Raw genomic sequence first — 144,179 nt, forward strand, 5'->3', positions numbered from 1 at the left:
CTACCTGCTGCCGAACCTGCCTGTGACCTGACCTCTCTCCTGCCAGCTGTTGTACCTGATCTGCCTACCTGTTGCCGAATCTGCCTGTGACCTGACCTCTCTCCTGCCTGCTGTTGTACCTGATCTGCCTAGCCGTTGCCTATTCGGTCTGTGACCTGACCACGTTCCTGCCAGCCGAGTCATCTGATCTGTCTCTCTGCTGCCGAGACCTGCCAGTGATCCAGCGACTCTCCTGTCTGCTTCCAGTCAAGTCCAGCCGTCCACCTGTGTGTTCCGGCAACTTCCTGCTCAGACTTCGGGACTTCCATAGGCACTCTTACTCCACCGTGCTCCAGCGCCAGCTGTTCCACTACCAGCGGCCCTTGAGCCGGAGTTGTACGGGAGGCCCTCCTCTACACGTCAGGCTCGCCATCAGGTACGTGACAGTACCAAGCAGCCATGACTGAGCCTGCAGGAGGAACCTCTCCCCTACATGAAGTCTGCCAATGCCTCACAGGCCTTACTCAAGCGGTCAAGTCCCTGCAGGAGAAATATGTGCGTCTGGTGGAGCATGTGCAAGTCCAGCTCTCTTCGGCCATTCCCGCTGCAATGATGACATCCCCAGAACCACGAGTACCTAATCCTGACAGATTTTCTGGAGATCGGACCCAGTTCAGAGCATTCCGCAATGCCTGTCAGCTTTACTTTTCACTCCAGCCACGGACTTTTTCTGCAGAGACTACAAAGGTGGGGTTCATCATATCCCTACTTCAAGGTGAACCCCAAACCTGGGCTCATCGTCTGTTGGAAAAGAAGGACTCCCAACTAAATAATATGTCCTCTTTCTTCCAAGCAATGTCCAAAATATACGAGGACCCTCTACTAACCACTACTGCCGAGTCCTCTCTCCATGCACTCCGACAAGGCCGCAGAGCGGTCGAGGACTATATAAGAGACTTCAGGTGCTGGAGTGCAGATACCCACTGGAATAACGCTGCTCTGCGACATCAGTTCCGCTTGGGGTTATCGGAGGACTTAAAAGACGAGTTAGCTCGTGTGGGTGCTCCAAGTACCCTGGAAGACTTAATCACATTATCTATCCAGATCGACCGTCGTCTGCGAGAGCGCAGGCGGGAGAAGTCAGCAGTTCCTGTTCGGCCAACATCTGTCAGGCCGGCCTCTCCCGCATTAGAAACCGTAACACCCACACGGCTAGGCTTGATTCGCCCGTCGCTGTCCCCTGAGGAACGGACACGACGTCTTCAAGGCAACTTCTGCCTCTACTGCGGCAGGGCGGGTCACTATGTACGGACTTGTCCTGCTAAGGGACGCGGATCCTTCCCGGCTTCTCCAGCAAGTCAGGCGGTTCCGCCAGCAACTTCTGCTCAATTGGCACTTCCTGTTACCTTTCAGCTCCCAGGGAGAAGTGTGTCAGCTACTGCAATTGTGGACTCGGGGGCGTGCAGTTGCTTTATTGATCTGGCATTTGCTGTCCAACAAGGTATCCCTCTTCAATCCAAAGAGCAGGGACTTACCGTATTTCTGGCTGACGGCTCCCGTATAAAGTCCGGATTGGTGACCCAGGAGACCCCTCCACTGTTAACTACGACCTCTACTGGTCATAAGGAACTTTTGCGGCTAGATGCCATTTCTTCACCTCTGTACCCCGTCATTCTTGGTCTACCATGGCTACAGGCCCATAATCCGGCGGTGGACTGGAAATCAGGCAGTATCAAGTATCAATCATCTTACTGCCAGAAGCACTGCCTGTCCAATCCCACTGCTGCACCCACCACCCTGTTGTGTATGGACGTTGATGCTGAGCTCTGCCAAAAGGTGCCTGAGGCCTATCACGAGTTCCTTGATGTCTTCAGCAAGCGGGGAGCAGACACATTACCTCCACACAGGGCTTACGACTGCCCCATTGAGCTCCTTTCTGGGGCTGCTATTCCATTTGGTCGGATTTTCCCACTGTCTGAGAAAGAATTAGCAGCTCTAAAGGAATATATTGATGAGAGCCTCCAGAAAGGCTTCATTCGCCCTTCTACCTCACCTGCCGGGGCGGGAATATTCTTCGTGGAGAAGAAGGACCATTCACTACGGCCATGTGTAGATTACCGGGATCTGAACAAAATTACGGTAAAGAACCGTTATCCTCTTCCCTTGGTTCCTGAGCTTTTCCAAAGACTTCGTTCTGCTACTATTTTTACTAAACTTGATTTGAGGGGAGCCTACAACCTCATCCGCATACGCCAGGGGGATGAGTGGAAAACTGCCTTCCGCACTCGTTTTGGCCACTACGAGTATCTCGTCATGCCCTTCGGCTTGTGTAACGCCCCGGCCACCTTCCAACACTTCATCAATGACGTCTTCAAAGACTACCTGGACATTTTCGTTATTGTTTATTTAGATGATATTCTGGTGTTCTCTACCTCCCTTGCTGACCATCGGGAGCATGTCAAGAATGTTCTCTGCCGTCTCCGCTTACATGGACTCTATGCCAAACCCGAGAAATGTGAGTTCGAGCGGCAGAGTATCCAGTTCTTGGGCTTGATCATTTCTACCGGAGGAATTGAAATGGACCCTCAAAAAGTGTCTGCAATTCTGACCTGGCCTGCGCCCACTGATAAGAAGGGGATCCAGCGGTTCATTGGGTTTGCTAACTTTTACCGCAGATTTATCAAGAACTTTTCAGCTATCATCTCACCAATTACCCAACTTACCAAACAGGGTGCTCGTTTCCGCTGGTCTCCCGAGGCCCAGGCTGCCTTTGAAACTCTTAAAGGACTGTTTACAACTGCCCCTGTACTAAGCCACCCAGATCCGGCACTACCTTACATTCTGGAGGTAGATGCTTCCGAAAATGCAGTCGGGGGAGTTCTGTCTCAGCGCCAAGGTTCCAAGGATCTAGTCCACCCTGTAGCTTTCTTTTCCAGAAAACTTGCTCCAGCGGAAAGAAACTACGACGTGGGAGATCGGGAGCTTCTTGCCATAAAGGCCGCCCTGGAAGAGTGGAGGTATTTGTTAGAAGGAGCCGCTCATCCAATTTTGATTTATACAGACCACAAGAACCTTGAATATTTAAGGACTGCCAAAAGACTAAGACCTCGACAGGCCCGATGGGCACTTTTTTTTTCAAGGTTCTTGTTCCACATCACCTATAGACCCGGATCAAAGAACGTCAAGCCTGATGCGCTATCACGTATGTTCGAGGATCCAAAGGTCTTACCAGTACCTGACACCATCCTACCAGCAGGAAATTTTTTGTTACTACAGTCCGATCTCATGTCCCAGTTGAAGCAGGCGTCCGCAGTCTCCCCTGATCCTGTCGGGGAGACGTTACAGGCAAGAGATGGACTTCTTTGGAAAGGGAACAAGGTCTTCGTCCCAGAAGCAGTCCGTTTATCAGTTCTAGGACTCTGCCATGATCACCCTCTAGCAGGTCACTTTGGCATTCGCAAAACAATAAACTTAATGCAACGCACATTTTGGTGGCCTAATTTGGAGAAGGACTGCAAGGAATATATAGACACCTGCATTACTTGCATCCGGAGTAAGAACATCCGAAATAAGGCGTGGGGTTTGCTCAGACCTTTACCCGTGCCTGACAGGCCGTGGACTATGATCTCCATGGATTTTATAGTTGAGCTACCTCCCTCTGAAGACTGTACAGCCATTTTCGTCATAGTAGACCGGCTAACTAAGATGGCTCATTTCCTACCCTTGAAGGGTACACCCTCTGCTGCTGAGACTGCTCGAGTATTTATTAAGGAAATCGTTAGACTCCATGGGGTACCCATCGACATTGTCTCTGACCGCGGAGCCCAATTTACCTCAAGGTTTTGGAGGGCACTGTGTGAAGCTTTAAGAATTAAACTTTCCATGTCATCCGCATATCATCCGCAGTCTAACGGTCAGACTGAACGGACCAATCAGACGCTGGAACAGTACATCCGTTGTTTCACTTCGTTTGTGCAGGATGATTGGGTGTCTCTCTTACCCTTGGCCGAGTTTGCATATAACAACTCCTGTCATGCAGCCACCAAGCAATCTCCATTCTTCTCTAATTATGGCTTCCATCCCACCTTTTTGCCTGACCTTGTCCCTGAGTCTTCAGTACCGGCTGTCCAAAGCACTGTAGACTTCTTCAATCACAATAACAAGCTGTTGAAGGAAACCGTAACCAAGGCTCAACAGGATAATAAAAGAGCTTTCGATAGGAAGAGGAGAGGGGAACTCATTCTGCAACCAGGGGACCGGGTTTGGTTGGCAACAACAAATCTGAGACTGGCCTGCCCGTCAAAGAAGTTGGCCCCTAAATTCCTTGGGCCATTTCCTGTGAGGAGAAGGATTAATGATGTTTCTTACGAGCTATCCCTACCAGAATCCTTCAGCATACATCCGGTATTTCATGTATCTTTGTTAAAGCCCGCATTGCCTGACCCCTTTCCTAATCGAGAGTCTAGACCACCCGAACCGGTGATGGTCAGTGGAGATGAGGAGTTCGAGGTGGAAGCGATTATGGACTGTAGAAGGAGAAGGGGTCAATTACAATATCTGATCAAGTGGAGAGGTTATGGACCGGAGGAGAACTCCTGGGAACCAGAGCGGAATGTACATGCTATGGACTTAATACGTGCCTTCTTCCGCAGTCATCCCCTGAAGAGGAACCAACTGGGCATCCGGAGGCTGCCCGTAAGGGGGGGGCAATGTCAGGGAAGTCATCCGCAGAATACAGCTAATGCTTGCAAGCATACGCCTGTGCGCAGGCGCCAGCAAGGGATTCTCAGAACAACTACGGGCGCATCGGCGAATACGCGATCGCGCATGCGCGATCGCGCGTTCGCGAGTGCGCGCGTTCGCGATCGCGCGTCCGCGCGTGCGCGCGTCCGCATGCGCGCGCGTCCGCGCACGCCTGTCATCAGAACTGGCGCCAGACGGCCTATTTAAACACGGACTTAGTACTGGCTGGTTGCTGCTTGGTCTACAGCGTGTACCTGAATTCTTGCTACCTGTGTTGACTTCCGATCATCGTTCCGGCCTGTGACCTGACTCCTCTCCTGCCTGCTGTTTGTACCTGATCTGCCTACCTGCTGCCGAACCTGCCTGTGACCTGACCTCTCTCCTGCCTGCTGTTTGTACCTGATCTGCCTACCTGCTGCCGAACCTGCCTGTGACCTGACCTCTCTCCTGCCAGCTGTTGTACCTGATCTGCCTACTTGTTGCCGAATCTGCCTGTGACCTGACCTCTCTCCTGCCTGCTGTTGTACCTGATCTGCCTAGCCGTTGCCTATTCGGTCTGTGACCTGACCACGTTCCTGCCAGCCGAGTCATCTGATCTGTCTCTCTGCTGCCGAGACCTGCCAGTGATCCAGCGACTCTCCTGTCTGCTTCCAGTCAAGTCCAGCCGTCCACCTGTGTGTTCCGGCAACTTCCTGCTCAGACTTCGGGACTTCCATAGGCACTCTTACTCCACCGTGCTCCAGCGCCAGCTGTTCCACTACCAGCGGCCCTTGAGCCGGAGTTGTACGGGAGGCCCTCCTCTACACGTCAGGCTCGCCATCAGGTACGTGACAGTTACGGATCATGTGATCCTTAGTGACCCAGAGGACTCAGAATCGAATGCCTCTGCAAACTTACACTGCATGGCCTCCCTGATTCTGCAAAGCCTGCGAAAGGACCCTAGGACTTGTGGTATCAAAGAGAGGGACCATTACTGGCTGGCAAACCCTTCTTGATCCACGTTTCAAGGGGAAGGTTGCAGAACTCATCCTACCTTCACAGAGGGAGCAGAGGATGAAACATTTTCAGGAGGCCTTGAAGAAAGGTTTGTGCAATGCGTTTCCAGACCCTGGGAGGTTACAATTTCCTGGTGCTGGACAACGTGTTGCTGAGGCTTCGTTCAGTCAGAGGAAGAGCGGTGGAGAAGGTGGCCGGCTGACCAATGCCTTTAGACAATTTATCAGTCCTCAGCGCCAAGGTCTGATCGGTTCAAGCAACCATCGCCAACGTCTGCATTACATGGTGCAGGAATATCTAGGGGCAAGAGCAGACTTGGAGACCTTTCCAACAGACCATCCACTGGGTTACTGGGTCTTGAGAATGGACCACTGGCCAGAACGTGCTCAGTATGCAATTGAGCTACTGGCCTGTCCTGCGTTCTTTCTGAACGCACATTCTGTGCTGCTGGAGGGTTTGTAATGGATCATAGAGTGCGTCTGTCCACAGACTCCGTTGATAGGCTCACATTCATAAAAATTAATCAGTCTTGGATCAGCAGCAGCTATCAAGCAACTGATGCTGATGTAACTGATTGATTTTTCTGTGGATGTGGGATCCCTTGAAGACTGCCTATGCTCAATGACTATCCTATTCCTCCTCAATCTTGATGATGCTAGCTTCCAACAATATTTTTGGTTTAGGGCACCACCACCACTGCCTATGGCCCAAATTTTTCTGCCCCTGTTTAACAGGGGCATGTAATTACAATTTTTGATCAAATATTTCACAGCAGGGCCCGTTCCTGCGCCCGACAAGAGTAACTGTGAGGGGTTACAGTGTTGTGGCACCACCACCCAAGGCCAAATTTTTCTGCCCCTGTTTAACACGGACAAGTAATTACAATTTTTGAAATAACATTTAACAGCAGGGCCTGTTCCTGCGCCCCAACAAGAGTAACTGTGAGGGGTTACAGTGTTCTGGCACCACCAACACCTAAGGCTCAATTTTCTGCAGATTTATAGGGCAGGCCGTATAGTATATATACTTCTGTTCAGAGTACATAGTGCCTGGGGCCCCCCACGCCATCTTTTTTTCAATTTGGGTGCAGGGTTCCCTTAATAACCATACCAGACCCAAAGAGCCTGGTAATAGGCTGGGGGAGAACCCATGCCATTTTTCTCAATGATTTTCATCTATACTGCCGGGACCTGACAATACATTACAGCCGCAAGCAGTGTTAAATTACTTTTTTCATTTTAGAAATGTCATTTTGCTGTGGTATTGTTCTAAACATGGGAAAACTGCGCCACTTTACAGGCATACTATAGACACCCCCCAGGCACGATATTTAAAGGAATATTTCAGTTTTATTGTTTCACTTTAAGCATTATTAAAATCACTGCTCCTGAAAAAACGTCAGTTTTTAAAACTTTTTTTTGCATTGATACATGTCCCCTGGGGCAGGACCCGGGTCCCTAAACACTTTTTATGGCAATAACTTTAATATAAGCATTTAAAATTAGCACTTTTGATTTTTCACATTTGTGTCCCATAGACTTTAACAGTGTTCACGTGTTTGAACAAATTTTTTGCACATTCGCATGTTCTGCTGCAAACCGAACCGGGGGGTGTTCGGCTCATCCATAATGGGAACGTTTGACCATTCTTCTAGAAGCGCATTTGTGAGATCAGGTACTGATGTTGGAAGAGAAGGCCTGTCTTGCAGTCTCCGCAATCCCCCCTCCACCAAATGATTTGGACCAGTGCACAAAGCAAGGTTCAAAAACTTTGTGAGAACAGTTTGGGGATGGCCCCTTCCTGTTCCAACATGACTGCACACCAATGCACAAAGAAAGGTCTATAAAGACATGGATGTGCAAGTTTGAGGTGGAGGAACTTGACTGGCCTGCACAGAGTCTTGACCGCAACCCAATAGAACACCTTTGGGATGAATTAGAGCGGAGACTGCAAGACAGGCCTTCTCATCCACATCAGTGCCTGACCTCACAAATGCGCTTCTGGAAGAATGGTCAAACATTCCCATAGACACACTCCTAAACCTTGGGGACAGCCTTCCCAGAATTGTTGTTTCATTTTTGTGATGTTTGACTTTTTTGTATAAATCCCTGATGGAGGGAAACAACCAATGCATTTAGATTTTTCTTCTTCAGGGGGTTAGAGGATGAATCATATAAAATCATACAATGATTCAATCCATTAAAAAAAATGCAAATGTGCGTGTGTGTTTGTCTTCTTACAATTCTATACAATGCAATATATTACATTTAAATTTTTGGGGTTGAATACACTTCAATAAAACAGTGTAGCAAATAAACGCTTCAAATAAACGCCATAAAATTACAAAACACAAAACAGTTATAAAACTCTGTATTCATTAATACATCAATAGATGTATCCAATAGATTAAAAGCGTATCAGCGCATAGTGGTCATTCGGATACGTAATAAGTTACAGGTGCCACGTCTTATATTAAGTAGCATAAAGGATTTTTTTCCCTTTTTAGGAAGCTATTCAGTCTGACCCCCAATCCTGCTGAGTCTGGATATGTAGCATATAGCATATGTAGCACTATCCACACTACAAGCCGCTCTTTGCGAGACGGCTGTGTGGCTTCTTACCACCTACTCCTCCACCTATTAACTATATGCTACATATCCAGACTCAGCAGAATTGGGGGTCAGACTGAATAGCTTCCTAAAAAGGGAAAAAAATCCTTTATGCACCTTGATGCAACACCTATTTCTGCCTCTGACTGATACCATATCCCCTTCCATCAAACAAAAACTGCTGACAGTACTGGGAATTACCAATACTAACTAATGAGACTGTTGTGGTTACGTTTTTACTTCCCCTTCTTTCCAAGCATAGTTATAAATTTATCAGGTATCCAATTCTGTGCTCCTGAAGAAGCGCATGCGGCGCGTAACATGTCGAGCTTAAACAGAATCTGATTGCCACCATCACATAGCGTTTGGTTTAACGAAATGTACTGTAATTATATAGATCAATAAGTTGCATGTCTCTTGTTGGTTCCAAAGTTTTGCTTATCTTTTTTACCAAAACCAACCAATTGTGTATGGAGTGCATAATTTGTAAACTGTGTTTGTTCTACTGTATTCCCTATCCCCCCTCTCTTTTTTTAAAAAATAATTTCGAAATAAAATAGAATTTTAATTACATATCATTTTCATTACTGTGCCTATAAAGTCTTGAGCCCATCAATATTCTCTTGTTCTCCTAACTAATCAATAGATGTATATTTTATAATACAACAAATGTAAGTACTTGAATTTGTTTTCATATTTTGCAATCCTATGTATTGCATTATTAGGCTGGAAGAGGACAAAACAGCACAAGGATGACAATCAGTTGTGCTGCTACGCTCATGTACTCACAAGAAGTTCATGTGCTTCTATTTTCACTGTCTGGAGAAGGGGCAAGACCTGTAAGTATTCCCATACGTGTCTTCCTGAAGTTAATGTAAAAACAAAGTAGGAAGGCAAATTAGTCATTGAGTTATTATCAAGTCAACCAACATTACTAACCATGGTGTGGGCTTCTAGGTCTCAGGGACTTCTGGTCATCAAGGGCTTCAGCAAAGGCTGTAGAAAGTACAGGCCGGCAACTCGACAGCTTCTCCATAGAAAATATTTATTTAACTATTTAAATATGGGACACTTATATGTTAGTGTTAGGACCACAGATACCAGGGTGCCGTGACGTGGCTCTGTGGCTCACGCATGCGCTTGCAAATGCGTGCGGAATAAACCCTTGTTTTTAACGCATACTGTTAGACAAGTCAATTTGGTTGTCTGCGAGCTGGTTGGTAAGTAGGCTTTGTTTTTTTCCTGGGCATTCCCTAGACTTTGTTGTTACCTGTTCAATGCCGCTCACTGCGATAGCCAGCCATAGATGAGGGTGGTGGCAAGCTTTTGTTATCATGTGTGTGTTTGTATTGGTCCAGCAACGCACCAACACCTTTGCAGCCATTGTGCTATTGCTGGGTGTTTGGTGTGCTCTTGTACCTTTAAGGAGGGGTGAGCTCCCCTTCAGTCCACCTGCTCTCATTTATCCATCAGGATGTATGTGCCTCCACTGTGGGGACACTCATATTTTAGTGTTTAGACCACAGATACCAGGGTGCCATGACATGGCTCTGTGGCTCACGCATGCGTTTGCAAATGCGTTAGAACTAAACCCCTGTTTTTAACGCATACTGTTAGACAGGTCGATTTGGTTGTCTGCGAGCTGGTGGTAAGTAGGCTTTGGTTTTTTCCTGGGCATTCCCCAGACTTTGTTGTTAGCTGAAAATATTTATTTAAGCATTACAGCAATAACATCACCCAAAAACTGACGCGTTTCGGCCTTAGGCCTTCATCAAAAGCATAAAAATATGGCATTAAAAACAAGTATATATAAGGGAAGCAGCCCTTGTGAGGTATGAATGGCAAAATTCACTTAATTAAAAAAAATCAACCCATTAATTGGTTACAGGTGGAGATGACCAGACCCGGGCCAAACAAACACACACAAAAACAGCGGGTTTCAACAAAGAGCATGAAATGTTAACCATTACAGTCCCACTGATAAAACAGTGGAAGATTTTCAATAAAAAAATCATTAATTGCTATACTTCAGAGCATTATTTCAAAAACAGGCTAACATCCATCCTATTGTTCATACCCAACGGCATTCTGGTATTTAACGTGTGTATCCACCACACCTCCCGTTGGAGCAGGGTGTGATGGGTATCCCCCCCTCTTGTATATCGTTTAACATGTTCTAAACCAAAGAAAGAAAAAGTATCAAGCTTACCTCCATGTACTGTCTTAAAATGTTTAGATAGAAATATTTTTGGCATTTGGATTGACAGTGTCATTATAGCGTTTGGAGACCCTGATTCATAGGTGGCCAATGGTGCAACCCACGTACTGTATCTGACAAGCACTACATTCCACTACATAAACCACTGATTTAGAGCTGCGATTAATAAAATCTTTAAGAGTGTAGGTTTTGCCTGTGGAGAAAGAGGTGAAATTTTTGGTTTTTCTGTGTCTTCTTCTACATGTGCTGATGCCACAAGGAAAAGATCTAGTGGTACTTAGCCATGTCCGTGGGGGATGATGAGGATGAAAAAGGCTATGAGATAGGATAGATCCCAGTGTGGGAGCTCTTCTACTGAAAAAAATAAACTATAAGGCCTCTTTCACACGGATGATCCGTATGTTCGTTTTTCATCCATCCGTTTTCGGATGAAAAACGGACATACAGTCATCCCTATGGAGCGTCGGATGTCAGCGGTGACATGTCCGCTGACATCCGACCCCGCTCCGATCCGAAAAGTGTAACGGAGGAAAAACCTACTTTTCCCTCCGTTTTCGGATCGGATCGGATGACGACGGACACTACGGACCGTCATCATCCGATCCCCCCATAGGGGAGAGCGGCGCTCTGACAGGTCCGTCGCTGCACAGCGTGCAGCGATGCACCTGTCATCTTCCTGCTCAGCGGGGATCGGCGGAGCGATCCCCGCTGAGCCAGCGTGTGTTCACGGGGCGGATCATCACTGATCTGCCCCGTGTGAAAGAGGCCTAACCCTGTTTTGTAAAATGTCATACAATGTCTTATCCGCATATAGAATGGGAAGACACTTTTTGACAATTGCCACAATTTGATTATATTGTTTAGAATAAGTAGTAACAAAATAGAAATTTTATATCTATTACAATGGGACTGTCTTTTCATACTAGGGCTCTCTGCATTTTAAGACTGGTCCCATCTATATGCCTAAACTCTGTTAAACACGAGAAGACAGATCTGGCTGATGCAGAATTAGTTGTTAGATTCAGAGAACAAGTGACACTTGAGGTTAACCACTTTTTTGCAGTAAACAGCATTCTGCCTCAGATGATATATAGTCATTCTATATTGGGTGCTGGGCCCTGTAAAGGTTTCTAATTTCCCTATAGCTTAACGGCTTACCGCCCGCCGTCCGTCATATGACGGCCAGGCGGCGCGGCTCTCATTCTGGGAGGGCGTCATATGACGGCCCTCCATTTAAACAGGGAATGTGTGCGCGCATCCCTGTTCCTTCGGTGGCGGTGTGTCACGGAGACACCGCTCGCCACCGAGGGGGGTGAACAGCCATTGGGCATGGCTGTTTACCACGTGATCGGCTGTGATAAAGTCACTGCCGACCACAGGTGGTACTGCCCCACTTTGCATGGCGCATGCACGCGATCTCGAGCGCGCTGCGCATGCACGTTAGTAGCGGCGTGTTCCCGAGTACCTGAGTACCTGTCACAGTCCATATGAGTACCTAAGTACCTGTCACAGTTCATCTGAGTACCCGAGTACCCGAGTACCTGTCACAGTCCATATTAGTACCTGAGTACCTGTCACAGTCTATATGAGTACCCAAGTGCCTGTCGCAGTCCATATGAGTACCCGAGTACCTGAGTACCTGTCACTGCCCTTCAGAGTACCCGAATACCTATCTGTAGCCCATCAGAGTACCCGATTACCTGTCTCCAGGCCATCAGAGTACCCATGTACCTGTCACCAGGCCATCAGAGTACCAGAGTACCTGTCATCAGGCCATCAGAGTAGCCGAGTACCTGTAACCAGCCCATCAGAGTACCCGAGTACCTGTCACCAGCCCATCAGAGTACCCGAGTACCTGTCACCAGCCCATCAGAGTACTCGAGTACCTGTCTGCAGCTCATCAAGTTACCCGAGTACCTGTCTCCAGCCCATCAGAGTACCCGAGTACCTATTTGCGGCCCAATATACGTTGGGGTGTTTGCTTTCCAAAATGGGGTAATTGTGTGAGTAATTCCACTGTCCTGGTGCTCAAGGACCTTCAAACGTGTCATAGGTAGGAATGAAATGAGATGTGTAATTTATGCTCCTAGAACGCCTGAAGGTACTACTTCAATGTTGGGCCTCTGTATGTGGCCAGGCTGTGTAAAAGTCTCACACATGTGGTATCGCCATACTCGGGAAGAGTAGCAGAATGTATTTTGGGGTGTAATTTTTGCTATATACATGCTATGTGTTAGAAATATCTTATAAATTGACAACTTTGTGTAAAAAAAAAAATTAGTTTTCATTTTTTTTACACATTTTCCAAAAACTTCTGGAAAAAAATGAAAACTTCAAAAGACTCATTATGCCTCATAGATTATACGATGGGGTGTTTGCTTTCCAAAATGGGGTCATTTTGTGGGCAATTCCATTGTTGTGGTGCTCCAGGGCCTTCAAAAGTGTAATAGGTGGTTGAGAAATGAGATGTGTCATTTATGCTCGTAGAATGCCTGAAGGTGCTACTTCAATGTTGGTCCTCTGTATGTGGCCAGGCTGTGTAAAAGTCTCCCACATGTGGTATCGCCATACTTGGGAAGAGTAGCAGAATGTATTTTGGGGTGTAATTTGTTGTATGCATATGCTGTGTGTGAGAAATAACCTGATAATTTGACAATTTTGTAAAAAAAATATCTTCATTTTGCAAAGAATTGTGGGAAAAATCTACAACTTAAAAAAACTCACTATGCTACTTACTTAATACCTTGGAATGTCTACTTTCTAAAAAGGGGTCATTTGGAGGGTATTTGTACTTTCCTGACTTGTTAGTGTCTCAAGAAATTAGATTCACCTGATGTACTGAAGGCCTGATCAGATGTGATCAATTTTCAGTGATTGGCATCATAGTTTGTAGACTCTATAATTTTCACAAAGACCAAATAATATACACTAATTTTGGTTATTTTTACCAAAGATATGTAGCAGTATAAATTTTGGCCAAAATTTATCAAGAAAAATTACTAATTAGCAAAATTTTATGACAGAAACAAGGAAAAAGGCATTTTTTTCACAAAATTTATGGTCTTTTTTTAGTCATAGCACAAAAAATAAAAACCCACTAGTGATTAAATACCACCAAAAGAAAGCTCTATTTGTGTGACAAAAAAGGATGCAAGTTTCATATGGGTACAGTGTTGCATGACTGAGTAATTGTCATTCAAATTGTGAGAGCGCTGAAAGCTGAAAATTGGTCTGGGCAGGAAGGTGGTTGTATTGAAGTGGTTAATGTGAAATAAAATATGTCTGCTTTTGATATAATTTGTTGTAATTTGTAACTTATACCGAGTAGTTGGTTCTTTGATTCTTGCCTCTGCCCTACCCGGAGAAATATACAGTATATACTGTATAACAAGTTGGTTCGCTGGAGGGTTAAAGGTTGTGGTATACAGCTTTATAGCATTTTTCCTCCCCAGGGATTACACACTACCTACTGTGGGGCAATAGAGAAGGGCTAATATAATGGTACAGTACATATCACTTTTTTGTTGAAGAGATACTCCCTAAGACCCATGCGTTTGCAAATGTGTGCTAACTAAACCCCTGTTTTTAATGCAGACTGTTGGACAGGTTAATTCGGTTGGTAAGCAGACTGGTTGGTGAGTTGAGCTGGGAATTTTCTCTGGTTTAGTCTTTGATGCGTTTGCCCTTCCATGTGCTCCTTGCTGCGAAGGCCAGTTATAGGTGGGGGCAGGGGCCATCTCTTTGGTGTAAGTTTGGTCAGGGGATACATTGGGCACCTTTGCTGCCACTGTGCTACTGTATGTGCTGGGTGTCCAATGTGCCCCTGTGCCTTTAAGGAGGACCGGTCTTCCTCCAGGCCCCCCTGCCCCTCATCTATCTATTAGAATGCATGTGCTTCCACTGTGGAGACGCTCATAAATTTAGTAGTGTTAGGACTCCAAGCAATACACTGGGTGCCATGAAGAGGCCTTGCAGCGTACGCATGCGTTTGGACTAGGGTTGCCACCTCATCCCTTTAAACCCAAACACATAGTAATTACACAAGTTCTGAGGCTAATTTAATGCTGATAAGGTACCAAGTGAGTTTAATTACTACCTTAATCAGCAAGAGAACCTGTGTAATTAATATGTGTTCAGTTTTAATGGGATAAGGTGGCAACCCTAGTTTGGACAGGTTAATTCGGTTGGTAACCCAACTGGTTGGTGAGTTGAGCTGGGAATTTTTTCTCTGGTTTTGCCTTTCATACTCCCTGAGACCCCTCTAATGCCGCGTACACACGAGCGGACTTTACGGCAGACTTTGCTCGGCGGACGGGATTTCGTCGGACAATTCGATCGTGTGTGGGCTCCAGCGGACTTTGTTTTCTCAAAAGTTGGACGGACTTAGATTTGAAACATGTTTCAAATCTATCCAACGGTCTCGAGTCCGGTCGAAAAGTCCGCTCGTCTGTATGCTAGTTCGACGGACAAAAAGCCACGCTAGGGCAGCTATTGGCTACTGGCTATGAACTTCATTGTTTTAGTCCGGTCGTACGTCATCACGTACGAATTCGACAGACTTTGGTTGATCGTGTGTAGGCAAGACGGTTCATTCAGGTAGTCCGTCGTAAAGTCCATCGAAAAGTCCGCCGGGCAAAGTCTGCCGTAAAGTCCGCTCGTGTGTACGCGGCATTAGTGTTTCACAGAGCCTTGGGAAGTGGGATATTTGCAACCCACAAAATGCATTGTGGCATGACCTTTGAGATCCCCCCGCCCCCCCTCTATTGCCCGATTATATCTTTGAAATCACATGGGTGAATGCAATTAAAAAAAAACAGCACTTTATAGTAGGGTGGGAAAGTCAACGACCTACTGTGAAACTAGTCATTATGTTTTATTGTTGGCATTCACAAATAAGCCATGTTTGGCCAGAGTGTGATGGACTTTTAATGTCTTAAAGAATCTGAAGAAATCTATGTATTTTAACAGTGGTGAATACATACCTCCCAACATTTTGAGATGGGAATGAGGGACACCTACTAACAAACGTATATAGGCATAGGGCATGCCCCCTGCCACACCCCCTTAAAAGGAGAATAAACCAAAAAAAGGTTAATTAAATCCACAAGGACTTTTTTTTCCTTGTCAAAAGAAGTTTATTGAGTATACAATGTTATAAAGATACATAAAGTAAGTTTACAAGGATCTATAAAGTAAGCTCATTGTTTTACAGTAGGGTTTATATAGGTAAATATCATGAAATTTCAAATATTAAACATTGGGTTCACGTAAACCTAAATTAAAGATATATATCATTTCCTTAGTTACTTTTGTAGGTATTTAAATGATTTATACCTACTATACATATTGTTTACAAGTAGAGTGTATATAGGTCAAATAAATTCTGATAATGAGCTTTAATCGTAAGGTGGAGAAAAGGAAAGAGAAAGAAGAAAAAGGGTTGAAAGGTAGAGGTATGGTCCACAAGGTTGTCCCGCTCGTCAGTTTATTATTCTTTTTAGTTCTCTTTGAAGCCTTAGAATGGGTGTCTCTGTAAGTCATTTAACCACTTCAGCCCCGGAAGGATTTACCCCCTTCCTGACCAGAGCACTTTTTACAATTCGGCACTGCGTCGCTTTAACTGCTAATTGCGCGGTCATGCAATGCTCTACCCAAACGAAATTTGCGTCCTTTTCTTCCCACAAATAGAGCTTTCTTTTGATGGTATTTGATCACCTCTGCCGTTTTTATTTTTTGCGCTATAAACGGAAAAAGACTGAAAATTTTGAAAAAAAATGATATTTTCTACTTTTTGTTATAAAAAAAATCCAATAAACTAAATTTTAGTCATACATTTAGGCCAAAATGTATTCGGCCACATGTCTTTGGTAAAAAAAATGTCAATAAGCGTATATTTATTGGTTTGCGCAAAAGTTATAGCGTCTACAAACTAGGGTACATTTTCTGGAATTTACACAGCTTTTAGTTTATGACTGCCTATGTCATTTCTTGAGGTGCTAAAATGGCAGGGCAGTACAAACCCCCCCCAAATGACCCCATTTTGGAAAGTAGACACCCCAAGGAAATTGCTGAGAGGCATGTTGAGCCCATTGAATATTTATTTTTTTTGTCCCAAGTGATTGAATAATGACAAAAAAAAAAAAAAAAAAAAAAATTTACAAAAAGTTGTCACTAAATGATATATTGCTCACATAGGCCATGGGCATATGTGGAATTGCACCCCAAAATACATTCAGCTGCTTATCCTGAGTACGGGGATACCACATGTGTGGCACTTTTTGGGAGCCTAGCCGCGTACGGGGCCCCGAAAACCCAGCACCACCTTCAGGATTTCTAAGGGCATACATTTTTGATTTCACTCCTCACTACCTATCACAGTTTTGAAGGCCATAAAATGCCAAGATGGCACAACCCCCCCCCAAATGACCCCATTTTGGAAAGTAGACACCCCAAGCTATTTGCTGAGAGGCATGGTGAGTATTTTGCAGCTCTCATTTGTTTTTGAAAATGAAGAAAGACCAGAAAAAAAAATTTTTTTTTTTCTTTTTTCAATTTTCAAAACCTTGTGACAAAAAGTGAGGTCTGCAAAATACTCACTATACCTCTCAGCAAATAGCTTGGGGTGTCTACTTTCCAAAATTGGGTCATTTGGGGGGGTTTTGTGCCACCTGGGCTTTCCATGGCCTCCGAAACTGTGATAGGCAGTGAAGAGTGAAATCAAAAATTTACGGCCTTAGAAAGCCTGAAGGCGGTTCTTGGTTTTCGGGGTCCCGTACGCGGCTAGGCTCCCAAAAAGTCCCACACATGTGGTATCCCCGTACTCAGGAGAAGCAACAGAATTTATTTTGGGGTGTAATTTCACAAATCCCCATGGCATGTTTGAGCAATATAACATTTAGTGACAACTTTGTGCAAAAAAAAAAAAAAAAAAAAAAAAATTTGTCTCTTTCCCGCAACTTGTGTCACAATATAAAATATTCCATGGACTCGACATGCCTCTCAGCAAATAGCTTGGGGTGTCTACTTTCCAAAATGGGGTCATTTGGGGGGGGGGGTTGAACTGTCTTGGCATTTTATGCACAACATTTAGAAGCTTATGTCACACATCACCCACTCTTCTAACCACTTGAAGACAAAGCCCTTTCTGACACTTTTTGATTACATGAAAAAATTATTTTTTTTTGCAAGAAAATTACTTTGAACCCCCAAACATTATATATTATTTTAAAGCAAATGCCCTACAGATTAAAATGGTGGGTGTTTCATTTTTTTTTTTCACACAGTAATTGCGCAGCGATTTTTCAAACGCATTTTTTGTGGAAAAAACACACTTTTTTAAATTTTAATGCACTAAAACACACTATATTGCCCAAATGTTTGATGAAATAAAAAAGATGATCTTAGGCCGAGTACATGGATACCAAACATGACATGCTTTACAATTGCGCACAAACGTGCAGTGGCAACAAAATTAATACATTTTTAAAAGCCTTTAAAAGCCTTTACAGGTTACCACTTTAGATTTACAGAGGAGGTCTACTGCTAAAATTACTGTCCTCGATCTGACCTTCGCGGTGATATCTCACATGCATGGTGCAATTGCTGTTTACATTTGACGCCAGACCGACGCTTGCGTTCGCCTTAGCGCGAGAGCAGGGGGGACAGGGGTGCTTTTTTTTTTTTCTTTATTATTTTTTTGCTTTTTTATCTTATTTTTAAACTGTTCCTTTCATATTTTTTTTTAAATCATTTTTATTGTTATCTCAGGGAATGTAAATATCCCCTATGATAGCAATAGGTAGTGACAGGTACTCTTTTTTGAAAAAATTGGGGTCTATTAGACCCTAGATTTCTCCTCTGCCCTCAAAGCATCTGACCACACCAAGATCGGTGTGATAAAATGCTTTCCCAATTTCCCAATGGCGCTGTTTACATCCGGCGAAATCTAAGTCCTAAAATGCTCGTAGCTTCTGGTTTCTTAGGCCATAGAGATGTTTGGAGCCACTCTGGTCTCTGATCAGCTCTATGGTCAGCTGGCTGAATCACCGGCTGCATTCTCAGGTTCCCTGTTGAGACAGGAGAGCCAGAGAAAAACACGGAAGACGGTGGGGGGGGGCATTCCCTCCCACTGCTTGTAAAAGCAGTCTAGAGGCTAATTAGCCACTAGGATTGCTTTTACATGAAAGCCGACCGCTGGCTGAAAAGAATGATACCAAGATGATACCTAAACCTGCAGGCATCATTCTGGTATAACCACTCAAAGTCGTGAATGGCGTACCTGAAGACAAAAAAATGGTTAACAATAAAGCACAGTAAACGGTAAAGTATAAAAAATTGCATACCTGAAAAGCAAACATGATAAAACATAATAACAATAAAACATTGCAGAATAGAATACAGTAAAAAAGAGCAGAACACCAGAGAGAGAATAGAGAGAGAGAGAACAATAAAACGACAACTATTTTTTTTTATTTTTGTTTGTGTTTTTTTTTTTTTTTTACACTTTTTTTTTGTAACTGTAACTTTTATAACTGTAACCAGTTCCAGGTTCGGGTCTCTCAAAATGCGATGGCATCTTGGGAGACCCTTTGAAAGTGTGCCTAGTCTGTGCAATGCTGTACCCTACGCTAATACTCAACTAGTGTATGGTAGCGTTCAAAACATTCACCAATGCAAAGACCAGGATTATCAGGACAGGAGGGACAATAATAGCGGGTGTCACGTCTATATACGCGCTTGCTGCAGACACATCTTTTTTGGGGGGCGTCGGGTAGGGGTACTCGGGAGGACATAAAGAAAATGCCTCTCATGCAGCCGACTGCATTTGGTTGGGGATGTGAATGGGGGAAATACGGGCGCTGCAGAAGTGGTGGGTTCCCAATTAGGATTGGCGAATGCAGCAGGAAGGGCATTATGGGCACGACGGGCCTGTGTTTGTCTTTTTGGTGGCAGTGGGACACTACTTGTGCTTGCCACCTCACCAGCTTGAACTGCACTTATGGGACTCGCCACGTCACCAAGTGTTACTGCAGTGCTGGTATGACTACGACCGGGGTGTACTAGGCCGCTGGTGCTTGCCAGTTCACCAAAACGCTACAAAAAAAAGTGACAGTGATCGATCGATACTGCACTTGGGTGGGCTGGGCTGGGCCGGGCGGAGGGGCAAAACACAGGTGCTAGCAGGTATCTGGGCTGATCCCACTAACACTGCGTTTTTGGGAACCCTAAACTGCTGGGGACGCTAGTATAGATCTGATCGGATCAGATATTGATCCGATCAGATACTATACCACTAAGGGAGGCGTATGCTGCATGCGTGGGTGTTAGTGGTACTGGCGCTAATCTGACGCTGCTTGGGGCTGGTGCTTGCCAGTTCACCAAAATGCTACCAAAAAAACTGTTAGCGATCGCAGGGATCAGGCCTGACTCTGCGAACGCTGCAGTTATGCGTTTAGTGTTTTGTAAGTGACAGTGATCGATCGATACTGCACTTGGGTGGGCTGGGCTGGGCGGAGGGGCAAAACGCAGGTGCTAGCAGGTATCTGGGCTGATCCCGCTAACACTGCGTTTTTGGGAACCCTAAACTGCTGGGGACGCTAGTATAGATCTGATCGGATCAGATATTGATGTGTTCAGATACTATACCACTAAGGGAGGTGTACGGTGCGTGTACGGTGCGTGTACGGTGCGTGCGTGGGTGTTCGCGGTACTGGCGCTAATCTGACGCTGCCTGGGGCGACGCATATCACCGCCGGGCGATCAGGGGGCTAAACCTTTATTCGGTAATAAACGGCGGGTGCCCTGACACTAAAAAAAATAAACGAACTAACCAGCGTCACCCGTAACAGTTATACGGTGATCAGTGGTGAAAGGGTTAACTAGGGGGCAATCAAGGGGTTAAAACATTTATTCGGTAGTATATGGGGGTCCCTGTCGCTATAAAACGCTGACAGCGAACCTAAATATTTACGTTCCTAACTAGCGTCACCAGCGACACTAATACAGCGATCAGAAAAATGATCGCTTAGCGACACTGGTGACAGGGGGTGATCAAGGGGTTAAAACTTTATTAGGGGGGGTTAGGGGGGTACCCTAGACCTACAGGGGGCTAATACTAACTGTCCTACCACTGCTAACTGTCACAAACTGACACTATGCAGTAATCAGGAAAAAAACAAAACAAAACAAAAAAACCTGCTTGGTGTCAGTTTGTGACAGGGGGGGGGGTGATTGGGGGGGGATCGGGGGGCGATCGGGGGGGGATCGGGGGTGTTTAGTGTGCCTGGCATGTTCTACTGTGTTGTGTGTGTGTGTTGTGCACTTACATGTCTTCTCTCCTCGGTGCTGGAACGGAAACTGGCCAGCCGAGGAGAGATGACATCACATCCTCTGCCTCTGTGTACTATACAGAGGCAGGGGATGTTTCTCATTGGCTGGGAGCGATCGCGAGGGGGGGGCCACGATCGGATGGTCTCCCCCTCGTCTCTCAACTCTCCCAGCCAAACGCCGACCGCCGATGGCACCGGGGGGGGGTCCGATCGGACCCCCCGCCCGCGGGAAGGCAATCACGTACCAGGTACGTGATTTTGCCTGCCCGTGCCGCTCTGCTCACGTATATATGCGTGAGGCGGTCGGCAAGTGGTTAATCTGTTACCATGGCAACAGGACAGAGTCATTGAAGTTTGACAGGAACTGTTGTTTTATCCAAGGATACCAAAGTTTTTCAAATTTTGGAATTTGATTTTGATCGATGGCTACCATCTTAGCATGGGACATTGTATTATTCATTCTGTGAATTGTTTCTGCTAGTACCAAAGTAGGAGATTTCCATGCCTTGGCCACTGTTTGTTTTGCAGCCGTTATTAGTTGGATCATAAGTTTGAATTGAGAGAGTGTTAACCATTCCGGTTTTAGATTAAGTAAAGTTAAATATGGATCTGGTTGTATTATTTTTTTAAATATTTTAGATGCAATCACGAAGACTTCCTTCCAGAAGGTTTGGATTACTGGGCATGTCCACCATATGTGTAAATATGTGCCTATTTCTGGGCATCCTCGAAAACAAAGAGTTGAGGTATTAGGTGAATATTTTGCCACTCTAGCGGGTACAAGGTACCAGCGAGTTAGGACTTTATAATTTGTCTCCAGTGCTAAGATGTTGGGTGAAGATGACTTAGATGTGAGCCATATGTTAGACCAGTCCGTGTCTTTTAAAGTTCGTCCCAGGTCCTCCTCCCACCTCTGAACGTAAGAGGGTCTATTAAGATTTTCTACTCCATATAATTGATTATAAAGTGATGAAATTGTACCTTTAGCAAATGGATCTTTTGTACAGATTGATTCAAAAATGGATAATTGGGATAATGGTGTATCCCCCTTTAGGAATGGTGTATAGAAATTTTTGATTTGGAGATATCTAAATATCTCAGAGTAGATCATATTTTTCTCTAAGCGATGGGAATGAAAGGAATGATTTAGATGCTATGAAGTCATTTAGTGTCTGAATGCCTGATGTTGTCCAAGCTTTAAAAGAATTTGGGTAGATCCATGCCGGATAAAAGGCCGGATTTCTGATAAAAGAAAGGAGAGGATTGTGTGGAGATTGTAACTGATATTTGGTTTTTAGTTTATCCCAGAGAGATAAGAAGTGTTTAGTTATGGGATTATGAATTTTAAAGCGGTCTTTAGGATCAAGCCATAATAAATTTGATATTAATAGAGGGTCATTTTCTGAAGCCTCTATAAATACCCATAATGGGATTTCCTGTTTTGCATGGTATTTGGACAGACTGGCCAAATGTGCTGCTCTGTAGTAGTTAGTAAAATTAGGGTATCCCAGGCCTCCTTTATTTTTGGGAAGATGTAGTGTGTGTATACGTATACGTGGTTTAGAAGAGCCCCATATAAACGAAGTTGCTCTTTTTTGTACTATTCTCAAAAAATAGGAAGGAATTGGAATAGGGAGGACTCTGAATAGATAAAGCAATTTGGGTAGAATAGTCATTTTGATTGCATTAATCTTCCCTATCCAGGATAAAGGAAGTTGCGACCATTGTTTTATTAGATTTGTGATCTGTCTTAATACAGAAGGATAATTGGTTGAGAATAAGTCAGAATGAGATGCTGTTAAATGAATTCCAAGATATGGGATTGATTTTTCTGCCCATGTGAATGGGAGTGCAGCCCTAGCCGGGATCAATTCCATGTTTGTGAGTGAAATATTAAGCACTAGGCATTTCTTAGGATTAATCATAAGGCCGGATAGGGCTGCAAATCCATCAAGAGCTGGTATTAAGTTAGGACCAGAGACCTGTGGTGATGATAGAAAAAGTAATATATCGTCTGCAAATATACATAATTTGTGTGTAATACCTCCTACTTCAATGCCAGTTATAGTTTGGTTTGTTCTGATGTATTGGGCCATGGGTTCGAGTATAAGGGCAAATAATAAGGGAGATAATGGGCAACCCTGTCGGGTACCTCTTTCGATATTAAAGGCTTCAGATTTGTATCCAGCATATTTTATATAGGCTTTGGGTTTATTATATAATGCTTTGATCCATGTTAAAAAGTGGGGTCCAAAACCCCATTTTTGTAATGAATATTGCATATATTGCCAGGATACTGTGTCAAATGCCCCCTTAATATCGAGAGATAGAAAACATAAAGGGATTTTCCGTTTTTTAGCAATATGTGCCAATAACACTGCCCTGCGTATATTATCGCCTGCCTGTCTATTTGGCATGAAGCCTACTTGATCTCTATGTATTAATTTTCCTATAATGCTATTGAGGCGTTTTGCTATTATTTTTGCTAATAATTTAATATCGAGGTTTAACAGAGAGATAGGCCGATAATTCACACAGGAAGTATCATCAGAAAGGGGTTTTGGGATCATACAAACAATTGCCATTAGTGTTTCTTGCCGAAAAGAATGTCCATCTAGAAGTTTGTTAAAAGTTTCAGTGAGAATGGGAGAGAGTATTTCTGAGAATGTTTTATAGTGTAAAGCCGAGTAGCCGTCTGGGCCTGGTCTTTTGTTAAGTTTTAGGTCTTTTATGGCGTTAGCAACTTCATCTATAGTTATAGGCTCATCCAAACTGCTTTTTTGATTCTGAGATAACTCAGGTAAGGTTATTTTTGAGAAGAAGGATTCAGCTTCTGTAGGATTAAATTCATTGTTTGTCTTGTATAAAGTTGCGAGATGTGAGTGAAATTTATGGACTATTTTAACTGGATTACAAGTGTAAACATTTTTTGATAATTTCAAACGTATTGGTTTGAAAGATTTGTTAGTTGAATTTAATGCCCGAGCCAAATATGTACCTGGTTTGTTTGTATTCATGTAGAAATTGTGTTTGGAGCGTTTGAGGGATTTATCAACTGACTCAGTGAGAAATAGATCGTATTCCAATCTAGATTTTTCCAGATGAGTGTCAGGTCCCACACTTACCAGACAGGTGAGTCCGCTTGGGCAGGGGGTAGGCTCCCTTACGTATCCGATTCGGGGCCCCTGGTAGAGTAGACAGGAGGCCCGCGAATGCGGAGTGGTATGAGGGCCTGAAGTGAGAGTCCTGGAATGCGATGGTCTGGCAAGCAACCGGTAGATCTTCAGGCTGGATAAGGCAGGTGCTGAGCAGGAGCTGATCAGGCAGGTCACACACAGGCAGAGGTCGGCAACGGGCTGGCGGCAACGGTACAAGGGCTAAGGCAGGAGACGAGGTCAAACAAGCCGGGGTCAGGTTCAGGCAGCAGTCAAGGGGAGTCCAAAAGGCAAGCCGGGTCACAACGGGTAAACACAACGAGGGTTCAGGAACACAAGGATGATCACGGAACAAGGTAAAGCTGTTTGATCAGGCAGCACCGGGACAATGCAGAGACAGGCTGTAAATAGACCGATTGGCGCCAAAACGCCGCGCACGTGCGCGCGCCGATTCGCCAAAGCGCGGCGCGCCCCCGCACGCGCCCGAGCGCGCCCCCGACACCGGCGTGCCCGCCCACACTACCGGGCATGTCAAAGGCAATGCCCGCAAGCGGACGCGCGCTAACGCGGACGCGCGCTAGCGCGAACGCGCGTACGCGCGAACGCCCGGACGCCACCCCGAACGCCACGGCCGGCTGGCCCAGACACACCGGCGCCCCCAGGGACACGCGCCCCAGCACGAACAGGGACACGAGCGCCAACGCGTCCCAGCGCGCCCCGGCGCCCAATCAGGTAACCTTTCTGACAATGAGATTTTGTACTCTGAGATGGATTATCTTGAAATGATATGTAGGCTGCATTAAAATTGAGTTCTATTTTTTTTTGCTAGATTTTTGCGTTCCCGTTTAAATAGTGCCATTTGTCTTTGTATTGTACCACGCAAGACAGGCTTATGAGCTTCCCACAGTGTTATTGGGGAGATGTCTGTTGTATTATTAATTGATATGTATTCCTTTAAAGCTTGTTCAATGGCCATCTGATGTAGTGGGTGTTTGAGCATTATGTCCGGTAAGTACCACGTTGGGTCATGCGCTTTTGGTATGGCTGAGGCTATAGTAGTGTATACTGCATTATGGTCAGACCACGGAATCGGAATTATATCTGATGCAATAATTTCTGGTATCATTCCTATTGTTAGAAAAATATGATCTATTCTGGTGAAGGTTTGATGAGGGTGCGAGAAATAAGTGAATTTCTTTTTCATTGGGTTACTTTCTCTCCATGAATCTACCAGATTGTATTTGGAAAGAAGTTGAGAAAAAGGTAATCTAGAGGTTATTTTGGATGGTGTAAAAGGTGATTTATCTAGAAATGGGAGGAGGACCTGGTTCGAATCCCCACACATTATCACTGTTCCTATTTTGTGTGTATTAATCACTTGTAATATATGTGAGAGGAATGGTGTAGGTTGTTTGTTAGGAGCGTAGTAGGAAATCACTGTGATTGCTGTATCCATTATATAACCCATGAATATCAGGTATCTACCTTCTGGGTCTTTAATTTCTGATGATAAGGTGAATGGTGTGGATCGGTGAAATGCAATTAGAGTTCCCCTTTGCTTGGTACAGGCAGAAGCCGTGTAAATTTGTTGATAAAAAGGAGAAATATATTTTGGAGTAGAATCTTTGGTGAAGTGTGTTTCTTGGAGGCATACTATGTGAGCCTTCTTGTTATGGAAAGTACGGAAGGCTTTGGTCCTTTTTTGAGGGACATTTATTCCCTGGACATTCAGGGAAAGTATATTGAGTGGTGCCATGGCAATAGATCAAATTGTTTTGACTTACTTTTTGTTATGCAGAGCTGACTGCGCAGATCAACCTGTGTGGACTGAAGAGATGAATAGATAGAAAAGAAACCAGTGAATTCTGGAGTAAAGAGTAAACAAAAAACATATGAGATTAGATGATACATTGTATAAATTATTTTTTGCAAGTAATCACAATTTACCCGTGAAAGAGAATAAATATCTCTCTCAGGGGAATAAGTGCCTTCGTCACACTCCCACATAATATGGTTGGGAGAATGAGGAGGGCTAATGGGGGTACACGGATCTTCCGCTTACAGGAGAGAAGTGCTATGTCAAAAGACATCAAAATGATGTTTCATTAATTGGAGTGCAGAATATAGTTTTTGTTGAAATTATTTATTCCAGGGTGGTTGTATATGGTTAGTCTTGCCCTAGGCTAAATAATTCAGTTAGAAAGGTACTGTTAATAACTTTGGTATTGATGAAGATAGTTTGAATTATTTGGGGATTTTAACCCTTTTAGAGTAAACAATTACATATTTTATTCATATGTAACTGTTTAGATATGTTAACTCATAAAATTGAGGTTGTATTGCTTCAGATTAGAATAAACAAAAACATAATTCTAGGAACTAGTTAGGTAATAATATATTTGTTTTAAGAAAAGAAAGAAAAAGCTTCCATTACTTCTGGATTATTGAACATATTTGTCCTAAAAAGTAATAAATCTATTGTTATTACCTGATAATATGTAACTGAACAAGAATTTCCTTATTTCACTTATATATTCTAAGGCTATATGAATCAGAAGTAATAAGAAATATAACTGGAATGTAACATGATCCCACACAGTGTGTGACTATCAGAATGCAGTTACATTCAGTTATAAATACAGGTTTTTTATAGAGAACCATCTCTTAGTATAATAAATGAAGAGATATCAGGAATTAGGATGTCAGTCCATTGAATCTTCTTGGTCCATGGATGATGTGGCATAACGGCCTCTTTTGTGAGAATGATGATTCCCATTTTGTTCTGAAATTTTCTGGGTGCTGCCTGAAGGTGAAGATGATGCCATTCTTCTGCGTGTGGGAGTGTTGCTGCTTGTGGGTTCTGTCAGATTTAATTTTAAAAGGGTTTGTTGTAGTTCATCTGCTGATCTGCTTCTGTAAATTGTACCTTGGTAGTTAAATCTGACTGAAAAGGGGAAGCCCCATTGATACATAATGTTGTGGCGTTGCAGTTCCATTAGTTGGGGTTTCATGGATCGTCTTTTAGTAATAGTAAGTTGGGATAAGTCAGCAAAAATTTGATAATTGTGTCCTTGAAAATTAAGTTCCTTTTTTTCTCTTGCAGCAATTAGTATTTGTTCTTTCGTTCTGTAATAATGAAATTTTGTGATTATATCACGTGGGGGTCCATCTTTCTTTTTGGCTGTGAGGGCTCTGTGTACTCTGTCCAGTTCTAAACGTTCAATAGGGATATCTGGCTTTAGTTCTTGTAATAGAGCAGTAATAGTAGATTGCAGGTCTGTCACAGTTTCAGGTATTCCCCTTATGCGCAAGTTTGAACGTCTGGCTCTATTTTCGTAATCTTCGAGCTTAGTTTGAAGTATTAAATTCTCTTTTTTTAATTGTTCCAGCTCTCTTATTTCTTTGGTTAGGCTTTTTGTTATTTGGTCTGAGGTTTGTTTTAAAGCCTTATGAAGCATCTTTTCAAATTGTAATAATATTACTGGGGATACTGAGGAGGCTTGTGGAGAAGTTTGTGAGAGGATTTGTTCTGTATCTGACTCAAATGGAGAGTCTTGCTGTGACATTTTCTGTCTGTGAGAGCGCCCTGATGCTGTATATTGTGAGGTGACTGGAGCTGCTTCAGCTGCAGTGAGTGCCTGTGAGCTCTTTGTGAGGTGATTTTTATTTCTGCCACGGTTTCCTCCCAGTACCATATTTCCTGCCCAAACTTTCACAGTTTGTTCCCTGGGGCAAAAAGGTTCAAATGGATACCTTTTGAGCCTGCAGGCTCCGCTTTGTCCTTCTCTTCTCTCCTCAGCGGTGTGGAGCTCTAACAATGCATGTCTGCTCCGCTAGGCTCCGCCTCCTGCCCCCCACAAGGACTTTTTTTTAACCACTATTATTCCTTTATATTGGCTTTTAAAATGTACAAATGCAGCAATTTAGAAATTGGATGAAAGGTTTAGCACTGGGAAAAACTTTTTGAAAGATAAAAAGTGCATTTTATATACACCTATATGGATCTGACCAAAATGAGGGACAAATGAGGGGGAAAGAGGGACATTGCTCTAAAGCAGGGACAGTCCCTCGAAATCAGGGACAGTTGGGAGGTATGTGAATATTGTATAATACTTGGGCACCCTCAAAGTCCCATATATAGTGGATCCTTTTTTGTTGAAGATCCAAGTGCAAAGAACTTGAAGTGTTGTTCAAAGCACTACAAAGCCTCCCCCTGCAGTCCATAGCACAAAACGGATGGCAGTGTTCAAGCAAACTCATCCAGGCTAGCAGATGCAAATTAGGAGACAGAAGTTGGAAACACCACACACCGTAATCCAGCCACTATACAGAAAGGTGAAGATATGGTTTCAGCCTAGCTCCTCCTGACATGTTTTGCCCCACCCACAGGGTTTAATCATAGAGATCTCTATGATTAAGCCCCATGGGAGGGGAGAAACATGGCAGAGGAGTCTAGTCAGGAGAGCTTTGGCTGAGGCCGTATCTTCATGTATAGTGGCTGGGTTCCTGTGTACGGCATTTCCACTGTCTGTCTTCTGATTTGCTTCTGCTAGCTTGGATGAGCTTGCTTGAACACCGGCACCCGTTTTGTGCTATGGACTGCAGGGGGAGACTTTGTAGTGCTTTGAACAACGCTCCAAGTTTGTTGCATATGGGTCCATTTTGTTACTTACCCTGAGTAGTTGTGTCCACACCCACCAACAGAATCAAACAGCATGCAAACTACTTTAAGCACTGGTTTACATTGGAGCGATTTGGCATGCGATATGACATGTCAAATCGCATGCCAAATCGGCGGCAATGGGACTGTCCAATTCCCAAAATTAGTTTCAATACTACTTTTGGTGACTTCGGGGTGCGATTTCCATAGACATCTGTGCAGAAACCCGCACAGATGTCTCTGAAATCGCCCCCGAAGTTGGGACTGACATGCGGGAATTAAATTGTGCTGGATCAGCTGAACTTGCACGATTTCATTCCCCCAGTCAGTGTGATCCTAGGCTTAAGCACTGACAATAAATCACCCATAAAGATTATCCTTATAGAGTAGGGATGAGCAAATCAGGTCTGATTCACTAAAGGTTTCTGCAAATCCATTTTTATAATTGAGCAAACCTGAACCTAATCATAAGTCCCAATTCTGGTCATTTTTAGGGCTAAAAGGCAAACTACTGTAAAAAAGGGAAGCTGGGCACTGCCACTGTCCAAAGTACCAATGCAAGAAAAAACATACAGTGGGCCTTTTCATAAGGTTTTGGGGGTAAAATTGAAAATGTTTTACAATTATCTTAGCTTATGTAGCGCTACCCTCGCAGGAGCCATTGGTATTTTGCCCGGGTCTTCCCCACTTTTGCTACACAGCCAGGCACAAGGTAGATTCACACAGCCAGGTGCACACACACACACTTCCGCTCGTTGTCTCCAATTACCAGTCTAGGGGTTTTGTTTTGTTATTGGAGAACTTGGATAGGGAAGGGATATAATAGGATATTCCAAATTGAACTATTCACACCGAGGACTCTAACTTACTTTCCTAGAAACATGGCTGAAGTCCTTGCAGAAGGCAGACTTCTTCTGAAAGGTTCTGGACAAAGCTCCAAGAACACTAGCCAGTTTTCTTTTTGTGTGGCCCCTTAGCTGACCTAGAGCACGAGAGGGGGTTAACGGTCTAAAAATCCTTAGGGTGCCTGTACTCACAAGGCTCTTGCAGCTCCACCGGCAACCTTCTCTCTCCGTGATATCAGACCAGTTGCTCTGTAGACTCTCCTTCTGTCAGCTATGGTAGGACCAGGGTGGCCACACAGACTTCAGCCCCTTAAGTCTCCCACCCGAGGACGCTTGTCAGCAGTTCAGGCACTCAGGTTGCCCACCTGTGGCCACATGGCTGCAAGTGCCACTTGGTACAATCCTCTGCTAGGAATGACCAAGAGCCCATGGGCTCCTCGTACATAAATAAAACCACCCTGCATGCCTAGGGTCATCTGAGCCGCATATCCCCTTGTAATTGGCCAAGGCTGTATGAATATTCATGTTTCCGTCTACATGGTTTCTGCCTACTGTCCAGCACTTTCCAAAGCTGCTAGGACACTGTGAAACTTCATGACAGCATGAGCAGCAGCAGAGCACACTGAGCAGACTGCACTAGCCGATCACGGCAAATAACTAGCTGTCTCTCTGTTAACCACTTGCTTACTGGGCACTTTGGCCTGGGCAGGAAGGGGGTAAATTTTCAGCACTGTCACTCTTTGAATGACAATTGCGCGGTCATGCAACACTGTACCCAAATGTAATTTTTATCATTTTTTTTACACAAACAGAGCTTTCTTTTATTGGTATTTATAAACTTCATAGTTTTTTATAAAATGATGCAAACAGGTAATTTTTCTCCTTCACTGATGTGCGCTGATGAGGCTGTACTGATGGGCACTGATAGGCTGCACTGATAAGGCGGCACTGATGGGCACCGATAAGCCGGCACTGGTGGGCAATGATAGGTGGCACTGATAGGCCCTGGTAGGTGATACTGAGCGGCAGCACTGATAGGTGGCGCTGATTGGCAGCAGTGATGGGCACTGATTGGCAGCACTGATGGGCACTGATTGGCAGCACTGATGGGCACTGATAGGTGGCACTGGTGGGCATTGATAAGTGGCACTGGTGGGCACTGATAGCCAGCACCGATATGCACTGGTAGGTGGCACTGGTGGGCACTACTTAGCAGCAGTGGGTGTCCGTGCGCGGGACCGGTGTCCCTCTGACAGAAGCCGGTGACCGTTTTTTTTTTTCTCCTTACGCTGTCAGCGTGGGGGAAAAAAAAAAGCTGATTAAGATCTTCAGTTTACATCACGTAATCAGCTGTCATTGGCTGACAGCTGATCACGTGGTAAGGGGTTGAGTCTCATTGACTCGCTGGTCACAGAGAGCGCCGTGCATGCCCCGCAGGTGCCGCACAGGCAGCGCATTCTCGGGAGGACGTAAATGGACACCCTCCCATGGCCTGTGCTGTAGCCATCTTTCGGTTATAGCGCAGGAGGTGGTTAGGCAGAGAAACCAAAAATTATAATACACTAATCCCAGCACCTACCTAGGAGGGCGCCACACTTACTTACAGCAGCAGCACCCCAGTCTGATCCATTTCAGGTAGTTTTATCAGCAGCACATGCTTTTCCATTGAACCAGCTTTGACCAATAGATAGAAATTGACCAGCTGTTTGAAGAAGCTGTCTCTCTTCTTCCTGAAACTGTCCTGCCACTGTCCAATTTCTGTGAAAATCTAATCAAGAATCAAGAGACTGCAGATGATTCAGGCGCCCTGCACAGTTATTTTCTTAATGAACTTTACTAACTCATTTAGTTGTCATTTCATTAAGTTAAATTGGCTGCCGCATGGTGCAAATTGTGGATTGCCTTGCACTGTGCTGGAAAAAATACAGCCTCTGTGCATTTTTTCAGGGCGCACCACCGCAATGCAGTGGTGTGAACCAGCTAAGTAGGAGACAAGGCATTTTGCCTTGTCTTGCATAGGACTAGGGTGGGCATAGCTCCCAACTGTCCCTGATATCTAGGGACTGTCCCTGATTTGGAACAAAGTCCCTCTGTCTCTCTTTCCTCCTCATTTGTCCCTCATTTTGGTCTGATCTATATAGTTATATATACAATGCACTAGTTATCTATCAAAAAGTGTTTTACAGTGCTCAAACTTTCATCCAAATTCTAAATTTCTCCATTTGTAAATATCAAAAGCAAATATTAAGGAATAGTAGTGGTAAAAAAAAAAAACATGTGGGTTCAACTAATCATTTTTTGTATAATTCTCCTTAAGGGGGGCGTGACTGGGTGTGTGTCCTATGCCTACATACTTTTGCTAATAGGTGTCCCTTGTTCCCATTTCAGAAATGAGGCAGGTATGGGGGTGGGACTGTGGTGGAATAACAGTCCTAACGCACCTGGTGTGAATGTACCCTAACATTGGCCAGCAGCAGGACATTTTCAATGAGGGAGAATTGGCTGAACTGTAAAAGAAAAAGAAAAAGAGAAAAAAAGAGTACATGCAGGTGTTTCATTACTAAAATTAAGAGACTGCAGATGACATAATGTCAGGTTCAAACTCACAAAAACTGGTGCTTTACTACAAGAATTAAAATACTAATAGGCCTAACCAGTGTATGTCTAACTTTTATTTTATCTGTGTTGATAGAGGGTGCGGTGAATGTGAGTGGTACAGCATAATGAGGTGTTCTTGCACTATTTATTTTTCCTTCAAATGATGCAGCGGTGTGCAGTGAACAAATTGAAGCTCCAAGAACAGATGGTTAGCAACAAGTGATTGCTGTGCTTTGAGCACCACAAACTTAAAAATATAGTCCTAATAACATAAAATAATCAAAACACCTCAAAAGAAATGAAAACCCTAAAATATCACTCCTGGAATGAAAGCCCACTTTTCCTTTTACATAAGCCTTGCTACAAAAAAAGTATTTTCACCTAAAATGAAGGCCCTACTTACATAAAATAAAATCTCATATAACCCAAAAATAAACAAAGCCATCAAAATACCACCTCCCTGAAATAAAAGCCCATTTTTTAAATGGAAGCCATACAATAAAAAAAAAAAAATGATGGAGCAGTGGCTAAAAGTGATCACTAACCTCAAATTAACCACAAAATAAAATAAAAGGCAAAAAAGCTCCCAATAATAACAACAAACAGTAAAGTAAAGGAGCTGATAGCCCAAAGAGCTAACAACCAGAATAAAAAAGCAAAGTTTCCTAACGGACCTTAAACTCTTTCTTTGTAGTTTGTCAGCTTTCCCTATCCTTTCCATACAACATCTTCAACTATACTGACACTATGGCTGCTCTATGCCCCCCTTTTATAGTGAGGGGGCTGATTTATCCAAAAACCTCATTATTGGCCTCTTTAAGCCTGCTGAAAAAGGTACCCCCTTGAAATGGGACTTTAATAGACCACCAACTCTTAAGATAAAAGATATATATATCTTTTATTTTAAGGCTGGGTTCACACTGCTGCGGTGGCAGACATCGCATGTGATTCGCAGCGCACTGCTGTTCACATCACATGCGATGTCTGTGCTGTGCGATATCAGCCATACAGATAGTATGGCTGATATCGCACCGCATTCGGTCCAAACTCGCACAGGACCCTTTTTTTTGTTCGGACCAAAATCGGATCGCATGGGTGTTCACACATATGCGATCCGAAAATGTCCGAATTGTCAGTTCGCATTGCGATATGCGGGCTGAACTGGGGGTGTCATTAACATTGTATGACACTCCCCAGCAGTTCGCATATGGCAGTGTGAACTGCCGTGCGAGTTGGTGCGATGCGGGAACCCGCAGTAAATTCGCTGCGTTCCCGCACCGCAGCAGTGTGAACCCAGCCTAAGAGTTGATGGTCTATTAAAGTCCCATTTCAAGGGGGGTACCTTTTTCTATGGTCTATGATGTGAGGGATGGGACCACCACATTCTACATTTGTCATGATGGAAGCCTCTTTCTTGCTTCTTTAAGTCTGCTGGACACAATTTAAAGGCCATTATGGTTTAAAAATCTCCCAGGCCAATCTGCACATACACTATATTATCAAAAGTATTGGCCCACTCTTTGCAGCTATAACAGCTTCAACTCTTCTGGGAAGGCTGTCCACAAGGTTTAGGAGTATGTCTATGGGAATGTTTGGCCATTCTTCCAGAAGCGTATTTGTGAGGTCAGGCACTGATGTTGGACAAGAAGGCTTGGCTCGCAGTCCGTGCTAATTCATCCCAAAGGTGTTCTATCGGGTTGAGGTCAGGACAGTCAAGTTCCTCCACCCCAAACTCGCTCATCAATGTCTTTATGGTCCTTGCTTTGTGCACTGGTCCAAATCATTTAGTGGAGGGGGGATTATAGTGTAGCGTTGTTTTCCTGGGGTTGGGCTTGGCCCCTTAGTTCCAGTGAAGGGAACTCTTAAGGTGTCAGCATACCAAGACATTTTGGACAATTTCATGCTCCCAACTTTGTTGGAACAGTTTGGGGATGGCCCCATCCTGTTCCAACATGACAAGGTCCATAAAGACATGGATGAACAAGTTTGGGGTGGAGGAACTTGACTGTCCTGACCTCCTCAACCTGATAGAACACCTTTGGGATAAATTAGCAGAGACTGCGAGCCAGGCAGGCCTTCTCGTTCACATTTGTGCATGACCTCACAAATGCTCTTCTGGAAGAATGATCAAACATTCCCATAGACACACTCCTAAAGCTTGTGGACAGCTTTCCCAGAAGAGTTGAAGCTGTTATAGCTGCAAAGGGTGGGCCAACTCAATACTGAACCCTACGGGTAAGACTAGGATGCCATTAAAGTTCATGTGCATTTAAAGGCAGGTGTAAAGGGATACTTTTGGTAATATAGTGTAAATTAATCAGGAATGCAAATCTCAAACCTACAGGATTCACCTGAAACCCACGGCAGTGGTGAAACCAAAGGTCATCCCTATTATAGAAAAAACACAAAAGGATAGGATAATACACCCAGCAATGGCAGAGTCTGTCAGAAATAATTCTAACGGCTCCAATGAGTCTTATGGATTATAATGTGAGAGCAAAAAGTCCCATTAGTCCATCCACCAGGGTAGGCTATTCCAGGAGCAGAAGATGGCTCTAATAGTGACAGAAGTAAAAGAACAAGAGACGCGCCTCTAATTGTTGACTGCAGAAAAATTTTACTAACACAGTAAAACCTTGATTTGAGAGTAACTTGGTTTGAGAGCGTTTTGCAAGACAAGCAACATTTTTAAATACATTTTGACTTGATATACAAGCAATGTCTTGATATACAAGTAGCGTCATGTCACAACTGAGTATAACAGAGAACAGAGGTGCCTCTAATGCCGCGTACACACGGTCGGACTTTTCGTCTACAAAAGTCCAACGGACGCTGACGGACTAAAGCTGGCTGGTAATCCGATCGTGTGTGGGCTTCTCCGGACTTTCAACGGACTTTTTTAGCCTCAAATCCGACGGACTTTAGATTTGAAACATGCTTCAAATCTTTACGTCGTAAGTACGACGGACCCCGAAATCCGCTCGTCTGTGTGCTAGTCCGACGGACAAAAACCCATGCTAGGGCAGCTATTGGCTACTGGCTATGAACTTCCTTATTTTAGTCCGGTGTACGTCATCACGTACGAATCTGTCGGACTTTTGTGTGGTCGTGTGTAGGCAAGTCCGTTCGTAAGAAAGTCTGCCGCAAGTCCGCCGAAGGTACGTCGGAAGTATGTCGGACAGGCTGTCGGACTTTTGTAGACGAAAAGTCCGACCGTGTGTACGCGGCATAAGTGTAGCAATATGGTACAACATTTAGCAAGTCAGATGGTTGATGATTAAAACAGGCACATCTAAGTATGCAGGCATCCGGGGTAAAGCAGTCCGCATAGACCATCCTCCACACCACCGTCGAAGTCATCCCTTCCATGCTGCACTCCATGAGCGCTTCAAGATTTGCTTTCAGAACGCTCTACTGCAGGGTAGTCTTCTGGGTCATGATTGCAGACTGACATCGGTGAGAGCCAGTGGTGCGTGCAGAGGACCATCTATGTGAACAGCCTTACCCTGGATGCCTGCATACTTAGGTGTGCCTCTTTTATTCATCAATCATGTGAGTTGCTAAATGTTGTTCCTTCATTGAATGTAACCATATTGCTACACTTAGAGGCGCCTCGCTTTCTCTTTTATACTCTGTAGCTCCTGCTGGATTTTGTTTCTAATACCCTTGCGGAGGCTTCCATTTGTGGATGGACATTTTATGGTTACACAACACAACAATCACATTGCTTTAATCTTTTTATATGGACTAAAAACTGAAGGATTTATGAATAAATGGTTGTGGAATAAATCATCTGCGTTTCCATGATTTCTTATGGGGAAATTCGCTTTGGATTACAAGCATGTTTCCAGAACGAATTATGCTCGCAATCCAAGGTTTTACTGTACTTAAAATAGGCAACTCGTGTTTATAAAAGCAGGAAGGCTCATCTATAAAGATCTCTGGGTCAAACTACCAGCTCTCGTGAAGGAACATAAAGAGGTCCCAGTGATCACTGCTGTCAGAGATGAGAAAGCCGGTCGGAGACATCTACCATCCAGATGGAGGGCTGAAGTGCAACCTGGACCGCAACTCTGGCGTGATGACGTCACCAGAGTGGGCATGCAATGCTTTTCCTGAGCATGCACAATGTTGGTAGGGGCCATGCGCACTCCTTTGTCAAGCGAACTTATAGATGAGCCTTCCTGCTTTTAGAAACATGTGAGTTGGCTATTTTAAGAATTAACACAATTGTCCTTCAGTCTACACTTAGAGGCGCTTCTCCTGTTCTTTTGTTTTTTCCCTATTCCATTCATTATATGATGGAAATGATGTGTTCACTAGAAGTAATGCTTTTTAGTTCCTGGTTATTAATAATGAACATTTGCTGTGCGCATTGACTTGTTTATGCCATATGAAACATGAAGTGTTAGTGTCAATATAGAGAATGCTTTTTAAATATATGAAGTAATTTAGAAAAAAAGGAAAGTGTGTTATTTACAGAATGTTGCAGATACTTATCTGTTTTTTGAACAGTGGCTAGGTGTGTAAAGTGTGTGTGCTTTTGTGATATTGCATGGGCACGTGCTGCATGGTATATCAGAGAATAAAGATCGACACCTAGATGGTCAGCTGCAACAGCTTAGTTTGGTGCTATATAAATCACAAACAATAAAATCTATCTATCTATCTATCTATCTATCTATCTATCTATCTATCTATCTATCTATCTATCTATCTATCTATCTATCTATCTATCTATCTATCTATCTATCTATCTATCTATCTATCTATCTCTTTAATGGGTTGAACCTCTCTCACACTCTTTGCCAAATCCCAGCACAGATTAACCACCTCTCGCCTGGCCCATAGCAAAATGGCTTCTGGGCGGTGGTTTAATTGTTCTGACTGGATGTCATATGACATCCTTCAGAACAAGCCACAAGTGCATGCCCCCGGGGGTGTGCAGTGTGGCGATCGGTGGTGCGGTATGTTGCTCGGACACAGCGCATCTCCAATCACGATAAAGAGCCTATGATGTAGGCTCTTTACCATGTGATCAGCTGTGTCCAATCACAGCTGATCACCATGTAACTAGGAAGTTCTGGTTATTGGCATTCCTCTACTCACGCTGACAGCTCGTGAGTAAAGGAAAGCCAATAAGCAAAATTCCTCACAGGGGGGGATCTGCACTGATAATCAGTGCAATAATTATTATTGCAGCCTCATCAGTGATGCCTGCCAGTGCCCACCAGTGATGCCTGCCAGTGCCCACCAGTGATGCCTGCCAGTGCCCACCAGTGATGCCTGCCAGTGTCCACCAGTGATGCCCATCAGTGCCCACCAGGGATGCAAATCAGTGCCCATCAGTGAGTGAATCAGTGCTGCCTTTCAATGCTCATCAGAGGTGCCTGTCAGGGCCTCCTCATCAGTGCCCATCAGTGCCGCCTATCAGTGCTCAACATTGCTGCCTATCAGTGCCCATAAAGGCAGCCCATCAATGCCGCCTATCAGTGCCCATCAGTGCCGCCTATCAGTGCTCATCATTGCTGCCTATCAGTGCCCATAAAGGCTGCCCATCAATGCCGCCTATCAGTGCCCATCAATGCCGCCTATCAGTGCCCATCAGTGCCACCTATCAGTGCCCACCAGTGCCGCCTATCAGTGCCCATCGGTGCCGCCTATCAGTTCCCATCAGTGCCACCTATAAGTGCTGCATATCATTGCCACATATCAGTGCCCATCAGTGCAGCATATTAGTGCTGCCTCATCAGTGCCCATTATTGCAGCCTCATCAACGCACATCAGTGAAGGAGAAAAATTACTTATTTACAAAATTTTATAACAGAAACAAAGAAAAACTTTTTTTTTCAAAATATTCAATCTTTTTTCATTTGTTTCGCGAAAAATAAAAAGCTCAGTGATGATTAAATACAACCAAAGAAAGCTCTATCTGTTTCAAAAATATAATAAAAATTTTTGTCTGGGTACAGCATTGCATGACTGCACGATTGTCTTTCACAGTGCAACAACGCTGTAAGTTGAAAATTGACCTGGACAGTAAGGGGGTGAAAGTGCCCAGTATTGAAGTGGTTAAAGAATGGCCATTCAGGCTTGAATATATGAAATAGGCATTAATACAAAAATTGGCAGTTAACAAGAAGACTTCACTCTTTAGGCTTCATGTACACTTGAATTAGTTTGGCCGCGCATTTTTCTGCCGGCGGTCAAAACATTCCTATCCTGAATGCGATTCTTCCACGTTCAGGAGAGGGAGGTTAGGGGAGGATTAACCTCCCCTAACTTTAGCAGGGGCTGAACTTAACCTTAAGGGGCCTAACTCCCAAACATATTTAAACTAAAAGTTCAGTTGGACTTTAAGTCTTTCTGTTCAGCTGATGATACTAAATTACATTCTTGGGAACAAATAATAATTTGTATGATTTTGTTACCAGCAAGTTAAATAAAATCTTAGAATAATTTTGGCAACCACAGCCGCTTCCTTGGTCAGTTTCCTGCAATGATAACTGTACATTGATAAGCAATGTGGCTAAGTATTAATTGTGATTAATCTAATCTTACAGAATCTGTACTTCTTGTTCACATTCTGCTATCTGCCACAAAGACAAGAGGCCAGCTAAACTGCTGGAAGCTCTATATATAGCATATTTGCAGATACATATTTGCAGATTCAAGTGGGATTATAGAAAAACACGTGTTTGTACAATGAGGACAAAGACAAAAATAAACAATAAGCTAAAAAGGTTTTATTTCAGGTTCCCCTGTTCACAAGCACTGGGGGTCAATGCACTGATGACCATGTGGAACTTTTGATCAATTTATGCTTTTCTGCCAGTCCCATTGATTGCAAGGTACTCACCAGAATATGCAAAGAGAAGGCCCTGATATTGGTGGTAATTCCATTTTGGCCAATTTCTTGTTGTAGACTAAGGTCATTGTGGGTAGAAAGCATTAGAGTGGATGGTCTGTAGGCGGGGATGTCAATATCTGCTATATTGGATCAATATATTTGGAAGGGGTGACACCACAGTGCGGTTACTTTGATTTTTGGAGTATGTACGAGTTCCCAGGCTGGCACTTGAACACCCAGTTGCAGAGGGATATTGCTGGCTTGGAGTGGTGGCAGTTGTCTTCTCAACTAGCTGATCTTCCTTAGATAGAATACAGCGAGTAAGTATTGTAACCCAAGGAGAGGAAATGTGTGGTACTGGTAAGAGCACCAGATAAAGCTAGGGAAAAAAAAGCCCAAAGAAACTGGTAAGCTGCAATATTGCATGTTTGTAATATTTTTCATTGTAACTATTTTGAATCCTGCCAAAACACACAACATAAGTATATAAAAAATATCAAAATATATTCAAACATAGTTAAAATCATCATACTATCATCATACAATATCCATGAGATTAAAGGAAAAGCAGTATGGGCTGGCTGGAGGAGAGGATGGCCTTGTATGCAGACGACCTCCTCCTCTTTCTGAATGATGCTGGCTCCTCCTTGCAAGGGGCATTGTCAGTCCTAGAAGAATTCTTTGTAGTGACGGGGCTCAGGGTTAATTGGTTAAAGTCGCAACTGCTTGCTATTGATGCTGATGCTAAAAAAGAGGACTCGGCTTCTCTTCAACTACAATGGGTGGATGAATTTACCTACTTGGGGGTGTGTATTTCAAGGAACTTGACTGACTTCATTCCACTGAACTTGTCCCCAGTAATCAACTCAGTCACAGTCAAGCTGAAAGTATGGGAGAACCTCCCTCTGTTCCTACTGGGTCGTATTAACCTCATCAAATTGAAAATCCTTCCCAAGTTTACATATATGTTTCGTAATTCCCCTCAATGGATCTCCAAATCATTCTTCTCCCAACTAAACTAAATTTTCTCCTCCTTTCTTTGGGGCCCACGTCTCGCCCGGCCGGCTCAATTGGTCACTGCTTTTTGCTGTTCCAGATAGATCCAACTCGGCTTGGGCCATTGAGGCTGCTGTGTTGTGATCTGTGGAGGTCTTGTCGATTCTCCTTTTGCGGGGTCCAAAGGCTCCATACAACCTAACCCCTTCCATGCATACCACCCTTAGGGCCTGGAGGGAAGGCCTGGCCTGTGAAAAGTACCCTCTGACTGCTGTATCCCCGAGCGTCCCGCTCTGGAACAATCCCAACCTACAGCACTTTCTCGAGATTCCAGACCCTGTGACATGGGCCAGGTACCATATTAAGGTTCTCTCAGACATCACCTCAGACCTAACTATATTCAACTTTGATCACTTAATGTCTCATCACAATGCCCTGCCCTCACACAAATACAGATATCTACAGTTATCCCATGCTTTCAGGGCTCAGTTCACATCCGGTGAAAGGCAGATGGTGCAGTCTGACCTAGAGCGGATTTTGCGCTTTGATTGTACAGAAAAACCCACCTCTGTGCTATATGCACATCTCCTCCGGGTCTCGTCTCCTGAACTGTCCAGGCTCCATCAGCAATTGGGCCGGGATGTTCCGGGGATGGACTCTGAGGACTGGGGAGATGTGTGAGACTTTCCATTTAAAATATTGGTTTCCTTGAGAGACCGCCTCATTTAATACAAGATTGTCCATAGGGCATATCTTACTCCCGCTCGTGCACAGGATGAGGTCTTCTCTCTCCCCAGAATGCTGGCGTTGTGACCATGCCCCCGGGGACTTTATCCACATCTTCTGGTCCTGCCCAGTAATTACAGGTTTCTGGTCACAAATTCTTATGGAGGTGAATGATTTACTAAGTATCTCTATTGTTCCATCCCCAAGAATATGCCTGCTGGGGCTGGTGGAGGACTTAGTGCCCAAGGTGGCTAAGAGAACCTTGTTGGGTCTCCTGCTGTTCTATGCCAGGAAATTCAATGTCCTATGCTGGAAGCGAAAGACTCCTCCCTCTATAGGTCTATGGAAAACACTTGTTAAAAATGTGATACCCCTTTACAGGGACACCTATATACATAGAGGCTGTCCGAAAAAACACGAGTCTGGAGTAAGTGGTTAGCGAAACCCTCTATTGCTGCAGCAGATTAGGTAACCTCTCTGATATATGATGGCTCTCCTTGACATCCTAATAGACCAATCCTTGATAGCAGGATAATTTAGGTGAGCTAGCTCATTATCAGCCCACCCTTGGAGCAAGAGCCAGGACAGCCCATTTATGTTGATATACTAAAGTAGTAGTAAATATTCTAATGGTTTTTGGTAATGTAAGGATACTGTGTGATCCCTGCGTGGGTTCCTTCCCTGTTTTGTACGTCTATATTGTCTATGTGTTTATTAAGAAAATAAAAAAAAGGAAAAGCAGTAACTCCAGCTTTACATGTTTTGCCAAACGATGGCTTCTTGAGGAGAATTTTGATAGGTACTGCATGTATAATCACTGAGAACGACATATTAGAAAAATAAACAACTCATATAGTGAGAGACTATGAAAAAATTAAACATGTCATAAGTACATAACAAGTCAATAAATATCTCAAGAATACACAGGCTGAGAATTGACCCAGGTATTCCCTTACCTGAATAATGATGAAGATCTTATAAAATTAGAAAAAAAGGTTCAGTTGTCAGGAGGATATTTATGAGAGAGATATTTGGTGAAACCACGGAGAAAGACAAAGGGATTCCAAAAAATAGGCCTGTCTGACAAGGAGATATAATATAAATCCACTATTTAGGGAACCAAACACATGTATATGACTAATTGACCTACCGGTATATCCAATACCAGTGGGGCATTAGTTGCTGACAATTATGATTATGATTATGTACAAATGTACCCAAAAAACAAGAAACACAAATACACACACACACATATATATATATGTATATATATATATATATATATATATATATATACACACACACACACATGTATACATACATATACAAATGCATATAAACACCTACACATGCATGTGGATTTGCAAGGGGGGGAGAGAAAGAATATACTATCTACCTGGCCGGAGGAAAGCCAAAGGAATGGGCAAGAAGATAGAGGCGACCTGGGCCATGGACCTGCCAGCCTGTGCCCAAATGAAAGGATCTGTCCACCAGGGGGCTTGAAAGGACCCTGAAAAGGGTCAGCCACGGGAAAACTGTAAATAAGTATCAATAATAAGAAAGGTGAAGGAGGTGAGGACCAGTCTAAATTAGATAGCAATAAGTGCAGCGTAATTAAGCTTAAGAGCTTGCTGGGGGAGAATGCCCAGGTTGAGTGCCTGAGAAAAAAAAATTATCTATTTTGGGCCCGGCCACCTCCTGGCTGCCACATTCCAGACCCTCATCCTGGCTGAGGCTTGCCTGTGTATAAAAAAGGACTTAGTTTTAGTTTTTGCTTCATCAATCACACACAATTTTCAGCTCATGACTGTTGCAAATTGAATGTTTATAAATAGAAAAGACTATGATTCTGACCCCAGCATTTTTCATTCTTGTCCCAATCATTTTTGGCCACTACTGTCTATTGATATGTAAAACACTTTTTGTTCAATTAATTTCTTATCAATAATAACATCTAGTTAACATCATTAATTTTAGGACAAGAAATATGTAGAAAAATACTATACCTGCTCCTCCTCTTCTTCCTGGATGGAGGGCCAAAGTTGGTCCTCGGAAACCTCAGCTGGGGGGGAAGGAAGTGTGGAAAGTGATGACCTCACTTCAGTCTGGTCTTCCAGAAAACGCATTTTGTTGTAGTACCACAGACTGGGTACATACACGTCCTCTGCTGCTACTCCGGACCTCTGGGATGCCAAGACCTTATTACGCTTCTTCTTGTATGTGCTCCTCATGCTACCAATTTTCTTGTCCAAAAAATCACTGTCTGCATTGGGGACCTCCATCTTCACAAATTCCAGCAGTTTCCCCAGCGCTGCCTTCCTAGCTGGTCTGTTATGGTATAAATTATGTTTGACTTGCCCAAACTGGGCAGCTCCCTGTACCTATCGATAAACTGGTTCATAAACTCAGGATTTTTGAATGGGTTAATTATTTCTGCAAGACAAAAACAAGAGAAAAATATTAATGTCAGGCTAAACTCTCATAATCTTATCACAATATAGGCCTCAATCTTGAAGCAGTATAGGCCACTGATGCCCCAAGTTAAAATGTTACCTTCATTCTCACAATCGGCACTTCCTCCACTCACAGATCATACGTCTGAGGCACGCGCATTATGCTTTATATACACTGCACATGCGTGAAACTCCACCTGCGTCTCCCGCCCCTGATGTTCTTTCTAGAATATTCCCCACCCCTTCTCTTTCGGCGCAGTGGGAGAGGACATGGCGGAGACACAGCAGGTGCGGAATTCCAGTAACGACGAGGAAATCCCGGAGCCAGAAACGTCCCGATCCCAGAGGAGATATAAGGCCTTAAACATGTCCTTTGTAGAGATGGTTGACATCTTGAAGAGGGCCGACTATGATGGGAAGTATGGACCTTACCTAAACCCAAATGTGAGAACGGCCAAGATCATGTCTAAAGTTGTGAGAAGTCTGGACAGGAATTTTGGGGTACGGCGATCCAAGGAGCAATTGAGGAAACACCGGTCAGACCTGAAATTGAGGGAGCAGGATCAGTACAGAAGGATCAAGAAAGTGCTTCTAAAAAGTAAGTATTTGTCCTGTGTTCCTATTATTATTATTACTTGCATGCTGCTCCATGTGCTTTTCTTTACTGTTGTACAGTTTTAAATGGCAACTTTCAGGCTTGTGGGCACAGTAATTGGTCGTAGTAAACATTGTTTGTTCGCCCATTAATAATACAATGTTTTTTGCAGATACAGGGTTAACTACATTTGGTCATGCCTATTTGTATTAATATAAGTTTAGTACATTGTTGTCTAGATGTGTTTGTAACTAGAATAAAATGCAAACTTGATTCCGTGTAATGTAAGGAGAGGGCACTCAGCAGCTGTTTACACATCTGGACTCAGGAGCACTAGTGTGGGACAGGAGAACAAACTTTTTATGGTGTCCCACACAGGTGCTCCAGGGGATACTAGGGGTGTCTCCATGTGTGAATATTGTCCAAAAAAGGTAAGTATTCCAGCTTTGGTAAGGGAAAAAATCATGTATTCAGCTTGGAACTCTGCCAAAACAGACAATTGTATGACACTTCCAAGCAATGTTTCATATATCTATTTCTGACCTCAAATATCTGTGTGCTAAGTATACCTTTTGTTTAATTCTCATAGGGAAGAAAAGACTCGGGACATCTGAGGACATCAGGAACCCCACACCTCCAAAAGAAGGGGAACTCAGCACATCACAACCTCAGGATGTGGAGGAAGGAGAGGTGGATGACGTAATTGAAATAGTGACCACAACAGGTGAGTGTCTGAGACCACAGCCTCACGTAATAGATGTATGCCTGCATATTTATAATACATGGTGTGTTTTTTGTTTTTAGGTGATGTACATGTTGTGGAAGAAGAATCTCATTTCACAAGTGAAAGTGCACAAATGCTAATCCAGGACATAATGGTGTGTAGTCGGGATTTAGACATCATAAAGCAAAAAACCAATGATGTTGAACAAAAAATGAAGAACATGATTGATGTGTTAGGGAGAATCTAAATAACAACAAAATGACACCATTTTAGAATTTTTTTGAAAAATTTCCTAAAGTTTTAATGCATTTTAAAAGCCAAATTTTGAAGATGCACATAGTGTGTCAACATGTGGTATCTGCCATAATGGGATATCAATGTACGCGTTTTGTGGGTGCAACTTCTTCCTCGCAACTCAAGTAGGTGAGAGGAAGGGGTTGCACCCCCAAAATCCCCCATGATGGGAGCTAGCACATATTGACATTAGGCATGGGATCAGGAGGGAAATCCCCATTTTGAATTCCAATTTTTGTGCATCTTCAAAATTTGGCTTTTATAAGGGTGACATCACCCCAGCTGATGAAGGCAAGATCAACACTGTTTTGACATACTCATGTCTGATATTGCCTTCACTTTTTGTACATTGAACTTTGTACATTGCACTAGGAGAACCTAGGAGACAGCTAAAAGAAACACAAGCAGTAAATCAAATTCAAGATGATTTCAGATCAAAATAACTATTTTTTTATAAAAGAATCAAAAAGTTGCTGGCATAGCAATGGCCCCCCTACCCATAAAATAGTCCAGATACTTTTGCCGCACATCACAGGAGCTTTGGGGAGGCAAGCCAGGATGACCAGCTTCCAGGGGCCGTCATTGAATTTGTCCTGAATTGCGGCCTCAGGCCCAACTGAGGCCACATAATTTGGAGCATTTCTCCTTAAATAATTATGGAGAATACAGCATGCTAGCATTATGTGATTCAGTTTATACTCCGCCATGTTGATTGCCGTAAGGAATAGGTGGAACCGGCTGGCCATTATACCAAACGCATTCTCCACCACTCTTCTGGCTCTGGCCAGCCAGTAATTAAAAACCCTCTTCTCCAGGGTGAGGGACCTCTGGGGGAAAGGCCTCATCAGATGTTCACCCAGACCAAATGCTTCATCTGTGACAAACACAAAGGGGAGTCCTTCCATGTTCTCTTCAGCAGGTGGCAATCCCCAAGCCACCACTCTGGAGATGTCGGTAGAACTCGGTCTGGGCAAAGACTCCACCATCCGACATCCAGCCATTCTTCCCCACGTCCACATATAAAAAATCATATGTCGCCGACACCACCGCCATCAACACGATACTATAAAACCTCTTATAGTTAAAATAGTATGACCCCGAGTGGGGTGGTGGGACGATGTGGACATGTTTCCCATCGATTGCCCCTCCGCAGTTGGGAAAGTCCCAACGCTCGGCAAACTGGAAGGCCACAGTCTGCCATTCCTGTGGCATTGAAGGAAACTGTGGAGTCAAACCAGAAAAAATAAAATTACTACTTTTGCGCATAACATTGCAAGCAGATTAGACACAAACATTCTTGGCCAACATCAGTATAACATTTATTTGAAGGAGTATTTAAAGACAAAAAGATAAGGTACACTTATCAGATTCCTCACCCCCTCTGATGGCCCATTGTAAAAATGTGGGGGGGGGGGTTCGAGATGAGTTTGGGACCCTAAAAAAAAGATTATGGCACTCTGTCTGAATTTAAGGACAACAATAATATTTGTACACATTTTAGGGGGTGTTTAGGGTAAAGCACTACTATGGAGCTGACAAAATACATTGTTAAGTGACTAGGCTAGGTGTGTATGGGCCCAGGATAACATGCTGGGGAGGTTAGTGAAGGCAAATATGCATGAAGGACAAAAAAGGAAGTGGAAAAGCTTCCAGCATGCATGAGGACAAAGAAGACATTCACAGCATATTACAATCATGGTAATTAGGGAAGAAATGCAATACATTAGCAAACATTAAATACATAGAATGTGATGTTAAAGGAGAAAACTTACCCTAATATAGTCCTTCTGCAGGACCTGAATGATGGCAGAACAGGTTTTTTGGAATAATGATCCCAAGAGCCTGGGGGGGATGCCTGTTGAGAACTTGAGGTCCTGCAGACTTTTCCCTGTCACCAAGTACCGCAAAGTGGCGTCTAGCCTCTGCTCGGGAGTGATGGCTTGCCGCATGTAGGTATCCTGCTTCGTAATATAAGGGGACAGCAAAGCCAACAGAAGGTGAAAAATGGGGTCCGTCATCCGGAGAAAATTCCTGAAATGATCAGGATTATTCTCCTGGATCTCCCGCAACAAAGCCATATGACAGAATTGGTCATGCTGGAGAAACCAATACTTGGTCCATGGACTCCTCCCCACCCTGTTCATGGATTGGGCTTGGGTCAAAGCAAGAACCCCAACACCAAGCCCCCGCACAGCACAAACTCGACGAGTACGTAACCACAACATGGCTTCAAAATGAGAAGAGCGAGCTGAAAATCAGAAATGAGCAGACAAGAACGCACTGAAAAACAAATACGTACTATAATAATATGCACTGAAATCCACATGCGAACTGACTACACGCACTGAAGAACAGATACGAACCCACAAGCACAAACTGAAGAGCAGTAACGATCTGAAAAGCACAAGGCTGAAAAGCGCCTCTCACCAAACTTCTACTAACACGAGATAAATACGAGATTAGCAGAAGGAAGCCAAAGGGTGGTGCGCTTCGTATGAAACTTCCCTTTTCTAGTGCCATTGTACGTGTTGTACGTCATCGCGTTCTTGACGGTCGAAAGTTTAGAGAACTTTTGTGTGACCGTGTGTATGCAAGCCAAGCTTGAGCGGAATTCTGTAGGAAAAACCATCCAAGGTTTTTCCGATGAAAATTCCGATCGTGTGTACGCAGCATTAGAGAGAAGATATAAGGTCCTCCCTATGTTTTGTAAAAGTGATATTTTTGGTAAATCCAATTAATGCCAAAAAAAGGCTATGCATATGCTAATGGAATTTATAGGATGTTGGAGAAAAGTGTTGTAGTAGGTCGAAGAGTTTGGAAATGCAGTGCCACCATGAAAGGACTAGAAGGGTAGGGAAATGTGGAGTTGGGAGGGAGTTTGTAGGTGTAGCCAGTTAGGGTGAATTAAAGGTAGGGGGAAAGGACAGAGAAAAAAATTGGGGAAGTAGGGAAAGGAGAAGGCCTAGGCCTCGTGGTTGGTTGCCCCAACCCACAGATCAAGGAGACTATAGGAAGGCCACATATTCCCCAGAGAAGCAGAAGGGCAGATTTGCCCTTGGGGCGGTCTGTGAGATCCTCCATATATTTTAGAGAACCACAGTGATATTTTGATGCGTTCAGTTGCTTCCAAAGAAAAGGTATGCATACACTAACGGCCTTTATAGGATTTTAGAAAAAAACATTTTTAGTAAGTGGTGAGTGGAAGAGAGTTGATATGTATGATGAAGGAGAAGAGGTCATTTGGAAAGGAAAAGTTTGTGAACTTTTGGGTGACTGTTGAGACTTCACTCCAGAAGTCCTTTAACTTGAGGCAGAACCAGAATATGTGCAACAGCGAGACATCCATTTTCTGGCATTTGCAGCATAGGTTGGGGATAGATGGTTTTAGTGAGTGGAGGAGCTGTGGAATGTGGCACCACCGTGAAAGGTCTAGAAGGGTAAGGAGATGTGGAGTTGGGAATTTGTGGGGTAGCCAGGTAGGGTGAATTTAAGGGTAGGAGGAAAGGGCAGAGGAAAAATATGTTGGGGTAGAGGATCTTCCCTTGCTACTCTGCCCCAGCTCACGGATCAAGGAGAATATAGGAAGGTCTCATAGTCCCCAGTGAAGCAGAATTCTGTCAAGTAGAACCATTGTTTCCAAAAGTCATATGTTTTAGAGAACCATAGCGATATTTTGGGTGGGTCCAATTTATATCAAAGAAAAGGTATGCAAAAAGCAACAGATTTGCCCTTAAGGGAGACAGTGACATACTCCACATGTTTTAGAGATCCATAGTGATATTTTGGGTGGGTGCAATTTATGCCAAAGAAAAGGTGTACATGTATTAATGGCATTTATATAGAATGTTGGAGAAATGTTTTTCTAAAAGTGGTAAGTGGAAGAGAGTTGGTATATAAGATGATGGAGGAGAGGTAATTTGGGATGCAAAGGTTTGTGAATTTTTGGGTAATTGTTACGGCTTTATATTGGAAGTCCTTAAACTTGAAGAAGAACCAGAATATGTGCAACAGCGAGCCATCCGTTCGTTGGCATCTGCAGCATACGTTGGGGATAGAGGGTTTGTCATGAGTAGAGGACTTGTGGGGGAATGTGGTACTACCATAAAAGGTCTAGAAGGGCAGTGAGATGGTGAGTTGGGAGGGAATTTGTAGGGGCCAGTTAGGGTGAATTGAGCGCAAGGGGAAAGGGCCGAGGAAATTAAAAAAAATGTTGGGGCAAAAGAATGGGTAGGCCTGGGTCTCTTGGATATTTGGAGATCTTCTCTAGCTACTCTGCCCCAACTCATATATCAAGGAGAATATAGGAAAGCCTCATATTCCCCAGTGAATTGTTTCCAGTAGATCAATTGTTTCCGAAAGTCCTCAGATTTGCCTGAGGGAGACTCTGGGGATCTCCAGATATTTTAGAGAACCATAGTGATATTTTAGGTGGGTCCAATTTATGCCAAAGAAAGGTATGCAAAGGCAAAGACCTCAGTTTTGCCCTTGAGGTACTAGAGATCCAAATTTTGGGTGGATCCAATTTATGGCAAACCAAAGGTATGCACGCACTAATGGCATTTATAGGATGTTGAAGAAATGTTTTTTTTTTTTATAAGTGGTGAAGGGAAGGGCATTTCTATGTAAGATCGGAAAGGAGGGGTCATTTGAGTTGCAAAAGTCTGATATGTTGGATGAATGTTTGGGGCTTTACTCTAGAAGTCCTTTTAACTTGAGGCACAATCAGAATACGGCAGAATAGATGGTTGTAGTGAGTGGAGGAGTTGGGTAACATTGTACCACCATGAAAGGACTATGTAGCCTGCCTCTTGATATTCATTGCTAGAAGAAGACTAATGAGAGAGAAATAAAATTCTGACTACTTGTTCAGGGGAGAAGGAAGTTTGTAAATCTTCCTTCCTTTTTTTTAATATAGGATAAGTAGGTTGTCATGGTCATGAGTAAATCATAAATGTGGGATAGGCATATCTGCTAGGTTGTGTTTGTTATCATAATTGTTTAAAGGAGGTCAGTTTTCATAGTTGGTCAGTTGGTGGGTGAAAATGTTAATATTCCCATTGCACACGTTCCTGGATCAGGCTTGAAAGTAGTGGGTGCTGCAGAAACATCCAGCTGGAAACTGGAACAATCACCTTCATATTTGCTAGCACACCACGGATCATTAAAGCCGTCCGAAAGGCTAATTTTATTGAAGAATAATCACATCACAAAAAGAAATTTGCAACGTTTCGGAGCCGGCAGGACCCCTTCGTGAGGCATGTGACGAAGGGGTCCTTTGCGGCTCTGAAATGTTGCACCTTCATTTTTGTGATGTGATCATTCTTCAATAAAAATAGCCTTTCGGGCGACTTTGGTGATCCATGGTGTCCTGGCAAATATGAACATTGGTGGGTGAAAAGACACGAGGAAATGGGTTCCTGACGGATTCTGAAAGAATTTGCAGAATAGTGGGCAGTTGTCCAGAGATTTCAAATGGCAGATCCAGTATACACCCTACTTGCTAAGTGACTGACAACCGGCATCTGACACCCCAGGTGAGAAGGACCAGAGAATATTTTAAAGAAAGAAAATGCTTGAAAACAACTTTTGACACTAATAGGTTAAAGTGTATATGAGATTCTAGTGGCTGGATTTAGAGTTATTTTAAGTGTTTCTGTAGTGGCAGGGTAACACAACCTGTGTTTGTTCATGTCACAGATATATATACTGCAACTGTATGGCAGTCAGCACTTCCACAGGAAGTTCTGTAACACTAAACAGTCTACACTCTGCGTCTTGGTCCGGGCTGGCATATACGCCACATGTGCTGGGTGAGTAATATCTCGTGGTTGAGGGTTTCAGCTATCCTTTGCAAACCTGCAAATGCATACCATGATAGATGTGGTGACTGATGACCTGTTTTTTTATTTATTTTTTGGACAGCGTCAGAATGTTTGTGTAGAGCCGGTGGGATGTGCAGCAATCATGGAAAATTAAAATGAAATCTCATTTGACTGGTGGTTAGTCTCAGTCTTAATTTCCCCTGTCCCTATTTTATTTCTAACTGGTCCTCTATTATTACTCTATTCTGCCCATTTCATTTAGAGGGACCGTCCATCCAAAACATATATTTCAGTGTTTGGTAGATGCTGGAGAATTATACCACAGCAGTTTCCTCTGCACATTTTCTGGGGGCCGTTGTGAGCCCATTCCCACTCTACCTCTAACATTTTTATTATGGAGAATGAAATAGGAGGAACTGTAACTCACAAAGGTGGACTAGAACACCCAAAATGTCCAATTAGATAGAACTATGGCAGGGAGATCCTTGGCATATAAGAAGACAGGGGCTGACTCAGCCCACCAAGCTCCACCTGTAAGTAAAATATCAATTTTGGATGGACTGGGATTTTAAAGAGTCGAGAGAAATGTCATGGTTAGTAGTTGTCAACTATCTGGAGATACTCCTGGAAGATTGCATCTCGAAAAAGATGTTCTTTCTCGTTTTGAAAAGTGTAGGTGGTTGCAGCACAAGAGAGATCAGTTTATTGGTCACATATAGGCAGGGAAGCCAGAAACGTTGCCGATAGGATTTATTTATGTGTAAATAATAAACTGAGCTCTTTCGTGCTTCAACCTTCTTGTTTTGTGTTTTTTTTTTTTTTTTGTTATTTCGGTGGTCACTGGAGATCCACCTGGTTGCATGTATGACTTTTGCTATTGGTGCTACATATATACCGTACCTGTTGGGCATGTGATGTGTGGGAATCTCTTGTAGTTCATCAATAAGTGCACTCCACCAGCAGAATCTATTGTGCTCCATACTTTAAGGTGCCAAGAAAAGGTGTTGTTGCTCAAAATGCCAAATGCCAAAATGTATTTTTCCACACATTATGGTATATTATAGGAACATACATCAGCAAGACAGTTTCCCTGTCCTTTATCATGTTCTTTTTTTTTTTTTGTAGTAATTTTAGTAAAGTAAAGTAATTTTTTTCTGCAATTTATTGTCCACCATTACTATTTTTTTTTAAACTTTTTTAGGAATATTTATTATATTTACAGAATATCTGTTTAATAAAAGAAAACAGGTTTATAAAACAAGTCAGTCTCATGAAAACCTCCACTATGCATAGAATCATGAACGCAGCTCTTCATGAATTTACAAAGGACGTCCAAAATTTTCCAGGCACCTGACTAACAGACTCATATTATTCAGATTATTTTTAGTTTTTACTTCTATTTTTTCTTGTTTTGGTCTGTTTTTACTAATAATAACCATAAAAAAATGATAAACGGGGTTAATTTTGCATCTTTGGTTGGATAATGGATATATATATATATATATATATATATATATATATATATATATATATATATGCAGTATCTCATTAAAGTGAGTACACCCCTCACATTTTTGTAAATATTTTATTATATCTTTTCATGTGACAACACTGAAGAAATGACACTTTGCAACAATGTAAAGTAGTGAGTGTACAGCTTGTATAACAGTGTAAATTTGCCGTCCTCTCAAAATAACTTAACACACAGCCATTAATGTCTAAACCGCTGGCAACAAAAGTAAGTAGCAAAGTGTCATTTCTTCAGTGTTGTCACATGAAAAGATATAATAAAATATTTACAAAAATGTGAGGGGTGTACTCACTTTTGTGAGATACTGTGTGTGTATATATATATATATATATATATATATATATACACACATACATGCATTTTTTGGTCACTATGGGTTTTTGTGGATCATGTGTGCGCTTTTCTTGCACATGAAATTTAATAGATCTCAACCTCCATGACCAGACTTATACGCACATGACATTTATTTCTTGTTTACAGGGCACTTATACTTATAATGACAATTGCGCGATCATGCTACACTGTAACCAAATGAAAATTTTATCTTTTTTTCCCACGCAAATAGAGCTTTCTTTTGGTGGTATTTAATCACCACTGGGTTTTTTTTTTTTTTTTTTTTTTTGCAAAACAAACAAAAGACTGAAAAATTTGAAAAAAAAACAAAACAAAATATTTTGTTATAAAATTTTGCAAACAGGTAATTTTTCTCCTTCACTGATGGGCACTGATGAGGAGGTCCTGATGGGCACTGATAGGCTGTACTGACGGGCACTGATGAGGCAGCACTAGTGGGTACTGATCAGGAGGCACTGATGAGGCTGCACTGATGGGTGGCATTAATGGGCACTGATAGGTGGCACTGATAGATGGCACTGGTAGGCACTAATCAGGAGGCACTGATGATGAGGCACTGATGGGCACTAATTTAAGGTGACCAGATTTTTAAAATGAAATCCGGGGACATATTTTTTTTTTTTTTACTAGTAATGGCAGCAATCGACGACTCTTTGCCCATCTCCGCTGCCGCCGACCCCACAGCCTGTCAAGTCTAAAGCCCCATACACACTATCAGATTTTCTGTTGAATTTTTCCTTCAGATTTACTGAAACCATATAATATGAGGTCAAACCTTAGGAGTTTCAATTTGTATGCAATCAGGCAGGCCCTTGCACTACACGGTTTTTGGTAAATCTGAAGACAAAAATCAGCAGAAAATCTGAGTGTGTATGGGGCTTTACTCTTCGGGCCCCGGCTACTATTGGGTGGGGATCAGAGGAAGATCACTCCACCAGGGAAGGCAAGGAGATAAGCAGGCAGGTGGCTGGCCGGGACTTGAGCCAAGGCAGAACATGCGAGTGGAGCTGAATGCACCTGAAACTGAAAAAATAGTCCCTCCGCTCCGACCAGCACATGATCATCAGAAAGGGGCAAAGATAATGGAAAAAAATAAACCCCCTTAAGGTAGTAGGAGCGGCAGAGGAGGGGGGGTGCAATTCAGATTTTTTTCTTTTTATTCTGCACGGGCTGTCTTTGAAATTGCCCCAGCCCCTGTTCAAACCCAATCTGGGGACAAAACTGGGGACAGACTTGGTCCGGGGACAGTGTCCTGAATCCGGGGACTGTCCCCAGAACCCGGGGATGTCTGGTCACCCTACACTAATTGGCAGCACTGATGGGTACTTACAGGTGGTACTGGTGGGCACTGATTAGCAGTACTGATGGGCACTGATAGATGGCACTGGAGGGCACTGATTAGCAGCACTGGTGGGCACTTAGGGTACCGATATCCCTGTTACAGAAGCAGATTACCGGCTTTATTCTTTTCTTCACTCTGACAGCTAAGATAGTTTTATATTTATTTATTACAGACATTTATATACAGTAGCATGGACAATTTATACACTGTGCATTCCCATCAGTTCCTTCCCACAGGAAGCTTACAATCTAACCTCCCTATGTCACATACTAGAGCCAATCTACCAGTATGTCTTTGGAATGCGGGAGGAAACCAATGCACCAACGGGGAGAACATGCAAACTGCCTGAGATTTAAACTGATGACCCCAGTGCTACAACACAGAAATGCTAACCACTATTTTAACCCCTTCCTGCCCAGTCATGGCATACCTTTAAAAGAGAAGTATGGGGTTTGTTTGTTTTTTAAGATTTGTACTTACCTAGGTTGATGCAGCCTCGGTCCGCCGGATCTAACACTAAGAACTGAGCGATTGAACACCGTTCTCAGAGCTCCCTGAGCAGGGAGATGGTCACTGTCAGTCACAGCTCTCTGCTCCGCCCCGGTCTCCTCGCTCACTGGATCGCTGGGCTGTGGAGGGGGCAGGCCGGCTCAGGCTCTCAGCGACTCCTGAGAGGCTGAGCCAAGTGCCGGTCCAGGCATGTGGGAGGATCCAGACCGTATGATTGTGATCCTTCCTGAGTCTGGACCGGCTCTGTGACTTGAGCCAACAGCGGGCTTCAGCCTGCTGTCTGCTGAAAATGGGTCAAAGGAGTGCAGACCGAACAGCACTTCTGTGATCCACAGGAGAAGTACAGGCAAACAAGCTTTGGCTGCATTACTTCTTTAACTGGGCTATTAACTGGGGATGGGGGGGGACAAGAAGGTCTCCTGATCATGTGACCACTGTGATTGACTGACGCAGTGGTCACATGATTGCGAGCATGTCCTGTTGGCTCCAGATCATTACTAGAGACTGGGAGCGGTCTTTGACAGCTCGGTCTCTGTGCTGGGAGCATGCAGTGAGTCTGTCAGCACAGAAACCTCTGCCACCCATGGATGCAAATGTGCGGCATGTGGGCATTAAAGCCTACCCTCGTTGCCGCCATTAACCACTTCAGCCCCGGAAGATTTGGCTGCTGAATGACCGGGCCATTTTTTGCGATTCGTCACTGCGTCACTTTTGCGCGGTCGTGCGACGCTGCACCCAAACAAAATTGACGTCCTTTTTTTCCCACAAATAGAGCTTTCTTTTGGTGGTATTTGATCACCTCTGCGTTTTTTTTATTTTTTGCGCTATAAACAAAAAAAAAGCGTCAATTTTGAAAAAAACGCGTTTTTTTTTTCTTTTTTGCTATAATAAATATCCCCAAAAATATATAAAAAAAACTATTTTTTTCCCTCAGTTTAGGCCGATATGGATTCTTCTACATATCTTTGGATAAAATAAAATCGCAATAAGTGTATATTGATTTGTTTGCGCAAAAGTTATAGCGTCTACAAAATAGGGGATAGATTTATAGCATTTTTATTATTATTCTTTTTTCTTACTAGTAATGGCGGCGATCTGAGATTTGTATTGGGACTGCGACATTATGGTGGCTACATCGGACACTTTTGACACATTTTTGGGACCATTGGCATTTATACAGCGATCAGTGCTATAAAAATGCATTGATTACTGTAAAAATGTCACTAGCAGGGAAGAGGTTAACAGCAGCCAATCCCCCGACGATGTCCTATCGTAACAAAAAGCGTAGGGCGGGCCTGTGATCGTGACGTCATCACGTTTGTCTCTCTGGAGATCGTAGTTTGATGATACAGCAACCAGCAGGCGGAGGAAGCTCGAGGAGATGCCGCTATTTTTGTTTACACAACGCACTAAAATCAGCTTTATCCTGTAAGTGCAATCTTTCTTGATCTTAATAAATCATTTTAGTACATACTGCACTATGGGTGCAATTCTTTTTTATGTCTCTGAGTGTTAAGGACCCAGCTGACCGGGACATCTGTATAGGTTTTTGGGAGACCCAATTCCCTGAGCTTGGTGAGACTGCCATTGCGGTCATTCCTGCGGGTAAGGAGACTACATACTCACGCTGGGTGTATAACCTGTTTGAAAGAAGGGCCCTTACTTTTTTCTTCACGGCGTTAAGTTGCTTCACTTGCATGGACATTTTTCATTTACTGTCACAACAATGTGGGACTTTGTTTGCTGAACATTTTATTTATTTTTTTTTTTTTTGTTTTTGCAATTGTATAATCCATATGAGTGATTCTTTTTGCATATTTTGGGATAATTTTTTTTTATGTGTGTTACCTCATATTTTGTGACACTTCACCTCAATATTTGTGACCTACATTATTCATTATTGTTATTTATAGTATTTGATATCTTTTTATTCTTATTCATATCACTTTTTCACTTGTATTGATTTATTGGACTGCTTTTGTCATTTCCCCTGTTTTGAGATATAGGGACTTTGCCTTAGTTTTCCACACATACTTTTCACCACTACTGAAGGTTAATTTATTCCGTTTTTTTCCTTTCACTTTTTGATCAACATATTTAGCGCTGCACCCACCCCATGTTTTTCACTGATTTGAGTTTAGTGTTTAGGACTTCTGGTGCTGGCAGCTTTACATATTTTATATCTTTTTCATTTTACAATTTTTATATATATTGTTTTCAAGCGCAGCGGTTTTTTTTTTTTACCATAGATTTATAGCATTTTTGTTATTATTATTTTTTTTTACTAGTAATGGCGGCGATCTGAGATTTTTATTGGGACTACGACTTTATGGTGGACACATCGGACACTTTTGACACATTTTTGGGACCATTGGCATTTATACAGCGATCAGTGCTATAAAAATGCATTGATTACTGTAAAAATGTCACTGGCAGGGAAGGGGTTAACCATTAGGGGGCGATCAAGGGGTTAACTGTGTTCCCTGTGTGTAGGGGGAGGGGACTGACTAGAGGAGTGACAGATCGTGGTTCCTCGCTAATAGGAACTCACGATCTGTCACTCCTCACAGAACAGAACAGGGATTTATGTGTTTACACACACATGTCCCTGTTCTGCCTCTTGTGCCCGCGATCGCTCGTGGCCGGCGGCCATCGCAACTGTAGGCCGCAAGCATGGGCACCCCCGCAGTGTAGCGGGTGCATGCGCGCACCTGCTATCCCAATCCCACGAGCCAATGTATAGCTATGACAGCTTGCGGGATCGTGGTGATCTGCCGCCGTATAATGACGGCGGCTGGTCCGGCAAGCGATTAATATGCATTACATGGGCAGCAAGGGGTTAAGATGCATTACATGGGCGGCAAGGGGTTAAAGCTAAACCCTGGCAGATTTAAATGCACACGATTTAATGAAAGTATGTATTAACTCATCATTAAAGTGATTGTAAACTTCAGACATGAAATATGAACAAAGCATATCCCTCTATAGTGTGTACTTGTCTCAATTAAGAGCGCTAAGGTGTCATTTCTGTCTGCTGCCTCGTTCCTCTGCTATCAGCATGAGTCACTTTTGACAAGTTTTCCTGACACCAAGACAAAAATGGTGACAGGGGAAGGACCTCCAGCTAATTGACAGCCTCAGCTCTGTTCCTGTGAGGTGTGTGGAGGGGGTGTGTCTCTTCCCTCCATTCAGGGTTTAGAGCTCTCCTCCCTGAGCTCTGCAGAGTGTAACATCAGCTCTTCGCCAGCTAGTTTTCAGAGCTGAGAGATCCCGAGTAAATTCTGCACTTTAAACAGATATAGAGAAGAGAGGACTGCAGATGAATAGGTACAACTTATGTTGTAGGATTTCATCTCTGTGAATCACCTGAGGCCAGTCACTTCACTGGGTATATGGAAGGGTTTGCAAATACTTTAAATGTATCTATCAAATTAGCAGTTATGGGTACCTGAATCTGCCTTGAAATCAGCCTCATGTAATCACCTATATCAGGGGGTCTCCAAACTTACCAAACACCAAACGCCAGTTTACTCTCTTAAGACTTTAGAGTGGCCAGACTGTGGCCATCAGGAGTACAAAATGACCCAGCATCAGTGAGACTAAACAATTCCCCATCATTGGTGTCAGTGGGAGGAATTGTGCCCCATCATTGGTGTCATTGAACCCAATTGTTGGTGTCATTGGGAGGAATTGTACCCCACCATTGGTGTCATTGGGAGGAACTGTGCCCCATCGTGGGTGTCATTGGGAGGAATTGTGGCCCATCCTTGGTGTCATTGGGAGGAATTGTGCCCAATTGTTGGTGTCATTGGAAGGAATTGTGCCCCATCGTTGGTGGCATTGGGAGGAATTGTGCCCACTCGTTGGTGCCATTGGGAGGAATTGTGCCCACTCATTGGTGTCATTGGGAGGAATTGTGGCCCATCGTTGGTGTTATTGGGAGGAATTGTGCTCATTCGTTGGTGCCATTGGGAGGAAATGTGCCCACTCGTTGGTGTCATTGGGAGGAATTGTGCCTCATCATTGGTGTCATTGGGAGGAATTGTGCCCAATTGTTGGTGTCATTGGAAGGAATTGTGCCCCATCGTTGGTGTCATTGGGAGGAATTGTGGCCCATCGTTGGTGTCATTGGGAGGAATTGTGCCTCATCATTGGTGTCATTGGGAGGAATTTTGCCCAATTGTTGGTGTCATTGGAAGGAATTGTGCCCCATCGTTGGTGTCATTGGGAGGAATTGTGGCCCATCGTTGGTGTCATTGGAAGGAATTGTGCCCTTCATTGGTATCAGTGAATAAAATAGCACCCCCAAGGGCCGGATAAAAGCAGGCAAAGGGCCGCATCTGGCCCCTAGTGCCACAGTTTGGAGATCACTGACCTATACAATAGGACTCAGAAGGTGGATGTAGGGGGGGGGGGGTTAAGGGTTGGTACTTTAAACCAAAAAGTACCCCATCGTTGGTGTCATTACAAGTGTCCTACATGCACATTAATATTTTAGTTTCATGTGAAGCCTGGCGTGCAGAGAGGAAACATGCTAGCTGTGGGAGAGTGAAGAGAGATTATCTCATCAGTCTGCTGCTGCTCCTTAATTGTCCAATCACAGACCGCTGGCATGGAGGTGACCAAGCTGTATTGCTTAACTGCAATTGAGAAAAGCAAAGGCTTTCACCTGTCTGTGCTGCATAAATCTCAGGAATGGCAGGATAAAAAAAAAAAATCCTTTGGGCATTTTATATTTGGTGTAATTTCCTTCTCTTAGCGTAACACAGAAATTTTGATACCTCCTTTTTTCTTTTGCTAGTGTCCAAACTTCCTGTAGGTGACAGCATATAAAAAACGGTGATCAAGTGTCGCGCACAATAAACCTGATGAACCACCACTGCGCTATGGTATTAATTCCACTGTAAAACCTGTAGCTGCCAACTTAAAAATATAATATGAAAACGTATTCTAAATAAATAAAATAGTGGCGCTATAAACACCATAAAAATCAAATAATGGTGAATAAAGTACTTATAAATTATAACCAGTGATGCAAAAAACAATAATGATTGAAAGTACTATAGCTGTACTAAACAGGCCATATACTAAGTGACCGTGGTGAGTGCTATATCTCTACCAAAACAACTCAATGATGTATGATCATAATCCTTGAAATAAAAAATACAAAATATATAAACATTTCTCTTAGTGACAAAAGAAAAATATACATAAAGGTCAAAACAACTGCAAATAGTTTGTGCAATGTTAAAGATGAAATACTAAAATAAAGTCTGTACCCAAAGGTGGATATCAAAAAGTGACTCTCAAACATAAATCTTCCTGTGTCAAAGACAACTCCTTCACCACACCGGCTGTGATTGTGATCCACTCATATGGAGCCGCACTCACCAGAAGATAATGCCTTGCACTCTCATGCTCGGCATATATGCAGTGATAAAGTGCCCAAAAGGGTTATCCAGACTGGATGGAGCTGCGTCCACAGCAGATGGAATTCTCTAGTTATTAGCACTCCTCACCAGGCAAAAAGGTATGTCAAAAATATCTTGTATTTCTGCAAATCCCAGGCTTAATTAATAGTAACAACAGAATGGCTCAGTAGCTGCAGGCTGCAGTCCTGTTTGAACTATTGAACTATTTGCAGTTGTTTTGACCTTTATGTATATTTTTCTTTTGCCACTAAGAGAAATGTTTATATATTTTGTATTTTTTATTTTAAGGATTATGATCATACATCATTGAGTTGTTTTGGTAGAGATATAGCACTCACCACGGTCACTTAGTATATGGCTGTTTAGTACAGCTATAGTACTTTCAATCATTATTTGTTTTTTATGTTTTTTGCATCACTGGTTATAATTTATAAGTACTTTATTCACCATTATTTGATTTTTATGGTGTTTATAGTGTTTATAGCGCCACTATTTTATTTATTTAGGTGACAGCATAGCCCAACAGTATCAGAACTGCTACTGTATATCCATTAATGAACGAGAAAGAAAATGGGATTTTTGTACTTCACATCAAAAACTGTTTATGGAGTCCATTAAGGGACACAGGAATTCTGATACTACTGAGTTATACTGCCACCTTCAGGAGGTTTGGACACTAGCAAAAAACAAGAGTATCAGAATTCCTGTGTCCCTCAATGGACTCCAGAAAATGGATTTTAGGGGAAAAACAAAAATCCGATTTTCTTTCTCGTTTGGTTAGGGGCACAGGAATTATCATACTCTTGGGTTATACTGTCCCTCGGGTAGATGTCATATGACGTCACTTACTTTGAGTGAAGATATCTGAATCATCCAGATACTGTATCTTTTTTTCAGGCGGCGACTCCCTCACATGTAAAAGCCATCATAGCGGCTGTTTGGCCGCTTGATGGCTTTTAAAGTTGTCAGAAAGAGATACCCCCCCCCCGCCTTCCAGTGCTTCTCCAGTCTCTCCTGTGCGATCGGGGAGCCGGAGAATGAATACACCACCAGCGGTGGATTACCATAGAGCTGGCGGCTCTATGACCCTCGGAGGCCTGAAGGGACGTTATGATGTCACTTCCGACTCTGGCAGATGTAAACACTGCCATTTTGCTGGAAAGCCTGAGATCGATTTATTTTTTATTTATTTTTTTAAGCTTTCCAGCATAGAGGAAAGATGTGGGGACTTATAGACCCCAGATCTCTCCATAAAAAGGACCTGTCATGCCCTATTCCTATTACAAGGGATGTTTTAAGGCTCCAATCACATCTCCACGTTCTAAATCGCGGATGGAATTGCCATGATTCCGCCCACGATTTGAAATAACGGCAAACACAATCTTGGGGCGCCTGTCGCCCAAAAGAAGCTCTTATACTTCTTTTGGGCGACAGAAGTTCTGCGATTCTGTTTGCACGATTTTACCGCGACGGTCGCCCGCTGAATCGCGGTAAAGTCGCGCCGCGATTGGTGTGCCTTGGAAGTCGCAGGGAGTTCATTCAGAATGTTTCAGAACGCGGAGATGTGAACAGACCCTACATTGTAGAGCTTGTAGAGTTGTAATAGGAATAAAAGTGATCAAAAACTAATACATTAAAGGGAAAATGTAAAAATTAAAAAATTAAATAAACAATAAAAAAAAAATAAAACCTTAAAGCGCCCCCCCATCCCCTCGTGCTCGCAAGCAGAAGCGAATTCATATGTAGGTCGCGTCCGCATATCTAAACAACGTTCAAACCACACATGTGAGGTTTCGCCGTGATCATTAGAGCGAGAGAAATACTTCTAGCACTAGACCTCCTCTGTAACTCTAAACTGTTAACCTGTAAAAATGTTTAAAGCGTCGCCTATGGAGATTTTTAAGTACTGTAGTTTTGGCGCCATTCCACGAGTGTGTGCAAACAAGCAAGCATGACATGTTAGGTATCTATTTAGTCAGCGTAACGTCATTTTTTTATACAAAACGCTGGGGTAAATATTGTGTATTGTGTTTTTTAAAATCATGAAAGTGTTTTTTTTTCAAAAATAAAAAAAAAATTGCGTTTGAAAAATTGGTGCGCAAATACCGTATGACATAAAAAATTACAGTGACCGACATTTTATTCTCTAGGGTCTCTGCTAAAAAAATATATAGAATGTTTGGGGGTTCTAAGTAATTTTCTAGCAAAAGAAAAAAAATGATGATTTTTACATGTAGGAGAGGAATGCCGGAATTGGCCTGGTATGGAACATTTCAGTGGCAGGTTTAGCTGTTTGCCTGGAGTTCAGCTTTAGACAACTATTTTCCATCGAACATGCAGGGTGATGACAAATGTGTCTTGATCCTATCTTTATCTAGAAAAATATTTGAGTATTCGTCTGACACCTCTGACAAGTGGTAGCCACATTTTGTTTTGTTTTTTTGTGATATCCACCTCCATCTACTGTATATATCCAGAAACACAGCAGATGCTCTGAAAGCAAAAAATCGGATCCGTTTACCTCCAGTAAATGGTAGTGTAATCAATTGTGGCCAGATTCAGCAGGATTTTCACAGTGCTAGTGGGCAGGACTGCAGTTTCTTATCTGATGAGTCTCTGCTCTGCCCCTTGCTCTTTTGCAGAACCAGAGAACACTTGACCAATGCTATTGCACATTCAGAACCAACTATAGGGAGTGGGTGAACCTAACTTAGAAAATGGGTGCCAGAAAGCAACTGTGTAATCTGTGTTTCAAAAGAAGGAAAAGTGGTGGCATAAAAATTGTAGTTTATTAGAAATACTTTAAAAACGAGGACACATCTTGAACACACATCTCCTCAAACGCATTTCGCTCACCTGTGCTTAGCCATTGCTAATCTGCGTTTCAGAATGATTTAAAGTGGTTGTAAAGGCTGAAGGATTTTAACGCTAATGCATTCTATGCATGAAGGTAAAAACCTGTGTGCAGCAGCAGCCCCCCACAGCCCCCCTAATACTCACCTGAGCCCCGTCCCAATCCAGTGATGTGCACAGGAGCTTTGTTTGTCCCAGGTATCTCTCTCCTCGTTGGGCTGAGACAGACTGCTGTCAATCACAGCCAGTGAGCCAATGGGGAGAGAGCAGGGGCGGGGCCAAACAACGACTCTATGGGGGTTATTTACAAAAGGCAAATCCACTTTGCACTACAAGTGAAAACTACAGGTGCGAAGCGCACTGGAAGTGCACTTGGAAGTGCAGTCGCTGTAAATCTGAGGGGTAGATCTGAAATGAGGGGAAGCTCTGCTGATTTTATCATCCAATCATGTGCAAGCTGAAATGCTGTTTTTTTATTATCCTTGCATGTCCCCCTCAGATCTACAGTGACTTTACTTCCAAGTGCACTTTCAGTGCAATTTCAAGTGCATTTTGCACTTGTAGTTTGCACTTGTAATGCAAAGAGGATTTGCCTTTCGTAAATAACCCCCTTCGTGTCTTATGGCCGCATGGAGCGGGGTGCACTTGATTTAAATCAAGTCGATTTAAATCATAATTTAAATTACTAGTTGATTTAAATCAACTCAATTTAAATCATATTTTTTTTTCAATCTTTATTTATTCATTTTCTTAGTGAACAAACAGACAAAACAAGACAAAATAAAACATCATACACATTGAAACAGAATAATGAGGCAGCTTCAAAATACACTCACATTACATATATGGTATAGTAGCTATCAATTCAAAATAACAAAAAATAAATAAATTGTCTCAGATGAGATCTAAACCATAACATTTAACAAATGAGCTATTCAGCAATAAACTCAAATCTCCCCATAAGCATTAGATGCCGTATTTGGCTTATCCAGCCACTTTGCCCAGACTTTATCAAACTTACTAGGACAGCCCCTATTCATATAGGTATCTCTATACAGTGGAAGATTATTATTTACCAATTGTTTCCAATATAGGAGCGTAGGAGATAAGAGCATAAGAGCATATAAGAGCATATAAGAGCGTAGGAGAAGAAGGTTTCTTCCAATATCCAATATAATGCCGCGTACACACGACCGGACTTTACAACATACTTTGCCCGGCGGACTTTGACGGACTTTCCGAATGAACAGACTTGCCTACACACGATCGACCAAAGTCTGACGGATTCGTACGTGATGACGTACGACTGGACTAAAACAAGGAAGTTCATAGCCAGTGGCCAATAGCTGCCCTAGCCTCGGTTTTTGTCCGTCGGACTAGCATACAGACGAGCGGACTTTTCGACCGGACTCGAGTCCGTCACAAAGTCCGCTTGAGCCCACACACGATCGAATTGTCCGTCGAAATCCGGTACGCCGGACCAAGTATGCCGTAAAGTCCGATCATGTGTACGTGGCATAAGAGCGTAGGAGAAGAAGGTTTCTTCCAATATCCAATATAAGAGCGTAGGAGAAGAAGGTTTCTTCCAATATCCAATATAAGAGCGTAGGAGAAGAAGGTTTCTTCCAATATCCAATATAAGAGTGTAGGAGAAGAAGGTTTCTTCCACTATCCAATATAAGAGCGTAGGAGAAGAAGGTTTCTTCCAATATCCAATATAAGACCGTAGGGGAAGAAGGTTTCTTCCAATATCCAATATAAGAATGTAGGAGAAGAAGGTTTCCTCCACTATCCAATATAAGAGCGTAGGAGAAGAAGGTTTCTTCCAATATCCAATATAAGAGCGTAGGAGAAAAAGGTTTCTTCCACTATCCAATATAAGAGCGTAGGAGAAGGTTTCTTCCAATATCCAATATAAGAGCGTAGGAGAAGAAGGTTTCTTCCAATATCCAATATAAGAGCGTAGGAGAAGAAGGTTTCTTCCAATATCCAATATAAAAGCGTAGGAGAAGAAGGTTTCTTCCAATATCCAATATAAGAGCGTAGGAGAAGAAGGTTTCTTCCAATATCCAATATAAAAGCGTAGGAGAAGAAGGTTTCTTCCAATATCCAATATAAAAGCGTAGGAGAAGAAGGTTTCTTCCAATACAAAGCAATAGCTTTTCTCGCATAAAATAATGTAGTATTAGCAAATACTCGCTCTGACACTGTGGGAAAAAAGAAACCAGACCCAACAAACATACAGACATTGAAACTGGTAAGGCAGCCGAGGTAATAGAATTTAACAAGTCTACCACTTCTTCAAAAAAATAGCTATATGTGGACAGGTCCAAAAAACCCCTGAACCGTTCCACATCGCCAACATTTAGAAGAGCACTCAGGACTTATCTTCTGAAGTCTGGATGATGTAAGATAAGCTCTATGTAACAATTTAAATCAGATCATGTGGTCTCTCAAAGACACCAAAGATCACAAGGAAAAATCCCACACACTCCTCCCAAAGGGCCTGGTATGGATTTGGGGGAGACCACTCTGTTTTTCCCCGATGTTTTTTTTTTTTACATTCAGCTGTCAGCGGGGAAGCCCACTGACAGCTGATGGCTCATTCATTGTTAAGGACGAGGCGGCCGGCTTCCCAGCCCCGCTCCCTAACAACCTATTGACTGAGCACTCTGTGGGCGAACATCCCGCCGAGCGCACAGAAAATCCGGGCGTTTGGCGAACACCCGAAGGGGCGAACGGCATAAGTTCGGCCCGAACCATTCGCCCATCCCCGACTGAAATTGCTTACTCACTGCACACTGTGAGAAGCTTAGAGGGTGCACTGGAAGCTGAAACAAATCAAATAGAGCCAGTCTCTCTGGCTTGAGGACGCCCAGCATCCCTCCAAAGCCTGACTGCCCCGGCCCACTCCTTTCATCGAATTTCAGTTGTTTCAGTCACGGAGGCTCATCAGCTCGTGTGAGTGTAAGGGTCCTTTCACACTGGGGCGGTTTGCAGGCGCTATTGCGCTAATAATAGCGCCTGCAAACCGATCCAAAAGTGCCGCTGCTTTGATTCCAGTGTGAAAGCACCGAGGGCTTTCACACTGGAGCGATGCGCTGGCAGGACGGTAAAAAAAGTCCTGCCAGCAGCATCTTCGGAGCGGTGAAGGAGCTGAGTGTATACCTCTCCTTTACCGCTCCTGCCCAATGAAATCAATGGGACGGCGCGGCTATACCGCCGGCAAAGCGTCTCTGCAGAGGCGCTTTACGGTGGTTTTTAACCCTTTCTCGACCGCTAGCGGGGGCTAAAACCCCCCCCGCTAGCGGCCGAATACCGACGGTAAAGCGCCGCTTACAATAGCGGCGCTTTACCGCCGACGCCACCCCCGCCTCAGTGTGAAAGGGCCCTTACCTAGGGCGGTCTGTTGTGTTTCAGATATGTACAGCCCCTTCCTCCAGCCATGATCTGACTGCATTGTATAGAGAAGTGCAGAGACCCAGTGATGGCAATAGCATGTTGATGAGGGGTGACCCAAAACGACAAAATTTAGGTGCCGCTAACGTAGAAAAGTAAAGTCCAACTAGAGCGCTGTGAGGGCCGGCAGGGACAGGGAACTCGTACTAGCTCCAAGCCGCAGATCCATGAGCCGCACATCATGAAGCAGTCCCATGTGCATGAAGTTAGATGAATGGCAGCCCCAGCGCAGACTCCAGCCAGGCCACACCCCCAACGCATTTTGCTCCGCCCCTCTGAGCTTTATCATCGAGATCAAGTTGATTAGGAGAGAGAAAAAAGCAAGGGAAATCAAAACATAAGCGGATTATTGCCAGCTTTAAAAGGTGGCAAACTGAATTTGAAGCCTTGAAATGCATAGTGCTGATCACAGCTTATCTGCTGAGCAATTTACCTTTCATCCAGGCATTGCTACAGTCAGGTGTACGCAGCCTATTGCATTAGGGTGTACACCCAAAATGTATTAAAGCATGGACAGTGTCAGTAGAGCCGAGGTTGGTGTCAGTAGGGTCGTGGACAGTGTCAGTAGCTTTTTATTTTTATTATTTAATTTTTTAATTTTTCACAATTTTTTTTAGGAGCCCCGTTCGGGGGGCTATGGTGCAATATCAGCAGGGGGAATCTGTGCCTCACGGGTTGATTAGGGTGTGCCCAGGCACACCCGGCACACCCCCCCCTGCGCTCGCCTATGGCTACAGTGAACCATAACACCCCCTCCCAGCCTTCACCTTTTGCTGGAAATCTGGGATCTTCTTTTGCTAACCTGCTTGCAATGCAGAAGAGGTGTTCCCACACATACCCACAAACAGAGACAGACATGGGGGGGGGAGAGGAAGTTACACAGAAGAAAGCAAGCCCACCGCATGTGTGAAGAGTTCTCAGCGCTCCGGCTGCACAGGATTACTGTACAAAGAACTGAATCAGCCTTCTGAATTCAGAGGATTTTCGCTTGCTGAAAAAAAAAAAAAATCGCTCTTTAACTTATCCTCAAAGGATTAATGTTTTATACATTTATGTAATAAAGTTCGATTATCTTTTTTAAACCTCTTCAGCCCCAGAAGCTTTACCCCCCTTCATGACCAGGCAATTTTTTGCGATACGGCACTGCATCACTTTAACTGACAAGTTCGATGTTGTACCAAAACGAAAAAATTGATTACCTTTTTTTCCCCACAAATTGAGCTTTCTTTTGGTGGTATTTGATCACCTCTGCAGTTTTTATTTTTTGCGCTATAAACAAAAAAAGAGCAACAATTTTGAAAAAAAAACCCAATATTTTTTACTTTTTGGTATAATAAATATCCAATACAAAAACAGTTTAGGCCAATATATATTCTTTTACATAATTTTGGTGAAAAAAACAAAACAAATCGCAATAAGCGTATATTGATTGGTTTGCGAAAAAGTTATAGCATCTACAAAATAGGGGATAGATTTATGGCATTTCTATTATTTATTATGATTTATTTATTTTTTACTAGTAATGGCAGCAATTTTTTTAGCAGAACTGTGACATTGTGGAGGACAAATCGGACACTTTTTTGGGACCAGTGACCTTTATACAGCGATCAGAGCTAAAAATAGCCTCTGATTACTGTATAAATGACACTGGCAGGGAAGGGGTTAACACTAGGGGGGCGATCAAGGGGTTAACTGTGTTCCCTGGGAGGTGTTTCTAACTGTGGGGGGGAGGGGACTGACTGGAGGAGGACAGAGAGATCGCTGTTCCTGATCACTAGGAACAGCAGATCTCTCTCTACTGCCCTGTCAGAACGGGGATCTGTTTGTTTACATTGACAGATCCCTGCCCTGGCTCTATGAAGAGAGATTACGGGTGGCTAGTGGACATCGCGGCCGCATGCATCGGCTCCAGCATCGTGCCGTGGGAGCGCGCACACGCCCCCTATTACTCTTAAAGTGGCCGATTTGCGCAGCCGTGCCAATCTGCCACAGTATAATGACGGCGGCTGGTCGGCAAGCAGTTAACTTATCCTCAAAGGATTCATGTTTTTATACATTTATGTAATAAAGTTTGATCATCTTTTTTTAACCTCTTCAGCCCCAGACAATTTACCCCCTTTCATGATCAGGCCATGTTTTGCGATACGGCACTGCATTACTTTAACTGACAATTGCGTGGTTGTGCGACGCTGTACCCAAATAAAATTTATGTCCTTTTTCTTCCCTCGCGAATAGAGCTTTCTTTTGGTGGTATTTGATCACCTCTGCGTTTTTTGGGTTTTTTTTTGCACTATAAACAAAAAAATGCCTTCTGTTGAAGTCGTGATGACGAAACGCATCAGGGCGTGACCTTACAAGGACCAGAAGTGACGTGTGCGTGTCACTACCAGGAAGGAATAGCCAGATATTATCAACACAGTGGATGCGGTGGATGGCAGACGACATTCCATACTGATTGGTGATAACACACAGTTTGTTTTTTCAACAAAATGCCTGTTACAATTTATATTGTGTAAGTGTATTTTTTAAGGGGGGGGGAGTAGTCTTGAATAAACTTTTAAAACGGTATCACGCTATGTGGAGCCTTTTTTTTACATGACTAAACCACCCTGGGCTGTTTGAGATTCCCTTTGGGGAATGTAAGCCCCTAGGGGAGTGGGTTTCACGTGGTGTGGACTCTGCTGAATGGTATTTGCCTATTAATGATTAAGTAGAATCCTTCACTTATCAATTGAACTGTCTCATCACCTATCAACATACTACTGATTTCCCATATGTTTTTACATGTGAATGCTGGTCATACTTCATTTAATTAAATGGAGCGCTGCTTTGAGTATGTGAACTTTGTCTATATGGACTAAGGACTTTTTTTACTTACGTGTATATTTATGTTTTATTTAACCACTTCAACCCCGCACCATTTAACCTGCACCATTTGTCTGCCCAAAGACCAGAGCACTTTTTGAGATTCGGCACTGCGTCGCTCTAACTGACAATTGCGCGGTCGTGCGACGTTGCTCCCAAACAAAATTGACGTGCTTTTTTCCCCCACAAATAGAGCTTTCTTTTGGTCGTATTTGATCACCTCTGCGGTTTTTATTTTTTGCGCTATAAATAAAAAAATAGCGTCAATTATGAAAAAAAAAACGCATTATTTTTTACTTTTTGCTATAATAAATATCCCCCCAAAAAAATATTTAAAAAAAAAAAAATTTCCTCAGTTTAGGCGATACGTATTCTTCTACATATTTTTGGTAAAAAAAAAATCGCAATAAGCGTTTATTGATTGGTTTGCGCAAAAGTTATAGCGTCTACAAAATAGGGGATAGTTTTATAGCATTTTTATAAATTTTTTTTTTTTTTTACTAGTAATGGCGATGATCAGCGATATTTATCATGACTCCGACATTATGGCGGACAGATCGGACACTTTTGGCGTGATTTTGGGACCATTCACATTTATACAGCGCTCAGTGCAATTAAAAATGCATTGATTACTGTGTAACTGGCAGTGAAGGGGTTAAGTGTGTCCTAGGGAGTAATTCTAACGGTGGGGGGATGGGCTATGAGTGACACGACACCGATCACTGATCCTGATTACAGGGAGCATTGATCAGTGTTCTGTCACTAGGCAGAACGGGGAAATGCTTGTTTACATCAGCATTGCACCGTTTTTCCTCTCCATGAGACGATCGCGGGTATCCCTGCGGACATCGGGTTCGCGGGACCCGCGATCACACTCACGGAGGCCGCGGCGGGTGCGTGCGCCAGCAAACCGCTTGTTAAAGGGCAACGCACAGGTACGTTAATCTGCCTTACGCGCCCTTCTGCCGACATATATCAGCTTAAGCCAGTCGGCAAGTGGCTGCTTTTATGTACATAGACTTACGTCATATACATTATATATATGTTTTCTACATATATGTTTTGGGAACTTCATTTTTTTATGAGAGCTGAGTGGTGCAATTAGGCCTTTTTAGACAATGAGATAATTACTATAAACAAAAAAAGACCGACAATTTTGAAAAAAAAACAAACAAAAAACAATATTTTTTACTTTTTGCTATAAAACCCATCCAATAAATTAAAAAAAAAAATCAAATTTATTCATCAATTTAGACCAGTATGTATTCTGCTACATGTTTTTGGTAAAAAAAATCCCAATAATCGTATATTAATTGGTTTGTTATAGCGTCTACAAACTATGGGATATATTTAGAGAATTTTTATTTATTTTTATTACTAGTAATGGCAGCGATCAGCGATTTTTAGCGGGACTGCGACATTGCAACGGACAAATCTGACACTAAGTGACACTTTTTTGGGGACCAGTGACACCAATACAGTGATCAGTGCTCAATAAATGCACTGTCACTGTACTAATGACACTGGCTGGGACGGGGGTTAACATCAGGGGTGATCAAAGGGTTAACTGTGTTTCCTGGGTGTGCTTGCTAACTGTGTGGGGGATGGTTTAACTGTAGGATGACAGAGAAACCTGTTCCTGCTTAGCAGAAACACAAGATCTTTGTCTTCCTTACTAGCAGAACGGTGATCTGCCTTGTTTACATTTGGGGCTGGAGCCCATAGCAGTGATCACTTTTTGCAGGCATGGGGGGAGGGCGGTGGTAAGCAATTTTTTGCAGGCAATTTGTCGGGGCAATGGCTGGTGTTGGCATTTCAATCATCACGGCACCATGGTTGATATGGTGTCAGGGTGATTGAAGCGCGTTATTTCTATTGTTACATTGTAATGTATAATGAAGTGGTTCAGCAGCGCGGTTCAGTTCTGGGAGGGCTTCTGTTGACGTCCTCCTAAAACCATACTCACTGTGGTGCACACCCAGCTCACTCTGTGATCGCCATGTCCTTATGACACAGCTGATCACAGATTGGGGTAAAGAGCCAATCACAGCAGCTCTTTACCACGTGATCAGCTGTGTCCAATCACAACTGACCATGATGTAAACACACTTGGCGGTTATCGGCATTCCTTTCCTCACACTGTCACAGCGCGAGGAGAGGAGTAGTAAACGGCTTGTGTGAAAGGGGACATCTGCACTGATCAGGGCACTAATCATCAGTGCCCATCAGTGAAGGCAAAAAAAATACCTGCTTGCAGATAAAAATGTCATTTGGGTACAGTGTTACAATGACTGCACAATTGTCATTGAAAATGTGACAGCGCTGAAAGCTGACAATTGTCCTGGGCAGGAAAGGGGTGAAAATGCCCAGTTAAGCGGTTAAACCTGCAGGGGGTCCAGCATTTTCATTTAAAAAAAAAAAACACTTTAGGCCTGGGTCCCATCTTTACGGGTTTGCAGCGCACGTTTGTGCAGGCATGGCAGACTATTCATTTGAATGGGCTGCTGCGCCTGCATTTTCTGCAGAAAAATGCAGCAGACTTTCCACTTTGCGATTTCCCTGCAGTTCAATTTTAGGTGTGTGGGGGTGCCATTGTGTTTTTTTAAACAGCAGCATTTTGTGACTCTGGGTGTGGGAATTGCTGCAATTCCTGCAAACGCTGCTGTTTACAAAAAAAAAATCCTAATGGCACCCCCATGCATCTAAAAATGCTGTGCGTTTGTGGGTACGGGACCTCCATGGGAAATTGCACGGTGCAAAAAGCACCATGCGTTTTCAAGGCCGCTGCATTTTTAAAATGCTGTATGCACCTTTTCTCTGCAGGAAATGCAGTATTGGCAGCCGCCATCCCAGCGCAAACGCGGGCCGCAAACCCGCATTGATGGGAACCAGGCCTAAAGGAAGCCCATCAAGCAGTGTTTTTTTTTTCACTATGTCTATGTATGGAAGATGTGCCAGTAGCACTGGTGGTCCATGCTAGTGCTCCAATTGGTGAACAGTTCAGCCACAGCCAAATCAGGATTTTGTCCACACTCACAGGCAGACAATTTGGGGAGAAGGACCTACCTGGTCCTGGCCAGCCGAGCTTACCATCCGCTGGCTCTCAGCACTTCGGGCACCTGCTCCCTCTAATGCCGCGTACACACGAGCTGACTTTTCGACCGGACTGGTCCATGGTCCGTGTGTGGGTTTCATCGGACCTGCAGCGGACTTTTTCGGTCAAAAATCTGACGGACTTTAAATTTGGAACATGTTTCAAATCTTTACGTCGGAACGCTGCCAGACCCAGTTCCTATCGAAAAGTCCGCTCGTCTGTATGCTAGTCCAACGGACGAAAACCGACGCTAGGGCAGCTATTGGCTACTGGCTATCAAATTCCTCACTTTAGTCCGGTCGTACGTCATCACGTACGAATCCATTGGACTTTGGTGTGATCGAGTGTAGGCAAGTCTATTTGTTCGGAAAGTCCGTTGAAAGTCTGTCGGATGGACCATCAGACCACTCCGTTCGAAAAGTCTGCTCGTGTGTACGCGGCATAACACCGATCCCAGCTCCAAAGCCTCTGGCTCTCACCACCACTGCCGGCTGCCGTTATGCTGTTGGGGTGTACCACGCCTTGTCGAGGTTCCCATTGTGGTATGTAAGCTATAGATTTGTATGAACTTGTGCTGCCAGTCATGGATTTATTACCTTTTGTGGATTATTGCTACCACATGTGGATTCACTGCCAGTTATGGACTCAGTTATGGACTTTTAATGGCCTTTACCACCTAATTCAGGTATGACTACCTCATGGGGCACTATATCAAAGGCATAGAGAACTTCGTAAGGAATGTGATGGAAATGTTATCAAGTATTGCTCAAATGTCTCATTCAACTACTTCAGAAAAAAAAAGTTATTGTTCATGGAAACTGCCTGAACTGAAGTCCCTCAAGGAGTGCATGTAAGGCATATCAAATGAACAGGGTTTAAAGTAAGGGACTAAAGTTAAGTTAGAGAAGATACAGTACACAAGTCTAACAAGCAGAAAAGTTGTCCTAAGGAGGCTATATTACCATTGCTAAAGACTACAGTGTTCGTGTCCCTTGCTAAATCAACCTACCAGCCAGGAAACGGGTGACATGGCAAAGGTGACGAATACTTTGTAGTGAAGGGATGTTATGCTTGGCCCCTTCACTAGCGAACTTGTAACCGCTAGGAAGGAAACGGCTGTTTCATAACGACAGCTTGCCTCGTCTCTGAGAAATTTCCCCAGACAATCAGCAGCAAGAGGAACGCAGAGGAAGGGGTACATGTCTCCTCTTGCCACTGCTTGTATCTGGAAAGTGACAAATGAAAAGCTATCACTATGACGCTCCCATCTCCTTCCTAGCTGTTAGCTTGGCCACGGCAGGAGTGGAGGAGGTGCAGTTGGGCTTTGGTAAAGCACAATTTGTGTGTGAAACATGTAAGCCGTGTCTCCCTTGCTTGTACATGTAGTGCTCCTCATGTTCTTCATGGTTTTATGTGAATAAAGGAATTTGGATCTCAGTTTGGTGTGCAGCCCTCCGGACTTTCCTTTCATTATTGCTTCAGCTGTGACTGGGTGAGCACCCTGCATTGAGGAGATCATACTGTTGGAGCCGGCTCAAATGTGAACAGCGTGGACCTCTTGTTTGTTGTAACTCAAAATGGTACTCAGTAGTTTGTATGGTCCCCATGTGCTTGTATGCATGCCTGACAATATTGGAACATGCTCCTAATTAAACGACAGATGGTGTCATGGGGTATTTCCTCACAGATCTGGACCAGGGCATCACTGAGCTCCTCAACAGACTGAGGTGCAACCTGGCGGTGTCAGATGGACTGAAACATAATGTCCCGGCGGTGTTCTATTGGATTTAGGTCAGGTGAGCGTGGGGGCCATTCAGAGGTATCAATTCCTTCATCCTCCATGGCCTGGCTGTATACTCTCGCCACATGAGGCTGAGCATTGTCATGCACCAGGAGGAACCCAGAACCCACTGCACCAGTGCAGGTTCTGACAATGGGTCCAAGGATATTATCCCGATACCTAATGGCAGTCAGGGTGCCATTGTCTAGCCTGTAGAGGTCTTTGCGTCCCTCCATGGATATGCCTCCCCAGACCATCACTGACCCACCACCATTTTGAACGATGTTACATGCAGCATAACATTCTCCGCAGCTTCTCCAAAACCTTTCACGTCTGTCACATGTGCTCAGGGTGAACCTGCTCTCATCTGTGAAAACCACAGGGCGCCAGTGGCAGACTTGCCAATTCTGGTGTTCAATGGCAAATGCTAATCTCGCTCTACGGTGACGGGCAGTGAACACAGGGCCCACTAGAGGACATCAGGCCCTCAGGCCACCCTCATGAAGTCTGATTGTTTGGTCAGAGACATTCACACCAGTGGCTGCTGGAGGTCATTTTGTAGGGCTCTAACAGTGCTCATCCTGTTCCCCCTTGCACAAAGGAGCAGATACCGGTCCTGCTGTTGGGTTAAGGACCTTCTACATCCCTATTCAGCTCTCTTAGAGTAACTGCCTCTCTCCTGGAATCTCCTCCATGCTCTTGAGACTGTGCTGGGAGACACAGCAAACCTTTTGACAATGGCACGTATTGATGTGCCATCCTGGAGGAGTTGGACTGCCTGTCCAACCTCTATAAGGTCCAGGTATCGCCTCATGCTACCAGTAGTGACACTGACCCTAGCCAAATGCTAAACTAGTGAAAAACAGAAAAGATAAGTAGGGAGCAAAAATGTCTGTGGCCTCCACCTGTAAAACCATTCCTGTTTTGGAGGTCGTTTCATTGTTGCCCATCTACTGCACCTGTTGTTAATTTCATTAACACCCAAGCAGCTGAAACTGATTAACAACACCCTCTGCTACTTAACTGACCAAATCAATATCCCCGGAGTTTAAGTGACTTGATGGTATACTCTGATTAAAAAGCGTTCCTTTCATTTTTTTGAGCAGTGTATATATAAATAATGCTAGATCTTATTTAAAGTGGTTATAAACTCTGTTACAGGCATACCCCACTTTTAAGTACACAATGGGGTTTATTTACTAAAGCTGGAAAGTGCAAAATCAGGCTCACTTCTGCATAGAAACCAATGAGCTTCTAACCCCAGCTTGTTCAATTAAGCTTTGGTTATAAAACCTGGAGGCTCATTGGTTTCTATGCAGAAGTGAGCCTGATTTTGCACTTTCCAGCTTTAGTAAATAAACCCCATTGCGTACTTAAAAGTGGGGTATGCCTGTACACCACTTTTACCTACAGGTAAGCCTATAACAAGGCTTAGGTACCGTGAATATCTCCTAAACTTACACAGTTTAGGAGATATTCAGTATATGCGCTGCTGCCGTCGTCATTGGCGCAGGCCCGCTGGTGCCATTTCTTCAGGACTCGTGCCGTGACCGGCGGCTCTTGCATGTGCTCGGGAGTGACGTCATCGCGGCTCCGGCCAATCACAGCCCCAGAGCCGCGAACCCGCAGGTAACTCCGGTGGAAGATGCCGGCCGTGCACTCGGAGTGCCGACGTCTATTCAGGGCATCTTTCTGAGGTAAATATTTCACAATGAGCTACTATGCAATGCATAGTAGCTCATTATGCCTTTGTCTTACAGGGTTTGTAATTTTTTTTTTTTTTTGTTGCTTTTTTCGGAGGTTTACAACCTCTTTAAGTTGCAGCTAACACAAGACTGCACATCAAAGTTACATAAATAGTACATTTCCAGTACAGTTATGAGTAATTTTATACAGTTGTGAACTTTACAGTTGTTTTAGGCGTTTGGTCCTTTGAATGTAGCTGACATATTGCGTGGGTAAGCACTAAACTGAAAGCGGTAGCTGATGATGCAAAGTGAAATAGTGGGATGGTAGTATTATGAAAACAGAGAGCGGAAACAAGGAGTGAGAATAGAAATGTGAACCATTTTTGTGGGCTATGTTGTACAGTGGTGATGTTCAGTCAGTGCTTATGGGGAAGGGTCACCTTAGTGACTGGCAGCACTCTACACCCTACCACAGTGCCCTCAGTGCCCATTTCCTCATGTTCAGGACACATTTTTGTTACTGCATAATGTAAAAAAAAAACCCAAAACATAATATTTTAAGTGAGAACACCTTTAAGTTGCATTAGGTTGTAAGTTTAGTTGTTATATTTGATGCGTGTGTGTTTTATTCGTTTTGCTGTTCCATGTTTGTACAGTTTATATTCAATTTATAGGTGTGCCCTGTAGTGCCAACCTTTGTGCCAGACTCCCAACCGTTCCGAAAATTGTGAAACGTCCATAAAGAAATCAGGATTGTTGCGGTCTGCACAGCCCATTACCACTTAAAGCGGGGGTCCACCTATCTATCGTTTTTTTTTTTTTTTTTTTTAGTTCATTCACAAACTTTTCTTCTCAGCATTACATACTCACATATTGTGTGTAATATGTCCGCCTGTGTCAGATTTCGTCGGTAAGAATAACTTATATTATTCACTGCAGGCGGTTTCCATCTTCATTGTGGGCATTTGAAGCCAACAAGCATTTATTTCCTGGATGTGGTGAATGCTGTGCTCCCAGCATTCACCGCTCATTCCCGCACATGCTCAGTGGCATCCTAGGAAGCCTGAGACTAGCTCCCAGGAGTCTGGGAGAGGCTAGAAACACGCCTACTCCCACGGGAGGAGAACCAGGAAGTGCAAAGAAGAATAGAAAAATAAAAGGTAATTACGGCGATTTAAATTTTTTTAAACGGCATGTCAGCATCTAGACAAGGAAGAGAATACATACAGATATTGTTCAAAATTTGGGTGGAACCCCGCTTTAAGGACCGGGCCTCTTTTTTAGATGTGTTATTTACAAGTTACAAACAGTTTTTTTTTGCTAGAAAATGACTTAGAACCCCCAAACATTATACATTTTTTTTTTCTAACACCCTAGAGAATAAAATGGCGGTCGTTGCAATACTTTCTCTCACACCGTATTTGCGCAGCGGTCTTTCAAGCGCACCTTTTTTTTTTAAAAGTACACTTTTTTGAATAAAAAAATAAGACAACAGTAAAATTAGCCCAATTTTTTTTTATATTGTGAAAGATAATGTTACGCCGAGTAAATTGATACCCAACATGTCACGCTTCAAAATTGCGCCCGCTCGTGGAATGGCGACAAACTTTTACCCTTAAAAATCTCCATAGGCGACATTTAAAAAATTCTACAGGTTGCAGGTTTTGAGTTACAGAGGAGGTCTAGGGATAGAATTATTGCTCTCGGTCTACCGATCGTGGCGATACCTCACATGTGTGGTTTGAACATTGTTTTCATATGGGGGCGCTACTCACGTATGCGTTCGCTTTTGCACATGAGCTCGATGGGATGGGGTGCGTTTAAACATTTTTTTTTATTATTATTTATTTTACATTTTATTTTTTATTTTTACACTGTTTAAAAAAAAAAAATTGTGTCACTTTTTGTAAACATTCCTTGTAACAGAAAAAAGCATGACAGGACTTCCTAAATATGATATCTGGGGTCAAAAAGACCTCAGATCACATATTTTCACTAAATTGCCATTAAAAAAAAAAAAAAAGGCCCTTTAAGAGCTATGGGCAGAAGTGACGTTTTGACGTCGCTTCCACCCTGCAGTGTCATGGAGACCGGTGGGGGCCATTTTCCCCTCACTCGTCTCCATGCACAGCCAGAAGAAGGACCGGATCGCCCCCGCCGCTGCCAATGGCTCCGGTAAGCCGGGGAGGCCACCAGATCGTGGCCGATCAAAGTGATCTTGCGGCGAATCCACCGTATAGACCACTCTTATCTTGTACTGGACTGCCTGACGAACACAGCGATACCAGGGTTATGGCAGCTAGCTGCTGCCATAACAACGATATCTGTCCTCAAAGTGAGGACATACATCGGCGTGCGGTGGTCCGGAAGTGGTTAAATCTAACATTTTCAACTATTTTTCTCTGTATAAATGTAACCTCCAGGCAAAACAATAATTAAAACAGAGCTCCAGCAAAAAAACAAAAACAAGATAAAAATGAAAAGCCCAAGATAAAATAACAAAACCAGCTTTTGCTGCAATATTCACCTTCAATCCAGAGATTTGCCCGCAGTATTTTTTTTCTGTCACTAGATGTCCTCAATCTGATTTGCCAACACCATTCAACCCCCTTTTTTAGAGACTAGGGCAGTGATGGCGAACCTTGGCCCCCCCAGATGTTTTGGAAACTACATTTCCCATGATGCTCAACTACACCGCAGAGTGCATGAGCCACATGGGAAATGTATTTCTAAAACATCTGGGGGGCCGAGGTGCCTAGGTCATCCCGAACCCATCCTCAGCCTGTGATTGGATGGTTAAAGCGGAACCAGAAATGGAACTTCCGTGGATCGGATTTCTCCCCCCCTCCAGTGCCACATTTGGCACCTTTCAGGGGGGGAGTGGGGGAGCGGATACCTGTCAAATCCAGGTATCTGCTCCCACTTCCGGGGAAAGATCGCCGCAATCCACGAACTACGCAATGTCTAGCCCCTCCTCCCCCCCCGCTGCCTTCTGGGAGACACACAGGTCCCAGAAGACAGCAGGGACCATTCAGAAAGCACAGTGTGACGCGCGCATGCACAGTAGGAAACAGGCTGTGAAGCTGCAAGGCTTCACTTCCTGTTTCCCTTAGTAAGGATGCCGCGCCTGCACCTGGAGCCGAGGGATGGGTCGGCTTCGGGTACCGACATCACGGGCTCCCTGGACGGGTAAGTGTCCTTATATCAAAAATCAGCCGCTACGGTATTTGTAGCGGCTGACTTTTAATTTTTTTTTTCCCAGGCGGAACTCCGCTTTAAGGGATTAGCGGTGATGAATCTATCTCTCTGTCACTCTGATTTCTCCTTCTATCAGCATGCTTCTTGTCAGTACCTGCATGATTGACTCTCTGTGCATCTTCTTCCTCTCACACTGCAGCCCTGCTGTACAGGGACTGCAAGAGGCTGATACCTGGTCACATTCTAGTAGCTACACTGTCTGCATTTAAAAAATGCATCAAACAATTACAGAGCTGCTTTAATTTGTATCTTTTTTTTTTTTTTTAATATGTCCTGAGTTAAGCATTAGTGTAGTATCCTTTTATAAAAATAAATTACATTTTATTTTTTAAATGTAGTTAAAGCTTGGAAGAGGGAGGGACATCCATCGCTAGGGGCCAACCTATGTGCTCCAGTGCACATGTGCAGACAGGGAACATGCTGACAGGAGGATAGAGCAGATGAGCAGTGGGGTAAGCTCATCAGTATGCTGCTTAAACCTTACTGTTCAGTCAATGTCAAAGACTGCAGTGGGGGGCTGATCTGTGTCAGACACTTGTGAACACAGGCATCCTTACATAACCGTGTCATCTCTCAGCTGACATCTTAGTCCAGGAAGCAGATGCTAACCTTACATGATTACTGAACGAAAATGGGCTCTGTGCTTTTAATGAGAAAAACAGATGAAGTCATTGTGGAGGAGGGGGGGGGGAGGTATTGTGATCCCTGTGAGAGGTAGTTGTTACATGACACATTGGTGTTACAATTACACATTACTACTCTCACTTATTTTTAACCACTTTCAACACAATTTTTTAACACACATGTTAAGAAATTTTAGCATGTTTTCTGGTAAATGATTTAGGTCCCCCCAAACAGTATATATTTTCTAAAAGCAGAGGTCCTGGAGAATAACATTGTGGTAGTTTCAACTTTTTTATGTCACACAAAGTTTTTGCAGCAGTTAATCAAACATACATTTCCAGGTAAAAAATGCACTAAAACTAATTTTAAGGCACATAAACACAATATAAAACCCAATTTTTGGTAACGTATAAAAGATGATGTTGCGCTGAGTAAATAGACACCCGACATGTCATGATTCAAAATTACGTCTTCTAGAGAAATGGTGACAAACTACAGTAAAGGCATACCCTGCTCTAAGGACACTCACTTTACGTACACTCGTGAGTACGGACATACCCGCCAGTGTACGCAAAGTACCTCACAAATACAGACTTCCCACACCGCGCAGTCGTAGTATGGCCTGGAAGAGGCGGAGCTGCCACCAGGAGTTGTTGCCAGTGAAGAGGCCATAAGTGAAGAGGCAAAGTTCCCACCAGCCCAGAGTTGCCCGCCAACCCATAGTTACCAGCCAGCCGTGAGATGCCCGCCAGCCCATAGTTACCAACCAGCCCAGAGTTGCCCGCCAGCCCATTGTTACCATCCAGCCCAGAGTTGCCCGCCAGCCCAGAGTTGCCCGCCAGCCCGTAGTTACCAGCCAGCCCAGAGTTGCCCGCCAGCCCATAGTTACCAACCAGCCCAGAGTTGCCCGCCATCCCATTGTTACCATCCAGCCCAGAGTTGCCCGCCAGCCCAGAGTTGCCCGCCAGCCCATAGTTACCAGCCAGCCCAGAGTTGCCCGCCAGCCCACAGTTACCAGCCAGCCCAGAGTTGCTGGCCAGCCCATAGTTACCAGCCAGCCCAGAGTTTCCCGCCAGCCCATAGTTACCAGCCAGCCCAGAGTTGCCCGCCAGCCCATAGTTACCAGCCAGCCCAGAGTTGCCCGCCAGCCCATAGTTACCAGCCAGCCCAGAGTTGCCCGCCAGCCCATAGTTACCAGCCAGCCCAGAGTTGCCCACCAGCCCATAGTTACCAGCCAGCCCAGAGTTGCCCGCCAGCCCATAGTTACCAGCCAGCCCAGAGTTGCCCACCAGCCCATAGTTACCAGCCAGCCCATAGTTACCAGCCAGCCCATAGTTACCAGCCAGCCCAGAGTTGCCCACCAGCCCAGAGTTGCCGGCCAGCCCAGAGTTGCCGGCCAGCCCAGAGTTGCCCACCAACCCATAGTTACCAGCCAGCCCAGAGTTGCCCGCCAGCCCAGAGTTGCCCGCCAGCCCAGAGTTGCCCGCCATCCCATAGTTACAAGCCAGCCCAGAGTTGCCCGCCAGCCCATAGTTACCAGCCAGCCCAGAGTTGCCCGCCAGCCCAGAGTTGCCCGCCAGCCCATAGTAACAAGCCAGCCCAGAGTTGCCCGCCAGCCCATAGTTACCAGCCAGCCCAGAGTTGCCCGCCAGCCCAGAGTTGCCCGCCAGCCCATAGTTACAAGCCAGCCCAGAGTTGCCCGCCAGCCCATAGTTACCAGCCAGCCCAGAGTTGCCCGCCAGCCCATAGTTACCAGCCAGCCCAGAGTTGCCCGCCAGCCCATAGTTACCAGCCAGCCCATAGTTACCAACCAGCCCATAGTTGCCCCTCAGCCAGCCCAGAGTCACTGCCTAAACGTAAGTGGATTTCTGTACCCATGACCCTCTGCTATAGGCCCTGATCCCCCCCTCTACAGCCCCTGACACCCCACTACAGCCCCTATCCCCCCAAAAGTGAAAAAAGGTATTGCTTCACTTTAAGTACATTTTCTTCTTACATACATGCTCTGGTCCCATTGTGAAGTGGGGCATGCCTGTACCTAAAAGGCGATGATTTAAGATGTTATCAGTGTAGAGTTGATGGTGAATGATGGCCCTAGAATTATGGCTCTCATTCTGACATTTGCAGTGATACCTCACATGTGTGGTGCAGTAACTGTTACATACACGTGCAGGACCTATGAGTGACTTTGCCTGTCAGTGTATGTGCGGGGGGGGTTCTTTTACATTTTTAAATGTTTTTTATTTTATTAATATTTATTTTTATTTTTTGTACACATTTTATTAATTTATTTTTTAAATTAAACTTTTTTGCTACCACAAGGGGGCTAGCAAGACCCTTATATGATAGCTTTGGGGAGGTGACAGGTCCTCTTTACTGAGACATCAGAGGTCTGTAGCTATATACTAGGTAAAACCACTTGCTGACAGGCCATATATATATATACATATACACACACATACGGGTCTCAGCAAGTGGTTAAAGCAGCCTTTTTCAACCAGAGTGCCCAGGCACCCTGGGGTGCCTTGAGGTATCTTCAGGGGTGCCTTAAAATTGCCCAAAAATGTATACAAGCCACCAAGTGGATCAATCATGTCTTTTATTTACACAAGGCCAAAAGTTTTTTTATTGTGCACCATTTCAACTTTTCAGCCGCTGGCATCCTAACAACCAGTGGTGTCATCAGTGTTGATAAGAAAGGTGTTGACCGCCTGCAAAGCATCCTTATTTGCCCCTCCCCTGCCCCTCTCCGTCAGCACTGGGGTCTCATTAGCTGAGTGAGGGAGAGAAAATGAGGAAGAGGAGAAACACTGGAATACTAGTCAGTACCAGTGTGCAAAAGTGTATTTGCTTCGGAAGAATAATTCACCCCTAATGTCGGGTGTCCTATGTGTGTCGAGGGTGCGGCATAATGTAAAACTGTTATGCCGCGTACACACGGTCGGAATTTCCGACAACAAACGTTCAATGTGAGCTTGTTGTCAGAAATTCCAACCGTGTGTAGGCTCCATCGGACATTTGAGGGCTGGTTCTCAAATTTTTCGTCAAAATCCATTATTGGAAATTCCGATCGTGTGTACACAATTCCAACACACAAAATTCCACGCATGCTCGGAATCAAGCAGAAGAGCCGCACTGGCTACTGAACTTCATTTTTTCTCAGCTCGTCGTACGTGTTGTACGTCACCGCGTTCTTGACGTTCGGAATTTCCGACAACATTTGTGCGACCGTGTGTATGCAAGACAAGTTTGAGCCAACATCCGTTGGAAATAAATCTAGGATTTTGTTGTTGGAATGTCCGATCGTGTGTACGCGGCATTAGATTTTTAGTTTTTTTTACATTTTAGAATGGGGTGCCTTGAGACTTGTCCGCAGTTTTAAAGGATGCCTTGAGACTTGTCCATAATTTTAAAAGGTGCCTTGACTGAAAAAAGGTTGAGAAACACTGGGTTAAAGTACAATTGGAATTAAACTTGTGTCCTTACACGTCATCCATTAGTAACAGATACCAAGAATCCAAAATACAAAATCAATAACTGTCAAAACCCAACAGTGCTAAACACCATGTACCCCAAACAGTATTTGGTCCTGGGAGCCCCGCAGTAATATTAATACTGAGGTGGTGCTATCCTAGTGTATAGGGACGGTGTAGTCACAAAATATCAATGAACCTAAAAAAAAAAAAAAAACACCCAAGAGCTACCTCCTAATAACTTTATTGTATATTGCTCTATTGCTTATCTCAAAATTGCACAGCACCACAAGTCCCAAGTCCCCCCAAACCCCCCCCCCCCCCACCATCACATCCAATCCCCTACAGCCCAATGCCCCCCCCCCACACACACACACACACACACACACCCACACACACATAAAATAAAACCTCAAACCCCGCCTCTAAAACTATAATGCGATCCTCCCACCAGGAGCTGGGACAAGGCTACCCCTGGAAGATCCCTCAATACTCCTGCCACCAAGCACCTGTACGCCTAGGGCAGTGGTTCTCAACTCCTGTCCTCAGGATCCACTAGGTTGAGAACCCACAGGAGTTGAGAACCACTGGCCTAGGGGATCAGATGAATGACCTGCAAGTACAGTGGCCTAGATGGCACTCCACCTTAAAACCACAATGGGCGAAACACCAAGTACCCTGACACTCCCAAGTTTACTGGAGATGTAGCGAGGGTTGCCACCTCATCCCTTTAAAACCAAACACATACTAATTACACAGGTTCTGTGGCTGATTAAGGTGGTAATTAAACTCACTTGGTGCCTTAGCTGCATTAAATTAGCCTCAGAACCTGTGTAATTCATATGTGTTCGGGTTTAAAGGGATGAGGTGGCAACTCTAGATGTAGCCAACAACCAGGCGATATCCTACATATTTTTTTGGTCATGTCCAGCCCTGAAATGATGCCAATCTGTACCCATCAGTGATGCCAATTTGTACCTATCAGTCAATCTGTGCCCATCAGTGATACCAGTCAGAGCTGCCTTTCAGTGCTCATCAGTGCCCATCAGTGCCTGCCCATTAGTGCCGCCCATCAGTTGTAATATTGTCCTATGTTATAAATCAGTTGACCGTATTGTCATTGATACATAAGACCCCTGTTATATGCTACCAATTGTAATTGATATTGATACTACTCATAAATAAAGGATTAAAACATTTTTTAACCCTGCGTTAGTTTTGGATACAGTAGGGAAGTGGTAAAACCCAACTTTCTGAGGTAACCAGAAAAAGTGTCCCACTGGAAGATTTCCATTCACAAAACAAAAAAGTATATGCTTTAAATACACTTTAATTAAAATGTTACCATAATGTTAGATAGGCTCATCATATACTGTATGTTTACATTATGAGATGTTGGAAAATATATATATTCCATGAGATATCTAAATACTATCTTGCCTTTTAGCCAGAGTTAATAAGGAGTCCAAATAAAGAATAACCAACTCTATGCCAACCAGCATATGAGGCATCCAAAAAAAAAAGTCCTGCAAGTAATGGTGCCTGGACAATGACGCTGGAGTTCTGCCAAGAGAGAACCTGTTTTTTATTTTCCGTAAGTACATCTTTTGTAACCTTTAATTTGCAACCCTCATAATTTCAACATCCTTGCTGTGAAATAATTTCCTAATCATTTCCGTGGATATTCCATCGAATAGATCTCAAATGTCTGTTCTAAAGCAGAATTAAACTCTTAAATAAAAAAAAAAATTGCTAGGAGGTAGCGCTTTTCGGAAGAAAAGGCATGTAAAAGCCTCTTATGTCAAAAAAAGTTTTCCTCTTTTCCCTAACAATTAATTTGTATTCTGTACGGCGCATTCGTCATGCAGCGCACGCTGCGGACTCATTCCAGGCATCTTACAGATCCCAGGAATGAGCCAGGTGCCAGAGATGATGTAACTCATGTGTGCATGCACAGGAGTTACCATAATCAGGGGTCCCCCAAATACCAAAGAGGATCGCAACAGGAGTCATGATAAATGGTAACAGAGATGGAGGTGGTGGTGGAGGACACCGCAATTACAGGTGCCTGAACCCATCATTGCTGGAGGACAGTACAGAAGGAGGGAGGTGTGTGCAATGCATATTTTGAAGATTATGAAAAACTCACCCCCACCAACGAAGATTTCTTCCACTTATAATGGGAGCGTCTATATTTTATTTTTATTTTATTTTTTTATTATGGTGAGGATTTAAAAAAACTATATTTTTAGGTAAATATGAAATAATGCAGATTAATAGTTTGCTTTTTGATATCCAACCAGCAGGTCTGCTCTCTACACTTCTTTTGTGTTTTCCAGACTCTCCTCGGGTCCTCTTCGAAAAAATTCAACTGTTTAGAGAGCTCAATAGTTCAGCCTGAGCTGTACAAATACTAACAAATAAGTCAGAGCAGTGGCTCCACCCCCTCACTCCCCTTACTTCTGTAGGGGTTTTATTCAGACAGCGTGCCTGAAAGGAGATAACATATGGTTTAAAATCCTATGATGTGCTACGGGGTAATCCCATATTAAATGTGGGTTTGTAAAAGAAAAATGATATACATATATAAAACATCAGTTTAAAACATATAGAAAGTAAAAGAAAAAAAAAAGTTAAAATAAAATTGCAGCAAAACCATTATAGCTTCCCTTTATAGCAGAATGTTAGATAGATGGGTTTACCAGATAAATTCAGGTGTTCAACAGAGCCCTCAGCCCAGTATATGCAATAAGCTGCTTGATCGTTTAATGTATGTATGACAGTGCCTCCAATACAAAAAAAATTTACTAAAAATAATTACGTTGACTAATTAATTATTCCTGAGATTCTTTGCCCTATGCAGATATTATTTAAACACAATAAAATTGGTTGAAAGTACGGACTGCGAAACTATAAAAAAATAAAGGTAAATTTATTTAAAGTAAGTGACTTTACAATCACCATTTATAAACAGTGAAATTGAGAGTGTGACACACTAAGATTTCGCAATGAATTTCTAAATTATCCGTTACCATATCCACCACCATGTGTCACCACATGCCTCTTACCAGATTCTGTGGACCATAAAATTATAAATGGTCAGACACGCTCTGGTTATATCCAATCCAATGGCATCCTTGACAAAGCTGGATAGAGCACCACCGCCTCTGGATAGCACCACAAATAGGAAACATACAGGTCCATAGCGAAGTACATAAAAGATTTTCTTTATTTTAAAAACCTACTGGGGCATACATGTAAAAAACATCTATAAAGCTTGTGGACACTGCAAACCACTACTTCCGTGATAGCAGGCCAGAATTGTGCCCTTCATTGTTGTCAGTGAATAAAATCGCACCCAAGGGCCACATAAAAGCAGCAGTTTGGAGAAAACTGCCCTAGTAGCAAAAAGGGATCACTTAGGAAGACTGCTAACCAAACCCTCAAAAATGGGTGCCAACCAATGGATAGAGAAAGGCTGAGCTTTATGTGGAATCTACTTTATTTAATTTAATAATTGAAAACATTACAACTTATGAAACCTGCCCAGAGGGTGTAGTCTTATTTCTCATTGGTGGCTCAGATTATTGATTAACCATTTGTGTGTATAACCACTAAATTACTTGACCACTAGATGGCACTTTGGGGCTAGAAATGCCTATCTTCAGGTTTTCAGGGAAAGCCTGCATTCTAATATCTAATCTTTATAGTATACCAGGTAGTACAGTGCTACACTACCTGGTATACCGTATTATAGGATTGGTTATCTTTTTGTGCAACTTCTAATCCCTCAGCGCTCCCGTTTTCTAAATATTCTAGAATTTTTATTCTATAATGATTTAACAATGTTATTTTACTTAAAGGGCATGAAATGTCTTTGAGGATCTGGTTGCCATATTTGTGATTATTAACGTTTGGGTATATTACTATGAGCCTTTGCTACAGGGAAGGGCAATACATAGCGATCCATAATTAAATTATTAATTACACACATAAAAATTATTTGTATAATTAAACTGTTTCCATTCCACTACTTTTAGTATATCTAAATAATGAAGCACACATATTTCTAACAATAATGATTACAAACACAACTGTAGTAAGATTTATAAATCCTTTTGCTGTATGCAATATATTTTGTTTTATAATCAGTGTTTTCGGAGTCCATGAGATCAACTTATTTTATTTGAATAATATTGAAATCTGCAACAGATCCACTCTCCTCTGTATTTCATTTTGTTAGTTGATCTTTGTATATCTTGTACATAATACTCAGGGGCGGACTGACCATTGAGCCACTCGGGCACTGCCCGAGGGCCCTGGGCCACTAGGGGGCCCCATCAGGGTTGCCAGCCTCAGTAAAACCAGGGACAGTATGTATAAATCCGTGGGTTTTTTTTACATCTGTCTGTGTATACTGTGTGTACATGTATGTGTATACTGTGTGATTGTATACTGTGTGTATGTATACTGTGTGGCCCCATAATCTCTGATTGCCTGGGGGCCCCATAATCTCCTATTGCCCCATGAGTTATCAGTCCACCCCTGATAATACTTAATTGTTTTGTCCAAAAGTAAAACAATGCATAGCATTTTCCTTGTACAAGTCTTGTTTCATTCAACTGGTCAAATAACGTGTTGGTTTGTAAACATAGCCCAGTTTAATACTGGCTTCATGCACACTAGAAAGCTAAAAACGACAAAAAAAATAAATGCTGGATTAAAAAAATCCAATATGTCAGTGTTTTTTTGCCAGCGTTTAGCAGTGTTTAGCACAGTGTGTAAGCTACGTTTAGTACGTTAGTGTTAAGGAGCGGGGCAGCCGGCGTCCTTAACAACTAGTGAATAGCTGGTTGTTAAGGAGCAGGCCAGGACGCCGGCGGCTGCATCCTAAACAATCAATGAATAGCTGGTTGTTAAGGAGTGGGTTGGGAAGCCAGCTGCCTCATCCTTAACAATGGAAGAGTCATCAGCTGTCGGCGGGGTTCCCCGCCGACAGCTGAATGTAAAAAAAAACAATTGCCGGCAATAAAAAATTGTGAAAAAAACAGCGTGGGGCCCCCCCCCAGCCGTTCGGATATAGTATAGATTTTAAGGGGAACCTCACACCAAATTGAAAAAAAAAAACGGCGCAGGGTCCCCTCCAAAATCCATAGCAGATTCTTATCATGCAGCCTGGCAGGCCAGAAAAGGGGGGGAGGCAAGCGAAACCATACCAGGCCAAATGCCCTCAACATGGGGGGGGTGCTTTGATGATGAGGGCATGCTGGGTCGATGACATCACAAGGGGATAGGGTCACCCAGTGATGTCACTCAGTGGCCCCGCCCCTTAGTTTATTTAGCGCCAGGAGGCGGTGGTGCTGTCAAACGGCAGCAGCCCTTGTCGTGTGCGCACCTTTTTTTCGGGTTGGTGGCCGACACTCATCGCGATTGATGATGGATCTACACCGGGAGGGGACATTTTTTTTTTTTAATAAAGGAATTCAAAAAAAGTGTGTGTTTCCTTTTTGACACTTTTTTGGTGAATTAGTAGTAGTACAATGTACCTCATACTCATTCACATAGGAAGCTGGGGCCCGGGATCTGGGGGGCCCCCTTGTAAAAGATCCGAAGGACCTGGTATGGATTTTGGGTGGATTAGGGCAGCCATTCTCAGCCAGGGTCCTGTGGAACCCTAGGGTTCCTCCAGAGATTGCTAAGTGTTCCTTCAGCTGTGGCTGTTTTACCCCCCCCCCTTTTTTTGATGGAGCTTGCATAATTCCATGGTGAATGCCACTTGGCAGAGTCAGTTGCATGAACACAAAGAGCTTTTTAGCTAAAGGTGCCATCCTAACTACCACTGTAAAAAAAATGTTCTACTGACCACCAATGAACTGGTTTTAGCAAGATTTCTTGAGACCTGAAATCATGATAATGGTTCCAGTGGAGTAAAAAGGTTGGGAAAGGCTGGATTAGGGTGAGGGTTCTACTTGCGTGGATATAAATGCTAAGGCATGGTACCTGACGCTCATTGGAACTGAAGAAATGGTTTGGGAAAGCTACAAAACATCCTCTACCTTATAGAATAAGTCCAGCTGAATGTTACTAAACTACATCTAGCTATCTTGGCCAATATTCTGTTTTAACTGTAAAGGAAGACATGACTCCACATTGTGGTTTCCTCTCTCTACTCATTAATTTCATGTGTTTTGTTGCCGGCTTTCTATGGTGTCATGTCATACAATAGATTTGCTCTGTATTATTAGGATTTACAGTCTATTTTTTGTTCTTCGTGACTATTCGTGACTATTTTTACTTTTTAAGTGCTTTGCTAAATATTTTATTGAAAATTGACACCCCCTTCTCTTATAAAGATGCCAACACCACGGTAAAGAAAACAGGCAAACCCACAAAGTTACATATATCATCAGCCCATAGTTTATATTCTGTGCCAGATTTCCCCCTTCATACTGTCCTCCTGCTCCCACGCTGTCATATTAAAAAATAACGTAATCGGCGGGCAACTTCTTTTTTCCTGGTTCCCTTTGTCAATCTTGTGCATGCACAGTAATATGTGTTTGTTTTTTTGTATACCTGAAAATAACATCAAAATCACTCCAATGCCACATCCGTAAACACAATGCAGAGAGAAAAATATTTTTATGGCTGGGTTTTAGAGGCAAGATAGGACATAGGACAAATATTTATATAAAATCCATTATTTTATTCATAGACAAAATATAAAAAAAGCATGTGAAAGCATGCATTAAAAACATGTGTTTATATACAAGAATGGCCAGAGTACTCAATCCATTTTACACTGATGACATTACGCAACATTCAGTGAAATGAGCTCCTGTGCGTCGATGCATTTCACGGATCCGCTTCCTTGGGACACACAAGAGGAAGGAAACAGGATTCACTACATACTGTAAATGAAGAGTAAAATTATGTTATGCACAAAGATTGTAAACACATTACTGTTACTTGGGACCTATAAAAGTTGCATCCATTTAAATTGCATGTTCGTCTTGCCTAGAAGATAAACACACCAGTGCCTGCCCTGAGAGATTTCTTTTTGTGCGTTTATCTTCTAGTCAAGGTGAACATGCAATTTAAATGGATGCAGCTTTTAAAGATACAAATTAACAGTAATGTGTTTGCAGTCTTTGTGCACAATATAATTTTACTCTTTTGCCTCTTGTGTGTCCTGAGGAAGCAGATCAGCGAAACGCACAGGAGCTCATTTCACCTAATATTGTGTAATGTCATTGATGTAAAATTGGTGGATTACTCTGGCCATTATTGTATATAAACACATATGTTTGAATGCATTCTTTCACATACTCTTTTTGTATATTGTCTATGAATAAAATTATGGATTTTAGAAAAATATATGCGTCCTATCTTACCTCTAAAGTCCAGCCAAACATTTTTTTTTCTCTCTTTTTTGTATACTGTGACATGTTTGTCCTGAGATCTCATACGATTCTCTACATCTTGTGAGATTTTGATGCAACATAGTCACATATACAAAAAAAACATTGATTACTGCACATATGTGCAAAGCCAAAATCATGGCGCTAATGAAACATACTCACGCATGCATAGTAATAAATGAGATTTAGTTTCTCGTGTTTCATTGATATCTCACAAGATTTAGTGAAATCTCACCAGATCTTGCAGATATGAAAGGAAATCTCCTGGCAAGGCACTGATGAGCTTCTCAGGGAACATCTGTGTGGCTGGGGCTGTCCTGAGGAACCCAGAAGTGCAAACACAAAAAAGGTTTAAAAACATACATCAGGGATATGCAATTAGCGGACCTTCAGCTGTTGCAAAACTACAAGTCCCATCATGCCTCTGCCTCTGGGTATCATGCTTCTGGCTGTCAAAGTCTTGCTATGCCTCATGGGACTTGTAGTTCTGCAACAGCTGGAGGTCCACTAATTGCATATCCCTGACATGCATCCTTCAAAACATATGGACTTGGGGGTGTTTTCAGATCATCATGAAAAGTTGCATGCCAGAAGAGATTCTGCTTTAAAGCTGAACTCCAGGCAAACAACTAAATACACAAATGATATGCAGGGGCTATTACCCTCCGAAGGATCTGTATTTTGTGTCCATCCAGTCCTGTGATTTAGACAGCTCTGCCCCACAACATAGTCCTGTCTGGCAGGGAAAGGGATCAATCTTTCTATGCTGGAGTTTTATCTTCAGCGATTGTACAGTGAAAGGAGAAACAGCAGATGGATGAGCTCACCTTTCTGTCACTCAGCTTTCTCCTTCTATCAGCATGCTCATTGCACTGCAGCACACCTGCTTGGTTTCTTGTGCTGCTTCTCACTTCCTCTCTCTGAGCTCTAGTGCACAGAATGTACAATAGACTGCAGGAATCTGATACCAAGTCAAATTCAGGTACGTATACTGATTGTATAGGATGTGTGTATTATTGTCTCAACATGATGGGAGGTGCTTTGATGATGAGGACATGCTGGGTTGATGACATCACAAGGGGGTGGGGTCATCTAGTGATCTCCCTCGGTGGTCCCACCCCTTAAAGCGGCAGTCTTTGTCAGGTGCATGCCTTTTTTTCGGGTTGGTGGCTGGCATTCATTGTGATTGACGATGGATCTACTCCGGGGGACATTTGTCAAAAAGTGTGTGTGCATTTTTATTTACTTTTTGACAATCTTTGGGGAATGAGTAGGGGTACAATGTACCCCATACTCATTTACATGGGGGGCCTGGGACCTGTGGGCCCCCTTGTTAAAGGAGGCTTCCAGATTCTGATAAGTCACCCCCCCACACCCTCACAACCACCAGGCCAGGGTTGTAGGAAAGAGGTTTGGGGGGGAACACCCAGGGCTATCCCCCTTCAGTCTATTATGAATGCTGCTGCTAGACAAATACACCTTAATTACCGATCCGTGACTGCTGCTCCTCTTCCAAACCCTTCACTGGCTTCCCTTACCCCATCATATAAAATTCTAAATACTAACCACAACATACAAGGCCATCTACAACATTGCCCCTAGTCCTCTCCACTTATCTCAAGACTTCCTGCTATCTAGCTTCCTTGTTATCTCGCCTCCAGGACTTCTCCAGAGCCTCTCCCATCCTCTGGAACTCCCTGCCCCTGTATATCCGCTCAGCCCCTACCCTGTCGGCCTTTAGGCAATCCCTGAAAACTCACTTATTCAGGGAAACCTACCCAACCCCCACCTAAGAACTGTTGCCCCAGTCACCTCCATCAGATCATCCCCTGCAGCCATTACCTTTTGTACCACCTCCCCCTCCGTTTAGACTGTAAACTCCATGAGGAGGGGCCCTCCTATTCCTTCTATATTGAACTGTATTGTAATTGTACTGTCCCCCCTCTACATTGTAAAGTGCTGTGCAAACTGTTGGCACTATATAAATCCTGTATAATAATAATATTAATAATAGTGGGTTGCGCATCCCTAAGAATTACGCTCCTGTAGCCGCAATTACCCTATGCCACTGAGTCACAATTGTCCAAGTTTATATACACAAGCATCCAACTGTTAGACCTCCCTCTAACTCATTTCACCCGACAGGACTTACTCGTAGAGATGGGGAAGATTATACATGCAGATCCAAACACTCAAGTATTTGTTATGCCGCGTACACACGACCAGTCTTTCCGTCGGACCGAAGTCTGACGGTCTTTCCGATGGAGTTCCAACGGACTTCCACTGAAACGAACTTGCCTACACACGATCACACCAAAGTCCGTTCGTTTAGAACGTGATGACGTACGACAGGACTAGAAAAAGGAAGTTCAATAGCCAGTAGCCAATAGCTGTCCTTGCATCGTTCTTGGTCCGTCGGACTAGCATACAGACAAGCGGTTTTCCCGATAGGAACTGAGTCCGTCGGAAAGATTTGAAACATGTTCTATTTCTAGGTCCATCAGAATTTAAAAAAAAAAAGGTCCGATGAAGCCCACACATGATCGGAATGTCCGACGGAATGGTTCCGTCTGACCTTTTCTGCCGGAAAGTCTGGTCGTGTGTACACGGCATTAAAGTGGAGTTCCACCCAAAAGTGGATCTTCCACTTTAAGCACACCTCGCCCCCTTACATGCCACATTTAGCATGTCATTTTTTTTTGGGGGGGGGGGCAGGTACCCAGTTTTGACAGGTACCCAGCTCCCACTTCCGCTCTCGCCGCCTAGGCGACTACACTTTTTGTAGCTGCTGACTTTTAACAAACTTTAAAACGACTTGAACGCGGCTTTAAAGAGCAATAAATGACTTTCACAGCTATACATGCAAAGTGACCCTGAAATGTATCTTATATTGTAAAGATGATATTAAAAAAAACAAGTGCAAAACATTTCAATATCAAACTCTCCACACCAGACATGCATTAAAAAAAGATAATCAAAGATCCAACTTTATTACATATGTGTATAAAACATTAATCCTTATGAGGATAAAAAAAAAAAGTAAAAAGAAATCGATCCCAATCAAGACATTGTAGGCAAAGATATACAAATAAAATAAACATAAAATGAAAGAAGCATGACAATAAAAAAAAACCCATGCCGTTTTTTCTTAATTCTGTCATAGGGCTCCCCTTAAAGCGGGATTCCGGCCAGCTAAAAAAAAAATTAAACACTGTAGCTGCTGACGTTAAATAAGTAGACTTACCTGTCCTGGGTGCCCGCGATGTCGGCCGCCTGAGGCCGAACCATCCCTCGGCTCTCGGGTCCCGGCACCGCCATCCTAGGTAAGGGAAACAGGCAGCGGAACCTTATGGCTTCACTGCCAGTTTCCTACTGCGCACGCGCGAGCGGCGCAGCGTTCTGTGAATGGCCCCGTGGTGTTCTGGGAACACACACAGTTCCCAGAAGACAACGGGGCCGCTCACCTAGGAGAAGAACACACTGCGGAATAGGAAGAGGCAGATTAGGAAGACTGCCTAGCAACAAGGGTTTAGGTAAGTATAAAAAATTTTTTTTTTCCAAATGTTTTTTTTTAATTTTTTTAGGAATTTTGGTGTCATTTTTTTTTCCAGGGTGGCCCTCCGCTTTAACCACTTCAATGCACTATATTATATATTGTACACTGCACTATATACCCTGCACTGTATTATATATACTACACTGAGGGCACTATACTCTGAACTGCAGTATATATACTATACGGTCTGCACTATATACTCAGAAAAGGTCCCTGCTGTTAAATATTATTTTAAAAATTGCAATTACATGCCCCTGTTAAACAGGGACAGAAACATTGGGCCTTAGGTGTTGGTGGTGCCACAACACTGTAACCCCGCACAATTAATCTTGTTGGGTGCAAGAACGGTCCCTGCTGTTAAATATTATTTCACAGGCTGCTTTCCCTCAACATATGTATTAAGTAAACATCTGCCTCTCCTTGGAGGCCTTCCGGACATGATGGGTATTTTTTTTTAACACCTCACTACACTGTATTATATACTGTGTATACCGCCTGCACTGTAATATCTACTGTACACCGCCGAATGCACTGTATATATAGACTATGATGATATAGACTGTATATATGTATCAAATATACTGCCTGTACTGACTGAATATATTAAATATACTACCTGTACTGACTGAATATAGAGTTTACACTGTATATATAGGCTACGCTGAATGCAGAATATATATATATATATATATATATATATATATATATACACTAGTCTGACTGTGTGTGTATATATACGGTATATATATATATATAAAATATACTGCCACTAACTAACTAACCTGCCTACCTAATCTAGATCAATCTCCGTCGTCTATAACACACTATATGGGCGCTGTGTAGGCAGCCTTATATAGTGTGGGGCGTGGACGTAGGTCCCCCTGAGCCATGATTGACCAAAGGCACCCTGCCTTTGGCCAATTATAGCTCTCGCTGAGGAGCGTGCTGTGATTGGCCAAAGCATGCAGGTCTGGTGTATGCTTTGGCCAATCATCATACAGCAATGCACTGCGGTCTTGCCGTGCATTATGGGGTGCTCGAATTTGCAGCAAACGCCACCATAAAATTTGTTGTTTGGCGAACGGGCGAACACCCGTTGTTTGAGTTGAACTTACGTTTGACTCGAACTCGAAGCTCATCCCTAGTCCTCTTTATGGAGAGATCTGGTATCTATTAGACCCCAAATCTCTCCTCTAGCCTCCCATGCAGCCGATCAGACACAGATCGCTCTGATTGGCTGCTTTCCTGGCTGCTGGCAGCCAGGTTAACAAATAAGTGGAATGGGAAGTGATGTCGCGCATGGTTTCAGAAAGAGGAACAACGTCAGTTCCTCTCTCTCTTTTCAGTGCAACGATCTCCACTGGCCACATTGCTTCCAGGCTCTGCGATGAGAGGGTAGAGCCAGGGAAAAGCACTGGCGGCCACGATTGGGACCCCCTTTCGCCACCCGCAGAAGTGATTGAGTGGCTAATTAGCCACTCGGATCACTTCTGCCTTACTGGGAATCGCCGGCTGAAAAGATCCATACAGGGATGATGCTTGTTGGTGGTGCAGACATCATCCCAGTAACACCTTAGGTGAAAAACACAAGGTATAGGTCAGTGGTTCTCAACTCCGGTCCTCAGGACCCACTAACAGGCCAGGTTTGCTAGATAACTAAAATACATCACAGGTGATATCATTTGCTGCTCAGTGATTGCAGTATTATTGTCTGCATCTCCCCAAGGTAATACTTAAAATCTGGCCTGTTGGTGGGTCCTAAGGACAGGAGTTGAGAACCACTGGTGTAGGTAGAAAGGATCATAATGTTTGAGTGTTTGATCCACATGAGATTTCTTACATATAAAAGAACAATCCTTTCTCCCTTCTCCCAGAGTAAGCCCTGTTGAGTGAAACACGTTGAAGGGGAGGTCCTACAGGCGGGGACTGTCATTTTGGTTGCTTGTGCAAATAAACCTGGATTATTGTGACAACAATGGAGTGCAGTGGATTTTTTCCTACTTAATCTGATACATGATCACAGATTGATGATGAGTTGCATTCATTTGTGTTTTTGCCTGGAGTATATCTGTAGCGAACAAATGGCCCCTGCCCCCATCTATAACTGGCCTTCACAGCAAGGAGCACATGGAAGGGCAAACGCATAAAAGACAAAAACAGAACATTGCGTTGCTCACCAACTAGTCTGCTGACCAACCGAATTAACCTGTCCAACAGTCTGTGTTAAAAACAGGGGTTTAGTTAGCACGCATTTGCAAACACATGCATAAGCTGCAATGCCTCTTCACGGCGCCCTGTGTATGCTTGCAGTCCTAAATGCTACTGAATTTATGAGCTTCTCCACAGTGGGAGCACATGTATTAAATGGAAAGATGAGGGCGGGTGGGCCCCTTTAAGGGGGATTGGGCTACCTCCAGGCCCCCTGCCCTCATCTATCCATTGAATGCATGTGCTCCTACTGTGGAGACGCTCATAAATGCGTGCTAACTAAACCCCATGTTTTTAACGCAGACTGTTGGACAGGTTAATTCAGTTGGTCAGCAGACTGGTTGGTGAATTGAGTTATGGAATGTTCTGTTTTTGTCTTGTATATCTGTAGCGCCCTGGGGTTTAGTCAGGGAGCTCCTCACCAAATTCCTTGTCAGGAGTAGCTACTGTAGATAGTTGTTAGAGGTCCATTGATATCTCCCTAAGTTTAGCCTTGTTGTACTTTTCTCTTCTGCCACTAGGTGGCCAGGCACTTGGTGGCATTAGATGTGAGAAGGACATTTTAAGGTCACGTTATGGGCATATGGGATATCTCAGCCAATAGGCAGGGGTTTTCTTGAATCTCTTAACCTGCTGGGAGAACCTATATATTCGCGTGAACTCAGGTGATCTCTGTTCTGTATTTAAAGGAGAGATCTGGGGAATTGGCACTGCCCTATTAACAGTAGGTGTTAATTGAAGGTCAAAAAAATAAAAAGTAAATAAATATAAAAAAGGAAAGGGCTAAATGTGTGTCCCTTAGGTGAATGTACCCTACGCATGTGCCAAAAATTAATGAATAAAATTAGTGAAAAATTGTTTTATATAGTGTATGATCCTTTAAAGTGAACGTGCAATTCCTCTGTAATGTGTAAGTGAATACTACAATATATGGGTTTGGTTTAAATTTGCCCCACCTCCATTGTAAAACTACACATTTACAACATATCAAATCATATCAAACAAACCAACACTTTCGAAAATTATTAAGTAGCCTCCTTTTAAAATGATTGGGGTCCGTGACAAAACACACTGTTTGGGGGCTATCAGTATCCGTATGAGGTTACCATATATCCCCAATATATATGGTGACTAAAGTGCACTGTGCATAAAGTGGAACCAAAGTGCATTAAACCTCTATAATACAGTAGATTAGACTTCCTCAAAGTTCATATATAATAAATTCATATATAAAAAATATACATAAAAATAGGAATCCAAACCATTAACACTCAAATTAAAAGTAGCGAATATGAATACACATCTGTGAAAAAGTCCCTGTGATGGACCCAGGCAGAGTTAGAATGTCTTATTTTTAGAGACAAGAATATTAAGAACGTCAGGATCGGTTGACATGCATTTAAAAATGCCCAAGGGGTGATAAAAGGTGACTTCCGTGCTTGTAGAAGCTGGTGACTCCAAGTGCTCCCCCCCGTGCTCCCCCACTCACCAGAATCCGTCACCCCCTAGGGGGTATTGGGCAGAGGAGTGGGTGTCTCTGGATGACTGCCTGTGATGGATGTCCCTCTTAGGCTTCACTGCTCCGTGAGTTCCTTCTGGTACACCGGTGATGAGGGTCCCCTTCTACTGATCCAGGACCGGGTACCTCCACTAATATCCACCTCCTTACTGCTAGATCCTCCTCCTCAGATTCTGACTCTCCCGTCTGTCTCTGGATGTGCTGTCCTGGCTCCCTTGCTGTGCTGTGTACTCCTGTGGGCTTGACAGTCTGACTGTTTTTTCATCTCAGACCCAGTGTTAATGGTTTGGATTCCTATTTTTATGTAAATTTTTTATATATGAATTTATTATATATGAACTTTGAGGAAGTCTAATCTACTGTATTATAGAGGTTTAATGCACTTTGGTTCCACTTTATGCACAGTGCACTTTAGTCACCATATATATTGGGGATATATGGTAACCTCATACGGATACAGATAGCCCCCAAACAGTGTGTTTTGTCACGGACCCCAATCATTTTAAAAGGAGGCTACTTAATAATTTTCGAAAGTGTTGGTTTGTTTGATATGATTTGATATGTTGTAAATGTGTAGTTTTACAATGGAGGTGGGGCAAATTTAAACCAAACCCATATATTGTAGTATTCACTTACACGTTACAGAGGAATTGCACGTTCACTTTAAAGGATCATACACTATATAAAACAATTTTTCACTAATTTTATTCATTAATTTTTGGCACATGCGTAGGGTACATTCACCTAAGGGACACACATTTAGCCCTTTCCTTTTTTATATTTATTTACTTTTTATTTTTTTGACCTTCAATTAACACCTACTGTTAATAGGGCAGTGCCAATTCCCCAGATCTCTCCTTTAAATACTTTTAATTAACTCCTATTAGGAATTAATTAAGGGGAGGCTGCAGCCCTTCTAAAATATTTTCCTAAGCGCGGACTTCTAATCTATGATCTCTGTTCTGTGCCACCTGTCATCTGGGTGGACGTGTGTCGTTTGCCCCGGGCTGCTAGTCCAGAGATCAGGCCTATCCCAGGGGGGTATCTGGCTGCCAGGCTGTCTGAGGGCTTATCCAGAAGTAAGAGGGCAGCATAGGGTTGGGACTGCGGCTTGCAGTCCAACCAAAAGTAACTTTTGGTTGGACTGCAAGTCCAACCAAAAGTTCTGCCGGCCTGAGAACCTGTCGTGGTCGGAGGTGGAAGGGAAGCTGTCACCACTAAGTCCCTTTACCAGGGACCACAGTGAGTAACTGAAGCAAGTACCGGAGTAACATTCTCACCGAACTGGCATGGTGGAGAATCGGAAAACTTCAGGCGGTGATCAACCAGGGACCCAACCAGCGGAGGTGATGCTTGCAGAGCAGCCTTGTGTGTCAAGCCAGGGACCGAGCTGGTCAGCGGAGGTGAAGCTTGACAGGGATCCGGAGTGCCAAGCTAGGGACCCATCAGGGAAGCGTGGGTGACGCTTGAGGGAGATACCACCGCAAAAGCCTTGAGGAGCTCCAGGGATTCAGAGTCAGTGAATCAGAGGGTCGAGTGAGAGACCAGGAGCTCAAGGGGCTGAAGAATAACAAGTGGACATTGTAGTGAAGCTGAGAGAACTGTAGAACTTTGCTTTAGGAACTGTTAAATACTGTTGCCATAGGAGACAGCAAACCTGAACATACAGAAGTGGCACCTTGCTGGGGACTTTCCCTGTACGGCTGTCTTCCTATTGAAGTCTCAGAGTCTGCCAATTGAAATTGCAGCCACTTAAGGGTGTTCTGGCCCTAACCCTCTTTCCCTTGCAAAATATTAAAATGACTGTTAAAAGAAAAAAAAACCTCTTTTGCATCCAAGAAGTGTCTGGCGCCCAATAACTTTCACCATCTTTACACACACACTATACCTCACAACCCACTACATATTGAAGGATATCAGCGGTCTGTGGCCTTGAAGGTTCTCATTAGACTGGAAGAGGTTAGAGGTTCTGCTACATATCTTTAACTACTTTCCGACCAGCCGCTGTCATTATATGGCAGCAGGTTGGCATGGCTGCGCAAATCACTGCTTTAAGAGCTATAGGGGGCATGCGCCGATGCTTGTGGCTGGGGGCCGCGATGTCTGCCGGTGACCCTTGATCGCTCCTCAGAGAGGCAGAACGGGTATCTGTCAATGTAAACAGACAGATCCCCATTCTGTCAGGGAAGTATAGAAAGATCTGCTGTTCCTCCCAGTCTTTCCCATCCCCTTACAGTTAGAAACACCTCCCTAGGGAACACTTAACCCCTTGATCGCCCCCTAGAATTAACCCCTTCCCTTCCAGTGACATTTATACAGTAATCAGTGGCTATTTTTAGCTCTGATCGCTGTATAAGACCCGGTTCACCCAGGGGCAACCTGTCAGGCCACTTAGCCGCCTGATAAGTTACGTTCCATTCTGTATAGTGGAAACGTTCTAATCAGCGTGACTGAAGTCGCTCCGATTTAGAAAAAGGTTCCTGTACTACTTTGGGGCGACTTCACAGCGGCTTGCATTAACTTCTATACAGAAGTCGCGCTGTACGGGGCGGCTTCAGAGTCGGGCGACTCTGTGTGAACCGACACTAAATGTCACTGGTCCCAAAAAAGTGTCAAAAGTGTCCCATCTGTCCGCCTCAATGTCGCAGTCCCGCTAAAAATCGCTGATAACCGTCATTACTAGTAAAAAAAAAAAAGTTAATAAATAAAAAAGTGAAAAATATATTCCCTATATTGTGGACGCTATAAATTTTGCGCAAACCAATCAATATACGCTTATGGTGATTTTTTTTATTTAAAAAAAGTAGAAGAATACATATTGGCCTAAACTGATGAAGACATTTGTTTTTTGTTTTTTTTGGATATTTATTATAGCAAAAAGTAAAAAATATTGTTTTTTTTTTTTTTTTTCAAAATTGTCGCTCCTTTTTTGTTTATAGCGCAAAAAATAAAAAACGCAGAGGTGATCAAATACCACCAAAAGAAAGCTCTATTTGTGGGGGGAAAAAAGGACATCAATTTTGTTTGGGTACAAGGTCGCACGGCCGCGCAATTGTCAGTTAAAGCGACGCAGTGCCGTATCGCAAAAAATGGCCTGGTCATTAAGGGGGAAAATCTTCCGGTCCATAAGTGGTTAAACGTAATAAATAAAAACTGATTGTTGTAAGCGCCTCTGACAGTGTTATGTAGTTTGTCCCAACTACTTTAACCATCAGTTTTGCTGGACAGCTTGGCCTGCATGTACATGTAAAGAAAAATCTAAACAGAGAGCTGTGACATAACAAAGGAATTGTTATACTGAATACCAACATTACAGGGTTTAACCCCTACACATTCCCCAAATATATATATATATATATATATATATATATATATATATATATATATATATATATATATTCTTTAAGAAAACCTTTACTTTTCTTCCATGTAATCTAGACAGCACCTTTGTTATACAGGCATACCCCACTTTTCAGTACACAATGGGGTTTATTTACTAAAGCTAGAAAGTGCAAAATCAGGCTCACTTCTGCATAGAAACCAATGAGCTTCTAACCCCAGATTGTTCAATCAAGCTTTGGTAATAAAACCTGGAAGCTCATTGGTTTCTATGCAGAAGTGAGCCTGATTTTGCACTTTCCAGCTTTAGTAAATGAACCCCATTGTGTACTTAAAAGTGGGGTATGCCTGTATATTGTTTTCTGTGTTCTAGCAGTACCACTTTACAGACTGGCAGGGAGAGAATACAAGTAAACAATGAAAAATCAAGTAATTAATGCCAATGACGAGAATGCAATGCCTGGATCATTACAAATTCCCATTGGTGATTGGTTACTGTATGTTAAAGTTGTAAGATATTCAAATTCCCAGCTGTGAATAAAAAGCTGTTTGAGGTGGTCTCCAAAGACACTGAGATAAAAAAAAAAAAGCCACAGCGCTAGTCTGCATTCTGGTCTATGTAAGCACCACGCCCAGCACAACCACAGCTGTCTTGTGCTTTTGATCTTGCAAAAGCTTAGGACAGAGAACAGCCAACAGGCTGTGTGAACATTTTCTTATTCTACCTTACCTATTTACTAATCAGTTACTCAAATTTCTGTCTGCTTTTTGTCCTTCGGAGCACACTTTTATGCACTGCCTTACCCTGGCCAAGCACTATACAATCTGATCGTATTGTCTCTATACAATCTCCTTTGGATTTCCCCAAACTATGTAAAATGAAGATAAATGATCCATTCCATTGGTATAAAAATCAAATCAGGTAAGCCTGTGCAGTAAATAGATGCAGATCTATAGGGGATTGTAAACAAATCCAAAATTATGGACAGTGTTGAGGCACCCCTTTCTTAAATGTAAAAACTATTCTTAAGTTTTACATAATGCATCAACATCCACATGTAGGACACCCAACGTTAGAGGTGATTTAATCTTCCAAAGCAAATATACGTTTGCAAACTGGTACTGACTAGTATTCCTATGTTTCTCTTCTCCCTCAGTTTTCTCCTCTATCATTCAGCTAATGAGACCCCAAAGCTGATAGAGAGGGGCAGAGGCGGGTCAAACAAGGATGATCTGCAGGTGACTGACATCCTCCATATCAACTAATGTTGTCAGTGGTCATTAGGAGGTAGGCAACTAGAAGGTTGTATTTGGTGTTCAATGAAAACCTGAGGCTTTGTGTAACTAAAAGGCAGGTTTTATCCACCCACCGGCTTGTATACAATTTTTGGGTGATTTTTAGGCATTTTGCCAAGGCACCCCTGAAAGAAACCTCATAGCACCCCAGGGTATCTGGCATATGCATAGCTCCCAACTGTCCCTGATTTCGAGGGACTGTCCCTGATTTGGAGCAATGTCCCTCTGTCCCTCTTTCCTCCTCATCTGTCCCTCATTTTGGTCTGATCTGTATAGCTGTATATAAAATGCACTTTTTATCTGTCAAAAAAGTGTTTTTCAGCAGTAAACCTTTCATCAGATTTCTAAATTGCTGCATTTGTAAATTCCAAAAGCTAATATAAAGGAATAGTAGTAGTAAAAAAAGCACTTGTGGGTTTAACCAATCTTGTTTTTTTTTGTACAATTCTCCTTTAAGAGGGTGTGGCAAGGGGTACTGCATACTTTTGCTGATAGGTGTCCCTCATTCCCATCTCAAAAAGTTGGGAGGTATGTATATGGTCAGCCTTTGGGATGAAAAGGAAAGTTGAATTTTCTTCCTCTGCTTATATTTTGCTGTCTAATTTTTTAAACCTTTTGTAAATAGCACCCTGTCCCCATTTTTTTGAAAAATAACTGCAGCTTCTTCTCGCTTGCTCTTCATCCAATCTGGAAAAAAGTACCCTGTACATTAAAGTAGAACTATAGGCAGAACTTCATTTTGGATAGAGAAAGGGAGGGTTATAACCCCTGTGAGATTTTTTTTTCACCATCTGTGTCTCATTGCAGAGATTTCCCTTCACTTCCTGTCCCATAGCCAAACAGGAAATGAGTCGAAATCCCTGCAAATCCCTGCAAATTAGGGGAATTCATTGGGGACCCCTAGGTCACCTGAACTAATGTCCCCAATGGACGATTTCCCCTCTATTACTTTTCTGGGGACAACCCAACAGTTTTACTTTCAATGATAATGGTAAACAGGACAAATAGAAAGAGGGTAAATCTCCCGAACGGGCACACAGACAGCAAAAAAAAAAAAAAAGAGCAGTATAGCACTGCAGCTGAAGAGGAAGTCAGGAGGAACATGGTTCCTCTATGGTTTCCTGGGTCACTGGGGGAACTATCCCATCGGACGCTGCCACCCCATGTGACTCTAATAGCGAACTTGGGTCAGGCAGAGTCTTTTTAAGACCCCATCTCCCAGGTTTTGCATGCGTTTTGCTAGTTGGTAGAGTGGGGACAGGTGACCCACCTGGCAGGGAAAGGTTTCTGACAAGAAGGAAAAGCGCTGGGCTTGCAACTTCTTTGGACATCTGCCTGCTTGGGCACAAGACAGCCTGGCCGCTTTCTACCTCTCTCTACAGGCGCTGTCAGTCCGGCTGAATCCTGCTTTCTACATACCGGATTATTTGTGAACTCTCTCTGCATTATTTTAATACAAGTTCCTTTCATTGCACCAGGACTGAGTGTATTATTACCGCCGCACCACGTTACGCCCCTCCTACAAACTTACATGGCAGACAGATGTGACTGGTATTTTGAGGGGACTGGGAACTTTTGGCCTAGGGGACAAATGCAACCACCTATCCATAATAGAAAATGGACCACACAAAAAGTGCAGTGGTGCTGCAGTAATTAGTAGTCATTGTGACAGGTGATTGTTGTCTTAAAGAGCATGGCTTTATGTAACACCTTTTTGTGTATGTGTATATATATATATATATATATATATATATATATATATATATATCACTGCCCCCTTGAGGGTTGCTTAGAATTTCATGTTCATCTGCGCCACTTTTACCCTGTAAACTTTCCAGCCCTCCTGACACTCTAGGTTCAGACAGCGCATTAGTCAGCTAAGTGCTGGGTAAACAGCCAAAACTCAGTTGAAAAGGTCCCCTGAGGCAATTAAATAACAGCTCAGCTTGGAATCACAGATATAAAATAGCAATGTACATAGAGACAGGCAATAAATTTATGAATATCTAAGGGAAAGCTACTAATGGTTGTATGCACTATTACTGTCAAAAGAGGAACCCTAGGTGGTCTATTATACTTTTAATCCTAATGAGAGACTGCATATTATAGATATTAGGAGTATGTCCATTTAGATAGCAAAAAAGATAACAGTGTCCGGGATGTAAGGCCTCGCAATGATCTTCACCGGCAAGTTGGAGCTCATAGAACAAGAATTGTGAGTGTGGCAGTGAGGTATAATCAAAGCAAGCAGTTGTGCCTGGCTAGTTGTAATCCTTAGGGTAATTCCAGGTGTAAGCTGTCTATATACAGTGTTCTGTGAAATAAGGTAAGGCAAAGAGATACCTATGAAGCCCTTCTAAATAAACCTATCCTTGAACTTCTCCGCCCGGAACGCCAATTGGCTCTACACCTTTTTAATGCAACTAAGCTGACCATTGCGAGGGCTTGGAAAACCCCTGTACTTAGCTTTGAAGCAGTGAAAAATCATATGAACGATTTTATGATTAATGAGAAATTGACGTCCCTGGTTTCTGACACACACAATAAATTTCTCAGGGTCTGGCAACCATGGATATCATATAACCAGCCCTCTAGGTTCAATAACCTACTTTTATCAATCTAAAGGTTTCCGGATGCCCCCCCCCATGATGGAGGACTCTTCCCCTTCTTTCCTCTCTTCTCCCTCCCTCCTTTTCTTTTTCTCCTATGTTCCCCTCTATTCTTTGCTGTCTACCCATTCTCTTCTTTATATGGGTACTCTTCTCTGTGACTCCTGATATTAAGGAGTTGGGTCTATTAATGATGGTTACAGTGTTAAACAGACTGGACTATTTTATTATTTTTTCTCTTATCCATAATCAATCTGAGGTGGATATAAGAATGTATGTATCTTTTATGTTGCTTTTTCTCTTTTTATTATTTTCTTTGCATCCAAGCCTACCAAACAATATATTTTGGGATATGGATGGTACTTTATTATGGAGCATCGCTACTATTTTTTTTTTTTGTTTTTTTTTTCCTTCTCCAATTTTCTTATTGTACTGATGAATATTGTACCATGTATATATAGCATCCCTTCGTTGGGATCCTCCTCTTTATCTCAAGTCTGATGTAACCATCACTCTGTTGCACTTATTTGTTTTATTCACTTTTCTACCAATAAACCTTTGTAAAAGAAATAAGGTAAGGCAGATTCAGGTGTAAGGTGTCTATATACAGTGTTCTGTGAACTAGGATAAAGTAGAGATTGTATTGGCGGGCGGATGCCCTCTCACCAAACTGAAGAACAGCATAGGAACCTCCTGAAGAGCGATCCAAGTCGGCACATCCTTCTGCGGAACGAGCGGAGTTGCTGGACTGGCTACTGGGGCCGTGAGTCGTCTAATCTGGCTGGTTACAGCGATGCTGCTGTAATGCCCCTTGTGTAGCAAGCGACGCTGGACCCGCCTGGGCCGGGGCTGAGATTGACGTTTTGCCGCGTGGTAGGCCGCAGTCCTCTCGCACAGCAGCAGAGGGGTGTTTACTTGATGGAACCCTGGAAGCAAGAGATCTTGGGCCTAGTCAGCTGACCCTTTTAAAGCCTCTCCCAGAGTTCTTTCTCTGGAGCAGATGGCATGCTGGGATGTGTAGTCCAGGGATAGTTATGCAGATCCAGGATGTCTGTTCGGGAGACTACAGTCCCCACACTGCTCTCTGCTGGGTTCCAGAAGATGATGCAAGTATTTTTGAGCCCAGCACTAAAGGAGACAGTCTAATGCCCCGTACACACGCTCGGACTTTGTTCGGACATTCCGACAACAAAATCCTAGGATTTTTTCCGACGGATGTTGGCTCAAACTTGTCTTGCATACACACGGTCACACAAAGTTGTCGGAAAATCCGATCATTCTGAACGCGGTGACGTAAAACACGTACGTCGGGACTATAAACGGGGCAGTACCAATAGCTTTCATCTCTTTATTTATTCTGAGCATGCGTGGCACTTTGTCCATCGGATTTCTGTACACACGATCGGAATTTCCGACAACGGATTTTGTTGTCGGAAAATTTTATCTCCTGCTCTCCAACTTTGTGTGTCGGAAAATCCGATGGAAAATGTCCGATGGAGCCCACACACGGTCGGAATTTCCGACAACACGCTCCGATCGGACATTTTCCATCGGAAAATCCGACCGTGTGTACGGGGCATAAGAAAGGAGAAGGAAGTCTGCAATGCCAGATAACTGTAGTCTGCTGTCGGCTACATATATATTAAAATGAGGGGATTGTGAGGGATAAATTATAAATGATAAAGTACTTTAAAGTACTTTAGGTGACTGCTGCCCTGTGAAAATGATATAGACTCACCTAAATAAAATACAAAATAAAATACCATGCCATCATTACAGATAATGCTTATCATTCTTTTAACATTGACTTTCTTGGTGTATCTCTGTATTCTTTACATGACATATCTGAGCTGCATGTCTGAACCGGGAGCATGGAGCTATATAATGCCTAGCACATTGTCACTGACTGCAGGTCCTGAATGGTATCTCCACTCAGGATCACCAGCCCAACATACATTTGCACTGACCTGAAGGGCAAATGCCCTATTGCCCGCAGCCCAGTCTTCTGCTACTGGTATTCTAGCAGGTGAGGAATGACAGAAATCAATGGAGGAGGGGCGTCTGCAAGTTTAAAACCACATGAAATGGCTGTGGTTTCATCCATTAATCCTTGTCTCATCTCTATGTCAAATACCTAGACTCAACATCTGTGCAAGGTAACAATTGTTCAGACACAACAGAAAAATTTTCCAGCCAAAAATTAATTAAAAGGGTTCACTTGAATGCATTAGGAAGGTAGCTACTTTGAGTAAGTCAAAGATGACACCTTGAACTATATGTCAAAAGTAATAAAGAGATGTTGAGTAGTGAGCTACAAAAGAACTGGCCAGAGTGGAATACTCTAATGTGGCTTTTTTTTTCTTTTTAGGTCTGAGGAAAAAGGACGGCACAAGCGCATCCTTTAGAAATCTAAGAAACGTTGAGCACTTCTGGGACACAAATGGCTAACAACACCAATTGCTCTGAGGTCAGCTCGGCTGTGTACCTGAGTGGGTACTCAATAATTGCTGTACTGGGTCTAATCTTCAACTTGCTTGCCATCTATTTCTTGTGCCACCTCCCACAACAACGATCGCCCACTACTGTCTACATGAAGAATCTGGCATTTGCGGACCTCCTATTGGTGATCACTCTGCCTTTACGCATCTATGGTTACACCCTTTCAGATAGCACATCAGGTCTAAACGTATTGCTATGTAGAATTGCCGGTTCGTTTCTTCTCCTCAACATGTATGGCAGTATCTTCTTATTGACCTGTATTAGCTTGGATAGGTGTTTGGCCGTTTGTTATCCCCTTCGTTCCCGACGTTTTCGTCAAAGTGCATGTTGGATTTGTGCCGGTGTGTGGCTATTAAATGTGGTTGCCTGCTTTGGGTCTCAATTGCCATATAATAATATCAGCAGCACTGAAAACTTTACGGGAAACTGTCTTCATGGGAAACCGCCCTTTGTTACTAAGAAAATCCCCACCATAGGATCTCTTACAACTGGTTTCTTCATTCCTGCTGTAGTCATTACATTTAGCTCAGTGGCCTTGTTGAAATCGATGACACAAAGTCAGGTGGTTCGAGAAGGAATGATTAACAAGGTGAAAGTTGTTCGTATGTTGACTGCCAACATATTAATTTTCCTGCTATGCTTCCTCCCCTATCACATTGTTCTGCTCCTCTATCAGGTTAAAAACGAATCCTGCTATCTGGACAAGGCCTATGGTATCACTCTATTGGTAGCCTGCATCAATACAGTTCTTGACCCCTTCTTATATTACTTTACATCCGAGACTATGAAAAACATTGTAAAAGAAGAAATGAAGGTGGGGAAAGCCAGATTCATTGAGTTGTCTGAAATATCATTTGAGAAACATAAACCAATGGTCACAACAGCATTGAAATAATGATACTTTTTCCTTCAACAGATCAGTCAGTGACAAGCCATGTATAGGAAACTCAATTAAGGTTAAAAGGGACAGATAAACCTTGTCTTAATTTTCATCCACCACTGCATTGGCTTGTCTTCTAACTGGCTAGACCTCACCACCTCAAAATCGAAAGTGGAAAAGTAGGCCTGCTGGAAAAGTGATTCCAAAATATTATTTGAGAAAGGAATATGGATTTTTAAAAATTGTTAAAAATGAATATCTGAAGTAGCATTCAACTTTAAATCGAACCTGTTTTAAGGGACAAATGTTGGGCTAGCATTACTATCCTTCTTGTGAAAATGTCAGTTGCTTGGCTGTTATGTTGATCTTCTGGTTTCAATATTTTTTAATGGACCAGAACAAGTACACCATATGCCCAAATGTTTGTGTACATCTGTCAATCATATATATGTTTGCTTGTTGGCCATCTCATTCTTCTAGGGAGGCTTTTCTCAAGATTTTGGAGGGTGCCTATAGGAATCTTAGCCTATCCATCCAAAAGAACATTTGTGAGGTCAGCTACTGATGGTGGTGGACAAGAAGACCTAGCTCACTATCAGTGTTCCAGTTCACACAAAAGGTGTTCAGTAGGGTTTAGGTCAGTGCTCTATGAAGACCACTTGGGTTATTTTACAGCAAACTCCTCAAGCCATGTCTTTATAGAGCTGGCTTTGTACCCAGAGCACATTCATGCTGGAAAAGGAAAAGGCCTTCCCCAAACTGTTACCACAAGGTTGGAAGTGCCCATTTGTTTGAAATGTCATTGCATGCTGATGTATTAACCCTTTTCTGGAAACGCAAGAACTCAAATCTTTGGAAGGGTGTCCACATTATTTGACCATATAATAAGTATGAAGGTCAAGAGTCAATAATCATTGGGCCATATAGTTTATGGAGACCATGAAAGACAGAGAAAATTCAGACATCCATATTTATAGCAATGGTAGCTTCCGTGTTTCTCTCATGACAGATTTCCTTGAATGTTTTGGGTACATAGGGGTGCTATTGTTTTCACTGTCAATTTTAAAGATCGCTGTATTTAGTCTGGACCAAAGTGTTACATTCAAAATGCAAAACCTACAGCAAATAATCAGAATCCATCTGCTGGTGTGAATTTCCGAAAGTAAATTTTGATTGGTTGCGCCACATCATTGGACTTTGTACTGAGCACTTTGCTACTGGCAATATAAACTGAACAAGCACCTTTATAACTCTTGGGAAACAGACTTGCTTTAAATTGTTCATATTCATGCTAAGGCCAATGTATAAACCCCCAAAAATGTAAAAGTTAAAGCTAAACTCCAGGCAAGGTATAAAAACCATAATTTAATTCAGTTGCAGATTCCTTAAAAAAATTCCTTTAAAAATAACCATCTAACTTTTACATACAGCCTAACATTAGTACCTGAATCTGCCATGCCCTGCACAGTAGCACTCAGGCTGATAGGAGGAGAAACTTTGGTTTGAATTCAGGGTGGTTCCCATCCGCATGTGAGATTTATTTTATTATTTGCACATTATATCCTGAAGATTACATTATTTATGTCATAAAGTATTTATGTACTGTTTGTGAATAAAGTTTTTTTTTTTTTAAATGTGTTATCAATTGCCTATAAACTGCAGTTTGAACTGGCATCCAAATACAACTGGCACCGTCATGTCTTTAAACAGATGAAAACACCAGAAGATGGAGCGCTAGATTATTATTATACAGGATTGATATAGCGCCAACAGTTTACGCAGCTCTTTACAATATAAAAGGGAGACAATACAGTTATAATACAATAAGAGGATTAAGAGGGCCCTGCTCAGAAGAGCTTACAATCTAATATAAAATGGTATTCTTAACTTTCCCATGGCCCATGTCTTCTACGTTTCCTCTGTTCCAGCACTGCAGCCCCTGTTATCTTTGGTGGTTGGATGCCTGTGTCCCCTGTGGTTCCTTTCTCTGAACCCTTTGCCACTACAAGACTCAGCAGTGACATAGGGGTCAGAGGATGGAACCCACAGTGCTTAGAATGGGATACTGGCATCTGACATTCCTGGCCAAGTTTAATGCCAGAGGGACCAATGGAGGCTGCAGGGCTGGAACTGAGAGAGGGTAGGAGACACAGGCTAATAGATAGGTGACTATCATTCTATGAGTCTAGGTTTTCTAGACTCATATATAGAAACACCACTGCTGCTAGGGAATCAGCTCACAGCCAAAAATCATCTTCCCCTTCCAACACAGCAGCTTTAGGGAGATGATATTATTAATACAAAATGAAGTCCACGACTGGGAGTTGTAGTTTGATACGACAGCTACACTATAATGGTAACACTACAGATCCCAATATGCACTGTGCAGTAGGAGTAGAAGTGGAGAGAAGATTTTTATTAAACTAAACTTTATTAAATTAAAAGTTCTTCCTCTTGGCACTGAGGAGAGAGGGAGGTTAGAGCACCTCTATCTGAGTATTCACCTGCCAGCAGGAATGTGAGCCTGAAACTGAGAGTGAGGACACCCGGGGGGACACGCAGCACTGCCCACATCACATATCCTGCATCGCTGCTGCAGAGAGGCTGGAGCGACCACTCTACCCTCTGCTTCCCACTGCTGATCACTTTCAGGGAGAAACTGAGGGGGCCGCCTTCTATAGTGAGTGTCCACAGCAGCATCCTGGGAACTGTGGAGGGGCTACCCACCAATTGGTGACACTGCTAGCAGAGACTGAGCCAATGAGAGCAAAACACCAAATGCACCCAATCCATGCTGCACCCATAATGCACTCTATACCCCACTTATTTAAAACTTAGACTGCAACTATACCAACCCTTGTTAGGGAAATAATTCACCGTCTCAGACCGTCCTCGGGCATCAAGGTAATATTTATTGCATATGCAAGAGAAATGAATTGCATAACATGTTCATGCTGTCATCGTCATTTCTAAGGAAAATACTGTGGTACATGTCTTTTTTATAAGCCCTGGACACCCCCCTTTCCTGTCTTAAAACATGCCCAGTCTCATGTATTTTCAACTTTATTCTGGACACAACAGGAAAGGTGGAAGTGTCTGTTACAGACTTTATCTTCATCTAACAATGGTTACAGGATACTGACTTGAAAACTCCCCAAGCCAACACAAAAATACAGGATATATTCAAAAAACTGCAAATCTAAGCTAAAATAGTGCTGACTCCATTTTATTACTAGTCTTTAGCTTAATCCTAGATTCATAGCTTATTTCTAGGCCATGATAAACAAAATGGCGTTTTTCATAACTGACATTTAAAGTATAATTTCTCTAACATCTCCCCCCTTTTATACTAATAATGTCAATACCTCAAATATCCAGGTTCTTTTATTTTTTTACCAGGTATATCATTTAGACAGATAAGTCCTTAGCGAGAGTTGTAAATTGATCATCAGGTTCCGAGTATAGTTCCGTGTTGCTCTGGAGTTGCATAGTTTTTGTTAAAGATGTGTCAATCAGTCTTTGAAGAATTCTCCTAACACAGGGAATGCAGCAACATCAACACAATGTAAGAACTGCGGCTGCCATGACAATAGAGATAAGCAAACTTTTTGCAAGATCACCCCATTTACCAAACCATTTTTCAAAGAGTCTCGTCAGGGGGTTCTCTACACCAGAGTTCTCAGCTAATTCTTCAGATAGCATTTGTAGGCCTTGTAAGGCTTTGGTGATACTTCCATCAGGTGCCGTATTGTTTGGAATAAAAGTGCAGCAGAAGGTGCCGAACATTTTGCATACCCCGCCCCTTTCTGCCAGCAACATATCCAACGCTATACGGTTCTGCCACGCTGTCAAAGAGGTGGCGTCCAATTGTGCTGCTATACCTTTGATAGCATCTCTGGTGTAATTCACAAACCTCTGCTGGTTGTGGTAGATGTAGTTTATCCAGTCGACGTTCTTGTTGGGCTGGATTCATATGAAGAGTGAGGTGAGTCCTGCTGTTATTTGATTCTGCGCTTTAATTCCATCTGGAACTCCTTGTGGAACACCTATTTTGTCTATATACACTCGGTTGTCAAATGAGCCTTGTGTTGTTTCTCGCTTAATTCGTTTAAAAAAGTATTTACCTGGTAGTTTCATTGATTTATCACTCATAGGAACTATATAAAAGGGAAGCAGCAATCGGGTAAGGGCACAACTACCCTCCCATCTAGGTGGAAGTCTGGGCCTTAGTCTCTTATCTCCACACAGACACCAAACATCAGCCAATTGCTGTTTTTGTTCCTGAAACTATTTTAGTTGGTACTTAATGTCTGTAGTACGGGTTGTAATTGCACAGTATTCAGGGGATAGGGTGCCAACATTTGTACCATTACTGTCATTGTTAGAGAAACAAGTAAAATTTCCTGGTAATGCTTGTACTGATGGGGGTATACTTTGCATTTTAGGGTAGCTCTTTTTCTCATTTACACATTCTGACCCAGTTATATTTTATGAAAACATTCTTATTATACAAGTCAAGTCTATTTCCTCTTCAGGGAGAGGAACGGTGGCTAGTTGTGGAATATAATAAGGTTTACAATACAACATTTCATACGGTGTTAGTCCTTTAGCAGTAGGGGTAATTCTTATACTCAACAATGCCATTGGCAAACACTAAACCCATTTATTTTTCCCTGTTTCCTTCAACAATTTTCTTAGTTTACTCTTTAAGGTACCATTGTGTCTCTCCACTGTGCCCACATATTGTGGGTGGTAGACACAGTGTTTTTTTTTTTTTTTTTTTAGGTCAATATTGTACCATTTACCAATTTGTTGTATTGTTCGGTTTACAAAATGGGAGCCGTTGTCACTGTAAATCACAGAGGAGATCCCATGAAATGGAATCACCTCTTTAATAAGTACTTTGGCTACCGACTGCCCATTTGGGTGTGTCAGGAAAAGCTTCCACCCACTTTATAAACAACAATAATCATAAAATCCATGCATATCGTGTGAAAGGGATAAGAGGGTTGTGGGAAATGACCTCTTAAGGGTCTTAGGGCACCTTAAGCATGGTATCTGGTTCAAAGCGGACATGTGAGGCAAAAATTTCTAGAGTCGTTCGTAAACCCATATGTTGTGAACACCTTGTTGATCACCTGTACCATCCCTCCTTTTGAGATATAGGCTTGCCCATGGCTCAATAACGCAGCATATCTAAACAGTGATGTAGGTAACATGTCCGCTATTACCTTCTGTACTTGTGTATATACCATTGACCAGCATTGCCCCTTTAGATAACCACTTTTGTTTTTCACCTGCTGGTGATGTTTTCTGCATTTCTGATAACCATGTTTTATCAATAGCTTTCCGTACCTCACCATTTTCTTGGGGACCTGTATAGTATATGTGTTTTTGTTGCGGTCCTGTAGCAGCTTCCCTTGCAGTCTTTATCTGTTAGTGCATTCCCTAGAGTAATTGGATCTGTTCCCTTTCTGTGTGCTGTACATTTACAAATAGCCACTTGTGTTGGTTTCTGTACATTTTCTAGAAGGGCCAGAATAAGATCTCTATGTGAGATTGGTTTACCTGTGCACGTAATCATACCCCTATTTTTCCATTGCTGGGCAAATATGTGTATAGTAGAAAAAGCGTATTGGCTGTCTGTATAAATATTTATTTTCTTCCCTTCCCCTAGACTACAGGCCCTGGATAGGGCAATAATTTCAGCTTGTTGTGTAGAGTAGGAACTGGGAAGGGGTCTGGCTTCAATGACCTGGTCATGCGTTACTATAGCGTATGCCGTTTGATTTACCCCTTTATCGTCCTTTTTACAAGACCCATCAACACAAAAGGTAATGTCAGCATCTAGAAAGGGAACATCAGTGAGATCCTTCCTTACAATCTACAGTCTGATAAAAGGTTTTACTGTAATTAGGAAGGCTAAGCATAACCCACAATGAGGTGCTTTACCTTCGTAAATGCATCCTCTGCTTGCACATTCCACTGAATGGAATCTTTTGCAGCCATTAGTGAACCATAGATGAGATCAGAAAGAGGCGCCACCTCCATAGCATAATTTGCTATCCATGCTCTACAGACATTTGCCATGCCAAGAAATGACATCATTTCTTTTTTGGTATGTGATTTGGGGACTTGAAGGATGGCCTCTTTTCGGATCTCATGCAAAAGTCTACCTTCTTGAGATAAAATGTAACCCAGGTATTTCACCTTTTCTTTCCACAGTTGTAATTTGTCTTTGCTGACCTTTTGACCTTGGTCTGCAAGGAAATGCATCAGAACCAAGGTAATTTTACATACATTTCTACCAGAATGTCATCCACATACAAGAGAATTTAACTCACACTGGGAGGTACAAACCGAGACAAATTATTGGACATTCTTTGTGAGAAGGTAGTTGGACTTTCACAATATCCCTGGGATAACCTAGTGTATGTGTACTTTTTTTTTTTTTTTTTTTTCCGTGTACATAAATGCAACCCAGAACTGACTGTCTTTGTGTAAGGGAATGGAAAAGAAGGATTACTGTTATCGATAACAAAAAATACCTTGTTCTCTGGGTAGAGCTCATTCAGGAGAACATGCATGTCTGGGACCACCTGGGCCCTCGGTAATACGGCCCTATTGACTGCCTGTAAATCCTGCACGAGTCTCCACCCATCTTTCTCTCCCTTATGGTTCCTATACCTCTGAATCCCTCTGGATTTTAGTTTCTCATCTGTCAGTTGGACCCAGTCCGTGATAAATTCTCCTAACTCATGCCATGATATCTTGGGATTCTGGGTGACCGAAACACAAGGTACAGTATCCTGCCTGTATATTTGCAGAATAGGCTGTGGTAGGAGACAAGTAGCCACGCTATTCCTTCCTTATCACAGTACAGGCATTTTAAGAGAACTTCAGTGTTAGTGAGACTCATTAACTGTTTCTCATAGGACTTATCGGGCCCAGAGGTCTTTTTGTAATACACGGTGTAATAGAGGTTTGTCTGGACCTTATACCTTTTCCTCACAGACTCTTTGTCAATTATTTCTGCCAGGGTTTTGGGTATATTTAATCCCTCAGTTTGCAAATTCCAGGCTGTACCAGTATCAGGGCTCATTATCCACAGCTGTGATTTGTTTTTCACACAGCCGATGGGCTCTGAGACCTCCCTCCACTGGTACGACAGAAATATCAAGAGCGTGCAACATGTCTCTACCCAACAAATTAACAGGACATTTAGTCAAAATGACAATTTTACACTGATCTTTTTTACCTGTCTGTGGATCTTCCACAGTAAGGCCTTCAGACATGACCTCCTGGTGCATCAACCCATTTTGCAGATTTTACATATACTACACCTTTTTCTTTACCTTTTTCATATCCAGCGGCTGTATTAGGGTCCTACAAGCCCCAGTATCACAGAGAAATGTTAGCCATCTACCCTTCACAACCAAGATTATTTCTGACTTGACTTTAGCATGCAAACAAGTTTCAACAGTGCACACATCCAAAATTTCAGATTCTTTCTCATCATTTTCTTCTGTATCTCTCTCTCTGCAGACATACCAACATCTTCTAGTCATGCTTCTTCCTCTCTGTTTGACCTACATTCTTTTGCCAAGTTACCTCTTTTACCTCACAGGAAACACTCCCCTCTCTTCTTTTTCCCCTCATAATCTTGAATGCGGGGCCTTGTTCAGGTGTTTCCCATCCTTCTGTTCTCCTTCTCAATGACATACACATCATTACCTTTATCTACCATAAGCACTTTCCCTTTCTTTACTCTCTTTTTTGATTGGAAGTGCCGCTCAGCATGCCTCGCATACTCAATCAGCTCCTGAAGTCTGCAGATCCTATGGTTGGTCATGTGTTTGGTAACAAACTTGATATAGGGTCAAGCAGCCCCTTCAAGATTGCATCCTTTAGCTGTTGCTCATATGGGCTATCGTTTACTTGATTTACTGGGACTTCTATTCCTGAGTGATTATTGAAAATCTACCTCATCCTAACAATGAAATTGTCCACTGTTTCCTCTTCTCCCTGCACACACTGATTTATAATGGACCAGTCGGCTCGACATATCCATCTATTCTCTATCCTTGCTATAAGAGCATTTCTCCTGTTTTCTAGTGCTGCATCATCATGAGGCAACACAACTCCCTGGTTGTTTAATCCACTCCAATCTCCCACTACATGATGCCAGTCGGGACCCAGGATCTGTCTGATGACCTGCTCTATTTCCCTCCCATTAAGATGATAGTTAGCAATCATTCCCATGATACCATCCCTGATTTGAGCTATGTTGACCTTGGGATGTGGTACCCCTTCAGTAGTTTTTTTAACATCCTCGGGGGTCCAGGGGCGATATACCATCATAGTGTTGGGGACTACTATACTTCCTACATTTTTTCCTGCCCTAGGGTTGGGAACTTCATTTAGTGGAAATTCTTCCTCTCCACATTCTGTTTGTTCACCAGGTCCCGAAAAATTTTGTAACAGTTGCTGTAAAGGGGGTCCCTTGTGGACTCCTCTGGACAGCAAGAGTCATCTTGAGAGGGGGTTTAGCTGCAGCCATAGGAGAATCGGTTGCATCTGCGGGTGACCCCGGTGACCACGGGGGAACAACAAACAGTGGAGAGTCAGGTTGCATTTGGTTTGTTACGTTTTTTTCAATACTTGCTGAACTAAACTTCAGAGGACGGTCATATTATTGTCCTCCTCTTTGTTCAAAAACATAGTCTTTTTTATGGTTTTCTGAATTTAACCTATGGTTAGCCTCCTCAAGCCATTTCTTTGCCTGGGGAAGGCCTAATTTCTTCTGTTTTCTTATTTTCGTGCCGGCATAATTTTTAAGCTTTCTACACAGTATTACAAAACAATCCTTATTTAAAAACGCATCAAAATCATACTTTGTTTTCCACATTTTAAGAAGTGTCACATTCTCTTTGTCTAGACTACACATATACTTAACATCTTCATTCATACCAACAGATTTTCCATGGATCATACCTACTTTGTTTATCGTGCACACGGAGCTCTTTTTTTGTTAATGTCTTCTCACAATGACACAACACACGCACACAGTATCTTATCACTTGCAATCACTCACAGACTTTCTAGTCATGATATATCACTTCTAGATTACTGATCTTGTGTATTGCTAAAACACTGGTGTCTTAGAGAATTACAGAATTACGAGGAGACTGAGTTCTCCTGACTGTTTTTTCATTGTTACTTAACACTTCACTAATTTGTAGAGAGCATTTACAGAATTACAAGGAGACTGAGCTCTCCCGACTGTTCTTTCATCCTATCAAAACATTTAATATTTCAGTCATTGATCCAAGGGTATTTATGTGCCTGCTCAGGATTAATACAACATATGAGGCTGGCATGAACACTGCGGGTCCGCCAAATGTCCTCTGTTTGTTACCTGGAAATCTATCAGGCCACACCCTTGTATCAACGGGGGGTTCTTTAGGTTTTTTTATCTGGGAGTATTCTTGATCCAAGGGTATTTATATGCCTGGAAATCTATCAGGCCACACCCTTGTATCAATGGGGGGTTCTTTAGGTTTTGATCTAGGAGTATTTATGTGTCCCCACGGGAATTTTTGCAGTTTACAAGGCTGTCAAACCGACAAATTTCCTTTATCTGCACCCGGATATTAGTATGGGACCATACCCCTATATCAAATGACAATTAACCAGAAGAAACAAACAAGAACACACAAGAGAGAACACCCCCAGTGCTCGACTGCCGCCAGGTCGCCCTGAGCGCGTCTTCCCAAAACGCGGGCTAGTCACTAGGTCTGCCCATCCAGGATGGCCACAGACGGATCTATACGGGGAATACGTGACCACTTATTTCCCCTCAACAAGAGTAAAGCAGATAGGACAGAAACAGATAAACATTCGATCAATCTCTATATTGTATGTATGTATTCAAATTCCTTATTCATCAAATTCCTAATCAAGTCTAACACAAAAGGTTAATAATAAAATAAAAATAAAAATCTTACCCTGTCCCGAGAGTGGTCTCTTGTGCTGATCCGGTAAGTCTCTGCCCGGGAGGCACTAGTTCAGCGGACCGGCCTCTTTTTAACGTCTAATTTGAGACGGAGGACTTACAGTTTTTGCTGTACGGTCATCGGTCACTGAGTTGGCCAGTGCGCCTCGGGAAAATTGGATTTCTGGCTCTTCGAAGGACCAAATTGTTAGGGAAATAATTCACCGTCTCAGACCGTCCTCGGGCATCAAGGTAATATTTATTGCATATGCAAGAGAAATTAATTGCATTACATGTTCATGCTGTCATTGTCATTTCTAAAGAAAGTCTTTTTAATAAGCCCTGGACACCCCCCTTTCCTGTCTTAAAACATGCCCAGTCTCATGTATTTTCAACTTTATTCTGGACACAACAGGAAAGGTGGAAGTGTCTGTTACAGACTTTATCTTCATCTAACAATGGTTACAGGATACTGACTTGAAAACTCCCCAAGCCAACACAAAAATACAGGATATATTCAAAAAACTGCAAATCTAAGCTAAAATAGTGCTGACTCCATTTTATTACTAGTCTTTAGCTTAATCCTAGATTCATAGCTTATTTCTAGGCCATGATAAACAAAATGGCGTTTTTTATAACTGACATTTAAAGTATAATTTCTCTAACAACCCTATACTGCATTATACCAATCCTTTACTGCATCTGAACCACATCTACCTTGCACCTGTGTTGAGACTGAGACTATACTGTACTTATACTGCATGCATGATAACTGGGACTGTCGTTTAGTGCAAAGACGCTCCTAAAGGGCCCCAACAATAGCCGACAGGTGAACAGCTCAAAGGACTGCCCTCCCTTAATAATTATTCTGCACGCCCCCTTTGTTCCCCTGCTCCTTCCATTACCATCCTCCTTTTGTTTTGGACAGTGCATACCCAGTTGGTCTACGACTAGCATTGCCGCCATAAATGCGCTCTGGCGGTATATTTCCAGCACTCTGTAGATTAAACTTTACTACTGCTCACTGTTGCACTTGAGGTGGCTTTGCTAGTGTTTATAAAGATCTGGACACCAAATGTCATCTTATGCCTAGTTCTTACTGTTAATCACGTTGTATTCTAAATTGTGTTATTACCATCAGTAATCCATTGTATGCTTACCTAGTTACAGACCATACTGGGTGATAATATATTACATTTGCCTTTACTACATGTTTGGTTCCTGTTTTCTTTGGATAAAGCACTACTACTGGGTACTAAGAATTACTTTTGATGATTTCCTGTGATATTGTATGTTTGTACAGTCAACCTGGTGTGTCAGAGGGGCTGAGAACCCATCCTATCCAGGGCTCCTATAAGAGCTACACAACGTTGAGCCAAATGGAGTTATTTTACATAGTGGCAAATCAAATTCTTATTTTTATTTTCTATTTTTTGCTAGAAACTGAACTCTGCAAGCTGTGCCTAAAAAAGCCTGACAGAAAGCAAAGGGGTACTCAACATTTTGCCCGTTATCTCCCTGCAGCTGATCTTTTCCCTATTAAAGGCTCACCATACAGTGTTCTGTACTGTGTCTCTGTATAGGAGTGGCCATCTTGGTGGAGGCAAGGCTTTGCTTCCTTATGTCAGAGCCTCCAGTAAGGAGAGGAATGAGCAACACAGTAGTGACATCACCAAATCTCACCCCAAATCTCTTGAGACTAGCAGTCATAGGCAGCAGAGCCTTAGATCTCACATTACAGATATACAGCTATGAGGCTGTAGGTTCGGAAGTGCCTAGGCACCCCCACATATCAGGCAGTGCACTGCTATTTTCCGGAGTATTTAAAAACAAAAGATAAATCTTTTAGGTTACTGCTTAAGTACAATAACATTTCCAAATGTAGCACACCCCCTAAGGAGCCGCAAGTCACTGGGATCCTCCACCCTGCACAGCCAGGCACATAAAATCTTCACAGATACTCCAGAGTCAGAGAACAGCCCGTGACTTCGTTTTTGTTATTTAGTGAGGGACAATAACTTGGATGGAGATGGGAGATTGTGGGATGTAATGGGGGAGTCAGATGAAGTAATGGCCCCTTACAGGCAGGAACCCTGAGGCCCCTTAGTTGTGTAGCAGAATTTCAGTGTCCAGCTTGCATCACTCCTGTGGCTACTGATCCCAGCACCACCTCTTTAGGCACTGCCAACTAGGGATGGGCTCGATGTTCGGGTGGAACATAAGTTCGACTCGAACATCGGGTGTTCGCCCGTTCGCCGAAGAACGAACATTATGGGGCGTTCGCGCCAAATTCGAGTGCCGCGGAACACCCCATAATGCACTGCGAGGTCGCAGTGCATTGCTGTATGATGATTGGCCAAAGCATGCATGTGACCTGCATGGTTTATATATATATATCTATATATATATCTATATATAGATATATATATATACTCTGCATCCAGTGCATAAATCTACAGTGCATTCCGTGGTGTACTGTTTCTAATACACTTTAGGCGGTGTATTAATATATATATATATATATATATATATATATATATATATATAGATCATTTTTTTCCTGGTGGGGGGGATTCAGGTCTTTCAAACTCAAAGGCATCATTTACACTTTTATGTTGGGGGAGGTACGGTAAAAACATGACAGCAGAGTGGGGCCATGAGACTTTGCAATGCAGCGTAGCAAAAATGATCCCCATTCAACTGAATAGAAAGCAATGCACGTAATTGTGGTGCGGTAGTGTACTCATTAGTACAGCAAGCTCCTCCTAAGCTCCCTAGTTTTTTTTTGTTCAGCCCGCTGGGTTGAACTAAAAAAAACTCACCGTGTTAACCAGGCTTTAGATCTCATTCATATGTTCTAAATGGCCACGGAATGGCAAATATACCATGAATACCTACAGCCAGGATCCCAGATGTTCCAATTTTTGTCAGCTGCTCAGCCTGTTCACCTAAGTGATGGGCTGAAAAGAGCCACTGCTGTTAACATGTATCTGTACATCCAGTGGTCCCCATGTTTAACCACTTCAGCCCCGGACCATTTGGCTGGCAAAAGACCAGAGCACTTTTTGCAATTCGCCACTGCGTCGCTTTAACTGACAAGTGGCTCCCAAACAAAATTGATGTCCTTTTTTCCCACAAATAGAGCTTTCTTTGTATGGTATTTGATCACCTCTGCGGTTTTTATTTTTTGCGCTATAAACAAAAAAATAGCGACAATTTTGAAAACATTTTTTACTTTTTGCTATAATAAATATCCCCCCAAAAATATATAAAAAAACCTTTTTTTTTTTTTCAGTTTAGGCTGATACGTATTCTTCTACATACTTTTGGTAAAAAAAAATCGCAATAAGCATTTATTGATTGGTTTGTGCAAAAGTTATAGCGTCTACAAAATAGGGGATCGTTTTATGGCATTTTTATTAATAATTTTGTTTTTACTAGTAATGGTGGCGATCTGTGATTTTTATCGTGACTGCGACATTATGGCGGACACATCGGACAATTTTGTCACATTTTTGGGACCATTGTCATTTTTACAGTGATCAGTGCTATAAAATTGCACTGATTACTGTAAAAATGACACTGGCAATGAAGGGGTTAACCACTAGCTAACTAGGAAGGGGTTAAGTGTGTCCTAGGGAGTGATTATAATTGTGGGGGGGGGGCGTGGCTATGAGTGACACGTCACTGATCACCGCCCCCGATCACAGGGAGCTGTGATCAGTGACAGTGTCACTAGGCAAAACGTTCTTCCTCTCCATGAGACGATCGCGGGTATCCCCATGGACACCGAGTCCGCAGGACCCGTGATCCTACTCACGGAGCTCGCGGCAGGCGTGCACGTGGTGCGCGCAATGGCACGGCGGCAAATTCAAAGGGACGTACAGGTACGCCCATTTGAGCAGCCCTGCCATTCTGTCGACGTAAATGTACAGGTGGTGGTCGGCAAGCGGTTAAGCTCCGGGGGACAAAGCAAAACGCATTGGGGTGTGGCCTGGCGGGAATCCGGGCTGAGGTAGTCTCTCCCATCACTACTACATTACCATAGGACTCTGTGGATGTGCGGCACCAGGGATTTTTTTTCTCTCTTCCCCTCAGTGACTTCAGGAGGTGGGATGAGCTCCATCCCTCGCCGGCATTACTGCGGCACATTCGGTATCATCTACATTACTCCCCACATCGATTGAGCCTGAGCGACACACTGACAAACCGTGGGTCACAGGGGTTACCTGCTGTTAGAGACAAATTTCTGACCCTGGATGCAGAGAGATTTTATCCAAGGGCAAAAATGTATCCCTACCTGCAGGTAACCACTGGATGTGCAGATACAGGTGGATACATGTTTACAGCAGCAGACAGCCTTGACTCTTTTCAGCCCATCACTCAGGTATACAGGCTGAGCAGATATTAGAACATCTGATCCCGGGTGCAGGTATTTGCAGTATACTTGCTGCACCATGGTCATGTAGGATGTATGAATGAGACCCAAGACTGGATTTTAGCTAACCTTACTGTACAAGTTGAGCAGGTGCAAGGGGCAACATATTGTGGTGGGCAGTAAATTCAGTGATTTTATTTAAACCTTAAAAAACTGTGTCCTAAGAAATTTTATGAAATATATGAGATTAAAAAAATAATAAATATTGTGCACTGCCTACCACAGGATGGTGCCCTTTGCACCTGGTCAATATGGTTGGCTTTTATTCAATCTTAAACTGTAATAAACCCAGCTTTTGAACTTGTACCTACAAGTAAGCCTATAATAACACTTACCTGTAGGTACAGTGAATATCTCCTAAACATGTGCTGTTTAGGAGATATTCACATGGAAAGCAGCCGGTGATGTCACCGGTGCATGCGCTCTGAAGGAACGGCATACCGCTTGGTTGTACTCCTCCTGGGGAGGAGTACAGATCGTTCTGCACTTTTGTGACCCATTTTTAGCCGACAGCCAGTTATAGCCCGCTGCTAGCTGACATCGCTCAGCAGATCCAGGCCGTGGAAAGATCCTAACTTTAAAGTCAGGATTCACCCAGATGCCTGAACCAGTAGCTCACTCAGCCACTCAGTGAGCCACAGAGACCCTGAGCCAGCCGCTCCTGCCCCCTCCACAGCCTGGCATTCCAGAGAGTGTGGGGGAGGGGGGGCAGAGCCAGGGACTGACAGTCACCACTCTTTGCTCACTGAAGGCTGAGAACTGAGTGATCAGCTGTCTTTGATCTCTCTGTTGTTGGTCTTAGAAGCAGCTGGGGAGATGCAACATTGGATCTATGCTCCATCCACCTAGGTAAGTATCATTTAAAAAAAACATCTCTTTTAAAGGGAAAAAAATCCCCCTCTCCCTCCTAAGAACCCTCCCTCCCAAAGCAAAGATTCCCACTGTAAAATATCTCCCTCCCTCAAATGTCCCCCCCAAAAATTAAACCCCCCTGTCTCTAAACATCTCCCTCAGTCAACACCCTCTCCCCCAGCAAAGATTCCTAATTATGAAGAAAATCTCCCTTCATTCAATCAAACTCCCCTCCCAGAAGCAAATTCCTGCCATTAAACACCCCCTGTAAACTTCTCTACAAGAAACTCCTCCCCTTCTCCAAAAGCAAACCCACCCCCCTTTCCTTAACCCCCCACAAAAAGAAACTCCCCCAGGCTAGAATTCTCACTTCCTCATTCCCAAAACAGAAAATGGATGCCTCCCCACTTACCAGAACTCAGATTCAGCACGGCACAGAGGCAGGAAAACTTCTGCATCCCCAGTCTCCCTTCGGCTGTGTCATATGATACTTTGAGGAGGAGTCTAGGAGTTCCCTAAACTGTGCACTGTCAATTGCCGGTGTCTTGCCGAATAAGTTCCTTCGGCGGATAAGTTCCCCCCCCCTGTACTGCGCAGCTCCTGTGCAGTACCAACTAGTAACAGCCGCTGGAGATAGCCGAAGCTAAAAATCCACAATCAGCTGTACACGGCGCCTGCGCTCTGGGTCCAGGTTCCTTCCCTACCATCCAAGTGGACCTAGAGGGGGAATCTAAAAGATCCGAGCGCAGCGAGGCCATGCCCGAAGTGTGGCGAGCGAAGTGAGCCCGCGAGGGGCCCTCTCACAGGCGCCGTCTACAGCTGATTTGGACCTATTCCCCTTCGGCTATTTCCGCCGGATCCTACTGCGCAGGCGCAGCACCTGCGCAGTAGAAGGGGTCCTTATCCGCCGAGTGGAACTTTCTCGGCAGAACACCGGCATCTGAGACCTCACAGTAATTTCATGATTTTCAGGGGGACCCCTTATTAAACTGAGGGGATTGGGCACAATAGAAGGGGGGCTAGCTGCTGCACTCCGAAACTTTGATTGCTTCTACTTTGCTGAGGCTAAACAGCAGGGACACTGTCTGGGCATTTTGCCAGGATGCTCTGGGGGGGGTTTGAACACCCCCTGACCCCCCCCATCCAGTGTAGCCTAATGTACTTCAGGCGGTGTATTAATATATATACAGTCTCATATATATATATATATATATATATATATATATATATATATACATATACTCTGCATCCAGTGTAGCCTATATCTACAGTGCATTCCGTGGTGTACTGTTTCTACTACACTTTTGGTGGTGTACACAGTACACAATACAGTGCAGCCGTAGTGCAGTTGCTGCTACTTTTCTGGTGGTGTACACAGTACACAATACAGTGCAATACAGTACAATACAGTACAATACAATACAGTGCAGCCATAGTGCAGTTGCTACTACTTTTCTGGTGGTGTACACAGTACAAAAATACAGTGCAGTCGTAGTGCAGTTGCTACCACTTTTCTGGTGGTGTACACAGTACACAATACAGTGCAGCCATAGTAAAGTTGCTACTACTTTTCTGGTGGTGCACACAGTACACAATACAGTGCAGCCGTAGTGCAGTTGCTACTGCTTTTCTGTTGGTGTACACAGTACACAATACAGTGTAGTGTGGTGTTGCAAAACAAAATATACATCATGTCCGGAAAGCCACCAAGGAGAGGCAGACGCTCACAGGCCACTAAAAGAGGGCAAGCAGCCTCTGTGTCTACACTCAACACTGCTGGTTGTGGACATGGTGCATCCTCTGCAGGTGGCCGTGGGGCACGCTTGTCCTTTTTTACTGCTGCTGGCCATGTTATTGAGCCAGAACATGTAGAAGAGTTGGTGGCGTGGATAACAAAGCCGTCCTCATCCTCCTCATCCTCTGTCACCCAGGCAGTAATTTGCCTTCCAATGCTGCTGCCAAAGTGGCCTATTCCACCGGCTCCTTGTCCACAGTCACTCCTTCTGTAGCCTCACCATCATGCACGGAGAAGTCCTCCGAACTATTCGACCACAGTGTCAGGTACATGCTGCTGGAGGATGCGCAGCGATTTGAAGGCTCCGATGTTAGTTCCCAGGTTGAGGAAGGGAATAACGGGAGCCTAGAGAGAGGGGGTGCCCAAGAAGGACAAGAAACTGGCAGTCATGTTCCCCCAGCTGCAGCATACTGCCAAGTTTGCTCCAGTGATGAGGAGGGAGGGGATTCGGAGGTTACTGACTCTACTTGGGTGCCTGATAGAAGAGAGAAGGAGGAGGCGGTACAACTCCAACAAGGCAGGATGTCCTCTAGGGGGCAGCTTAAGGGCAGCCACCTTACTGCGTCACACTGCAGAGCTCCGCAGGTGCAGGGCGCTGCTGACTCCCCACTGATTTTGAAAAGTTCCTTGGTGTGGACCTTTTTTGACACGTGTGCAGCAGATCGCACAGTTGCTGTTTGCAACCTATGTCTGAAGCGGATCAAGCATGGCCAGAACAGCCGCTGCTTGGGCACCACGTGCTTGGCCAGACATATGACAACCTCCCATGCAGTCCATTGGCAACAGCACTTGAAAGACCCACATCAAAGAAAAAGGTGGACTTCTCCTTGCTCCTCATCTGGGATCTCCAACCCCTCTATACCTCTAGTCCTCTCAAAAACCTGCACTGAGAGGAATGAAGGTATAGCAATAGGTGTCCCAAGTACTTGCAGCCAATATGCTATCAGTACACCATCATCTGATTTTAGCAGGCAAATTTCCCTACCCCAGTTGCTAAACCGTAAAAATAAATTCGGTCCCAGTCATCCACATGCTCAGCATCTGAATGCTATCTTGGTCAAATTGCTAGCACTGCAACTGCTGCTTTTTCAGCTGGTAGATTCTGCCCCCTTTTGTGAATTTGTGGAATGTGCTGTACCTCAGTGGCAGGTTCCAAAACACCATTTCTTTTTACGGAAGGCCATTCCGGCTCTCTACTGGCATGTGGAAGGCAATGTTTTAGCCTCGTTGGACAGGGCGGTCAGCAGTAGGGTGCATATTACCGCTGACTCATGGTCTAGCAGGCATGGGCACGGCGCACTGGGTAACTCTGCTGACAGCTGGGAAGGATGCAGGACAGGGTTCAGTATTGTTGGAGCTTGTTCCGCCACCACGTCTCCAAAATGCTAGTGGTGATTCTGCCACAGCTCTCTCCTCCACCCCCTCCTCTTCTTCTTCCTCTATGGCCTCTTCTGCAGATTTGTCCTCTGAACCAGCGGTGCTCCATAAGCGTTCAAAGGGCTACATTTAAGGGACTCAGGCAAAATGATGCCATGCGGTGCTTGAGTTGGTCTGCTTAGGAGACAGAGATTCTATCAGCTCTGCAGGGGCAGGCTCAGAGGTGGTTGATGCCACGCCAGCTTCAGCCAGGAATAGTTGTATGTGACAATGGCCATATTTGGAAGGAGTGCCCCAGGGATATTATGGACAAAGAGAGATAGTGGAACAGGGTACACCAAAAAAAGAGTATTGTAGTATAAAAAATCTATAAATTTTTATTGGTACAAAATTAACAACAGTAATTTATGTATTCAAAAACACCTAAAAACAATGAATGGAACATATGCTAAATAGTGAAAACAGCTGCTATATTTGGAACACACCACAGTTCCAGACTTGACATTGAATCAGTATGGTGTGTAGACCAAGATTCCCAACATGTTTCGGAAAACGGGAGCCAACGATGCACCAAAGCTCTCAGGGATTACACCTCAAGGAGCGGAGGAACAGATATCTGGTAGGGAGAAAGTAAAGAGGATATATATATATATATATATATATATATATATATATATATATATTTACCAATAATATCCTGAACTATGCAGGAATTCAAATGCTGCCTACTTAGGCAGCATTTGAATTCCTGCATAGTTCAGGATGTTATTGGTAAATATATACCCTCTTTACTTTCTCCCTACCAGATATCTGTTCCTCTGCTCCTTGTGGGGTAATCCCTGAGAGCTTTGGTGCATCGCTCCGAGGCAGCTACCTGATCTGCTTCCATCCATTTAGCTGCAGCCAATCTAGCCTGCATTTTAGATTGGTGAGCCATATATCCATATAACATGCTATGAAAATGCAGTTCAGCAGAATTTGAGACCTGACTTTTCGTCTATCCTATTGACTTGCAGTGCTTACAAAAGGAATACAGAGTTTTGAGTACAGAATATATTTACCATATCTATCATACATGCTATATTGTTGCTATGCCAAACCAATCAATGTAAATGCTAAAAATGCTAAAAATGTTACTAAAATCATTACAATACTGATATACCCCCTTTTTTTGTAATAGAAATAGAACAGCATGCTTACATATAACCCCTGAAGAAGGAAATATATACGCCCAAGAAAAACCCCTCCCCCCCCCCCCCGTTTTCCGAAACACGTTGGGAATCTTGGTGTACAAACCGTACACCATTATTCGACGTCAAGTCTGAAACTGTGGTGTGTTCCAAATATAGCAGTTGTTTTCGATATTTAGCATATGTTCCATTCATTGTTTTTAGGTGTTTTTAAATACATATATTACTGTTGTTAATTTTGTACCAATAAAAATTTATAGATTTTTTATACTACAATACTCTTTTTTTGGTGTACCCTTTTCCACTATCTCTCTTTGTCCGTAATATTCCTGGGGTACTCCTCCCAAATATGTCTATAATTGGGATGTGACAAAGATTGCTGGATCTCCTAATATCCCTGGTCAGTTTCTCCTCCTCTCTTTAATTACAGTATGCAGCAATGGCACCAACCTTCTCTCCACCCTCCGACAGGGACACTTGACCCATGTTCCATATTTGACACACGTCCTTTGGTGGTGCAGCAGTTCATGAGCAGGTACCCAGGCTTACAGGATCTCCTTAGGCAGGCCAGAAGAGTCTTCGGTCATTTCCGCCGGTCATACAATGCCAGTGCTCGGCTGGCTGACATTCAAAGGGAATGCAACCTGCCCACCAACCGCCTCATTTGTGACATGCCCACCAGGTGGAACTCAATGTTGGCAATGCTGCAGCGGCTGCACATGCAGCAGAGGGCCATCAATGAGTACCTGTGTGAGTATGGTACCAGGACAGGGTCAGGGGAGCTTGGCTTCTTTTCGCCATGCCAGTGGCTACTGATCAAGGATGCATGCATTGTCCTGTCACCATTTGAGGAGGCCACGAGGATGGTGAGCAGTGATAATGCATGCATCAGTGATACTGTCCCGCTTGTCTTCCTGTTGGAGCACACGCTTCGTGGAATAATGGACAGGGCCCTTGAGGCAGAACAGCGACCTCTCAAGGCCCCCTTTATCCAGATAGTATTCCTCCTGGCATGCCAAAAACACAGGAAGAAGTGGAGGAGGAGGATTGTCAGCATGAACGTGGAGGATAACACTCAGCAGCAGTCTTCAAGGGATGGTTTTCAGTCCCCAGAAACCCAAGGAGTTGTACGTGGCTAAAAGGAGGTTGTTACGGATCATGTTATCCTTAATGACCCAGAGGAATCAGAATCAAATGCCTCTGCAAACTTATGCTGCATGGCCTCCCTGATTCTGCAAAGCCTGCGAAAGGACCCTAGGATTCGTGGTAGGGTTGTCCCGATACCGATACTAGTATCGGTATCGGCACCGATACCGAGCATTTGCCCAAGTACTTGTACTCGGGCAAATGCTCCCGATGCTTCCCCCGATACCTTGACAGTCAGCAGTGATCGGCGTGTGGGGGAGTTACAAGCTTCTCCTCCCGCGGCTTTCAGCTGCTTTAGTGACATACAGCGGTGATCGGTGCTTGTAAGTTCCCCACACGTGATCACCGCTGACTGTCACCTCAGTCCCCCTCCGTTCCTCTGTCCCCCTCCGCTGTCCCCCCTCCATTACTCTGTCCTCCTCCGTTGCTCTGTCTCCCTCTGCTGTCCCCCTCCATTGCTCTGTCCTCCTCCGTTGCTCTGTCCCCCTCCGCTGTCCCCCTCCGTTGCTCTGTCCTCCTCCGTTGCTCTGTCCCCCTCCGCTGTCCTCCTTCGTTGCTCTGTCCCCCTCCGCTGTCCTCCTCCGTTGCTCTGTCCCCCTCCGCTGTCCTCCTCCATTGCTCTGTCCCCCTCCGCTGTCCTCCTCCGTTGCTCTGTCCTCCTCCGTTGCTCTGTCCTCCTCCGTTGCTCTGTCCCCCTCCTTTGTTCTGTCCTCCTCCGTTGCTCTGTCCTCCTCCGTTGCTCTGTCCCCCTCCGTTGCTCTGTCCTCCTCCGCTGTCCCCCTCCGCTGTCCCCCTCCGTCCCGGAGTTCCGCTGTCCCCCTCTTCTTCTCTGTCCCCTCCGTTCTGCTGTTCCCTCTCCGCTGTGTGAATGGACAGAGTCAGCTGACTCTGTCTATTCACATAACTGAAACATTGTAATCTCTTGTGATTACGATGTCTCAGTTTATGAATGGAGAGGAGCCACTGTCTTCTCTCCATTCATTCTCAGTGCAGCTGAGGCTGCAGAGAAAGGAACTGGGGAATCTCTATCCTCTGTCTCTTTCTCTGTCTCAAGGGGGAGATATCAGAGGTCTGTTAAGACTCCTGATATCTCACCAAAGCACCCCAACAGGGCTGATTAAAAAAAAAAAACACACACATATTGCAATAAAGAATAAAAAAAAATATTATTGTAAAAATAATAAATGTAAATAAAAAAAAAACCAAAAACAAAACACACAGACACCATTCACCCCCCCCCCCCCCAAAAATAAAAAAACAAAAAAAGACTGTCACGTGACATTAAAAAAAAAGTATCGGTAATCGGTATCGGCGAGTACTTGAAAAAAAGTATCGGTACTTGTACTTGGTCCTAAAAAAGTGGTATCGGGACAACCCTAAATCGTGGTATCAAGGAGAGGGATCATTACTGGCTGGCAACCCTTCTTCATCCACATTACAAGGGTAAGGTTGCAGAACTCATCCTGCCTTCGCAGAAGGAACAGAGGATGAAACATCTTCAGGAGGCCTTGAAGAAAGGTTTGTGCAATGCATTTCCAGACCCTGGGAGGTTACAATTTCCTGGTGCTGGACAACATGTTGCTGAGGCTTCGTTCAGTCAGAGGAAGAGCGGTGGAAAAGGTGGCCGGCTGACCAATGCCTTTAGACAATTTTTCAGTCCTCAGCGCCAAGGTCTGATCGGTTCAAGCAACCATCGCCAGCATTCTGCATTACATGGTGCAGGAATATCTGGGGGCAAGAGCAAACTTGGAGACCTTTCCAACAGAGCATCCACTGGGTTACTGGGTCTTGAGGATGGACCACTGGCCAGAACTTGCTCAATATGCAATTGAGCTACTGGCCTGTCCTGCATCCAGCGTTCTTTCTGAACGCACATTCAGTGCTGCTGGAGGGTTTATAATGGATCATAGAGTGCGCCTGTCCATAGACTCCATTGATAGGCTCACATTCATAAAAATGAATCAGACTTAGATCAGCAGCTATCAAGCACCTGATGCTAATGTAACTGATTGATTTTTCTATGGATGTGGGATCTCTTGATGCTGAGTGACTATCCTATTCCTCCTCAATCTTGATGATGCTAGTTTCCAACAATATTTTTGGTTTAGGGCACCACCACCACTGCCTAAGGCCCAATTTTTTTGTCCTATTTAACAGGGGCATGTAATTACAATTTTTGATCCAATATTTCACAGCAGGGCCCATTCCTGCGCCCACCAAGAGTAACTATGAGGCCTTATGCCCCATACACACGGTCGGATTTTCCGAGGGAAAATGTTCGATGGGAGCTTGTTGTCGGAAATTCCGACCGTGTGTAGGCTCGACCGGACATTTTCCATCAGAATTTTCGTCACACAAAATTTGAGATCTGGATCTCAAATTTTCCGACAACAAAATCCGTTGTCATAAGTTCCTCGCATGCTCGGAATCAAGCAGAAGAGCCGCACTAGCTATTAAACTTCATTTTTCTCGGCTTGTCGTATGAGTTGTACATTACCGCGTTCTTGACGTTTGAAATTTCTGACAAGATTTGTGTGACCGTGTGTATGCAAGACAAGTGTGTACGGGACATTACAGTGTTGTGGCACCACCACCACCAAAGGCCCAATTTTTCTGCCCCTGATTAACAGGGGCATGTAATTACAATTCTTGATCTAATATTTAACAGCAGGGCCCGTTCCTGTGGCCACCAAGAGTAACTGTGAGGGCTTACAGTGTTGTGGCACCACCACCACCAAAGGCCCAATTTTTTTGCCCCTGTTTAACAGGGGCATGTAATTACAATTTTTGATATAGTATTTCTCAGCGGGGCCCGTTCCTGCGCTCACCAAGAGTAACTGTGAGGGCTTACAGTGTTCCGGTACCACCAACACCTAAGGCCCAATTTTCTGCAGAGTATATAGGGCAGGCCGTATAGTATATATACTTCTGTTCAGAGTATATAGTGCCTGGGGACTCCCCACCACGTTTTTTTTTTTTATTTGGGTGTGGAGTTCCCCTTAATATCCATACCAGACCCAAAGGGCCTGGCAATGGGCTGGGGGGGGGGGGACCCATGCCGTTTTCTCAATGATTTTCATCTATATTTCCGGGACCTGACAATGCATTACAGCCACAAGCAGTTTTAAATTATTTTTTTCCTTTAGAAATGTCATTTTGTTGTGGTATTGTTCTATACACGGGAAAACTGCACCACTTTACAGGCATACTATAGACATCCCCCAGGCACGAAATTTAAAGGAATATTTCTTTTTTATTGTTTCACTTTAAGCATTATTAAAATCACTGCTTCTGGGGCGTGGCCTGGACCGGCATGGTGTAAGGAGTGAAGAACGGGAGCTCCGCTTGCTCAACATTCGAATCTATATATCCTGGGGTTAAAATTGCTAACTATCCACCCACCACTGGGTCCCTCGATACCCCCTGCCCATGGAGATCATGTCGCCGCCGAAAAAAGCAGCAGATTCGGCCGCAAAGCTGGCTAAATACAGGCACACAGACAAGGAGGGTGGGGAGGAAAATGGCGCCGGCTCCTCTTCCCCTACAGACCCGGCTGCAGAAGATACTGCGTGAGTACTGGAAGCTATTTCAGACTGCAAAAGTACATTGACAAGCAAGATTGAGGAGGTGAAAATTGATGTTTCACTAATCCGTCAAGATCTGCAAAAACTCAGAGACCGGATCACGGAGACAGAAGCTCGCATCAGCCACGTGGAAGATGAGATGCCGCCGTTACAAGTCCATACTGAATGATTACAACATCAACTCAACATGGTGTTAGCCAAGCAAGATGATATGGAAAATCATCTCAGGAGATGTAACCTGCGATTTGTAGGTCTGCCTGAAGGTTCGGAGGGCCCTGACACCCCCTCATTCCTGGAGAACCTACTTGTTAACACCTTTGGGAGGGCTGAGTTCTCCACATCCTTTGTGGTTGAAAGGGCGCACAGACTGGCAGCTAAACCTCCCCCCCCAGGGGAGGATAGTGGATTGTGTTGTCGGAAATTCCGATCGTGTGTGGGCTCCATTGGACTTTTGCCGTCGTAATTTCCGACACACAAAGTTTGAGAGCAGGATATAAAAATTTCCAAAAACAAAATCTGATCGGTTAAATTCCAATCGCGTGTACACAAATCCGACGCACAAAGTGCCACGCATGCTCATAATAAATTAAGAGACGAAAGCTATTGGCTACTGCCCCGTTTATAGTTCCGACGTACATGTTTTACGTCACCGGGTTCAGAACGATCAGATTTTCCAACAACTTTGCGCGACCATGTGTATGCAAGACAAGTTTAAGCCAACATCCATCGGAAAAAATCCATGGATTTTGTTGTCGGAATGTCCGATCAATGTCCGATCGTGTGTACAGGGCATTAGAATGTTATTGTTGGTTTAATGTTCAGTTTCTGCACTATGTGCTGAAGAGTAATAGATACTGGTGTTTGATTGAAAATACAGTCGATTTACATTGTAGTGAGTTCTTGCGTGTTAGTGGACTGCAGGAAATATATTGGCTCATGTTGCTCTGTCCTGTCCTGTCCTGTTCGGCCCTGGGCTTGGTGGGCGGTGGCGCGGGCCCTCACGATTTCGGGGCGGCCCGGGTCGCCGGGGCGCAGGCCTTGGGTGACATTTACTATTGCTATCATGCTTGATGTGAAATGTATTACGTGGAATGTGCGGGGCCTCAGGGCAAAGCCTAAACAAAACGCAGTTTTGTCATATCTTAAGGCACAATGTGCAGACCTTATAATGCTAGAAACTCATCTCACAGGCCAACTCCAGATAGCGCTTAAAAAGCTGTGGGTGGGATGGCTATATCAAGCCCCCCACTCTGCAAACTCCAGGGGTGTTGCCATACTGGTGACCAAAACAGTGCAATTTGTACTAATAATGCTCAGGTCTGACCCCCCAGGGCAGATTTTTATTTTTACATGCTAAATTAAACGGCCTAGAGATCTTGTTCTTAGCAATTTACATACCTCCCCCCTTCCAATTCAATGTCTTAACTGAAGGTTTGGCATTTATGTCCCAATTCCCTACTGTTCCTGCGATTTGGTTGAGAGATTTTAACAATGTTGTGACAGAGACTGTCATTAACACCCCATGATAATTCCCCCAATCACACACCAGGTTTGGTAAACCCCTCACTGATCTCGCTCTAATAGACACATGGAGACATCGCTACCCTCTAGACAGGGCATTCTCATGCTTCTCAATGACACACAATTCTATGTCCCGAATAGACCTTATACTGCTATCCCGCACCCTTCTTCCTATGTTGGGAGAGGTGGGATTTAACCCACGTGTTCTATCTGACCATACCCCATATTGGATTATACTTTGAGTCGATCCCCCCCCCCAAGACATACAACTGGAAACTTAACCCCTTTTGGCTGACGGTTGTCCCCGACTTGGGGGAGGCTGGCACTGAGTGAGATTTCTCCTTCCAGACGAATAGAGACACGGCGCCATTCGGTGTGATATGGGATTCTTTTAAATCCCATGCCGGTATGGTCCTGTCTCAGCGTATATCCAGATAACGGAAGACCTCATCTCAGGTGATCAGGCAAGCAGAACAGTCCCTTGCAGATGCAGAGAAAAACTTTACTGACAACCCTACATCATCTACAGCAGACCAGTTGAAACTACAGGCCTGAGTAGTAAATAATTTTCATTTTTAGAAGGCTGAAAGGAAAATATATTACAGTAAGCAGAAGCAGTACGAATGTGGAGAATGGGCGGGTCGTCTCCTGGCCTACCTGGCCCATCTAGACCACAGGCCTCCTACAGTGGTTTCCCCCTGTACTACCGACGGTGCATTATTGACCAACCCTGAGGAGGTGGCCGGAGAGTTTGGCTCCTTCTTCGCGTCCCTATACTCCTCTGCTACTAACAATCCCAGGGAAGAGATAGTGTCACTTTTGTCGGACATAGAATTATCCAGTCTTACACAATCCCAATTTGAGTTGTTGGAGGCTCCTATCACTGAAGACGAAGTAGCAAAGGCAATGTCCCTGCTTAACCCATCCAAAGCGCCAGGCTCCGATGGCCTGCCCCTTGAATTTTACACAACCTATAGTAAGACCCTAATCCCTGGACTGCATGAGCTATTTTCCTCATATTTAAGTCCGGCTCTTTACCCTCCTCCATGAGCGAGGCCTATATTGTACTGATACCCAAACCTGGCAAAAATCTAGAACTCCCTGAATCATATCGCTCAATATCTCTCCTTCAACTAGATATTATACTCCTGGCTAAGATCTTGGCACTACGCTTGAACAAAGTGATCCTTACATTAATTAATCAGGACCAGACTGTGTTTATGCCAGCTAAAAATACGGCATACAACTTACGTAGGCTCCATATGAATATACAGGCTGAACATGATGAGCTGGGCTCTAGATTTGTGGTGTCTCTCGACGCCGCAAAGGCGTTCGACTCAGTTGAGTAGGAATACCTCTGGGAGTGCCTTGCAAGATTTGGATTTGGACCCAAATTTATTAAATGGATTTGACTTCTATATCAGTGCCCACGCGTCAGTGTCTTGGTCAATGGAAAAGTCTCTGGCCCCTTCCCTCTTTCAAGGGGCACAGGACAAGGATGTCCCTTATCCCCCCTATTATATGCCCTTGCAGTAGAACCCCTTGCCTCCTCCCTTAGAATGCATCCAGGTATCAAGGGTCTGCGACGTGGAGACTTGATGGAAAAGATCAGTCTATACGCGGACGATATGTTGCTATATTTAGAAGATGCAGGCCCATCCCTACAATTAGCCCTTGAGGTTATTCAAAAATTTGGTAGATATTCGGGCCTGAGGATTAACTGGGACAAATCCCAGATCTTCCCGATAGATGTAAGTGTCCCTACAGAACTACAGATCTCCTCCCCACTCCTTAGAGTTAGCTCCATGACATACCTTGGAATTGTGACCACCTACTCGCCAGAGGACTATGTCCGACTCAATATAGAAGCCCTGATAGCAACGTTAAAATTTAAAACGCAGACATGGGCCAAATTGCTCCTTGGGGTGATGGGCCGGGTGAACCTAATCAAGATGGTTCTCCTCCCCAAATTTTTATGTTTTATGGCATGCCCTGGTCTACTTACCTCTAAGGCTCTTCAAATCTATTGAAGCCCTCTTCAACTCTTTTGTCTGGGGGTCGAGTCGGCATAAACTGTCCTGGCAAACACTGAAAAACCCTACTAAATTGGGTGGTGTGCCACTACCTGACTTTAATCTTTACTACCTGGCGGCGCAACTATCCCACTTTTTTCATCTAGACAAACATGATAAAGACCGTTACTTGACTTTGATATGCTCCCCTCACAGTCACAGGCTTACCCACCCTTTCCAGATTCTGTTTAGAGGTATTGCAGGTACATGTGGGTTGGGTAACCGTAAAGGATTATTATACCATCACTGCAGAATATGGGAGGTGGTGAGGCGTAGATTGAAGATGCCACCCACACATTACCACACACCCCTATGGGACAATCCCGATCTAGGAGAATTATTAACTGTGCCAAACCATGGTCTGTGGCTTAACCAGGGGGTAAGGTATTTGTCGGATGTTTATTGTGATACTGTTCTAAAATCATTTCAACAACTTAAAGTGGAATTCTGTCTTCCTAACACCATGCACTTCTGTTACCTTCAGCTCCGTCATGCCCTCCGGGCTCAATTCGGTGAAATTTCCCCCAACATAGAGCACCTAGATGTCCTGCATATTATGACGGGGCAAGACTCTCGCAAACTTATTTTGGGGTTCTAGAATTCATTGCTCCGTCCCACAGCGACGACCCTTGCATATATATTGAAAGATCGTTGGTCTGGGGATGTGGGGGGGCTGGAGTATGATGAGTGGGAGGACGCATTGGACACCTGCAAAAAAGTCTCCACTAAGTTATCGGACCGTCTTACACAACTCTACATTATACATAGATCATATTTGACCCCTCTCCGCCTAGCCAAATACAAACTTGATCAAAACCCACAGTGTCCCAGATGCGATAGTCCTTCTAGCAGCTTCTTCCATCTCCTCTGGTCATGCCCAGCAATACGAGACTACTGGTCCCAAATAGTGAAATTTATCCACAATGAGATGGGATCCCCTTTAACACTATGTCCTAAACAGTGTCTACTGGGGGTGTTCCCAGATCCTGACTCGGATAAATTTCATAAAATATTTCTCCAAGCGTCAGTTTATTGCCAGGTTACTTGTAGCGAGGAAGTGGCTGCAAGTTGCACCACCAACACTCCAAGAGTGGATCTCTGCTATAAATAATGTTTTACCGTACAAAAAGGAAATTTACGCCCACGGGGGTTGCCCAGCCAAATATGGCAAGATTTGGGACACTTGGTTAGGAAATGCAGCCACGTGTAGTATGCTATCTGATTGATGTCTCTGGGGACATGTGTATTCCTAAATGTAGATCCGGGGCCTGGGCCTTTGGTATCCCTTTGGTTCATGTTTACTTAAATCTACATACTGTGACACTGTATATGTACATGCCCTGCTGAACATGCCATTTATTTGGACTCTCTTGTTGTTTTTGAAATTAATACTGTATTACTAGTGTATATAGCCGGTATGCCTTTTGCTCTTCAAATAAAACACCACATTATTTGTAAAAAAAAAAAAAAAAAAAAAAAAAATCACTGCTTCTGAAAAAACTGCAGTTTTTAAAACTTTTTTTTGCATTGATACATGTCCCCTGGAGCAGGACCCGGGTCCCCAAACACTTTTTATGGCATATAACCTTTAAAATTAGCACTTTTGATTTTTCACGTTCATGTCCCATATACTTTAACGGTGTTGGCGTGTTCGAACAAACTTTTCGCATGTTCTGTTGTGAACTGAACTGGGGGGGTGTTTGACTCATCCCTACTGCCAACCCACTTGGATGCAGCTGCCCCTTTCACTAGCCCTCCAGACCAACTTCTCCCCACAGTCCTCCAGACTGACACTCACCAGCCCACCTGGCTGGCTCTCAGGAGATCTCCCAGATGTGCTAACCTGCTCCTGCTGTCCTCTCTCCTTGCTCCCGTGCCTCCAGGAATGGATTCCTCCGTGTGTTGTAGAAGGGACCCTCAAGCACCCAAGATTAGGGGGCACCCTCAAGGGCCACCGACAGCCTCCTCAGCACTCCATCTCCATCCTCCACCCAACTGCCCTGCTGGCATGGCCCATGTCTATTTATGAGGTGGCCTACCCCCCCTCCAGCCCCTTTTTGCTGGGGATTGGTCGAAGTCCTCATAAATATACATGGCAACCCCTCCTTACTCCCACCCTCCAGCTCTAGAAGTTTCTACCAACTTCCAGGGCAGGGGGAAGTCCCAGAGAGAGCTACCAGATGAGTCATCCAACCCCTGAGTCACTAAACCCTGACCCAGATTCACAGCCCAGGCTTGGCCCTAAGCCAAGCTAAAATTTTCCTACATTGATGGCTACTTATGCAAACTCAAGCACACTACTAGAGGGTGTTAAATAAATATTCCTTATACCATAGAAAACTGTACTTTTTGAGCTTTAGTTCCACTTTAAAAACAAAATCTTTATTGAAGGGAGTCTCCAGGAAATGTAAAACTAAGTTGTTTAAGTGTTATATTAGGAGGAAATCTTACATTTATTTTTACACTGCTCACTCCGCCTATGCTTATTCAGAACATAGTGAGTAGGTAAATAAAAAGTGGCAAATGGAAGCCGCAGATCTGCTGGTGTTACTTTCTGTCTTCATATCATGCATAACCACAAGTTCATCCACTCATTTTCAGATGTTTTTTATGGCTAAAGCACAAATATATATCCATCAGCTGCCAAACACCATACACTACACACCAATCAGGTCAGCCCACCACAAAACCTAAAAAAACGAATCTGGTGCCGGTCCGGCTCAGCAAGGTACCTTACAAAGATCGAGAAGGCATTGATTAAAATATCCACAAAATTACAGCACACAGATGAAGAGCAAATGTTAACGCATTTCATGTTTCAAGTGTTTAAAGTGATTGTAAAGGTTCCTGTTTTTCTTTCTTAAATTAACAAACATGTTATACTTACCTGCTCTGTGCAATTGTTTTGTACAGAGCAGCCCGAACCTTCTCTTCTGGGGTCCCCTGACGGTGCTCCTGGCTCCTCCTCTTCTCAAAGCGTCCCCATAGCAAGCTGATTGTTATGGGGGCACTCGTGCAGGCTCCATCCTGAACCTTGCTGTGTGCGTCTATAGCCACACACAGCGTGGTTTACCCCCACCCCCTGCTCTCTCCTCACTGAATTTGACTGAGGAAAGCGGGAGCCAATGGCTCCTGGTGCTCCCTTTCAGTCCCTGTGTGAAGAGGGAGAGAGGAGAGAAGACTGCAGCTGGGCACAGTGCTGGATCGATCCAAGAATGCGGTAGGTGTTAAGAGGGGAAAGGGTGCACAGCAAGTCCAAAAATTTTTTTTAGCCTAATACATTAAGGTAAAAAAGTTTTAGCTTTAAAACCACTTTAATCATAACAATGCGAAATGCGTTAATATTTGCTCCTCCTCTGTGTGACGTGATTTTGTGGATATTTAATCATTACAATAAAGAAGCTGGAATTTTACTGTCATCAGTATACAGTCATCCATCCCTGCCTTCTTTATATACACTATATTGTCAAAAGTATTGGGACGCAGATCAACTTTAATGGCATCCCAGTGTTATAGGGCGTACACACGTTCGGACTTTGTTCGGACATTCCGACAACAAAATCCTAGGATTTTTTCCGACGGATGTTGGCTCAAACTTGTTTTGTCTACACACGGTCGCACAAAGTTGTCGGAAAATCCGATCGTTCTAAACCCGGTGACGTAAAACACGTACGTCGGGACTATAAACGGGGCAGTGGCCAATAGCTTTCATCTCTTTATTTATTCTGAGCATGCGTGGCACTTTGTCCGTTGGATTTGTGTACACACGATCAGAATTTCCGACAACGGATTTTGTTGTCGGAAAATTTTATCTCCTGCTCTCCAACTTTGTGTATCGGAAAATCCGATGGAAAATGTCCGATGGAGCCCACACACGGTCGGAATTTCCGACAACACGCTCCGATCGGACATTTTCCATCGGAAAATCCGACCGTGTGTACGGGGCATTATTCTGTAGGGTTCAATATTGAGTTGGCCCACCCTTTGCAGCTATAACAGCTTAAACTCTTCTGGGAAGGCTGTCCACAAGGTTTAGGAGTGTGTCTATGGGAATGTTTGACCATTCTTCCAGAAGTGCATTTGTGAGGTCAGGCACTGATGTTGGACAAGAAGGCCTGGCTCGCAGTCGCCATGCTAATTCATCTGAAAGGTGTTCTATCGGGTTGAGGTCAGGACTCTGTGCAGGCCATTCAAGTTCCTCCACCCCAAACTCGCTCATCCGTGTCTTTATGGACCTTGTTTTGTGCACTGGTCCAAATCATTTGGTGAAGGGGGATTATGGTGTGGGATTGTTTTTCAGGGGTTGGGCTTGGCCCCTTCATTTCAGTGAAGGGAACTCTTAAGGCGTCAGCATATCAAGACATTTTGGACAATTTCATGCTCCCAACTTTGTGAGAACAGTTTGGGGATGGCCCCTTCCTGTTCCAACATGACTGCGCACCAGTGAACAAAGCAAGGTCCATAAAGACATGGAGGAGCGAGTTTGGGGTGGAGGAACTTGACTGGCCTGCACAGTTCTGACCTCAACCAGACAGAACACCTTTGGGATGAATTTGAACGGAGACTGTGAGCCAAGCCTTCTCGTCTGCTTGACCTCACAAATGCGCTTCTGGAAGAATGGTCAAACATTCCCATAGTGACACTCCAAAACATTGTAGACAGCCCTCCCAGAAGAGTTGAAGCTGTTATAGCTGCAAAGGGTGGGCCAACTCAATATTGAATCCTATGGACTAAGAGGCAGGTGTCCCAATACTTTTGACGATATAGTGTACCTCAGCCATGTGTTAGGTGTCTGGCTGGAGTTCCGCTTCAAAGTTAAAGGGTCAACAAAATAAAATAAGTTACTAACCTGTGAAGGAAGCTGTATTATATAAATCTTTCTATTGGCCATTTGCTAAAATCTCACTCTGTAGCAGAGCTATTGCCACCGATTCCATGCCACACTTCTGGGTATGTAGAAAAGCAAGTGCTCCAATGACCAATGTGTTCCTTCCTGGCAACCCCTACATACCATTACCTATTGTGTCCTTCAGTGATTCATTTGAAAGGCCAAAAGGGAAATAAGTGAAGTTAATTGTTATGGTTTACATACCTTTTTAGTTTCTCCTAGTAACAATGTGTCCCTGCTTTCATAGTTTGCCTTTAAATGTGTGACTGTGCCAAACATGAGGTGAACACACACTCTTCTCTTCCTGGAGTCAGACATGCCACCGTTGCACCACAAGGTTTCCTATGCAGGCTGGGTACTTTTAGGTCTTTTAGATGTGGTCTATTAGACCACAAAGAGCATGCAGAGGCCAATGCAAAATCATCAATGTACCATGAGTTGCATGTGTTAAAAATAGTTCTTATAGAATTCAGTACCCTAGACGTTGGCCATCTTGTTTTTCCGGTGGGGTCCAGAGATTAATTCCTACCATCAGATGTGCCCCTTCTACAGTAAGGTTTCACAACTGACAAAATTGCTTTGTGAACATAATCTATACTGATCCTAACATAGCTTGAACACACAACTATTTGATCTGGAGTAAGACATGATACCATCATACACTACAAGATCCATATGGACACTATTAGGGTCAGGGCCAGGACAAAGGGTGGGCAGGCTGCCCTGGGTGCAATGGTTTATTGCAACTGTGGCAGTTGCTTCCAGGGATGGACTGACAACTCATGGGGCCCCTGGGCAATAGGAGATTATGGGGCCCCCGGGCAATAGGAGATTATGGGGCCCCCAGGCAATAGATTATGGGGCCACACAGTATACACACACACATACACACATACAGTATACACACACAGACACACAATATACACACACAGTATACACATACACACACTGAAAAGGTACTGGAGAGGCGGGGCAGTTATAATCTTGGGATTTTTAAAAAAAACACAGATTTTTACATACTGTCCCTGGTTTTATTCAGGCTGGCAACCCTGATGGGGCCCCTTAGTGGCATGGGGCCCTCAGGCAGTGCCCGAGTGCCCGAATGATCAGTCCGCCCCTGGTTGCTTCTGTTACAAGGCTGACAGGAGTAGTGACAGTGACATCACTGCTAACCTAAGTGAAGGGGGCGCAGTTTGGCATCTTTACCCTGGGCAATGGATGACCTTGTCCCGGCACTAGTTATGATTCTTGCAAGCTTTTTAAATGGGGCCTCTGCATCACTGTTTATAAAGTAGCATTATGAACCTGTCTAAATTGTCATGTATTGTATATGTTATAAAAATGTCTATATTAGTATAGTAGGAGCAGCACAGAGCCCTAGAAGTTGGCCCACTTGTCTTTCTTACGTAAGGTTCCAAGATTATGTTCTATCATTAACATTATCTGGACATGTTATGGGGAGGCTTCACAAATGTGACCAACTTCCATTTCGACTCATCCCTGCACTGATAACAATTTATAACAGGAACGGATGTAAATTGGTCTACAGACTTTTCAGAATGGGGAAGAATTTGAAGTGTAAAAATAAATAAGAAAAATACAAATAATTGTATTTTTTTTCCCCGGTACTCCATAATGCTCATGGCTTTTCTCCAGTATAGCCTTCTAAAGCCATTTGGAATAAATTGTATTCAGCCCCCCTGAGTCAATACTTTGTAGAACCACCTTTCACTGCAATTACAGCTGAAAGTCTTTTTGGGGATGTCTCTACCAGCTTTGTACATCTAGAGAATGACATTTTTGCTCATTCTTCTTTGCAAAACAGCTCAAGCTCTGTCAGATTGGATGGAGAGCATCTGTGAACAGCAATTTTCAAGTCTTGCCACAGATTCTGAATTGGATTTAGGTCTGGACTATGACTGGGCAATTCTAACACATGATATGCTTTGATCTAAACCATTCCATTGTAGCTCTGGCTGTATGTTTAGGGTCGTTGTCCTGCTGGAAGGTGAACCTCCGCCCCAGTCTCATCTTTTACAGACTCTAACAGGTTTTCTTCTAAGATTGCCCTGTATTAGGCTCCATCCATCTTCCCATCAACTCTGACCAGCTTCCCTGTCCCTGCTGAAGAAAAACCTCCCCACAACATGATGCTGCCACCACCATGTTTCACAATGGGGATGGTGTGTTCAGGGTGATGTGCAGTGTTAGTTTACCGCCACACATAGCATTTTGCTTTTAGGCCAAAAAGTTCAATTTTGGTCTTATCTGACCAGAGCACCTTCTTCCACATGTTTGCTGTGTCCCCCTCATGACTTCTCGCAAACTGTAAACGGGACTTCTTATGGCTTTCTTTCAACAAAGGCTTTCTTCTTGCCGCTCTTCCATAAAGGCCAGATTTGTAGAGAGCACGACTAATAGTTGTCCTGTGGACAGATTCTCCCACCTGAGCTGTGGATCTCTGCAGGTCCTCCAGAGTTACCATGGGCTTCTTGGCTGCTTCTCTGATTAATGCTCTTCTTGCCCCGCCTGTCAGTTTAGGTGGACGGCCATGTCTTGGTAGGTTTGCAGTTGTGCCATACTCTTTCCATTTTCGGATGATGGATTGAACAGAGCTCCATGAGATGTTCAAAGCTTGGGATATTTTTTTTTATAACCTAACCCTGCTTTAAACTTCTCCACAACTTTATCTCTGACCTGTCTGGTGTGTTCCTTGGCCTTCATGATGCTGTTTGTTCACTAAGGTTCTCTAATAAACCTCTGAGGGCTTCACAGAACAGCTGTATTTATACTGAGATTAAATTACACAAAGGTGGACTCTATTTACTAATTAGGTGACTTCTGAAGGCAATTGGTTCCACTAGATTTTAGTTAGGAGTATCAGAGTAATGGGGGCTGAATACAAATACACCCCACACTTTTCACATATTCATTTGTAAAACATTTTGAAAACCATTTATCATTTTCCTTCCACTTCACAATTATGGGCCACTTTGTGTTGGTTTATCACATAAAATACCAACAAAATAAATTTACGTTTTTGGTTGTAGCATGACCAAATGTGGAAAATTTCAAGGGGTGTGAATACTTTTTCAAGGCACTGTAGAAGTTGAGATTTATACAGCTCTGCCACACCGCACAAAC

The 144,179-nt window shown here is 43.5% G+C and overlaps 1 protein-coding gene across 3 annotated transcripts; it reads left to right on the top strand.

The window, feature by feature from the left end:
- The first annotated feature begins 50,462 nt into the window (after positions 1 to 50,462).
- LOC141133493 (lysophosphatidic acid receptor 6-like) lies at positions 50,463 to 109,812 on the top strand. 3 transcript variants are annotated; one of them, XM_073622896.1, is made up of 4 exons: positions 50,498 to 50,579; positions 59,614 to 59,858; positions 84,302 to 84,448; positions 107,168 to 109,812. In XM_073622896.1, exon 4 carries the CDS (start codon positions 107,240 to 107,242, stop codon positions 108,191 to 108,193), a length of 954 nt encoding a protein of 317 aa, XP_073478997.1. In that variant the 5' UTR covers positions 50,498 to 50,579; positions 59,614 to 59,858; positions 84,302 to 84,448; positions 107,168 to 107,239; the 3' UTR covers positions 108,194 to 109,812. The 3 variants fall into 3 exon arrangements, with proteins under 3 accessions (XP_073478996.1, XP_073478998.1, XP_073478997.1); XM_073622895.1 differs by lacking the exon at positions 59,614 to 59,858 and having other exon boundaries at positions 50,463 to 50,579; XM_073622897.1 differs by lacking the exons at positions 59,614 to 59,858; positions 84,302 to 84,448 and having other exon boundaries at positions 50,495 to 50,579.
- The last annotated feature ends 34,367 nt before the right edge of the window (positions 109,813 to 144,179 follow it).

Source organism: Aquarana catesbeiana, linkage group LG03, assembly GCF_042186555.1.
Source record: "Aquarana catesbeiana isolate 2022-GZ linkage group LG03, ASM4218655v1, whole genome shotgun sequence".
Classification (NCBI taxonomy): Eukaryota; Metazoa; Chordata; class Amphibia; order Anura; family Ranidae; genus Aquarana; species Aquarana catesbeiana.

Coding starts and splice junctions, on each gene's coding strand:
- LOC141133493 (XM_073622895.1), top strand. CDS start 107,240: ATGGCTAACAACACCAATTGCTCTGAGGTCAGCTCGGCTGTGTACCTG.